The following is a 144179-nucleotide window of genomic DNA, read 5'->3' as shown; positions in this document are numbered from 1 at the left end:
ACCTAACCTGATTAATCATTTATTTTTATGGATTGACACCTAGCCCTAGGGCTTGGCAAATGACAAATGCATGGTAGTTTGCCTATAGTGGACAGGGTTCAAGTCCCAGGGAATACATCATCTGTGTTCATCCCGTCATGCACTTAACACTTGTGCTCCTAATGAATCTCCTTCCATCGGCGTGGGGGCTATCGCATAAGGGATCGTTAATGTGGTGGTTCCACATTTTTTTTTTGAGGGATTGACACCTCCTCACACATTGCTTCACAACATGCCGTTCCTCATTCCTCCCTAACTGTATGTGTAGTACATGGAAGTTAGTACCTCCAAGGTCCAAGGCGTAGACAAATCTCTCTCATCCTCGATGGGGAGTCTGTTGACAAAACTAATGAGTATCTTGAGCATGCTCCCATCCTTGGACTCAAGCCCAGAGTGCATCTCTTCTTTGTCATCATTTTGAACATAACACAAACATGGAAGTTATTTTCTGACAACATGTCTCTATCGAAGGAATTCTCAGTATTTAAAACCTATAATATGCCATCACCAACTTCATCGATAACTTCATCCATCTCATCATCGTCATAAACTAGATCATCGACTATTTTGATCTTGTCATCCACGTATTCCTTATTATAAAAAAATTTCTTTCACCACATCAAACCAGTCAGAAAATTCCTTGGTCCGCAACATACTAGAAAACTCAAGAAGTTCAATTGAAAATATGATATCTATAAGATCTTGTGCTACTAGATGTTGGGATAACTTTGTAACTTATCTATGTAGATCTTCAAGTATCTTGTCCTGGTATTACGATCACGGTGCGAGACTTCGTTAGTAGGAACCTGTCTATCATGACCACGATCATAACCACAACAACCATCCTGGGATCTAGATGAGTTTTGATTGCTACTATGCTAGGGAAAAATTTCCCTATGATTTACTTGCATGTATCTAGCTAGGGCCCGACAATACTAGAGACCTGGGGTGAGTGTTATCACTTTTTACTCCAATAGATGAGCTCTGATACCACCCCAAGGCAAAGCCAAGCCGGTCACCACATGGTAGGTTTGTAGAATTGAGCAAGGGTCGATTCTCGGTACCAATAGAATAGCTCTTATTAAAAGAGATAAAAGAGAATTATCAGAATTAACCGAGTCAAATCACCAAATTAAATCAAATTAGTATTTGATTATTCTAATAATTTTGTTATAATTATTAGAATAATTCTCAAAATTATTCTTAGAATAATTCTGTTATTTATTAATTGATCAATTGACCAAGACTTTTGTATTGTCCTTATGGTAAATATCAATCAACAATAGATTTTATTGCTCTCATATTATTTCTTGCTCTCTCCCTATTCTTCTTTTTACATGGTATCAGAACCATCTCTTTTTATCTTCCCTCAACTTCTTGAGGTGGAGATCCAATAAACGGTGAATCCTTTTTAATTTTTTTTCCCTCAAGCCTCTTCTTCTTTCCTACGTATTTTAATTTTCTTGTTCTTCTCTATTTTCTTCCACCGTCAACCCCTTTGTTTCACTTTCCTCTTCCTTAATCTCTATGTTTCTCTTCCACAAAAAAGGGTTTCATTAACGATTCTGTCTTTGTGGTTTTTCTCCACGGCCGTCAACCACAAGGGAGAAGTTCTTTCTTGTGACGTCGTCTAACAGCTGCCGTCGGACAAGTTATTTTTACTTTAGATGTCAAATACTCAATGACATCAAAGAGGCCAAAAGCAAAGTTCATACCGATGTCAGATTTGTCACATCGTTGGTCATACTGGAAATATATGCCCTAAAAGACTTGATTGGTCTCCGGTAAAATGTAAAATTTGTCTTGGAATTGGACATTTTGATATTCAATATCCTAGCCCATTTGACTCAAATTTCATTGGTGGTCCTACAACCTCAAGACAACTATCTATTTCATAAGTATATCCTAAAGTCCTTTCATCTGTGCCTACTTGTGGTAAAACCCCAGAGTTTTCATCTACTGATTGGTATATTGACACTGGAGCAACTCATTATGTCACATCAGATTATAATATCCTTACAAATGTAATGTCATATTATGGTTCAGATACGGTTCAAGTAGGCGATGGTTCAGGTTTGCAAATTGCTAATCTTGGAAACACGTATGTTCATTTATCTAATTGAACTTTTCACATGCGCAATATCTTTCATGTTCCATCTATCACTAAAAATTTACTTTCTACACGTCAATTTTGTCTTGATAATAATGTCATTTTTTAGTTTCATCATAATCATTATCTTATAAAGGATATAGGAACAAATGCTATTGTGTTTTATGGGAGAATCAAAAATGACCTCTACTATCTTCAGAGTTCTTCAATTAAATCTTTTATTTGGTGAACGTACAAATAAACTAGCTGGGCATGCTCGACTTGGTCATCCTTTCCTTCATATTGTTCAGTCAATCATCAATAGGTATGATTTACCTACTTCCATTACCTCCTCTCCATCTCATTCATGTAGGGCTAGCATGGAATATAAAAGTCATAAACTACCTTTCTCTTCATCTGATCATGTTTCTAATTTTTCACTTGAAATAATCCATTCTAATGTTTGGGGCCCTGCACCTATTTTGTCTAATCAAGGTTTCCAATATTATGTTACCTTCATTGATTATTTTTGTAAATATACTTGGCTCTATCCTATGAGAAGGAAATCTAATTTATTTGATATATTCTGTAATTTTCAAATTCAAGTTGAAGGATATTTTAATCATAAAATACTCTCTTTTCATTCTGATTGGGGAGACGAATATCAAGCTCTCTGTCATCATCTTATCTCTTGTGGAATTGTTCATCGAGTTTCTTGTCCTCACACTCCAGAACAAAATGGCTCTACTGAGAGAAAACATAGACATATAGTTGAAACTGCCTTAGCTCTTCTTCATCATGCATCAATTCCGCGTAAATTTTGGGATGAAGCTATTAGCACTGCAGTATATCTCATAAATCGACTTCCTACTCAATTGCTCAATCATAAGTGTCATTTTGAAAAACTTTATAATCAAACCCCTGATTACACTTTCCTTCGAATTTTTGGTTGCGCATGTTATCCATGGTTACACCCCTATTCTAAACACAAACTTGACTCTCGTTCAGACTATTATTATCAATAGTTGTTAGTTCTAATTGACCTGTATGATAATTGGGCATTTCAAATGCATTTCTCTATGGTCATCTTGAGGAAATTGTATTTATGGAGCAACCACCTGGGTTCATTCATCCATAATTTCCATCTCATGTTTGTCAACTTAAGAAATCCTTATATGGTCTTCAATAAGCTCCTCGTGCATGGTTTCATCAATTATCTAATTGGTTACAAGCTCAAGGATTTTCTGGATCAAAGACTGACTCGTCTCTATTTCACAAATATAATGATGGATCTATGATATTTTTTCTTATTTATGTGGACGACATTTTGATAACCGGCAATGATCACAAGGGTATCACAACTTTATTAAGCCTTCTCAATCAAGAATTTTCTACTTGAGATTTAGGTATTGCTCATTTTTTTCTTGGTATTGAGCTTATTCCGCATGAGGATGGCTATCTTCTCTCTCAGAGAAAATACATTACTAGACTTCTTCAAAGAGACAAAATGGACGGAGCACGTCCGGTCTCTACACCAATTGCTATAAACAACTCTCCAACTTCATCCTCTCCTGCTCTGTCTGATCCACATATTTATCGAAATATTGTTGGAGTCTTACAATATGTCATTATCACATGCCCTAATATTACTTTTGCGATAAATCATGCTTGTCAATTCATGCATGCTCCAACTGAACAAAATTGGGATAATGTAAAAAATAATACTTTGATATCTCAAAGATACTATTCTACATTGTCTTCTTTTATATCGCTAATCGTCTCGAGATTTGCATGCATATATTGATGTGGATTGAGCATGTTCTCCTGAAGATAGACGCTCTACCAAAAATTTGGTGCGACAATATTGGAGCAACATATCTCACAGCAAACCCAATCTTTCATGCTCATACAAAATATATGAAAATTGATTTTCATTTTGTTCATGAACGTGTGGCAACTCAGCAGTTATCTGTCTCTTATATTTCTGCTGAAGATCAAATCATTAATATCTTTACTAAGCCATTATCCAAACAATGTTTCAACAAGTTAGCAAGCAAATTCAACGTCAAAGATATCCAGTTATGTTTGTTGAGAATAAAAGAGATAAAAGAGAATTACCAGAATTGACCGGGTTAAATCACCAAATCAAATCAAATTAGTATTTGGATTATTCTAATAATTTTGTTATAATTATTAGAATAATTATAATTATGTTATTTATTAATTGATCAAATGATCAAGTATTTTTTGAACATTATATATTGTATTGTCCGTAGGGCAAATATCAATCAACAATAGATTTTATTACTCTTATATTATTTCTTGCTCTCTCCCTATTCTTCTTTTTACACTAATATCAATTGACCTCGATGAGGATAGCGATTATCCTCTAAAACCTGTTGTTTTAGAAGAATACTAGAAAACATGGAAATAAACGACGACACTATAAAAAATATTATTAATACAAAAACTTCTTCGAACATTAACCAAACAAGTATTTAAATTCAAATCATCCGCATCAAATGCGATGTTAATACTCGAGGTTAATGTTCAAATCTATAACATGAATAGCTTGTAATGAAAATGTTGTTCTCGATGGAGTTTTCAAAATGGAGCTTTAAGTATTTGCCAAATTTGTTGAAGTTGATATAAGAAACAATAGAACAATAGAAAACTTTTCATTTATTTAATTCGATGATACGTTATATATCCCTCTAGAGGGTACAATTTTATATGAATTCATTCTAAATTTGGATAGGTTTGAGGAGCAGCAAAATGATTTGAGACTTAGTTTCTTCATACGCCTTGCCATAACCATCCCCATCCTGATAAAAGAACTGAGCCGTCCGTGGGATGTTAACTTGAATATTCATGAAGTACTCCTCTAATGGAGAATCCCAACTAAGAGATGCATTCAATTCTCTCCAATATTTCCTCATCAATTCTCTTATCTCCCTACGTGCCACTTCCTCTGAGACACCTTTCTCGTGCATGTAGCATTGAACATATTTTGGCACGTCGCCTCTTTCTAGCTCATCCTGTAGTAAATAAAGTAAATGTTGTTTGATTCCAATGAGTTTGATTACTTCAACTAGATACAATTAACGTGTTTGTGTATATAAAACTACCGTGGAAGTGCCCATATCATTGTAAAGACGAAAAAGCATGCTAGAGGAGCCTGTGATCTCATGGTAACTGTGAAAATTTTTCAAGGCCTCTCCAGTTAAATCTTTGGCCACGCAGTAAGCATGAGATAGAATGATTGGACCAGTTATTGATACCAATCCATTCTCCATGTACTCCTTGAGCTTAGGGGTTTGGTCATGGTGGAACCATTTTGCTTCCTCAAAATATGATTTGCATTGATCTCCCCACTGAAAATTTAATACCCACAGCAACTCATTCAATAACAAAGAAGAAGAAGAAAATGGAGAAAATTGAATTAGTGTTTATAATTTACTGTTTTCTTTAAGTCAGGCACAATGTCCAAGCCCTTCTCCTTCATCACCCGATAGCCTTCTTCATGCACTAGGTTGAAGATTGCAAAGAAACATAATTTCATGTATTCTGGAAGCTTTTCCATGGCAGTTAAGTCCCATCTGCAACAAAACTCACTCGATCTTAGATAGTTGAGATAAACATGACTTGATGTCGATGATGGTGAATGCTTGTCACCTGTCAACGGCATCAGTGAAGAGTTGGAGTTCATCCAAGGTTCCATAGACGTCGTAAATATCATCAATCAATGTAAGCAAGCTGATGATCTTTGTTTGAATCATTCTGCATCTCCAGCTTTCTGGTTCATAAGTGAAACCAAGTGCCCACAGATAGTTTTCAGGTAATCTGTCTCTGAAAAATGACAGCTTAATTCTCTGCAAGCCCGAGCCCCGACCACCATCTGCATTTGAAATTGTTATTTATAAAAACTTCGAAAGTATATATGCTTGGTTGCAATTGATATACCTGGACAGCTCTCTGAGTTCACTCTTGTACATGTCCTTAACCAGATTGTAGTCGAGCTTAGCAAACTCCAGCAAGAGAGGGTTGATGGTGTCGTCGCCACGGCATGCTTCAATGAACCACCTGTGCTGCACTCTCTCCAGCCGCCAATTCAGTGGAAGCTGTAGCGCATGGGCGACCTGTTCTCTGAAACCGCCAGCCTCGGGAACAGATCCCTCCTCCATGAATCCTTTCAGCTGCTCTGTTGCGAAATCCATGGCTTCCTTCAGCAAAGTCTCTCCTTCCTTCTCGAGGTAGGAAGCTTCGTACAGACTCAGAAGTCCTCTGATCTGATTCTCACAGCGAGCTTCGAAGTTTCCCTTCTCGTCTCTAAATCTCTCGAACAAATCTAAGTAATTAATTTTGCATACAGCAACAAACATGCATGATCAGAACTGTGAAGCGATAGATTGATTAATTAGTGATCATTGATTAATTACCTTGTGAAACAGAGAAGCCATTCGTTCTCAGGAGCCTGAAGAGCAGCGATGTGGCATGCAGATCGTCCTTCAGCTGCAAGCTCACATGGTCTAAAGAATCATGAAGACGACTTAAAACGTTTGCAATCTCGTCTTTGAAGTGGTAAGCCACGCCAAGCTGTTGCAGGTGGTCGATCAGTTGAAGTTGCTCTGCTACTTGCTGCTTCTTACGTATCAGCCTCCTGGTCTGCTCCTTCAATACATTTATTCTCTCACGTTCCTCTTCTTTTTGCAACTGCGGAAAACAAAACAAGGTTACACAGAAAATTTCGACAATCGACCGACAACGACTACACTCGAATACTGTGGAGGTGCTCGTGAGGTATTGCACAGTCTTGTCCGTCCATAGGCTTGGGTGATAATTCCCCGACCGCCGCAAGGGAGCCACATGACTAGTGACACTGCATGATCGGACGTGCAGAGTTCGCCGGAACGTCCGTCGGCCACGCTGCTCGACGGCAGCAACGATCATCGGGCGGTGAGGGAGGGCGGAAATCATGGGAGCGCAAATAGACATAACTTGACGAGTTGCCATTTCCGCTCTTGTTTGCGATCAATAAAACTTAAATCTTAACTCTAATTTGGTGGGAATAAGTGCAGCGTGTGTGTATATATAGCGCAATTAAGCCTGGCGTTATGCTACAGAACGTCATTAAAAATATTAAACTTTTAGCAGGTGAAATTTAGATTTTAATTAAAAATGGCAGTTTTAAGACGCTATTCAGAAATTCCATCATCCTTTTTCTAGTTTAAAGCGAGGATAAGGTTCATGTTTTCCTGTATTATAGCGTTAATATTGGGCTAGACGAGATATCATCAATATTAACCCTCCAACACTTACATCAATAATCAATTTAGGAGGCCCCCACGGACTGGATCAGCTGGTTAGGTGCCTACAGCTTACCACTGAAGTCGTGGGGTCGAAGGTCGCCAGTTGCACTCGGGGATAAAACCCTGGTCTGCTGCGCCAAAAATTCCTTCGACCCCCAGTCACCTATCCTGCCCAGCATTAACCGTGATTTACTCCCTCTGGAATCTTGTGGGGTCGGGGCCAGGGGCCGCTAGGGTGACGGTTCCACCTTTTGCCAATAAATCAATTTGGGAGAAAATAATGAAAACAGACGGTAATAAAGAATGTGTCTAAATATGAAGCATCACGTAGACGACAACGACAGCAATTGGCGGCCGACGATGATAGCAACGATCTATTGGTATAAGAAATGAACTAAGAATATATTTGACATATTAAATCTTAGGATTGAAATGTACATATTATATACTATTAACCTTGTAATTTAGATTATCACCATCTAATTCAGATTATAAAAATTTATTACCTTTTATAATCAGATTATATGTCTAAAATTATATCAAATAAAATCATCAATTTTATAATATAATCTTAATTATATTAGGCGGATTATTCTCACCAAACACAGCTTCAATAAATTTATATGAACTTTTGGAATGTATATTTTAGAGGGCAGTCAAGAAAATTTAATTGAGAAGAAACTTAAAAAGTATTTGACCTGTTTGGAATAGAACAAAGGAAACTTCCATCTCAATTATTAACAACTTATTCACTTTCAACATGATTTTAAAATCTTAAAGTAATTATAATTAAATATCGGTAAAATTTTCAAATACTATCCTTTTATCTTCTTATTACTAATATAAATCTTTTTTTAATTATATGGTAAGCAATTTATAAGAATGAATCTACATCAAATGACCCTCTCTTTGTGCATGAGGATAATTTAATAATTTTAGTTTTTTGGATTTGGTAAACTTTGATGGATGTTTCCTAATATAAAATTGAGTGTAAAGTAAGAGAGAAATTTTAATGTTTGAAACATAGCAATTAATTTGCTGCATGCGACTAATAATTTTTTTTATAAAAATAATAACATGACATCATAAAAAAGCGGCCGGAGAATAAAAGTATAAAATAAATGAGGATGATGAAAGAATAACATACCAACCAGATGCGAATACTGACATTGTAATTAAAGGCTAAGACACTGCTTTGAATAGAAATTACCAATGTACTACACGCCTTCATAATTGCTGCATAATATGATTTTTTTTGTTTTCATTTTTTTTCGCACAACACTAATAAAATAATGGCATGGTGGGTATGATCAGTATTTTATAATCTTATAATTTCAAGATTTTTTAAAATATCTTTCTTAATACATAAAATTATCAAATCTTAATAATTTAATCTTTCTTATAACATTGACAATCTCATATATATTTTTAATTATTTTAATTTTAAAAAACTCCTTTCAATTGATGATATCATAACAAGCTTAGTCATCAAAATTCTAAAAACAATTACAACATTTGAATAACAATTTATACTTTGAACAAATTCAAGAATACCAATGGCAGACATAATCACATTTGGTAAAGTCATTTATAATATTTTTAATTCGGTAAATAAATCATCTAACTTAACGTCTAATGAGTTGTCATGAGTTAGAATAGATTTTAGATTGACATAACATTTTCTTAATTCACCATCATCCAAAGTTCTTAACATTTTTGAATCAAATAAAAAACTAAATATATTTTCAAAGATTTTCGTTTGCTCAAATCTACATTTTAAAGAAGTGGTCATCATATCCACAACAACAACAAAATAATCAATTCTAAATAACTCCTTTAGTGATAGTGAAACTTCATCGTCTTCTCTTTTATTAAATTATTTTTTCCTAAAAATACGGTACTTTGTTGTAAATATTGGCTCTATGTTTATATCTAATGCAAGATGTAATGCCCGAAAATTCTCAAACTTGCATTAGAATTATTCTATGATTTTTCTGGAATTTTTAGATATATTTCCGGAATTTTCCGAGTAGCGGAAGTAGCAAAAATAATTAAAAGAACCGCAAAATAGCTTAGGCGGGAATCGAACCCGAGACCTATGGCTTAGAGATAATGTTGGGAACTAGTTGAACCCAACAGGGCCGTGCTGAAAGGAAAGGGGACCAATTATATTTATAATTGGGTTGGCCGAATTAGTTACTTAGTATAAATAGGAAGGTTAAGTTGAGGGTTGGTTTATTTTGAGAACTGGGTTCGACAACATCAAATTTCACCGTGACCTATCCCTCTCCCAAAAACCTTCACCGCCGCCCACTCCTCTTCTTCCTCCTCTCTCGGCGCCCAAGCCCCAAGGGCTCTCGGATCATCTTCCGGCGACGACTCCAACACGAAAGAGGTTCTCCTCCGCGAGAGGAATGCAAAGACGTGAGCGGATCGTCGAGAAGGTCATCTCCACTGGAATTTGAGCGAATAGAATCGTAAGAAATTACGAACAGGAGGTAAGAAACCCCTCACCTGCAGTATCATAGCTACCGTTTGATTTCCGGTGCATTAGTTTAGTTATATGCGTATGTTTTCGACATATAGGGTGTATTTAACCTTCCTCGCAGGTTTAGGGATTTAGTGAGTACCTTTAGATGGGCCGGACACGTCTTTTCTCCTTCAGTTGGAGGTTTAGATGCTGTTGGGTGCCTAAAGGTAGTCTCCCTAATAGAGAGGGGAGTTAAAGCACACTAGGCGGTCGATTAAATAACTAGCTTAGAAAAATGCAACCTAGGTATTTTTATTAGCACAGTTGAATACATTAGAAGCATCTAAATCAGTAAATCAGTTATCCTAGCTTATATGGGACTACGGTCCAATGGGTGGGCTCCCACAGTCGCCTCTAGGTTCAGACAACCTAGCTCTAGGTTCAGATAACCTAGAAATAGCTATTTAGAACAGTTTAGCTATACTCAGTATTTTACTTTTCAGTTGGCACTGTACTGGATTAGATATCCATTGGGCTGGGCTCCCATAGTCGGTCCCTAGGTTTAGATAACCTAGTAGCTCTACTAAATTCGGGATTTGCAACCCCGGGTCTAGTTAGAGATGCGCGCATAGCAAGTACAGTTGCCGGGCCCAAACAGCAGCATGATTACTATTTTCACTTATTATGATATTAGCTTTCAAACTCTTAATCTAATCCAGTGATTATAGTTTAAGATCAGTTTTGGCTTAGTTCAGTTTCAGTCAGTATCATGCTCCAGCTTAGCTTTTCCGTGTACATACACATGATAACTTTATGTGTAGTTGTTATACATGTTTGTATGTTCAGCTTTAGATATGCCATGATTGTATGCTTATATACCATGCCATGCTTAGTTTATTCAGTATATCCAGCATAGGTTTTAAACAGCATGATTTAAAATCATATTTGCTTCGTTGCATGTTTTTGTGAGGTAGATGGTTTCTTACTAAGCTTTTTAGCTTATAGATACTACTTTTCTTATACTGCAGATAAAGGTAAAGGAAAAGTGGACCAGTAGCGGAGGCTGGAGGTCAATGCAGATCAAGATGTGTGTGGAAGGAACTGGAATAAAAGATCCTCAGGGGTTTTAGCAAGCTTAAATAGTAGAAGTCTTAGTATTTCTTCTTTTATGCAATTTTGAACCTTAGAGTGTTTAAATCATGGGAGATTCATTTAGTTTGTTAGTAATTATGTTAGAATGCTGATTAATAGTTGTTAGAATGTATTTCCATTGATTTTAGAATTGTTGTGTGAGATTTTGGCACGAAAAGTGCTGAAATCCGGAGTTCTGACGAAATCGAAACCTGATCGATCTACAGATCGATCAGAATTGGGTTGTGCCACCGGATCGGTTAGCTGACTGATCATGTATCACGATCGATCGGCCGACCGATCCAAATAGATCTGATATCTCTTGTCATACGGATCGATCGGGCCGATCCGGTGATACAGTAGCGATTGCAAGTGTTTCGGGTGCCTGGATCGGTCAGTCGACCGATCCAGACATACCTGGATCGGTCTGACCGACCGATCCAGCCACACCTGGATCGGTCAGCCGACCGATCCAGTTGGGAACAGAAACTTCCCCAGCTTCGATCGATCTGCAGGCCGGTAGGTAGTTGGGAAGTTAGTTTCTAGTCCCTAGCTCAGTTGGGATGTTCAGTTTCCCCTCCTTAGCATATGTACACCAGGAAAGAAGGTCTTTAGACCTTTCTTATCAGTTGTATCGGTCATTAGCAGAGTAAAATTTTAATTAGCCCAGCTTTTCGCACAGTATTGTTTAGCATTATTGTGACGATCGGCCTTACAGCCAGTGCCCAGAAGGCGGGTCGTTACAGAGTGGTATCAGAGCCAAGTTCTATACTTCCTACACACACATCAGCATTGTACCTACAGCTTCCAAGTAAGAATACCTCTACTTTATTTATGCTCCTTGTTTTGTTATTACAGTTCATGTTTTTATGCCTACTGCCTGTTGGTATGTGATAGTCTTTTAAACATGATATCATTAATTATATAACTGTGATAGTATTAGTTATACATATGTTCTCTATGTCTTTAGAAATGGCACGAGGACGCCCAGCTAGAAGGGCACTAGCTACTGAGCCCCAGCAAGAGGCAGGCAGTTCAGTGCCTCCTCCAGACCTTACAGCTGAACAGCAACAGGAAATAGCCACCTTAAAGGCTAACCAGCAGAGTACCCCCACAGTCACCCCGGAACCGAATTTGACGACTCCGGTAGTCTTAGAGGTTCCACCAGCTCAGCTTACAGCACCAGCACCAGCACCAGCAGCTGAGCCAAGAAAGGAAGCCTATCTGATCCAGTGGCAGCGAGTCAAGCCAGAGAACTTCTCAGGCACTAGTAAACCATGGGATGCACAAGCCTGGTTCAAAACACTGGAGAGCACGATGGAGCTTCTGGACTGGCCAGAACACGAGAAGGTGAAGTGTGCCTCCTTCTGCCTGACAGGAGACGCACGCATGTGGTGGGAAAGGATCAGAACGAAGCGCCCAGTGAACCAGATGTCATGGGCTGACTTCGAGAAAGAATTCTTCGAGGAGTTCTTTCACATACGGGTTACAAACTGCCACTACGACGAGTTCACTGAGTTTCGTCAGGGCAACCTTTCAGTTGACACTACAAGAAAATTGAGATTCTACAACACTTAAACGACAACGCTTTTTATAAAAAGCGTTGTCTATTCTTTTTTAACAAAGCTTTTAGTGAAAAACGTTGTCTATTTCATTATTTTCTTATTAATAGACAACGCTTTTCTAAAAACCGTTGTCTATTAATAATTTTTACGGGTCAAAGACAACGCTTCGTAAAAAGCGTTGTCTATTAGCCTTTTTTTTAGTGTCTACGACAATGATTTTTAAAAAGCGTTGTCTACTGTCAAGTTATCATCTCAATCTTAAGTGATCTAGACCGCTTATCTCAAGATCTGACGGCTGGATCTTCATCCATCTTCATCACAATATGGACGGCCTAGATTAAAGGAGGAGAAAACTTCGTTTCCTTTTACCCATGCGACGACACAGTGCTGGTGATTCCTTTCTGTTCGCGACATCTCCTCTCGCGCGGCTAGGGCACGCGACCTCCCACCGCCGGTCGTCTCTTCTTCCTCACCACCGGTCGGCTGCTCTTTCTTCTCTTCACTGCCGCACAGACCCCTCTCAGGAATCGGGAAGTGCGGTGGTGGATTTCGCCGGTGATGACGACGCCCAACAACCTTCCCAACGGCGGCCACCACCAGCGCCCACACCCTCCGCCCGACCCTCAGAGGCAGCGCCACTACCTCGGCACGCCCATCGCCATCCCTTCATCCTCCTCTTCCTCCGCCGCCTCCTTCAAGGGTTGCTGCTGCTACCTCGGCGGCGCTCGATGTGATGTACCGCGGTGTGCCACTCGGCGTGGCGACGGTGCCGGGCTTCGAGCAGCCCGCGCACAGCAGCCGCCTCGTCCAGACCCATGTCGCCGTCGACCGCTTCAACGTGCTCCAGGCAGACGCGCTCAACCTCGTCCGCGACGCCGCCATCAACGACCGCGTCGACCTTCGCCTCACCGGCGACGTTGCCGCCAAGATCCTTCTCCTCGGCATATCCACCCCTAGGGTTCAGGTGATCAAACTGTTTACCTGCTACTTTTGCTTTGGCAAACAAAGATGAATATTTTTATGGGGCAGTTCTAAATCTCTCTCATTGAATTCTATACAAACTACAGCAGAGAGCTGGCGTCAGGTCATAGGTGTTCTAATGAACACAAAGTTTCAAGTCTATTTTAACATCAATCTCTATCTCATTTAAATCCTACTTTGTTTCTTCATTTAATCATTCTTAGTATTCCCCGCACGCTCGCATTCACATGTTGAATTACTTCAAAGAGCTGTAAGTAAAAACTGTTGAATTACTTTTATCAAATTTCCCCACAAGTTGTAGATTTCCTTTGAAATGCAATCTACTTTTGTGCATCAAGTTAATGACTACCAAAATGTATGTTGTCTTCTTTGTTAAAGTGAAGATAAAAACTATTTGCTTGACTCAAAGAAGCCCCTTTTGCAGATATGACTATTATTCTTTTTCGATAATTCCCACTATGGGAGAACTTGTAGCTGGTGACAAAGAGTCTTACCAATACCTAGTTGAGAGCATCCGACAGTTTCCGAAACAGGTGATTTTTTTTTCTTTCATATTCACAAATGCCTTGTGTATTTGTTGTCTCACTTATACAACTCCTCTCGGTAACTAGTTATATAGTGTTACCTCGAAACCTTGGAACTATATTGAATTTGCGTTGAGAAAGATTTTAGATCAGTTCTAGGCCCTCAATTATATGATCAATCCTTATGAAAGCACTTCTTATTTGATGAATAATCTGACCATTTAAACGGCTATCAAAACTAACCTTCCGCAGCCAGAAGGGCTTGAAAAAGAGTTTGGCACGACAAGTTTTAAGTTTAACTTTAGGCATTGCATGATTAAGGCCATCAAGTTTAATCTACTGCACATGAAAATTGTGTGAAATCCCCATGATGCAATAGGCTAACACTAAAATAAACATAGATGCTACTTTGTTTCATGCTTTAGGTTTCGTTCTATGTTTTTCTTCGTGTTGTCTTTCATATTGAGTAATGTTTTATGTGAATGTTAAGTGCTTGTATTAATTTGACATCCTATGTTTCAATTTGTACACATTATGATTTCATTGACTCATGCCCATCAAGTGTTTGATTAAATGTCTCTTCCATTATATAGATTTTAGTTGATACATTTTCTTTAGTTTAATTCCATGTAATGCTTGTTAGTTTAATGATTTATGTTCCTATGATGTTTGTTCTTTATTTGAAACTTAGTTTACTTATAAAAGTACATCATATAGGACCATCCAGAATTGAATTAGTGGAGATTTTTCTAAATATTTGTATCAAGGGTCTACACTCTAGTACCATAAGAGCTAATGGACTACTTGATACCGGTAAAATAATTATGGATTTTGTTTCCATAGTTAATATGCGGTTAAATATACTTAGTGATGTTAAATGCAGCATTTTTTTTTATCAATTAATATTGAGAGTGAAATTTTAACACGGATTTCTCTGATTGCTATTGCAAATGCATAACATCCATTTTTAACTTATAAAATTTTAAAGGAAATTGTTTGATTATACATAATTGAATGAAAGTCCTATGCTTCTTTGGTAGTATGTATTGAAGTTGCTTAGCTGTATGATATTAGAGAAAAGGCATTTTTAATCCACGATATAATTCTATGATTATTTATACCTCTGGCCTGTTCATCAAGTCCTTGAGAATCTCAGGTGTTCTGATATCACTAGCAATTAATACATAAATATTTTCATTAATTAGAATATCTTTTAAGGTAGATGCAGATTAGATGAGCCGATTTAATCGATATCGGTTGATAAGTAATGGTTCTATTTTTTTAGGATGAAATCCGATGGGATTAGATATTGGTAGCCTAGCCAGGTGAAGATCTGATGATTGTTGAATCAAATTTTTGTAGCAAATTAAAATTGCAATTAAGGTTAATTAATCTATATCAATGCAATTTTGGTTGATGCATGTGGTGCAGGTACTTGCACCACGAGGAGACTCCCCACATCATCCATCGCGACGTGAAAGTCAGCAACGTCCTCCTCGACGCCAACTTTACCGCTAAGGTTGCTGACTTCGGCTTCGCCAAGCTAGATTTTTGTGCATTTTTTATTTTAAATTCGAATGTCACTATCTACTTTGAAACTGAACTATTTAGTCTTTGTGTATAGTTAAATTCTCCTATAAATATTAATATTTTGTAATTGAATTCTATTATTTTGGTACGAGTTTGAAAGCATTAGTTGAGCTAATTAATGTTATTTTATATGTCAAATTCAAATCTAGACATGGTAAAAGAAAATTAATAGTTTTATAAATATAAAAAAAATAATTTTGTAAATAGATTTTTTTTATTTTTATTTTAAAAAGACAACGCTTTTAAAGCGTTGCACAAGTGTTGTCTTTGCCAAAAACAACAACGCTTTTAAAGCGTTGCACAAGTGTTGTCTTTGCCAAAAACAACAACGCTTTTAAAGCGTTGCACAAGTGTTGTCTTTGCCAAAAACAACAACGCTTTTAAAGCGTTGCAAAGATGATGATTTTGCAAAAAATACACAACGCTTTTAAAGCGTTGTCTTCTCTACAAACGACAACGCTTTAAAAGCCTTGTCGTTGAGCAGACTTTTAACAACAGTGCCTTTAACAACGCTTTTTGAGGCACAAAGACAACGCTTTAAAAACGTTGTCTATTAGCTTTTTTCTTGTAGTGTGAGGAAGCCGTGAAGAAATTCAACAGGTTGGCTCGTCTATGTCCAGAGCTAGTCAGCACAGAGAAGGAACGAATCCGGTTGATGCTCAAGATGCTGAGGCCAGAGATAGCAGTGAACGTGGCTGGTGGCATACATAGGCCACAAACCACAGAGGAGTTAGTGAGCAGTGCCTTGACCACAGAGCATTACCAGAACAGCATAAAGCAGCAGAAGCAAGTCTCCTCAGAGTCCAAAGGCCAAGGAAACCCTCACACTCAAAAACAGCAAGGCCACAACTCTAACTAGAAAGGGAACTCCAACAGCAAGCGCAAATCAGGGAGTGACCCAAAAGGAAGACCATCTAGCAAGCGACCCAGTTATCCAAAGTGTACTACTTGTGGGAAATTCCACCCAGGGGTTTGTCGCAAGGGCACATGAGGATGCTTTGAATGTGGACAAGAAGGGCACATGACCAAGCAGTGCCCAAACAAGACCGGTCTTCCTCAGCCACAGCAGATTCAGTATGCAGGCCAGCCAGCTCAGTTATATCAGATGCAGGCCGCTCTAGATCAGCCAGGGCAGATTAGAAGCCCCTCCAGCTACGACGAATGCGAGGATCTACTCACTCACCAGAGAGGACGTAGCCAATGCCTCGACAGTGGTCACAGGTCAGATTAGCATTTTTCAGTATAGTGCTACTGTTCTATTTGATACTGGGGCAACCCATTCATATATAGCCAGGGTGTTCTCCGAAAAATTAGAAATACCCTCAGAGGTACTCAGTGGTCAGTTTCTGACGGCACTACCTTCAGGAGAGATCATGGCATCCACGCACTGGCTCAGAGCAGTGCCGGTCATTATAGCAGACAGGGAACTCTTTTGTGATCTGATCCTGCTGGAAATGACTGACTACGACGTCATCCTTGGAATGGACTTCCTGATCAGATACGGTGCTTCCATAGAGTGCCGTAAACAGAAGGTCGTATTCCAACCCGAAGCAGAAACACAGTTCGAGTACATCGGAGAACCAAAGAGAAAAGTCAGAAAATTTCTCTCAGCTATGAAGGCACAGAAGTTGATGGATTCGGGTTGTACGGGGTACCTAGCACATGTAGTCAATACTAGCCAGGACAAGGACCAACAGCTAGCAGGGGTCCGAGTTGTATGTGACTACCCAGCAGTCTTTCCTGAGGAGTTACCAGCACCAGTTAGGGAGATTGAATTTGAGATAGAGCTCTTCCCCGGCACCAATCCTATTTCCAAAGCGCCATATCGCATGGCTCCAGCAGAGCTGAAGGAACTTCAGGAGCAACTACAGGAGCTGCTCGACAAGGGTTTCATACGCCCTAGTCACTCACCATGGGGAGCGCCTGTGTTGTTCGTGAAGAAGAAGGATGGAAGCATGCGACTGTGCATAGACTACAGATCACTGAACCAAGTCACAATCAAGAACAGGTATCCCCTTCCCAGAATCGATGACCTGTTCGACCAGCTGAAGGGAGCAGCAGTGTTCTCTAAGATAGATCTTAGATCAGGTGAAGGTTAAAGAAGGGGATATACCCAAGACAGCATTCAGAACCAGATACGGGCACTACGAGTTCGTAGTCATGCCCTTTGGCGTGACCAATGCTCCAGCTACATTCATGGATCTCATGAACAGAGTATTCAGGGAGTATTTAGATAAGTTTGTTATTGTGTTTATCGATGACATTCTTATCTACTCAGAACTCAGGAAGAACATGCAGAGCACCTGAAACTAGTATTACAGACACTTCAGCAGAACCAATACGCCAAGTTCACGAAATGTGAATTTTGGTTAGATCAGTGTCCTTCCGGTCACATCATCTCCAAGGATGGTATTATGGTAGATCGACAAGATAGAAGCGATAAATCGGAAGAGACCTAAGAACGTCAGTAATCGGAGCTTTCGGGATTAGCAGGATATTACGAGAAAATTAGAGGACTTCTCCAGATAGCCTCCCCAGCAGCGACTCTTACTAGAAAGAACAGAAATTTCAAGGTGGAGGAGTGAGAACGACTTGAGCTAAATAGGAGATTGACGGTGCTCTATTTTGGCTCTACCAGACAACACCAGCAGCTTTGACATCTATAGTGATGCCTCTAAGTTGGGACTAGGAGCAGTACTGATGCAAAACGACAAGGTGATCGCCTATGCCTCCAGACAACTCAAGGATTATGAGAAGAATTATCCTACTCATGACCTTGAGCTTGCAGCAGTAGTGTTCACTCTCAAAATTTGGAGACATTACTTATATGGAGCTCAGTGCAGAGTGTATACAGATCATCAGAGTCTGAAGTACTTCTTCACTCAGAAGGATCTAAACATGCGACAGCGCAGATGGCTTGAGCTGGTCAAAGACTACGATATGGACATCCTCTACCATCCAGGGAAAGTCAATAAGGTAGCCGACGCACTTAGCAGAAAATCCAGTGCTACCTTATTATCTCTTACAGCCATGTCACCACCCCTACAGAGGGAGATCGTAGATTTCGGTCTCGAACTCATCGTTGGACAGCTCTCTACTATGACCTTAGAGTCTACCTTGCTTGGTGATATTCAGTCAGCTTAGGAGCAGGACCCTGAAATTCAGAAAATCAAGCAAGGGCTAGCAAAATCAGAAAGTAGAGAATTCAGAGTGTCCGATAGCGGGGTGTTGTATTTTGGTGACAGACTCTGTGTTCCCGATCAGGAGGAGCTACGGAGACAGATTTTAGATGAGGCTCACAAGACTCCCTATGCGATGCATCCAGGTTCCACCAAAATGTACCAAGACCTGAAGAACCATTTTTGGTGGCCCGGGATGAAGCGAGACATCGCCAGATATGTTAGCATCTGCCTCACTTGTCAGAGGGTCAAGGAAGAACATCAGCGACCAGGAGGAGTTCTGCAGCCTATACAGATTCCAGAGTGGAAGTGGGAGGATATCTCTATGGATTTCATAGTGGGACTGCCCAGAACCACGAATGATTTTGACGTCATCTGGGTAATAGTCGACAGGTTGACTAAATCAGCCCACTTCTTAGCTATCAAGATATCTTACTCCATGGAGAAGCTAGCTCAGTTGTATCTCCAGGAGATCGTCAGACTACATGGAGTCCCACGAACCATCATTTCAGACAGAGACAGCAGATTCACATCACACTTCTGGGAGTGTGTACAGTCAGCGTTGGGCACTAAGTTAAAGTTCAGCACAGCATTCCATCCTCAGACAGATGGTCAGACGGAGAGAGTAAACCAGGTACTCGAAGATATGCTCCGAGCGTGTGCCCTAGACTTCAAGGGAAGTTGGTGCAAATATCTGCGTTTAGCAGAATTTGCATACAACAACAGCTATCAGGCCACTATCGGCATGACACCTTACGAGGCTCTCTATGGGCGGAGGTGTAGGTCTCCAATCTACTGGTATGAGAGTATTGAACAGAAGGAACTAGAGCTTCAGACAGATCTAGTCGCAGATCCGCCAGAGGATAGAGACAGCTCAGAGCCGCTAGAAGAGCTATGCTGATACACGGCGCAGACCCTTAGAGTTTTCAGTTGGGGACACAGTGTTCCTCAGATAGGGATGGCAACGGGGCGGGGCGGGGCCGGGTTTGCCATTCCCATCCCCGCCCCGTTTCCATTTTTTCGGGTTCGGGGATTCCCCGAACCCGAACCCACGGGTTCGGGGATTCCCCATCCCCGCCCCATTTCTAAATTAATTTATATTATTATTATTATTATTTAATAATAATGATTAATGATAATATTAATATTAATAACAATATCAATAATATTATTATTAATAATATTTTCAAAAAATTTAATATTAATATTAACACTATTATTAATATTTTTTAAAAAAATCATATTATTATTTATTAATATTAATAATAATAATATTCGGGGCGGGTTCGGGGATGGGGATAGTATTCCCATACCCGCCCCAAACCCGCCCCATCCCCGAAAAATCGGGGATCCCCATCCCCATTTCGGGTTTTCCCCGCGGGGCCCCAAACCCGCGGGGAAAATTGCCATCCCTATCCTCAGAGTAGCTCCCATGAAGGGAGTGATGCGTTTTGGGAAGAAGGGCAAGCTTAGTCCCAGATATGTGGGACCATACCTTATCAGCAGAAGAGTGGGCAAGGTAGCATATGAGCTAGAGCTACCCCAGGAAATGTCAGCTGTCCACAACGTATTTCATGTCTCTATGCTGAAGAAGCATACCCCAGATGCCACCCAGGTGATTGAGCCCCAGTCGGTACAGATCCGCGAGGACCTCAGCTATGATAGTCGGCCTATTAAGATAATAGACCGAGCAGTTAAGAAATTGCGGAACAAGGAAGTACCATTAGTCAAAGTCATTTGGCACAGTCACACAGCAGAAGAGGCAACTTGGGAGACAGAAGCTAGCATGAGACAGAAGTACCCAGAATTGTTCTAAGTTCGAGGACGAACTTTTTATAAGGTATGGGGGATTGTAACACCCAAAAATTCTCAAACTTGCATTAGAATTATTCTATGATTTTTCTGGAATTTTTAGATATTTTTTTGGAATTTTCCGAGTAGCGGAAGTAGCAAAAATAATTAAAAGAACCGCAAAATAGCTTAGGCGGGAATCCAACCCGAGACCTATGACTTAGGGATAATATTGGGAACCAGTTGAACCCAGCAGGGCCGCGCTGAAAGGAAAGGGGACCAATTATATTTATAATTGGGTTGGCCGAATTAGTTACTTAGTATAAATAGGAAGGTTAAGTTGGGGGTTGGTTTATTTTGAGAACTGGGTTCGGCAACATCAAATTTCACCGTGACCTATCCCTCTCCCAAAAACCTTCACCGCCGCCCACTCCTCTTCTTCCTCCTCTCTCGGCGCCCAAGCCCCAAGGGCTCTCGGATCATCTTCCGGCGACGACTCCAACACGAAAGAGGTTCTCCTCCGCGAGAGGAACGCAAAGACGTGAGCGGATCGTCGAGAAGGTCATCTCCACCGGAATTCGAGCGAATAGAATCGTAATAAATTACGAACAGGAGGTAAGAAACCCCTCACCTGCAGTATAATAGCTACTGTTTGATTTCCGGTGCATTAGTTTAGTTATATGCGTATGTTTTCGACATATAGGGTGTATTTAACCTTCCTCGCAAGTTTAGGGATTTAGTGAGTACCTTTAGATGGGTCGGACACGTCTTTTCTCCTTCAGTTGGAGGTTTAGATGCTGTTGGGTGCCTAAAGGTAGTCTCCCTAATAGAGAGGGGAGTTAAAGCACACTAGGCGGTCGATTAAATAACTAGCTTAGAAAAATGCAACCTAGGTATTTTTATTAGCACAGTTGAATACATTAGAAGCATCTAAATCAGTAAATCAGTTATCCTAGCTTATATGGGACTACGGTCCAATGGGTGGGCTCCCACAGTCGCCTCTAGGTTCAGATAACCTAGCTCTAGGTTCATATAACCTAGAAATAGCTATTTAGAACAGTTTAGCTATACTCAGTATTTTACTTTTCAGTTGGCACTGTACTGGATTAGATATCCATTGGGCTGGGCTCCCATAGTCGGTCCCTAGGTTTAGATAACCTAGTAGCTCTACTAAATTCGGGATTTGCAACCCCGGGTCTAGTTAGAGATGCGCGCATAGCAAGTACAGTTGCCGGGCCCAAACAGCAGCATGATTACTATTTTCACTTATTATGATATTAGCTTTCAAACTCTTAATCTAATCCAGTGATTATAGTTTAAGATCAGTTTTGGCTTAGTTCAGTTTCAGTCAGTATCATGCTCCAGCTTAGCTTTTCCGTGTGCATACGCATGATAACTTTATGTGTAGTTGTTATACATGTTTGTATGTTCATCTTTAGATATGCCATGATTGTATGCTTATATGCCATACCATGCTTAGTTTATTCAGTATATCCAGCATAGGTTTTAAACAGCATGATTTAAAATCATATTTGCTTCGTTGCATGTTTTTGTGAGGTAGATGGTTTCTTACTAAGCTTTTTAGCTTATAGATACTACTTTTCTTATACTGCAGATAAAGGTAAAGGAAAAGTGGACCAATAGCGGAGGCTGGAGGTCAATGCAGATCAAGATGTGTGTGGAAGGAACTGGAATAAAAGATCCTCAGGGGTTTTAGCAAGCTTAAATAGTAGAAGTCTTAGTATTTCTTCTTTTATGCAATTTTGAACCTTAGAGTGTTTAAATCATGGGAGATTCATTTAGTTTGTTAGTAATTATGTTAGAATGCTGATTAATAGTTGTTAGAATGTATTTCCATTGATTTTAGAATTGTTGTGTGAGATTTTGGCACGCCAAAGTGCTGAAATCAGAGTTCCCGGGCGAAATCAGAACTCTGATCGGTCTCCAGACCGATCAGAGCCTGGGCAGTGCCACTGGATCGGTCAGCCGACCGATCCAGACAGATACAGTATGCTACTGTATCCTCCTGGATCGGTCAGCCGACCGATCCAGACATACCTGGATGACCGATCCAGCCACACCTGGATCGGTCAACCGACCGATTCAGTTGGGAACAGAAACTTCCCCAGCTTCGATCGATCTGTAGATCGATCAGCAGGCCGGTAGGTAGTTGGGAAGTTAGTTTCTAGTCCCTAGCTCAGTTGGGATGTTCAGTTTCCCCTCCTTAGCATATGTACACTAGCAAAGAAGGTCTTTAGACCTTTCTTATCAGTTGTATCGGTCATTAGCAGAGTAAAATTTTAATTATCCCAGCTTTCCGCACAGTATAGTTTAGCATTATTGTGACGATCGGCCTTACAGCCAGTGCCCAGAAGGCGGGTCGTTACACAAGACTCTGAGCAATAGTCAAACTTGCAGCAAAACATTCCTATAATTTTCAAAAAAATAATAAGATTACACCTTTCAATTGGCTCATGGCAAAGTCAATGCACATAGATTTAAATTGTAACTTCTTACTTACCATGTTTATAGCAAATAAGATATCATACCAAATGACCATACCAAGTAAAAATTTAAATTTTCAATTGAATTAGCTAAATTTTCATCTTCACTCATTGACTTTACATCATCACAAATATTATTTAATTCTAATAAAGCTACTCTCACTTCCACAATTTGAAATATAATTGCTTGTAACACTTTTAATATGACTTTCCCAGTAAGTATTTGACAAAGATTTAACAGTTAATCCCTTCATGTTATTAAATAACATTTTCCATCTCTTAGGAGAACTTGAAAATAATGTGTGTGTGTGTGTTGCACTACTCTAAAAAAAGAAACAACTTTAACACATGAATGTGTTATGTCACTAAGAGTTAGATTAAGACTATAACAATCACATGACATATACAACACTCTTGAATTTATTTCAAGCAACCTCTTTTGAATATCTTGATATTTTCCTTTCATATTGGAACCATTATCATAATCTTTGTTAGAGTGTATACTAAAAGTCTAGGTTTTTGTATAAAAATTTAAGAATCACATTGGTCAAATGTCTACATTTATGCAAAGTGTAGTTGTCCATTTAATTTATATTGAAGATAACATAGTGTGAAAAGACACACAGAAGTTCATGTTATCAGTTCCTTATAAATTATAAACAGTTGTTCACAACCAAGATGGAATGGGACAAACCATTGGAGTGGTTGTAGTGTAATTAGGTATTAGTTTATATTGACTAATAAATTACACTAGTACACTATGAATATATTGAGCAAGACCATTTGAGATAGTATCTTTTTATACTAACTATATAAAAGAACAATACCTCTGTTATTATGCAAGTGTGTGCTCTTAATCATGATATAATAACAAGCACGTATACTTAATAGTTATTTCTTTGATTTATCAAAGGGTGTGATTTAGCTCGTTAAATCAATAGGCCCGATAAGTTGGGAAATGATATTATTTATATGGTGTGTTGTTGATTATAGAATGAAACTGTGCCCTAGTAATCTAGGTTGATGATGTCCCCTTGAGGAGCTCATAAGGATTGTCATGTAAACCCTGTAGGTGGACCTAGTCCGACATGACAATGAAGTTGAGTGGTACTACTCTTGGAGCTGGATATTAATTAAGTGAGTTGCCAGTAACTTATTTAATTAATGGACATTCGATATCTTAAACACAGGGAGACTAACACACTCATGATAAGAAGGAGTCTATATAGTAATATGGGATTGGTGCGGTAGTTCAATAATAACTTTTTAGTGGTATGAGTTATTATTGATGAACTCGAGTTGAGTGTTCGGGGTAAACAAGGGAAGCTCAAGTTCATCGAGAGACCAAAAACCAATTCCTCCTCTTGGTCCCTATTGTAGCCTCTTATTTATAAAGTCTTATGATCCTGTCTGAACCAGGAGTCAACGGACACTGGGCACGTGGCGCTCCCTGCTGGATCCTCGAGTGCTCCGGCGAACCTGCAGCAAAACCGAGCCGGGAGGGGTGTCCCGGCGACGGCCCTCCGACGCTCAAGTCAGGCGAGGAATAACAAAAAGGTGGCCTCAAGATGAAGACTTGCATACCACCGATGAAAAAATGGAGACCTTATATAGACCTCTCGAAGAAGCCTGGGTGCGCCAATCAAAGCAACCACCTGCTTTTGACCATGCCCAGGTATGGGTCTGTCAGAAGGACCATGCCCAGATATGGGTCTGTCAGAAAGACGTCCATGAGGCCATACTGCTACTGTATCAACCTTTCCATGATGTGACGGCAAGATCCTCCATCGTGCACTCTTGTGTACGGCGTAATCATCAGACATGCCGTTATTGACATCCCATATCCTGAGCCAAACGAATAGGCCGCTCGGCTAACCTTCGTACCCTCGCCCTTATCCTGGCCGAACGGACCACCCGCTCGGCCCTTCGGTCCCAGCCGGGCAGACGCCCCGCTCGGCCATTCGGTTCTCCCGCCTTGGCGTCGGAAACCCCAGCCCATGACTGGGTTATCTTTGGTTCCGTTCGGACCTACTCAGCTGCTCAGCGCGGCCATTAACCGCTTAGTCAGCCCTCCATCTGTCCTCAAGCTGAGACCCTTCAGGAAGTGGATCCCCCATTCTTACCGCCGGATCACTTGCCTTCCCTTCAAGTCTAGTCGAAGGAGGCAGTGAGTCCGACTGACTGGACTATGTGTCCGAGCGGGCGGTCGCCGCCTTTCCATCGCTTATAATATCCCTGGGGCCGTTCAGCCCCTATGCCAAATTCAGCCGCTCGGCTCTTCGTTTTGGTTGTCTTGTCGCTCAACGTGGATGTTTGCTTGTCTAAATCTTCTCGAAAATCACGCAAATCCTCTCCATTAAGCCGAAGCATGCGCGGTATGGGCGCCTTAATTGCACCTGGTGACAGAGCGCCACGTGACTCTTCTCGCGTGGCGGTGATGATCCGTACGATGGGACGCCGGTTATTTCGAAACGGACGGTTAGATGATGACGACCTGCATCCGACGGCGGAGGCCGACCGACCTCAGCCGTATAAAGCCTCCGTCTCCTTCCTTCGCCGCATATTCGCTTGCGCGTTGTCCTTCTGCCTCTTCCTCTGCCGTGACCTCCGACGATCCAGTTCTTGTTTTTCGGCGGCTACCATCTCACCGGTGATCCTTTCCGTCCGTTTCCTTCTCAGTGAGTCTTCTCCCTTCGTTTACAAGGTCTTCCCAACTTGTTTTGCCTCTTTTGTTCCCATTCCTTCGATTTCTTGCTATCTTTTTGCTTCTTCGAGATGGCAAGCTCCTCCGAACCCGTTGTTGGTGTTCATGGCCCTTGGTACCTGACCATGGAGAGTCGATTTGATGAGGAGGGTGCTGGGCGCCTTGTTCGGACGTATGGGATTCCTGATAACCATGAAATAGTTATAGCCGACCCGATTGACCGGCCCCATGACCCCCCGATCGGCACCATTTGTTTTTTTCTAGACCAATTCCAGGGCGGCCTTAGATTTCCTACCCATCCCTTTATTTTAGAGGTTTGTAATTATTTTCGCATCCCGCTTGGCCAACTTGTGCCGAATTCCTTTAGGCTGCTGAGCGGGGTGGTCGTCCTCTTTAAGCTGCACAGTATCCCACTCGACCCCAAGATATTCCACTATTTCTTCTATCCCAAACAATCCGAGTTGGACACTTTTATTTTCCAAAGTAGAATAGGCTTCAAATTTTTTGATAATATGCCGACCTCCAACAAACACTGGAAGGAGTTCTTCTTCTACATACGACTTCCTGAGTGGCCAGCGTTTAGAACCAAATGGCAGACCGCTGTGCCGACCCAGCCAGAGCTCGGCAAATTCAGAAGCAGTCCAGCCTACCTTCATACGGCAAACTGGTTGTCCGGTCAACGGTACAAAATCGACCAGTTGCTTCTCAAGGGAGTGTTGTATATTTTTGGATTATCTCCCGTTCAGGCCAACCTCCCCTACCGCATGGGTAAGGACTCTTTACTTCTTTCACCTTTTTTGTCTAACTGATTTTAATTTCTTCTGCTGCAGCTGAAGTCATGTGGCGCTCCAAGGCTACCGACCATCTGAAATTGAAGGTCGTGGAAATTGAGGCGGCCACCAAAAAAGAGCTCGCCGAGCGGGGTCTCATACCCAGCCGCCCGGCAGATGCAGGAGAGGGGGGGGCGCAGTCTGCCCCTGAAACAGAAGTTACCCCATCCGCTTCAACGGAGGTTGAGGCGGATCCTGTTTCCTCGGCCCCCGCCGAGCTGGGAGTCCCTCAGGTCGGGGATCCACCACTGGAAGTTCGGCGAAAACGTCGAAGAGACTCCAGCCTTCCGCCGACCCAGGAGAGCGAGCCACAGGCACCGATCGGGGTCGCTTCGCCAGATCACACGCCATCGCGGATCGGGACCCCAGTGACATCACCTACCGCACAGCCCTCTGGCTCTCCTCCACGGACTCGTCGTCGCTTACGACGGTTGGGCGAAACTTCCACCATAGGGGAGTCCTCGTGTCAGGCGACCGCGGCTGAAGAAGCGCCGGCCGGCCACCCGACCATCAAGACCACCCTCCGATTCCCATCGGAGGAATATCTATTGTCCGCCGATCGGCCATCGAGCTCCGTTCACGAAGTAACCTTGACGGGTCCGCTTGCCAAGCTCTTCGAGGACGCCCAGATTCAGGTGGCCCTCATGACGCCCAAGCAGCTGGGCGATAACAACATGCAGCAGGCCACTCAGGTACGCTCATTTTTCTCCCCATGCCATGTTACCGTTTGGCTCCTGATTTTATTATTTCCCTTACAACGTTGGGCTGAGCAAATCGCCACTAGCCATCGGCTAGCCGAGTTGGAGGATCTCCTGGAAAAACTCCAAGTGTCGGGAGGTCCCACGGCCGAGCGGGAGAAACAAGCCCTCGAGGCCGAACAGAAGAAGGCCGCCGATCTGGTTGCAGAGGTAGCCCGACTCGAAGACTTGGTGAAGAAGCGTGACGGGGACGTGAAGCGCGCCAGTGGCCGGAAGAGGCGAGCGATTGCTGATCTGGATAAGATGAAAGTTGAAGTCCGGGCTCTAGACCAGCAATCTAAAAAGCTGGAGTCCCAACTGGCTGCCGAACGGGATGGGCGCTCTGCTGAACGCACCAAAGCGGAGGTGGACCAGAAAGTTCTTCAAGATTCACTGATTGCTTCCCGAGCGGCGCTCAGACAATATAAGGAGGGAGATTCGAGTCGCCTAGCAGCAGCGCGCCAAGAATACCTCCGCTCGGAACGGTTCGGCGCAAAGTTCGGCGGCAACGTTTCCTCAACATTCGCCGAGGCGGTCAAGGTCACCATGGCGTACTTGAAGAAGGGTGGCCACCTTCCCGCGGGGATGCACATTCCCGCTTCCGACCTGGCGGCCATGATAGATGATATCCCGGATGCCTTTTTTAATTTTGAGGACCCGGAGTGAGGCGAGCTCTTCTAAGTACTTTCTGTATTTCATCCGCTTTTTGAATGTAAAACTTTTGTACATGCCGTTCGGCATAATTGCGTTCCTTTACTTGTATTTTTGGTTTGCCCTTCATTGCCCCTTTTTATTCTGTTTGATGCTCATTCGTAGAATCAATTAGGCTCCGCGTGTTTCTCACTAGACGACCGACCAGGTTAATCAATTGGCTCGTTTTCCTCAAAATCGTTTAGCGATTGGCTGTACTGTTTGCATTCAGTGAATGCGAAGTATTGGCAAACTGATGGCCGATCGGACCTAATTAATTTAGTACTTGCGAACGCTCGTTATTTGGCGTCCTTAGTTCCGTCCAAGTTCACAGTCGCGAGTTTGGCACTCGATCTTTGACGAAGCTCGTCGACCTTCCGCTCGGACGTTTATAGACGCCGGCTCGTCTCTCAATCTTTAACGTCAGAGATCGACGGCGCGGATATTTATAGCCGATCGGCGCGGCTCTCGATCTTTAACGACGGTGCTCGTCGGCGCGGATGTTTATAGCCGATTGGCGCGGCTTTCGATCTTTAACGACGATGCTCGTCGGCGCGGATGTTTATAGCCGATCGGCGCGGCTCTCGATTTTAACGACGGTGCTCGTCGGCGCGGATGTTTATAGCCGATCGGCGCGGCTCTCGATTTTAACGACGGTGCTCGTCGGCGCGGATGTTTATAGCCGATCGGCGCGGCTCTCGATCTTTAACGACGTTGTTTATAGCCGATCGGCGCGGCTCTCGATTTTAACGACGGTGCTCGTCGGCGCGGATGTTTATAGCCGATCGGCGCGGCTCTCGATCTTTAACGACGGTGCTCGTCGGCGCGGATGTTTATAGCCGATCGGCGCGGCTCTCGATCTTTAACGACGGTGCTCGTCGGCGCGGATATTTATAGCCGGTCGGCGCGACTCTCGATCTTTAACGACGGTGCTCGTCGGCGCAGATGTTTATAGCCGATCGGCGCGGCTCTCGATCTTTAACGACGGCACTCGTCGGCGCGGATATTTATAGCCGATCGGCGCGGCTCTCGATCTTTAACGACGGTGCTCGTCGGCGCGGATGTTTATAGCCGATCGGTGCGACTCTCGATTTTAACGACGGTGCTCATCGGCGCGGATGTTTATAGCCGATCGGCGCGGCTCTCGATCTTTAACGACGGTGCTCGTCGGCGCGGATGTTTATAGCCGATCGGCGCGGCTCTCGATCTTTAACGACGGTGCTAGTCGGCGCGGATATTTATAGCCGGTAGGCGCGGCTCTCGATCTTTAACGACGGTGCTCATCGGCGTGGATATTTATAACCGGTCGGCGCGGCTCTCGATCTTTAACGACGGTGCTCGTCGGCGCGGATGTTTATAGCCGATCGGCGCGGCTCTCGATCTTTAACGACGGTGCTCGTCGGCGCGGATATTTATAGCCGGTCGGCGCGGCTCTCGATCTTTAACGACGGTGCTCGACGCGGATGTTTATAGCCGATCGGCGCGCTCGATCTTTAACGACGGTGCTCGCCGTTGCGGATATTTATAGCCGCCGGCTCGATCTTCAACGGTGCTCGTCGCCGCGGATGTTTATAGCCGATCGACGCGGCTCTCGATTTTAACGACGGTGCTCGTCGACGCGGATGTTTATAGCCGATCGGCGGCTCTCGATCTTTAACGACGGTGCTCGCCGGCCGGATATTTATAGCCGATCGGCGCTCTCGATTCTTAACGACGGTGCTCGTCGGGCGGATGTTTATTGCCGGCGGGCTCACGGTTTAATGTCCGGCTAGACGGCTCGCTAATTTTGACGCCCGCTCGCAAGCTTTTGCCCTCCTTTTATCACTTTTGGTACCTTTCACCCACTTGGATAACGACTCTTGGCCGAATGGCTCGGGTCTTCTTCACGAGCATTTTGGCTAGGATAATATACCTCCGTCCGAATGGTACGGGCCTTCAATTTTAGAGCGCTTGGCTCGACCCATTTACCTCCGGCCGAGCGGCTCGGGGCCTTCGTTCTTTTGTTGGCGATGCCTTATTTGTTCTCTTGATTTTTCGTTTCTGCATTTCAAGTATTCAGTCGAAAAAAGTACACAAGATGATTTACATAGGCACACCTTTCACCCTGCCCGGTAAGGCTGGAGGTGGTTCGCGCTCCACGGCCTATCTAGCTGCCGACCTTCCTCATCTTCCAAATAATACGCACCCGAGCGGAGCTTCTCGATGATTTTGAAGGGACCTGCCCACGGAGCTTCAAGCTTGCCGACTTCGCCGACCGGCTTAACTTTCTTCCAGACAAGATCGCCAACCTGGAATGACCTGGGAATGACGCGCCGGTTGTAGTTTTGCTTCATCCGCTGACGGTATGCCATCAGCCGAACGGACGCCTTTGCCCTCTCCTCTTCTACCAAATCCAGCTCCATGTTTCTCCGTTCAGCGTTGTCATCATCGTAGCTCTGGATCCGGGCGGACTCAACGCCGACTTCAACCGGAATGACGGCCTCGCCGCCATATACCAAATGGAACGGTGTGACTCCTGCCCCTTCTTTTGGCGTCGTTCGGATGGCCCACAAGACGCTCGGCACTTCATCCAGCCAACTTCCTCCCAAATGGTCGAGCCGAGCGCGCAGAATACGGAGAATTTCCGGGTTGGCCACTTCAGCTTGACCGTTGCTCTGAGGATAGGCCACGGACGTGAAATGTTGCTCAATGCCGTAGCTTTTGCACCAATCCTCTAACATCTTCCCTGTGAACTGCCGCCCGTTGTCGGACACTAGTCGGCGAGGGATGCCGAACCGACAAATGATGTGTTGCCAAATAAATTTTTTATCCATTTGTTCAGTGATCTTTGCTAGCGGCTCGGCCTCCACCCACTTGGAGAAATAGTCTACCGCCACTAGTAAGAATTTTCTCTGCCCGGCCGCCATCGGAAATGGACCGACAATATCCATTCCCCATTGGTCGAACGGGCATGAAACGCTTGACGCCTTCATTTCTTCGGCCGGTCGGTGGGAGAAGTTGTGATACTTCTGGCATGAAAGGCAGGTAGATACTGTCCGAGCGGCATCTGTTTGTAAAGTTGGCCAAAAGTATCCGGCCAAGAGGATCTTCTTGGCCAACGAGCGCTCGCCCGGATGACCCCCGCATGATCCTTGATGTACTTCCTGGAGGATGTAAGCTGAGTCCTCCGAGCTTACACATTTCAGCAATGGGCGCGAGAAAGCTTTCTTGTAAAGCTGATCTCCGATGAGTGTAAACCGACCGGCTCTTCTTCTGAGGAGCCGGGCTGCATATTCATCGGAGGGTGTGGTGCCCGAACGGAGAAATTCTATAATAGGTGTCCTCCAGTCGCTTGGAAACGTGAGGCCTTGCATCCGATCGACGTGCGCCACCAGCAGTACTTTTTTAATTGGTTGTTGAATGGCAACTGGCGTTATTGAACTCGCGAGTTTGGCTAACTCGTCTGCTGCCTGGTTCTCCGTTCGGGGGATCTTCTGTATAAGAACCTCTCGGAAAGTAGCTTTGAGTTTTTCAAAGGCCTCAACGTAGAGTTTAAGCTGAACACTGTTGATTTCAAAGGTGCCAGAAAGTTGTTGAGCGGCCAATTGTGAATCCGAATAGAGAGTCACCCGACCGGCACCCACATGCCGGGCTGCCTGCAATCCGGCTATGAGGGCCTCATACTCTGCTTCGTTGTTGGTAGCTTTGTAATCCAGCCGGAAGGATAGGTGCATCTTCTCTTCTTGAGGTGAGAGCAGCAATATTCCAATCCCACTTCTGAGCCGAGTGGAGGACCCATCCACATATATTCTCCACATAGCTTCCGGCTCTGGCCTTTGCACTTCGGTCACAAAATCAGCCAAGGATTGTGCTTTGATCGCCGAGCGGGGCTGGTATTGGATGTCAAATTCACTTAATTCTGTCGTCCACTTGATGAGCCGTCCGGACGCTTCTGGATTCAACAGTACTCTTCCTAGTGGACTGTTCGTCCGGACAAGAAATACGGTCGAAGGCGCCGAGCGGCTAGAACCAAAGCAAAGGCCAACTTCTCGAGCCTGGTGTAACGAGATTCAGCATCTTTTAAAATGTGGCTTAGAAAATACACCGGCTGCTCTTCGCCGCTTGCCCTCACAAGTGCTGAGCCTACAACATGCTCAGTTGACGACAAATAAATATAAAGTGACTCACCCCCGATCGGCTTGGCTAGCACTGGCAGAGAATTAAGATATGTCTTCAATTCTCCGAACGCTCGGTCACATTCTTCATCCCACTGGAACTTAGTAGCCTTGCGCAGGATCTTGAAGAATGGAAGGCTCCGGTCGGCGGTTTTGGAGATGAATCTGGACAAAGCAGTTATCCGACCGGTCAACCTCTGCACTTCTCTTGTATTTCTTGGGGGCGGCATGTCTTGCAGAGCTTTCACCTTGCTGGGATTTGCTTCGATTCCCCGCTCGGTCACTATGTACCCCAAGAAACGCCCTCCTTTTGCTCCGAACAGGCACTTCTGGGGATTTAGCTTGACTCCATATTTGCGCAGCGTTCGGAAGGTTTCTTCCATGTCCTTGAAAAGATCGGCCGCTCGGACGGATTTGATAAGAATGTCGTCCACATAGACTTCCAGATTACGCCCAATCTGCTCCTTGAACACTTTGTTCATCAAGCGTTGATAGGTGGCCCCGGCATTCTTCAATCCGAACGGCATCACATTATAGCAATATGTGCCGTCGGCCGTTACGAAGCTTACTTTTTCTTGATCTTCCCGGGCGAGCGGCACTTGATGATATCCTTGATAGGCGTCAAGCATGCAAATTAATTCGCAGCCGGCCGTAGAGTCCACCAGCTGATCTATCCGAGGCAGAGGATAGAAGTCCTTGGGGCATGCTTTGTTTAAGTCCCGAAAGTCGATGCAGACTCTCCACTTGCCGCCCGGCTTGGAGACCAATACTACATTGGCCAGCCAGCTCGGGAACTGCACCTCGCGTATGTGGCCGGCCTCCAGAAGTTTTTCTACTTCCGCCCGGATGATGGCATTCTGCTCGACACTGAAATCCCTTTTTCTCTGCTTCACTGGCCGAGCGTCCGGTCGGACATGCAATTCATGCTGCGCTAGGCTCGGCGAAATTCCGGGTAACTCATGTGTCGACCAGACGAAGACATCATGATTTCGTTGGAGGCATTGGATCAGTTCCTCCTTCTGCTCCTCCTCCAGATCAGAGGCGATAAAAGTTGTAGCCTCCGATCGGGTCGGGTGAATCTGTACTTCCTCTTTTTCTTCATAAATTAAAGAGGGCGGCTTTTCAGTGATGGCATTTACCTTGATTCGAGGTGCCTTCCGAGCAGAGTTGGATTCTGCTCGGACCATCTCGATATAGCATCGCCGAGCTGCTAACTGATCTCCCTGTACTTCTCCCACTTTGTCTTCGACGGGGAACTTCATCTTCTGGTGGAAGGTTGAGACGACCGCTCGGAATTCGCCGAGCGCCGGTCGTCCCAAAATGACGTTGTAGGACGAGGGAGAGTCGACCACCACGAAATTTATTGTCCTGGTCCTCCTGAGCGGCTCCTCTCCCAGCGAGGTAGCCAGCCGGATCTGTCCGACCGGCTGAACTTCGTTGCCCGTAAACCCGTAGAGGGGGGTCGTCATGGGCTGCAGCTCGGCTCGATCAATTTGCAGCTGATCAATATGATGTTGACCGAGCTCCCTGTGTCAACAAATACGCGGTGAATAGTGTAATTTGCTATTACCGCTTTAATGAGCAGAGCATCGTCGTGGGGCACTTCAACTCCTTGTAAGTCCCCGGGCCCGAAAGTGATTTCCGGTCCACTTGCCCGCTCTTGGCTACAACCGACCGCGTGGATCTGGAGCTGCCGGACGCCCGCCTTTCTGGCTCGGTTGGAGTCTCCTCCGGTCGGCCCACCAGCAATATTGCTTCTATTTTCCTCTTCCCGCGCGGACGGCCGGGATCGTTCTCTTGACGCTCGGCGATTCTCCTGCCTTGGAGATCGGTGCCGATCGGACGTCTGTTGATGTCGCCTCTCGGTACGAGTCCGGTCGGCTTCATGGGTCCTTTGTCTCCTGTCGCTGGGAGGAGACCGTCGTTCGGCATTCCTAGGAACGGGGTTAGCCACGAAGGGAAGACTTCGACAATCCCTCGTGTTGTGCGTATCTGTCCGGTGAAAGGAGCAGAACATAGGGGTCCACCTCTTCTTCGGCTTGGGCCGAGCAGCAACTACCTCTTGTACTTGGGACCTCACCCGAGGGGAGCGGATTGCTTCGGCCCTGGGTCCTCTCGGCGGTTGATGAGTGGCGTGCTGTTTCCGTTCGGCATGAATAGGTGCCCGCTCGGTTGGAGTTTCCTTTTTCCGGGCGGCTTGTGCTTCTTCCACGTTTATGTATTCGTTGGCTCGATGTAGCATGTGATCATAATCTCGGGGCGGCTTTCGGATGAGCGCCCGGAAGAAGTCCCCATCCACAAGGCTTGTGTGAAGGCATTCATCATCGTCTCCGCTGTGGCCGTTGGAATATCCATCGCCACTTGATTGAATCGCTGGATGTAAGCTCGCAGCGACTCTCTCGGCGCTTGCTTGATGGCAAACAGGCTGACACTTGTCTTCTGATAACGTCGACTACTGGCGAAGTGGTGGAGGAAGGCCGTTTGGAAGTCCTTGAAGCTAGTGATGGATCCGTCCGGCAGCCTCCGAAACCACCGTTGAGCCGATCCCGAGAGAGTTGTAAGGAAGACGCGGCACTTTACTCCATCTGTATATTGATGGAGTGTAGCTGTGTTATCAAACTTACCCAGATGATCATCCGGGTCCGTTTTTCCGTTGTACTCGCCGATCGTCGGAGGCACGTAGTGCTTGGGTAGAGGGTCTCGTAGAATAGCCTCCGAGAATTGGCGATTGATCCGCTCGGGAGATGAGTCTGCCCGGGGAGCTTTCCCTTTTCTGTCATCCCGCCTTGGCATTTCGTCTGAAGAAGATCCTCTATCTCTTCGAGCTGGTGCGGCTTCAGGGGTGCGAAATAAGGCCCGATGGAATGCGACGGTGGCCTGAGGTGCTTCCGCTCGGCCACCCGACGCAGATGTTGCTTGTTGCTCCGGCCGCTCGGCCGCTGCTTTCTGTTTTTGCTCCACAAGTTTGGCGGCCCTCATCTCGACCAGAGCGTCGAGTTCTTCTGTTGAAAGCGCCACCGTGTATTGTCGTCCAGCCTCGTCTATCGTTCCCGTTCGGATGCAGGAGCGTTCCCACAGACGGCGCCAATTTGATCCTGTCCGAACCAGGAGTCAACGGACACTGGGCACGTGGCGCTCCCTGCTGGATCCTCGAGTGCTCCGGCGAACCTGCAGCAAAATCGAGCCGGAGGGGTGGCCCTCCGACGCTCAAGTCAGGCGAGGAATAACAAAAAGGTGGCCTCAAGATGAAGACTTGCATACCTCCGGTGAAGAAATGGAGACCTTATATAGACCTCTCGAAGAAGCCTGGGCGCGCCAATCAAAGCAACCACCTGCTTTTGACCATGCCCAGGTATGGGTCTGTCAGAAGGACCATGCCCAGATATGGGTCTGTCAGAAAGACGTCCATGAGGCCATACTGCTACTGTATCAACCTTTCCATGATGTGACGGCAAGATCCTCCATTGTGCACTCTTGTGTACGGCGTAATCATCAGACATGCCGTTATTAACATCCCATATCCTGAGCCAAACGAATAGGCCGCTCGGCTAACCTTCGTACCCTCGCCCTTATCCTGGCAGAACGGACCACCCGCTCGGCCCTTCGGTCCCAGCCGGGCAGACGCCCCGCTCGGCCATTCGGTTCTCCCGCCTTGGCGTCGAAAACCCCATCCCATGACTGGGTTATCTTTGGTTCCGCTCGGACCTACTCAGCTGCTCGGCACAGCCATTAACCGCTTAGTCAGCCCTCCATCTGTCCTCAAGCTGAGACCCTTCAAGAAGTGGATCCTCCATTCTTACCGCCGGATCATCTTATATCCACCCAAACCCAACTTCTTAACCACCTTAAGGTGGTCGGCCAAGCCAAGCTTGGAGCCCAAGCTAGGGCCGGCCAAACCAAGGCTAGATGGGTTCAAGTGGTGGCCGGCCCTAGCTTGGAGCCCAAGCTTAGGTGGTCGGCCACAATAAATTAAAAGGATTTTAATTTTAAAATCTTTCCTTATGTGGAAGTCATGGTTTTAAAAGAGAGTTTAAAATTTAAATATTTCCCTTTATAGCTTTCTACAAAGGATTAAGAGAAAGAATTGATATCTTTCCTTATTTGTAGTTAAAAGGAAGATTTTAATTTTTGATAAAATTTTCCTTTTTGTAACCATCCTCATGGTTTTAAAAGAGAGTTTTAAAAATTATAAATATTTCCTTTTATAGCTTTCTACAAAAGATTAAAAGAAAGATTTGATATCTTTCCTTATTTATAGTTGAAAAGGAAGTTTTTAATTTTAGAGAAAACTTTCCTTGTAACCATCCACATGTTTTAAAAGAGATATTTTAATTTATAAAATTTTCCTTTTATAACCAACCATGAAGGGATTTAAAGAAAGAAATTTTTTAATTAAAATTTCTTACCGTAAACAAATAAGGAAGTTTTATTTTCATTTTTAAAACTTTCCTTGTTTGAAATTAAAGGGTGGCCGGCCATGATAAAAGGAAAAGGAAGTTTTAATTTTTTGTTTTAAAACTTTTCCTTTTAGTCATTGGCAAGGAATATAAGGAAGTTTTAATTATGTTTAAAACTTTCCTTATTTGCCAAGATCAAGGAATATAAAAGAGAGGGTAGAGGTGCCTCACCTCAGGACAACATACATATTCTATTCCTCTCCTCTCTTCCTTGGTGGTGGCCGGCCCTCTTCTTCCCCTATTCTTCTTCCTTGGTGCCCGGCGGCATCTCATCTTTAGGAGTTGTTGGTGGCCGGATCTTGTTAGAGGAAGAAGGAGATATAGGAGGCATCGTTTCTTAGCATCCCTTGGAGCTTGGTTGGTGGCCAAAGTTCTTCATCTCTAGGAAATTGTTGGTGGCCGAAACTTGGAAGGAAGAAGAAGGTTTTGGTGGAGTCTCGTCTTGGTAGATCGTCGCCCACATGATGTCCTAGATAAGAAGAGGAATACAATAGAAGATCAAAAGGTCTATAGTTTACAAAGAAAGGTATAACTAGTAGTTTTATTCCGCATCATACTAGTTTTCTTTGTATGGATTTTGAAATATCAAACACAAGAGGCTAACGATTTTAGGTAATCGAATTTATGTTTCGATTTTGTGTTTCTTTTGTTTTTCAATCTTGTGATTCGATTGTTCTTAGTGGTTAAATCTAGGGTTACTATAAGTAGATTAAATATTGAATTTCTTTGAAAGACTTTGTCTAGGCAGTGGTGGATGATCTCATACCCAAGAAGGCCTAGTGCCTCGCCTCGTTTGACTTGGAAGCCGATCTTTGTAATAAATATTTAATTAAATTTGTAACATGGGTAGATTTGGATTAATAATATTAAGCATCGTTTGCGATCCAAGTCTAAACCTCTAAGAATAGATAAATTGAATTTGGAATCAATAATGTTAAGTTCTATTTGCGATTCCAAATTTAATTTCTAAATAACACAATAGGTTGTTAGGAACAGTTCGGTACTTGTACAAAATTTTTGTACAGGGAAACCAGTACGATATTTCGAGTAGCAACCAACAACTGGTATCAGAGCTAGGGTTTGCCTCTGTGCGTTTGGTTTTCAGTTTAAATTATGCACATGTCATATATAATTTAGGCATGATAATAGTAGGATATACTAACTCTGTGATTGCAGGCTCCAACTATTATGACTTATTGTGATTGTGTGTGATTGGACCCTTGGATATGTCAAGGACATTTTATGTGTGTGCATGATTGTATGTATTAAATACAACAGGAGCTGTACTAGTTTTAGGATTTTACTTTTTGTTCGATCTAGATTACATGTACATTCCCTTGTGGAATATATGATTGATAAATGTAAAATTCTATTTTTTTCGCGGATCGTATGCTTGCGAGGCGTGGTACTATTTGAGGACCAGAGGCGCAGCGGAAAATGAAGCTCGATGGACGTGACGACATGAGCCCTAGGGCTGGCGGCTAGTTTTGACGACTGCTAGGGCTGGCAGCATACGGAGGATAGTAATGGAAGAGGTCATAATAGTTGAAAAATTATTTTTCCATATTTATTGCTTTTTATTTACTGTGATGTGTGTGTGTGCATGTGATGTGTGCTTGCATGATAAAATCCTCATCTTAAAAAAACTAAATAGGAGAGGGATTAGTAAATAAATTCAACGGTCTCCATTATTGGTTTGTAAGTGATGCAAACAAACTTGTGTGTTGGCTCTGAGTGCCTCCCTCCACAACAGATGAGTTTGTTTACGGATCACTAGATCAAACTTCCGTTATGAATGGTTATGGGAAATTATTTAGGAGCGTGTGATCTACTCCAACTGAAGGGGCACAATCCTATTTAATGGACTAAGTATCAAGTAATGGTATACACTTAGGCGCATTTAATAGTATCCTCCCCAACGGAGTCACTGCTATTATTTGTGTGACTAAAAGAATACCAACTATTAATTTGTCATAAAGCTAGGTAAGACCCCCTCTTACAAATGTTTGAATTTGTATACATCCACACTAACGTGGCAAACAAAATTCACCGTGTTTGAGGAAATTTTATTTGTCATAAATTTAGGTTGACAAAATAAAATGGGTAAAATCCTCCTCTTACAAACAATTGAATTTGTATACGTCCACACTAATGTGACATACAAATTTCATGGTGTTTGAGGTAATATAAGGTTGACAAGATAATTAATGGGTAAGACCCTCCTCTTACAAATGTCTGAATTTGTATACGTCCACACTAACGTGGCATACAAAATTCACGGTGTTTGAGGTGTTGGTGAATTTAAATGATATTGTTTTGCGGAATCAATATTATTTTAAATTCTAAAGTTTTGACCAAATCGAAGACAGACCAACTATTAATTTTATTTGTCAAAAAGATAGGTTGACGAGATAATAAAATTAATGGATAAAATCTCTTCTTAATGTTTGAATTTGTATACGTCCACACTAACGCGACATACAAAATTCACGGGGATTTTGCGGTGTTGGTCTTGACCAAATATTTTTGTGATTCTTAGGATTTCAAATATTTTTCAATCCCCTAGATGTTATACTATAGAATAGACTTAGTAGTCCCAATTATAATGATTGGAAACATAACTTGGACACTAAGTTGGCTGCCCTCTCAGAACTGAGAACAATAAAGGTGTATTTTATTCATTAGTTGTTGAAACATGTTTAGTGGTGTTATCTACCGGTACTTGGTGTGTAGATACGGGAGCCACTGATCATGTCTACAATTCATTACAGAGGTTCTAAGAAACCCGACAACTATATGAAGGGGAAATCACCGTCTACATGGGCACTGTTGCAAAAGTAGCAGTTGTTGCAGTGGGAGATATTTATCCTCTAATAGGAATAAAACATAGATTTTAAGAAATTATCTTTACGTACCAAGTTTAGAAAGAACTTGATTTCAGTTTCTAAACTATTCAAAGAACTTGATATTCTGTCTCTTTTGATAATAAAGTTGTTATCAAGAAAAATAGGGGAGTTATCTATTCTGGTACGTTGGTTGGCAATTTATGTAAATCCAATAACTCCTACGATGCAACAAATGGAAATTAATAATACGTCTTCTAACTCTAATAAGAGAAAGCAATCTTCGGAAATAAACTAATCATATCTTTGGCATCTAAGGCTAGGTTATATTAACTTGAGTAGGATTTAAAGGATAATAGCCAATGAACTTTTGGGTTCATTGGTGGTGGAAAACTTTCCAACCTGCGAGTCTTACTTGGAAGGAAAAATGACCAAGAGGCCTTTTAAGTCTAAGGGGTATAGAGTCAAAGATGTGTTGGAATTGGTTCATTCTGATTTGCGTGGACCTATGACTATCCAGGCAAGAGGTGGTTTCAAATATTTCATCTCTTTTATAGACGACTATTCGAGATACGGGTACATTTACTTGATGTACCGTAAGTTTAAGTGTTTTGATAAGTTCAAAGAGTACAAGGATGATGTGGAGAAACGTCAAGGTAAAAGTATCAAGACACTACGGTGAGATCGTAGTGGTGAGTACCTCTTAGGAGAGTTTAGGAGTCACTTATCAGAAGTCGGGATTCATCCCAACTGACTGCACCTGGTACACCCCAATAGAATGGTGTGGCAGAACAAAGGTATATGACTCTTATGGAAATGGTTAGATCAATGATGAGTTATTCAGAATTAAAAAATTCGTTTTGAGGATATACTCTGGAAACGACAATGAACATAGTACCTTCTAAAGTCAGAACCCTCTACTCCCATAGAATTGTAGAGTGGGCGTAAGCCTAGCCTGAAGCATATTCGGATTTGGGGTAGTCCAGCACATGTGCTGAAGGGAGACACTGATAAGTTGGACAGGAGTTCATTTGTTTGTGGGTTAACCTAGAGAAACGAAAGGAGGTTTATAGTCCTAAAAATCAAAAGGTCATTGTTGGCACCAATGCCTAATTTTTAGAAGAGGACTATGTTATGAACCACAAGCCTATGAGTAAATTGTTCTTAAGAAAATTAGAGAAGACACGTTTAAACTAGTACCAATTGTACAATATAAGATACCACAAGAAACTACAACACGTGTCACAAATGATGCACAATTGCAGACAATGCCTCATCATAGTGGGAGGGTTGTTAGGCAATTTGAAAGATTCATATTTTGGGAGAGTCTTTGGACTTGATCCCTAGTGAACATGAACCTGATCCCCGGACATATGACGAAGCGCTCCAAGATAAAGATGCAGCATCTTGGTAAAGAGCAATGAATATAGAAATAGAATCTATGTATTCTAATAAAGTCTGGGAGCTTGTAGAACCACCAAATGGTGTTAAAGTCATTGGATGTAAATAGGTCTACAATAGAAAAAGAGGGACAGAAGGGAAGGTGAAAACTTTCAAAGCAAGGCTTGTTGAAAAAGGGTATCAATTATGAGGAAACCTTTTCACCGGTAGACATGCTTAAGTCTATCCGGATTCTTTTATCTTTTGCTGCTCATATGGATAATGAGATTTGTCAAGTGGATGTTAAGACAAACTTTCCTTAATGGAAGTATTGAAGAAAGCATTCATATAAAGCAACCAGAGGAGTTCATTGCAAAGGGCAAAGAGCATCTTGTATGTAAGCTCAATCGGTCTATTTATGAACTGAAGCAAGCTTTAAGGTCTTGGAACATCCGGTTTAATGAAGTAATCCAGTCGTATGGATTTATTCAGTATCCGGATGAGTCTTGTGTATACAAGAAGTGTGATAGAAACATGGTGGTATTTCTTGTACTGTACATAGATGACATTTTTGTTAGTTGGAAACAATATCAAAGTGTTGTCGGAAGTAAGGGTATGGTTGCCTAAGCAATTTGATATGAAGGACTTGGGAGAATGTGCACATATTCTCGAGATCAAAGTAATAAAGGATCGCAAGAAAAGAATGTTGTGCTTATCCTAAGCTTCATATATCGATACAATTCTAGCTCATTTTAGCATGCAAGACTCCAAGAAAGGTTTTCTACCTTTGCGACATGGAGTATCTTTATCTAAATAGATGTCTCCAAAAGACATCAAAAGAGATAGAAGAAATGAAGGTAGTTCCTTATGCTTCAGCTGTAGGAAGCTTAATGTATGCTATGTTATGAATGAGACCGGATATCTATTTTGCCATGAGCATGGTTAGCAGATATCAAAGTAACCCAGGACTGGGACACTAGACTGTCGTAAAGCATATATTAAAGTACTTGAGAAAGACTAGAGATTATATGCTAGTTTACAAGGCAGATGATTTGATCCCTGTGGGTTACACAGATTTTGACTTCCAAACAGATAGGGACAATAGTAAGTCAACCTCGGGGTTTTGTGTTTACTTTAGGAGGTGAAGCCATAACAATGGAGGAGTATTAAGCATAGATGCTTTTTGGACTCCACCATGGAAGTTGAGTATGTGGCAGCCTCTAAGGCAGCCGTAGAAGTTGTATGACTCAGAAACTTCATGATGGACTTAGATGTGGTTCCTGGTTTGTCCAAAAATTATTACAGTATATTGTGATAATAAGTGGTGCAGTAGTAAACTCGAAGGAACCACGAGCCCATAAGGCAAGTAAACACATAGAGCGCAAGTACCACGCAATACTAGACATCGTATAACGAGGAGAAGTTGTTGCTGCCTAGATTGCATTAGATGATAAACTGGGAGATCATTTCACTAAGGCCCTTAAGGCAAGAGCTTTTGATGGGCATGTTGAAGGGTTGGGAATTAGATGTATAGCAGGGTATATGGCAGCATAGTCTTTTAATATAAGTGGGAGATTGTTAGAGTGTATACTAAAAGTCTAGCTTTTGTATAAAAATTTAAGAATCACATTGGTCAAATGTCTACATTTATGCAAAGTGTAGTTGTCCATTTAATTTATATTGAAGATAACATGGTGTGAGGAGACATACAGAAGTTCATATTATCAGTTCCTTATAAATTATAAACAGTTGTTCACAACTAAGATGGAATGAGACAAACCATTGGAGTGGTTGTAGTGTAATTAGGTATTAGTTTATCTTGACTAATAAATTACACTAGTACACTATGAGTGTATTAAGCAAGACCATTTGAGGTAGTATCTTTTTATACTAACTATATAAAAGAATAATACCTCTATTATTATGGAAGTACATGCTCTTAATCATGATTGATCCTGTCTGAGAAAATTTGACAAAACAGAGAGATGGGAGAAAAAACCTACTACTGATGAAGAATAATACCTAGTGAACGTCGATCTGAGAAACTCAAAGCGGATCCAAGAAGATGAGACCCCTGAATGTCCTTCTGATACGAAGTCCCATTGGCGATAAAGAAATCCTACCGAAGAGAAACCATATCCGGAGCTTCCAAGGCTTCCTGCGCACAAGAGACCAACCAACACTATTGTCAGTGACCTAAGACCGGGGTGGGAATCCCTGGCTAGGCCCTCCAACGCTCAAGTCAGTGATCTCTCTCGATGTGGAAGGAAGAAGAAGAAGAACAGTAGTTTAGAATTAGGGTTATGAATGTGCACAATGATGTGAACTTACCCTTCCAACGGAGAGGATTTCCCTTTTTATACCACTTCATATAACCTCCGTAGTCATGAAGTGGACCCCGGTTTATTAGAGTTTTTTATGAGATGACGTCAGCTGCGTACTTGTGGTAAAAGGCTTTTAAGGAATCTTTTTTGTACCCCAGATGTACCTTCTTTGTCGTCTAGTACCTGCAGAAAAATCTGCTTCTTTTTATAGTTTGTGTTGGCTTGAGATTGCTTTCTTTGAGATGCTTCCGGATATTGAGTATAAGTACTATTTTATTCAAGAATTCCTTACTTGATTTTTGAAATTAAATCTTGTTTTAATAAACTCCTTTGCCGATAACTTTGATCAGTAAAATTTTTCATAATTTCCCTGAGTTTCACTCAGGTAGGCAAGTGCCAAGTATGCTTCATACTTCAAAAGAACGAATAATCCCGAGCAATTTCGTATAAGGAACTTAATGGGACTTCTGAGATCTGAGCTGGGTATAATACTCCGGGTGATTTTAAGTAAAGAGCTCCATATGATCGGGCCTCCGGCAAGGAAATGTAATGTATATATGGAATCCCCCTCGAACCTTGACTCTTCATTCAGCATGGAATAGCAAATGATTTTTGTGAATAAATCTGTATAACTTCGAATATAATCTCAATTGATTATGCTTTTATGATAGTTTAAAGTCTCCGGTTCCTCCCATGAAGACCCGTCCGAGTTACTTCATGAGATTTCCCGGTCAACTATGTTCTGTGATAGTTTAAAGTCTTCGGTTTCTCCCATGAAGACCCATCCGAGTTACTTCCTGAGATTTTCTGATCGACTATATTCTGTGATAGTTTAAAGTCTCCAGTTCTTCTCATGAAGACCCATCTGAGTTACTTCATGAGATTTCCTGATCGACTATGTTCTGTGATAGTTTAAAGTCTCCGGTTCTTCCCATGAAGACCCGTCCGAGTTACTTCATGAGATTTCCCGATCGACTATGTTCTGTGATAGTTTAAAGTCTCCGGTTCCTCCCATGAAGACCTATCCGAGTTACTTCATGAGATTTCCCGATTGACTATGTTCTGTGATAGTTTAAAGTCTCCGGTTCCTCCCATGAAGACCCGTCCGAGTTACTTCCTGAGATTTTCCGATCGACTATGTTCTGTGATAGTTTAAAGTCTCCGGTTCTTCCCATGAAGACCCGTCCGAGTTACTTCATGAGATTTCCCGATCGACTATGTTCTGTGATAGTTTAAAGTCTCCGGTTCTTCTCATGAAGACCCGTCCGAGTTACTTCATGAGATTTCCCGATCGACTATGTTCTGTGATAGTTTAAAGTCTCCGGTTCTTCTCATGAAGGCTCGTCCGAGTTACTTCATGAGATTTCCCGATCGATTATGTTCTTTGATAGTTTAAAGTCTCCGGTTCTTCCTATGAAGACTTGTCCGAGTTACTTGATGATATTTTCTGATCGACTATGTTCTGTGATAGTTTAAAGTCTCCGGTTCTTCCCATGAAGACCCGTCCGAGTTACTTCATGAGATTTCCCGATCGACTATGTTCTATGATTGTTTAAAGTCCCCATTTCTTCCCATGAAGACCCGTCCGAGTTACTTCATGAGATTTCCCGATCGACTATGTTTTGTGATATAAAACTATAATGCTTGCACTGACCTTGTAATGATTTAAGGCTTCTGAGTTTTTCTTAAGGAAATTGGGTAGGTCTTTCCTTAGGGTTCCCAATTGTTGATCGCTCGAATAGATTATAAAAGTTCGGCCAATGATCGTCAAACTGTTTGAACCGCATTTATTTCTCAGGCAATGTTTGTCTTGTATTGTATCTTTTGAAAGAAATAGAGTACATACTATAAGCATACTTGTCTTCGGTTTGCCGGGAATCTTGCTTCAACTAATATGGATTTGTTCTTCCAGATATACTTTTGAATAATGTGATCTCGTTAGGTTCGGTAAGGCTGTAAGTGATTTGCATTCCAAGGACGCTCAAGAATTCTTCCTTTAATATCCTGAAGATAATAGGACCCCGATGCGAGTTTCTCTATTACTTTGTAAGGTCCTCCCCATTGTGGTGCTAACTTGCTGACATCTCCAACAGGTTTAACACGCTTCCATACCAGATCTCTTACTTGAAAAAATCTTGGGATAACTCTTTTGTTATAATTTTACCTCATTTGTTGTCGATATGAGGTGAGTCGAGCTGTAGCTTTGTCTCTAATTTCTTCTATTAAATCTAGCTTCATGAGTCGTCGACCATCATTGTCTTCATCATATAGTCGTTTTCTATCAGATTCTACTCCCACTTCGATGGGAATTATAGCTTCTCCTCCATAAACTAATTGGAAGGGAGTAATTCCTGTTGCTTCTCGAGGTGTAGTACGATAGGCCCAAAGAACACTGGGTAATTCATCTACCCAGCTGCCTCCAACATGATCCAGTTTGGTTTTTAAGCCCCTTATGATTTCTCTATTGGTTACTTCTGCTTGACCATTACTTTCCGGATATGCCACGGAGGTGAATGCTTGAATAATGTCATAACTGTTGCACCAGTCTAGGATTCTATCTCCTTGAAATTGCCTTCCATTATCAGAAACTAACTTATGAGGGATACCAAATCTTCATATGACATTTTTCCATAGGAATTTAATAACTGCATCTTCGGTAATCCGAGCAAGTGGTTCCGCTTCTACCCATTTAGAGAAATAGTCTACTGCCACTAATAAAAACCTTCTTTGTGCAACTTCCATAGGAAACTGACCTACTATATCCGTGCCCCACTGATCGAAGGGACAGGAGACTATAGAGGTCCTCAATAACTGCGTAGGATGGTGTGGAATATTTTGATGTTTCTGACAAGAGATACAAGTTCTTACCAATTTATTAGCATCCTCGTGCAGAGTAGGCCAGAAATATCCCGCTAATAAGATTTTGCGAGCTAAGGATCTTCCTCTTCTATGACTACCACACGAGCCTTGATGAACCTCCCGTAAAATAAATTGTATATCTTCTGTACTAACACACTTTAGCAAAGGTCTGGAGAAAGCTCTCTTATATAACTGCTCCCCTATCATAGTATACTGAGCAGCTCTCTTCTTAAATATCCTTGCCTGTTCTGCATCCCTGGGAAGAATGCCTTGCTGTAAATACAATATGATTGTGCCCTCCAGTCGCTCTGTATTTCTACGTCAGCTTGTCTTTCAATACAAGATATTAACAGAGTTTGTTCCACTGGTCGATCCAGATTCCATGGTATTATAGCAGAGGCCAATTTAGTTAATTCATCTGCTACCTGATTTTCAGACCGAGGAACTTTTTGTATATTTACTTCTTGGAACTGAGACTTCAACTTATCAAATGCCTCAACATATAACTTGAGCCTGTCGTTATTAATTTCAAAGTTACCTGATAGTTGTTGGGCTGCTAACTGAGAATCAGAATAGATGAGGACCCGAGCTGCTCCTATATGCCGAGCGGTCTACAATCCGGCTATCAATGCTTTATATTCTACTTCATTATTAGTGGCTCTATAATTCAATTTGATAGAAAGTTGGAGTCTGTCTTCCCTCGGAGATATAAGAAGAACACCAATTCTACTACCCTGTCTGATTGAGGAACCATCCACATAAACTCTCAAAATATTTTCTTCCTCAGGACCTTGAACTTCTATAATGAAATATGCTAAAGCTTGTGCCTTGATGGCTGAGCGAGGTTGATACTGTATGTCATACTCACTAAGTTCAGTCGTCCATTTGATCAGCCGGACTGATGCCTCTGGGTTGAGTAGCACCCGTCCGAGCTTACTGTTGGTCAATACAACGATTTCATGTGCTAAGAAATATGGGCGCAACCTTCGAGCAGTCAACACTAATGCATAAGCCAACTTCTCTAGTGTAGTATATCTACACTCAACTCCTTTTAATAAATGGCTGGAAAAATATACAGGTTGTTGTTCTTTCCCTTCTTGCCTAACTAATACAGAGCCTACAGCATTCTCGTTAGCTGACAAATACACCCAGAGGGTCTCTCCTACTATAGGCTTAGCTAATATAGGAAGGGTAGACAAGTAATCTTTTAATTCTTGGAAGGCCTTATTACATTCCTCGTTCCACTGAAATTTGTTTGCCTTCCAGAGTATTTTAAAGAAGTGGAAGCTACGGTCGGCCGACCTGGAAATGAACCTAGACAAGGCTGTAATCTGGCCGGTAAGTCTTTGAGCTTCCCTCATATTGCGCGGCGGCTCCATGTTCTAAAGTGCCTTGACTTTGCTCGGGTTGGCCTCTATTCCTCGCTCGGACACCAGATACTCCAGGAACTTTCCCCCTTTTGCTCCGAATTAACATTTGCTTGGGTTCAGCTTGAGCCCATATTGCCTCAATGTCTTGCAGGTCTCCTCTACATCCCTGCACAGATCAACAACTTGAAGAGACTTAATTAAAATATCATCGACATATACTTCCATGTTTCTTCCAATCTGCTTCTGGAAGACCTTATTCATAAGCCTTTGATAAGTTGCTCTTGCATTTTTTAGTCTGAAGGGCATAACATTATAACAATAAGTACCTTCAGATGTTATAAAACTGACCTTTTCTTGGTCCTCCTTAGCTAGGGGGACCTGATGATATCCCTGATAAGCGTCTAGCATAGAGATGTATTCACACCCAGCGATAGAGTCTACCAGTTGATCGATCCGGGATAACGGATAATAATCTTTTGGACAAGCTTTGTTGAGATCCCAGAAATCAATGCATACCCGCCATTTGTTTCCTGGCTTAGAGACTAAGACCACATTAGCTATCCAGCTAGGAAATTGTACTTCCCTGATGTAGCCTGCCTCCATGAGTTTAGTTATTTCTTCCTTAATGATTTGGTTCTGCTCTGCGGTAAAATTTATTTTCCTTTGCATGACTGGCCGGGCATCTGGAAAGACATGCAAAGAATGCTCCATTACTGTAGGAGAAATGCCCGAGACCTCTTTGGGCATCCAGGGAAACACATCATTATTCTTCTTCAGGCATTACACCAGTTCGGCCTTCAGAGTGGGATCAAGATCAGCCGCAATACATGTAGTAGCTTCAGGTCGACCGGTCTGAATCTGGACTTCTTCCTTTTCTTCATAAACCAGAACAGGCGGTTTCTCCTGAATAGCATTGACTTCCATTCTTTGAATTTTTCGGGCAGCATTAGCTTCAGTCCGAACGATCTCTACATAACATTTTCGAGCTGTCTTCTGATCACCTCGTACTTCCTCGACCTGGTCATCAACAGGAAATTTAATTTTTTGACAGAAAGTAGAAACGACCTCCCTAAACTCGTTTAGGGCCGGTCGACCCAGTATCACATTATAAGAGGACGGGGCGTCCACCACCATAAAATAAGATCTTCTTGTTCTCATCAGGGGCTCCTCCCCCAGAGATATGGCCAACTTTATTTGACCGAGCGGTTGTACTTCATTGCCCGTGAATCCATATAGAGGAGTTACCATCTGTTGAAGTTCACTCGGGTCAATCTTTAATTGGTCAAAAGCCTTCTTAAAGATAATATTGACAGATCCAAAGCTTATTTCAGGACCAGCTGCTCGTTCCATGCTACACCCCACAACATGGATCTCAAGTCTTCGTGCATGTGCTTTTCTGGCCCTATTAGAATCCCCATCAGTGGGCCCGCCCGTTATCATATTGATATTGCCCAGGGCGGCATTACTCCTGTTTTCTTCTTGCCGGGCTGTCATGGATTCAGAAGGTGCCTTCTCTGACACTTGGCTTGTACCGACTGGGGTAGGCAATGCATCCTGTCGAGGCTCGACCGGGCGATATTCCAATTTGAGCGAACTTTACTGCCTAGGGTACTGCTGCCGATAATAGTTTTGCCTTTGGTAGCACTCCCTGTTTGCTCTTTTATTTCTCAAAATGAAACAATCTTCAATATGGTGACTGCTAGTTTTATGATAAGTGCATCATCTTCTCGGTGCCTCTGACTGTATCTCCATGTGTTGTACTGCCTGTGGACGATATTCTGGATGACGATGAGGTGGATGAATCGCTCGAGGCCCCCTTGGTGGAGGAATAGAAGCAGGAGCTTTCTCTTTAACCGGAGTAGGAGAAGAAGTAATGCCCTCTTTTCTGCGGGCAGCTTGAGCTTCTTCCACATTAATAAATTCAGTGGCACGTTCAATTAAAGAATCAAAATTGGCAAGAGGATTTCTCACCAGATCTTTAAATAAATCATTATCATTTAAACCTTGAGAGAAAGCGCTTACTAAGATTTCAGTAGTAGCATTGGGTACATCGATAGCTACCTGATTGAATCTTTTGATGTAGGCTCGGATGGACTCTTTGGATGCTTGCTTAATTGAGAATAAACTCCAAGGAGTTTTATAATACCTCTTGTTATTGGAAAAGTGGTGTAGAAAAACTTTCTTGAAGTCCTTAAATTTTCGGATAGATTTTTCTGGCAATCTCTTGAACCAGCGTTGTGCGGCTCCTCCAAGTGTAGTAAGAAACATCTGACATTTCACCCCATCAGAGAATTGTTGTAATAATGCTACATTCTCAAATTTCAATAGATGATCCTCTGGGTCTGTAGTCCCAGTGTACTCGCCAATCTGAAGATTTTGATACCGCTTAGGAAGCGGATCATCCAGCACACTTTGAGAGAAGGGAGAGATGACTTTTTCTGGTGAACTATCACTAGTTATCATTTTAATCTTATGCTTTTATCTATCTGGTGCTTCACCAGAAGATTCTTGAAATACAGGCCTTCGACCCCCCTGCTCCATGGGAGTGCGAAGAAAAGCTCGTGGATGCCTTGTCGGAGAAACTGTGGCTGGAGGAAAATATGCATGTTCTTCCTCTTCTGGTTCCTTTTCCTTCCGATGCTCAGTAGTTGAGATTGTCGGATTATGAGCTACTGGCAGAGTAGCTCCAGTATGAGCTTGAAGTTGTTGTTGTTGTTGTTGCAAAGCTTTTTGTACATGAGAATTAATGAGGAAATCCAGATCCTCACGGCTAATGGTGAGTAGATTTGATTTTCCAGCCTCTTCCATCTTGTAGTCTCAGATTCAGGTGAAATTTCCCACAGACGGCGCCAAATTTGATCTTGTTTGAGAAAATTTGACAAAACAGAGAGTTGGGAGAAAAAATCTACCACTGATGAAGAATAATACCTAGTGAACGTCGATCCGAGAAACCCAAAGCGGATCCAAGAAGATGAGACCCCTAATGTCCTTCTGATACGAAGTTCCAATGGCGATAAAGAAATCCTACTGAAGAGAAACCAGATCCGAAGCTTCCAAGGCTTCCTGCGCACAAGAGACCAACCAACACTATCGTCAGTGACCTAAGACCGGGGTGGGAATCCCTGGCTAGGCCCTCCAACGCTCAAGTCAGTGATCTCTCTCGATGTGGAAGGAGGAAAAAGAAGAAGAACAGTAGTTTAGAATTAGGGTTATGAATGTGCACAATGATGTAAACTTACCCTGCCAACGGAGAGGATTCCCCTTTTTATACCACTTCATATAACCTCCGTAGTCATGAAGTGGACCCCGGTTTGTTAGAGTTTTTTATGAGATGATGTCAGCTGCGTACTTGTGGTAAAAGGCTTTTAAGGAATCTTTTTTGTACCCCAGATGTACCTTCTTTATCGTCTAGTACCTGCAGAAAAGTCTAGAAACACATTTCCCGCCAAATATGTAAAACCTGTTATACAATCACATATTGCAAATATCTTCATTACTTTATTAGGAATATTTACTTTTGTCCTGTTTCACAAGTTATTTCAGAGGGTATCTATCATTCCTACTCGCCCCTCCTGTTTTTGCTATATCATAGATAGCTTACTATAACATTGTTCCTTGCATCGGTCGAAACTGAACTTAAACTAGGTTTGGTCAATTATTATTATTACCTCTCATGAGGCTCCTTGGGCAATGCTTGTCTGTGCCCCTCTAGGTTTATTATCCCAGCTAGTACTGAGCTATATTTTATCAAGTATATAATCTTGATCAATATTGGTATATCTTTTCAAGGTATTATTCAGCCCAGATTGGTTTACCTCTTTTAAGGTATGTCTCGGTCGATATTGCCCTATTTACTTGGAAGTATATCCCGACCCATATTGGCCTTCCTCCTTTGAGGTATATCCCGGCTGATCTTAGCCAACCTCCTTGGAGGTATATCTTGATCGATATGGGTCTGCCTCCCTGGAGGCATATCCTGGCCGATATTGGCCTTCCTCCCTGAAGGTATGTCTCAATCGATATTGGCCTACTCACTTGGAAGTATATCCCGGCCGATATTGGCCTTCCTCCTTTGAGGTATATACTGGCTGATCTTAGCCAACCTCCTTGGAGGTATATCTTGATCGATATGGGTCTGCCTCCCTGGAGGCATATCCCGACCGATATTGGTCTTCCTCCCTGAAGGTATGTCTCGATCGATATTGGCCTGCTCACTTGGAAGTATATCCCGGTCGAGATTGGCTTACCTCCTTTGAGGTATATCCCGGCTGATCTTAGCCAACCTCCTTGGAGGTCTATCTTGATCGATATGGGTCTGCCTCCCTAGAGGCATATCCCGGCGGATATTGGCCTTCCTCCCTGGAGGTATGTCTCGATCGATATCGGCCTGCTCACTTGGAAGTATATCCTGGTCAATATTGGCCTTCCTCTCCGGAAGTATATCCTGATCGATATTGGCCTACCTCCTTTGAGGTATATCCCGGCCAATATTGATCTATCTTCTCCACTCGACTATCTCCTTTCCCTTCCTTACCGGGGATCCATGAAACCTAACCCATATCAATGATATAATAACAAGCACGTACACTTAATAGTTATTTCTTTGATTTATCAAAGGGTGCGATTTAGCTCGTTAAATCAATAGGCCCAATAAGTTGGGAAATGATATTATTTATATGGTGTGTTGTTGATTATAGAATGAAACTATGTCCTAGTAATCTAGATTGATGATGTCCCCTTGAGGAGCTCATAAGGATTGTCATATAAACCCTGCAGGTGGACCTAGTCCGGCATGACAATGAAGTTGAGTGGTACTACTCTTGGAGTTAGATATTAATTAAGTGAATTGTCAGTAACTTATTTAATTAATGAACATTCGATATCTTAAACACAGGGAGACTAACACACTCATGATAAGAAAGATCCCATATAGTAATATGGGATTGGTGCGGTAGTTCAATAATAACTCTTTATTGGTATGAGTTATTATTGATGAACTCGAGTTGAGTGTTCGGGGCGAACACGGGAAGTTGAAGTTCATCGGGAGACCAAAACCAATTCTTCCTCTCGGTCCCTATTGTAGTCTCTTATTTATAAAGTCTTATATCCACCCAAACCCAATTTCTTACCCACCTTAAGGTGGCCGGCCAAGCCAAGCTTGGAGCCCAAGCTAGGGCCGGCCAAACCAAGACTAGATGGGTTCAAGTGGTGGTCAGCCCTAGCTTGGAGCCCAAGCTTAGGTGGCCGGCCACAATAAATTAAAAGGATTTTAATTTTAAAATCTTTCCTTATGTGGAAGTCATGATTTTAAAAGAGAGTTTAAAATTTAAATCTTTCCTTTTATAGCTTTCTACAAAGGATTAAAAGAAAGAATTGATATCTTTCCTTATTTGTAGTTTAAAGGAAGATTTTAATTTTTGATAAAACTTTCCTTTTTTAACCATCCTCATGGTTTTAAAAGAGAGTTTTAAAAATTATAAATCTTTCCTTTTATAGCTTTCTACAAAAGATTAAAAGAAAGATTTGATATCTTTCCTTATTTGTAGTTGAAAAGGAAAATTTTAATTTTAGAGAAAACTTTCCTTGTAACCATCCACATGTTTTAAAAGAGAGATTTTAATTTATAAAATTTTCCTTTTATAACCAACCATGAAGGGATTTAAAGAAAGAAATTTTTTAATTAAAATTTCTTACCGTAAACAAATAAGGAAGTTTTATTTTCATGTTTAAAACTTTCCTTGTTTGAAATTAAAGGGTGGCAGACCATGATAAAAGGAAAAGGAAGTTTTAATTTTTTGTTTTAAAACTTTTTCTTTTAGTCATTGGTAAGAAATATAAGGAAGTTTTAATTATGTTTAAAACTTTCCTTATTTGCCAAGATCAAGGAATATAAAAGAGAGGGTAGAGGTGCCTCACCTAATGACAACATATATATTCTTTTCCTCTCCTCTCTTTCTTGGTGGTGGTCGGCCCTATTTTTCTTCCTTGGTGCCTGGCAGCATCTCATCTCTAGGAGTTGTTGGTGGCCGGATCTTGTTAGAGGAAGAAGGAGAGATAGGCGCACTACAAGAAAAACCCTCATAGACATCGGTGGAACAACATCGATTTTAAGCAAAAATCGATGTCTTTGAGTATTTTACACCGGTTTTTCCAAAAATTGGTGTCTATAAGCGCAGATTTTCGCTCATAGACATCGGTTTTTTAAGCTGATGTATATGAGCGCTTTTTTTTGTTAATAGACACCGATTTTAACAGCGGTTTTTAAAACCCGGTGTCTATGATAAAATAAAATAATTTAATTTTCCCACCAATACTTAGCCGAAATTTGTAACACTTCAATCTTTCCTCCAAACCTAAACTTATATCGCGCCGTCCACCATCTCTCTCAGCCTCATCTCCCTCTTCCCCTTCCTAGATCGACGCCCCTTCCTCTCCCGATTAGGATCAACACACCACGACGCCTTTGCTTCTCCGTCCAAGCACACCGTATCTCCTCAAACTCTTCCCTTTGGGTGAGAAGAGGAGCCCTTCATTTTATAGAAATGCTCGCTGTTAAAAGGACAAGTTGGCGACAACAGCGGAGCATCGGCGAAGGGTTCATTTTCTCACTCTTCGGGACACTTGTTGCTTTGTTGCGGTGCTCTCTAACACATATTTCTCATTTCCTGAGGAGGAACAATGGCTAGAAAAGGGCTTGATCGTCTCGCATTTGTTCTTCGTCGGCGATCGCCCTCAAACTGAAGAGGAGAGAGCCACGACTTCGCAACGGCTGCTCACTTCCCCTTTCTTCCTCCTCCTCCGCTCCTAGTTACGATCTACTTTACCTTATATTCTTGTACAAATGTTTCTCTCCGTAAGGGAAAAAAATAAGGGTTTTGTGGAAGCGATTTATGATTTCTGCACAGTGTTTCTTGTAGGTAGGAAAAAAAGAGGGGATTTCTCCCCCTCAAAACGAGTTGCTTTTGCTTTGATTTTTTGTTTTTCTATCGATGTTTTGTTTTTAGAGAAAAGGGATTACTTCCCTAAAATCTACCCTTTGATTGTGTTGATGGTTAGAAATCTCTTTTCTTCCCTAAAATCTGTCATTTCCGTTTGCATTTTCGTTCCTTTAATTTACAAGTCAGCAAACAATTGGTTGTTTGGGTACAAAGAAGCTCTTGATTATTAGCTTCGTTTTCATAAATTTTAGTTAATTTCAAACTGGTTCCTTACACTAGTATAAATAAAAGTCTAGCGGGTAACTTCTCTCCAACATATAAATAAACTATGTCTCAATTATTAGCTCACACAGAAATATATAACATTTTTTGTCTTGTGTTCTTCAAAGTTGCAGTTTTAGACTCTAATCTAAGCATCTGATGGTTGGAGTTGGGCGCAATTTTTCACTTCTTTGTAAATTACTTCATTGAAGAGTCCTATATTGTATAAGGCTAGCAAACCAGTAGCTGGAGAAACTGCAGAGAACATAATGTATTATCAATGATAGACATTATATTCCATTCACTACATCTGATACGAGTTTTTCCCACTAATATGAATGCTAAGATGAGCTAGCATTTATATTTGCATGGAACAAGCACCCTGGTTTCTCAGAATGAATTTCATGAGAGGCACTTTCCAAATCTTTATCATAGTTTGCATGTGTTTCTCAGAAACAAACTAAGAAAAGACTAAACATTCAATTTATGTTTGTTGAATTGAGCACATTTGGTTGTTATTCTTATCATGTTGGCTGGTATATACTTTGATGGGCTTTTTATATAGCTTTTTTACTTCATTCAGTGAACTTTCAATTCTGGAACATGATTCCTTATTCACTAATTGACAACTTAGCCATTCATACCTTGTAATGACTTCCTGTAGTTTGATGGGCTGTCTATAAACTAAGGTTTAGGTGCATTTGATCTTGATGTTAGGGTGACTGCAAATTTGACTTTTTATGTAAACATGATTTCATGGGCACTATATTTTAACATTGTAATGGGTGTTTTGAAACTTCACAGGTTCTTTCTTGTTTTTACAAATGACAACACCAATATCAATTGAAGACATTCGTAGAGAGGTCAAAATCCTCAAAGCCTTGTCCAACCATAATAATCTTGTCAAATTTTATGATGCATGTGAGGATGCACTTAACGTCTACGTAGTCATGGAGTATGTCTTAATTAACTCTAGTTAGCTTAACAATGAGTAACAGCGTTTCTACATCTGATATTTGTTCCATGTCACAAGATAGAGTTGATATATCCAAAACTTTTTGCATGTAGTATCCTACTAATATGCCTCTTTGCTTTCCACTTTGTATCCTGCACTAAGGAAATATGATAATACTTTTCCATATAAATTTTAAAATGAACACTTCTAAGATGATGGGCAGCAATTTTTTTTTAAAAAAAATTATGTAGTACTTCTGTTAATTTGGAACTTAACAATATGTTTTTCTCTTTCCCAGATTATGTGAAGGTGGAGAATTATTAGAAAGAATTTTATCCAGGTAAAAAAGTGATTTTATTGGCCATAATTTATATCTATTTGATTATTTGAATTTGAAAATTAATAACTTTTGATTCCTTTTTTCCCCTTGTATTCTCAAGAGGTGGAAGGTACTCAGAGGAGGATGCAAAAGCTATAGTTATTAAAATACTGAGTGTAATCGCCTTTTGTCATCTTCAAGGTGTTGTGCATCGTGATTTAAAGCCAGAGGTTTGTATCATAGAGAACTTTGATTCAATTTATGCAGACATGATCTTACTTTAGATCTCTTATTTTACAGGAGCAACTTAGGGTATTCTGCTGTTCATTTCTTTTTCAACATATATTTTTCAGCGATGTTAATATTTCTTCCTTGTATTTAACAACAGAATTTTCTTTTCACCACCAGAGATGAAAATGCTCAGATGAAGTTGATTGATTTTGGCCTTTCCAATTTTGTTAAACCAGGTGAGCATTGTTTAGTGGCATGGTCTAGTTGATTGCTTTTTTGGTGATGTTAAACATGAAAATGTTATCCTATTTTGTTATGGGTTCCTTTTGTTGTTTTCTCTGGTACCATTTGTTGTGAGTTTCCTTTGCCACTGAAGTTTTTGAATGTGTCATTCAACCTATCATTTTCTGCATTATATTTTAGGTATTTTACAGATTTTTGCTGTAATGGAATAGAGTCCTCTTTTTTCAGCTTTTATTTTTTATGAAAGCATCATGTAAGAATTGTTGCATTAACATAAATCTATCAAAGTACAGCAGCAAATGATGAGAAGTAATAATAATCTTGAGTAGGAAATAAGTAATATTAGATTGGAAAGAGAAAAGTGGGAAGGGTTACAAACTAATAATTGTCAATATCGTGTGGCACTCATATTTAACTTGGCTACTTGGAAGACATTTTTGAGTTTGATCACCTCAAGATGGCAATTGAAATTGTTTCAGATTTTTCTAGCAGGTCTACTTTTCAATTAGTCTTTAGTTGGCTTTGGATTTGTAGAATTTTATACAGTAGTTACTTGTTTGTTCACATCATTCTTGAATCATATGTCAAATTATTTTGTGACAACTTATAGCATCCACTATTACTAAGAAACTATTTCGACCTGATAATTGCTCTCAATTATCCATACATTGATAACCCAAATATCCTCAGTTGATATGGGTTAGTGCATGAGATGGAATTTCCACAACAAACTTAAGCAATGCTAATGTAGAATGGGGAAGGATTAAATACCAGGTTTAACATGAAAACAAGATAGAAGTATTTAACAATACTAGAAGGCAAAATTTCAACTCAATGAATAATGCAGGCAAGTGTTAGATCTATGTGTCTTGAATGTTAAGAGATCTACAATGTATGGTGCCTTTAAACTAACAATTAAAGGTTCAAAAATTGATATAGCAATAGATGACTTAGAAGACAACCCCAATATGGATATCTTAGAGCTACTACTCTACAAACCCGGTAAATGTGTGCTTAAATTTCAAATCTTGTAGACTTGGTATTCTTGATAAATCATTATCATGATTAAGCTGTGTTGGTCTTTACTACTTGAGGCTTTCTCCAACCTAATAATTTTAAAAGAATAAAAATCATTTAAAATTTGATTGCTGATTTGCTGAACCTATTCTTATCATATCTTAAGGCAGTAGTACAACAAACATACAAATAGCGGTTCCCGGGCAAACAATTTTGCACCCATCATATTCAATTCATCAAAACCTCGAAGTCTGTCTTACAGCAACATGCAGAACTTATACAATGGTTGTATACTCTATCTTACTTGTTTAATATTTTTTTATTGCATTGCACTTTACAGATGCTATCCAAAGCCTAACAGAGGATCAGCTGTTTTATCTAAGATCACAGTTTAAGCTGCTAGCACCAAATGGAGAAGGTCACATATCGTTCGACAACTTTCGAATGGTCAGTCTAGTCAAATTTGTTGGCCAATATCCAAAATGTGATTGTTTAGTTGCATACTTTCCTCTATCATTTACTTCTATGTCTATCCTTGTGCAGACCCTATTGCAAAATGCAACCGAGGCAATGAAGGAGAGTAAGGTTATTGATATCTTAATTGTGGCGAGGCATCCATTCTTGCTGCCATTTTTTTTGCAGTTGCTAAGTTTCTTTTGTATGCCTCCACCATTACCATTACTACATAATTTATATGCTGCAGTTTTGACCTATTTGAGTACTCATATAAGCTTAAAGTAATTTTTAATGACAAGACAACACTTCTTCACCTTCTCATATCAAAAACTTTTTTTTAACCTCCGAAGGACCTACAATATCTCTCATTTGCTGGTGTATACCTTTTCTAAAACTCATGCTTGTAAATAATATCATCTCCAGTTGGAGCCACTCTCGTACAGAAAGATGGACTTTGAAGAATTCTGTGTTGCTGCAATCAGTCCCCATCACCTCGAGGCCTTGGATGTGTGGGAACAAATGACAAGTACGACTTTTGAGCACTTCGAGCGGGAGGGGAACCGAGCCATCACCGTTAAGGAGCTAGCTCAGGTACTAACGATCCTCTCCTAGTGATACTTTACATTCCAGTGATTGTATCTTCCTTTTGAATTGTAACTCAATAATTTAACATTCCATTGAAATTCATGTTGACTAGTTAGCATTTTAGCTATTTTCTCCTTGAAATAAAAACTTGTTTTGATGTTATTATATCATTGGAAATCATATAAATAAATTGATGTTACTCATCTTTATTGCTGCTGAGAAATTTATTTACTTTACATGTACTCTTAGTGATAAAAGTGAATTTATTATTTGCAAACTAAAAATGAATTTATTTACTTTCCATATACTCTTAGTGATAAACAGTTATATCATTTGGGTCAACTACGAATGAATTGAATTTGAAAGATTAAAATTGTTGTTTATGTAGTTAGATTAAAATTTTTGGTTTGGATTATATTAAGTCCCCAGGAATGATAGATCTATCACTATATGATGTGGTTGAGATAATTGATGAATGTTTCTCTTTTTAAGCATTCCAATTAGTCATCTTGTTACCTAGTGCTCTTACTGCTTTTTTCAACTATGATTTTTTGTCTTGGTTTACTAATATATTATTTATGTGTTTTTACAGTTTACAAATCTCAAGTACTCCAGAGTTGAAATTGATGAAGTGCGGTTCAAGTGGCCTGAATGCATGCTAGATTACATTTGAGTAGGAAAGGTATTTGATTTTTGAAAACTTTGGATGATGCATGCATTTGCATGGAATGTAAATTGTGTATATTGTCCCATGTTAATTTTTTTTCTGATGGTAATATTCTAGGACTTCTACAACATGTATAATTCTTTTGTTTTTGTTCTTTGCTGTAGTTAAGTAGACCAAATGATACTTTTGTTTGACAGATTAAAACAGTGGATGTTTTAACTCAAAAAACTAGGCATTTGAAGGTGAAAAGTGGTGAGATTAGGGAAATGAAAGGCGCAAGAAGAATGGAGCAATATATCAAGTTGAACAGATTCTGATTCTCATAATTTAATGTAGCCTCAGCTTGATTTTTGACTCATGATGTTCTACCTTGATGTGTACAATATCTATTAGTTTTTGATGTAAAAAGAATGTTTGTGTATTTTATGGATACTGTTGTAAGAAGAATATTTATATAATTTGTGAATATTTGTGTATTTTATGGATACTGTTGAATGAAGAATATTTGTGTAATTTATGAATATTTTTGTATTTTCTTGAATACTGTCGGTTTTTTACTATTTTGGAAATTGAATTTGTGTTGTTAAAAAATACTGATATTACATCGGTTTTCCACCGTTGCAAAACCGGTGTCATTAACTAATATTACATCGGTCGTATACCGCTGCCAAAACTGGTGTTATTAACATATAATATTACATCGATTTTACACTGTTGATGAAACAGTGTCATTAAGTGATATTACACCGGTTAATAACCGATTCGAAAATTGATGTCGTTAAGTGATACTACACCGGTTTTAACCCGATGTCTAAAATGGCAGACCTTTTACATCGTCTTCATAGACATCGGTCGAAAATGTAATAGACAGCGGTGGAAAACCGATGTCTATGAGGGTTTTTGTTGTAGTGGAGGCATCGTTTCTTAGCATCCCTTGGAGCTTGGTTGATGGCCGAAGTTCTTCATCTCTAGGAGATTGTTGGTGGCCAAAACTTGGAAGGAAGAAGAAGGTTTTGGTGGAGTCTCGTCTTGGTAGATCGTCGCCCACACGATTTCTGAAATACGAAGAGGAATACAATAGAAGATCAAGAGGTCTATAGCTTACAAAGAAATGTATAACTAGTAGTTTTATTCCGCATCATACTAGTTTTCTTTGTGTGGATTTTGAAATACCAAACACAAGAGGCTAACGATTTTAGGTAATCGAATTTATGTTTCGATTTTGTGTTTCTTTTGTTTTTCGATCTTGTGATTCGATTGTTCTTAGTGGCTAAATCTAGGGTTACTATAATGAGATTAAATATTGAATTTCTTTGAAAGGTTTTGTCTAGGCAGTGGTGGATGATCTCATACCCAAGAAATCCTAGTGTCTCACCACGTTTGACCTGGAAGCTGATCTTTGAAATAAATATTTAATTAACTTTGTAACATGGGTAGATTTGGATTAATAATGTTAAGCATCGTTTGCGATCCAAGTTTAAACCTCTAAGAACAAATAAATTGAATTTGGAATCAATAATGTTAGGTTCTGTTTGCGATTCTAAATTTAATTTCTAAAGAACACAATAGGTTGTTAGGAACGGTTTGGGACTTGTACAAAATTTTTGTACAGGGAAACCAGTACGATATTTCGAGTAGCAACCAACAATCTTGACCTCTAATATTTTCACTACTAAGATCAAGTGATTTCAACATATTTTGTAATTCATTAAAAAGTCGTAAACTAGATGTATCATCTACTTTTAGAAGCTCTAAAAAAATACTCCTCTATTTTCACTTTATTACATGACATATTAACACATCGTACTATAAAAGTCATTTGTTCTTTATGACTTATATCTGTACAATTAAGAATTACTGAAAAATATTTTGCTTCTTTAATTTTATTAATGATAACACTTTTAACATTATTGGCTAAAATAGAAATCAAGTCATTCTCAATTTTATGACTAAGACAATGATAATGAATTTCATGATTTTAAATATATCTAATATGATCTTGCATCACATAATCAAATTCCGCAATCATTTCAATCAACCCCAAAAAATTTCCATTATCATTATAAAGTTTTTCATTAGATCCTCGAAAAGCCAAACAACGTTTAGAAAGACATTTTACAATTGCTAATATTCTTGTTATAAATGGTCTCCACCGCTCTTTTTCTTTGAAAATTTCTCGTTGTAGGTCTTTACCAATTGTTAAATTTTTATCTAATCACATTTTTAATTCATTCCAAGTGTTCGTGTTAGTTATATGTTCAATAGTATTTTTCATATTCTTTAAGTCATTCACTAAGATGTTTTCAATCTCTAAATCCATCCTTTGCTATCGAACTTCTATTGTTTTCAGATTTAAACAACTTACAACAAAAGAAATAAACTTAATCCACATATTTACTATAATCTAATCACTTTTGGTCTCTTATTTTTCCATTACTTAAATGTCTAGAATAATGAACACAAGAAAAATGCATGGAAGTGTTGTCCAAAGTGTATACAATATTCATTTCTCTTATAGGCCTTTTTAAACTAAAATATCACATGCATTGTTATCAAGATTATCCCAATTTCTTGGAGCATATATATCAAGTGAAGAAATAAATTATTCATCAATGTCAATATTCTCATTATCTACCCTATTAAAAATATTTTCATGCTCACTCAAGTTTTCCCTTTCCTCATTAACATCATGAATTTCATTACACTCATCTACATTATCCACATTTATAGTTAAATTTTGTGCATTTTCATGAGAACTTTTAAGAAAAAATTTATTAATAATACTTCTTTGTGATTCAGTCAATTGTTCTAGTTTTTTTCTTTGTTATTTCCTTTTCTCACATCTAGAAAGATGTTTTTTAGGCAATATATTATAATATACAAAAACACAACAATTACAAAAAAATAGATAATTCAAATTATTTCCCTAGCAAAGGAATAATAGCACTCGGAATATGATTATTTTCAATATTAATTGAAACGTCCTAAGTTCGTTAAGCACCTCATCATACAACACTTGTTAAAATAAAATTAAATCATTATCAAATTTAAATTAATTAGTAAAATTATTGTATTTAAAGAAATAACAATATTAATTAATAGGACATAGACATAACATTCAACTTTCCAGAATCATTGGCCAATGAGTAAAGAAGTCAAGTCCACACAATACTACAATACTCAACATATTTTTTATAATGAAGGATGAGCCTAATATAAAAGTATTCTACCCAGTTTAACTATAGTTTACGACTTATTGAACTCAATTTGATTACCATCAGCTCAAATGACATGTTATGGTTAGTCCTGAAGCCATAAATTCCAAAGATCAATGAATTTGGCAAGATACGAAATTTAAATTTGGTAAAGTGATGATCATGAATTTTGGTTTTCACGAATTCTAATCTTTGATGTTAAAAGAGGGGCACATCTATTGATCGAAAAGAAGGCAAAAAAAAAAAAGATAACATATTTAAAGAATCAAATTGGTGCATTCCAGAGAAAACTTGATGGGACAGAAATAACAATACTATGAATTCATGAAATAAAATTACTTCTGATTGTAGTCATTCAAGAGTCCCTCAGTCTCACAACTTTCCAAAATTGAAGTTCCCAAATATATATACATATACAAAACTGACCCAACAGTTGACTGAGCAAACTTGATAAATAACTAAACCAACTAATTCAAATTTCCAATGTCATAATTCTGAAACTTATTTAAAAAATAAAATAAATAAAATTGCCAAATATGAAATATGAAGGAAGAACCAAACCTTGCCAAAATTTATAAACGGGTGTAATATGAGTTTGGAAGAAGTAGCAGATGCACTGGAAAATTAAAATTGAAAATGGAACAAAATTCTCCTCCAAAGAACCAAATCCCACAAAAATTTTAGGGCACTTTTTCACAATGACAACCGAATCTTACAATGAAAATGTTTAATTCTCAGAAACTCAAAATTTCAAATATGCAAAAAATGGAGATTAAAGTATGAAATTTATGGGTTAAGGGATTAACTTTGTAGTACACGAATAGAAAAAATAGGCTATTATTTATCATCTCTGTGAATACAAAAAAACCATATCTTGGAAATTGCATAAATAATGTTAAAAAAAGAGTCTTGAGAAGGGAAAGAAATTAATGAGGCAGCAATAGTAAAAAAAATTAACTGTTGAAGACTTGAAATGAGTAGAAGAAGAAGAAAATAAGATGAACCTAGCAACAACATGCAAATCGTTTGCTGCACTTTGCAGTAAATCCCCAATTTTCCATTTGTCAATTAACAAATTGCAACCTAAAGGGTAAAAGGAAAAGACAATATCATTAATGCAAATAAGGGGAAAAAATTTTGAAATCTGAATTTGGGCTCAACTACCCAAGGCCCCAACTACATGTCTACATGCCTATAAAAAAGTTGGGCTCCCCAAATTCTAGGCCCAAGGTCATTGCCCAGTGTGGCCCTCCTATAGGGTCAGGCCTAGGTATGATGTCAATTTCGTTAATAATTCGAGAGAAAAATACTAAATGTAGTTTGGTGATTCTAAAATTCTAGCAAACATTTTAAAAAGGTAAATTTTAAGGTGTTTATTCAAATTTATTCCATGATGATGGACATATGAACAAAAAAATGAATCAGATATGATTCTTAAATTATCTTGTTTTGTCTAAAATTATTGAGTTTGTAAGTCCAATAACTCTTAATGTAGTAAGCAGCATAGCCCAACAGATTTTAGCATGACCTAACAAAAGAAACTTTAGTCTAGAAGACATCATAGAGTACATTTGGAGAAGATAAAGATAGAGAGATTTACATAGAAATAACTTTTCTCTCAGTAAGAGTTTGTATCCAAGGTGCTAGTTGTTGATCTAAAGCATGAAATACAAGAAAAATGAAATTTGTAAAACTGTAATTACTCCTAGTGGATGACGGCGACAAATCTCAACAAGTTCTTCGTGCTTGTTGTTGGAAGAACAATAACAAGATGAACTGCCCCTCAAAGGTCCATGAACCAAATCTCTTTCCTATAAATGAATGAACCAACCTTGATCTATTCTCTCTCGATTGACCTCTACATCGATTGCCTTGGATGCTTTTTATACAAAAGGCAAGTGATGTCAACGTCACTAATTAAGGAGGAAGATGTAGGAGAAGAGACACTCTTTCAACTTCTTAACTCGAACATCTCCCACTTATCCAAGTCAATCCATAAAAATCATTTAGTCACAAATACCATGTAAAAATATTCAATTCATACCTTAGAAAAAATGATTCGTACGATAGCAAGCACATTGAACAGTTACAGCTAAGAAAGTTGTTACACTTAACTTAGTTGCTCTATCAATCATTTTATATACATCAATAACTTGCCTTTATCCTAGATTAAATAATTTACATCAATATAAACATCTCTAATCCCTCATAATGACGGTTATGTCGAGAGCACGTTCAACATCTCCAATCAATACATTATTCATAATCACATTTTAAATATTCAATAAAAAATGTAATTGGTTGACAGTGAATAAATGCTAAAGATGTAAATCAATTTTAATCTTTCTTTTTAGTTAAAATATATTCATTTTAATCGATCATTTTCCTAGTTATGTTCCATAGACCGAATCATCCATAACCAATAGAATACATGTTAAAGTAGCAGAACCGATTGGAACTTCAAGTAGACAGTGAAATAGTCACTTAGGGTAAGATTGAGATTAACTTATAATCTCAATGATCTCATATAATCGAGAAGCAGGGATCCATTCTCCTACTACCTTTATTGTTGTCATAGAACATGTGGTATAAATTATATGCTATGATGTTTTTCTCTTTACCAAAAAGAGTGTATATTTTTTCTAAAAATTTAACATTGTATAGATTTTAATCTAGACATACCTAATGTCTAATCCTAAATTCAACTTATGAATTCCAATATGGCCTTTAGCAAATTCAGTAAATGGTGGGTTCATTTACTCCGATCATACATAAATGATCTCATCTTGACATAATTATCAAGGCGACCCCAACTTATGTGTATGTCTGTATTCACAGCTATGTAAGTTATCCCATAAGTAACGATCTTATCTCTATTTATATTAAACAAACATAGATGGTTGTCCATATGAGTGGACCAATCCCAATGTCAACATGCTTATTGAGGCTTTATACAAATGTAACAAAGACATATATTTACACTGAATAGATCATGACATTTTGATATATCTAATTGTCTTTACAATTTGCTACATTGTTTGAAGTCTCAAAGACTTCAGATATCCTTGAAATGATTCTTTAGTTAATAACTTAGTAAAAGTGTTTGTCACGCCCCGGAGGAGTCCCTGTCCGAAGAAATTTCGGCAGCACCTCTCCTGTACGGCGGACAATCAGAAACTTTCTACAATCACTATATACCTCAGCCACATGCGGCTGGAATAATAACAAAAAATAAAACAATCACCACGCAGTTTATATAATAAGTAAATAGAATAATAATACCCTGACTCGAAATCAACCCTACTCAACTACACTCGTAAAGCTCAAATCCGACGATAAGATCAACTTACCTCTTCTGCCGTCTAGGTAGGCATGTAGTAGAACAAATCTAAACCATACGAAAATCCATCGATCATAAGAATCCATACAATATCCAAGTATCAAATCAACCAAGTCTAAAACATAGTAAAATGAGAAGCATAAATAAAACCAAAGATAACTATAGCTGGTGGTCTGCAGGGGACTAGCAACTGGAACTCTCTCTCCTGACAGCATCAACCTGAAATATAACAACAATGGAGGCGGGGTGAGTCCAACACTCAGCAGGTACAATTGATATGCAAAGTAAAGAAATAACGCCTAGCACTAATCATGCGTACAGTCTCCTGATAAAAATAAAGATAAATGCAAACCGAAGTAGACAGGAGAGAATCTGTACTAACCAGGACCCGGTATAAGGACAAACAGTCCGAAAGGTATAGAAGACTTGTATGCATGTCAAACATAGGTATCCAAACAATATGCAGCATATAAATGCAGCAAACACAATCACAAACAATAAATGCATCATGCATATGATGCCAATGTCATGGCCACCCCTGACGCCAGTCAGCCAACTCATAACAAAAGTGGGACCGAGTGGGTAGAGCTGTGACAACCGTGCACTCTGCATCACTACCCCTGATGAGTGACCGAGTGGACGGGATGCTGTCGGAGTACACACGTACTCCTACCCCAAATCATAAATGGGGGAGCGAAATACTCTTATCTCCCGGTACGCTATGACGGGGAGGGATCTCTAACGTGCTACACGCTACGTCACACTACCCATGAGCGGACCAACGGAGCACCGGAAGAGCCAAACTGACGTGCTACCACGCTGTGTCACGCTACCCATGAGCGTCACAACGGAGCACCTAACAGTGATGAAACTGGCAATGTGCTCAACAATAATGGAGCAATCTATCACACAACATGCGATCATGCAAATGGTGCATGTCACTAAGCATGGTAATATACTAAACCAACCTCTGGACATATAACAATGGGCACCATAGTGAATAAATCATATCAAGATATACTGATCAATAAGGTATCAAACCTAGGTCCTGAACATGTGAAACATGGTTATATCACTACCCATGAGCATGAAAAATCAGGTACGAGATCAATACGAGATGCAAACAAACAACCAATCAAATAGGTAATATGTATTGGGCAGTGATTAACCGAAACAAATAAGAAACACAATTAATGCAACATGTTAATTTCATTACTAAGCATATCAAAGACAATAAGTCAAAAGTACCCGCCTCCAAATAAGAAATGTCCAATCCGACGTCGAGATACTCGTCTCGCGTCAAAACCCTAAATCACGAACAAATAAATATATTTTATTTAGCTACAATTTACATAAATAGCTAAATAAATTCTTAAGAACTATTTAGGGCAAACCTCAATTATCTACAATCAAATTGGATTAAATTAATACATGAACTAATCCAAAACTCACCTAACACTATAATGTTCACGGATGGCTCACAACCAAAGGAATTTGTGATCGGAACTTCACGACCTGATCTGTATTTAGAAATGGCTGAAACAACAAAGATTGATCAACCAATTAAACATAATATACCCACACAAAAATATGCGATCAGATCCTTACAAGCCTGATACTAAACACATCGTACCCAAATCAGGTCCGAAGCTTTCTCTGATGAAATCCCAATACCACTGTGGTGCCGAGCCGGGACAACAAAGGTGGCAACGATGCTAGGGCATGAGCACAGCAGGAAGAAGTTCGACGTCGATGCTGCTCCGTGCGGCACCGGCGGCTGTGAACCCTAAACTAGGGCACAAGAGAAAAGAAGGATCGGCAGTGGCTCTCGTCGTCGGCGGCAGAGAGGATTTAGGCACAGACGGTGTCGGCGGAGATGCTAGAGCACAGAGGAGAGAAGAATCGGCTTCGCTGGAGTGGGGGCAGAGGCTAGGGCACCGGCGATTGGGGTTGGCGTCGGCTTCTGTGGTGAAGAAAAGGAAGAAACTGCTGTGGCAGTTAGGGCATTCAGCGTGAGAGAAGAAGAGAAGAGGGAGTTTTCTGCGAGGATGAGAGAATCAGCGAGAATGAGAGGAAATAAAGAAAGAAAAAGAAAAAGGAATATAAAATAAACATTTCCTCGCTTAAACGGGTCACCTAAACAGGTTTTTTTTTCCCGGCCCCGTATTTATCCCCGCTAACTCGTCCGTACGAGCTCCGAAAAATTCCAGAAAAATTTCCAAAAATTCCGAAAAATTCCTTTATTAATATTCGCCTATTTCCGGTATTTTACATTCTCCCCCACTAATAAAAATTTGGTCCCCAAATTTTGTTATCTACCATCAGTAAACACTAGCAACAGGTAAAGCGTATAAATGCTGAACGGTAAATTAAATCACATACCTCAAGGGAAAAGATAAGGGTATCGAGCTCGGATAGTATCCTCGAGCTCCCAAGTAGCCTCCTCATTTGAATGATGCTGCCATCCGACTTTAACCAGCCGGATAGTCTTGTTCCGCAACTGACACTCCTTCTGGTCCAAAATCCGTACCGAAATCTCCTCATAAGTGACGTCAGGCTGAACCGGAACTGAGACATCTGTCAGCACATGCGTCGGTTCATGTACGTATCTCCTTAGCATCGATACGTGGAATACCTCGTGAACGCCTGGGTGGCTCGCAAATCGAGAGCGATGAGCCTCCTGAATTAGCTCCTGTAAGACCGGATGAAACTGAGGTACGCATAATCTACCTCGGAAGTATATAATACCCTCCTCGTCTCGTGTGAACTCGGTCTGCTCCCCGGAAGCTATCTGTTTGCCAATGGACCGTAAATACTGATCTCCTACCTGGGCCTCCTGAATCCTCATCCTGATCGAGGATTGAGCAACCATGGTAACCAGAATACTCTGCTCTGTCTGTCCCTGCTTCGCAAGGCCTAACCCGGAGAAACCCTGAATCAAATCTGTGACCACAACTCGGTGGCAAGCTAAAGCCTCTCTAGACTTCTAGCTGAGTGCGTCGGCAACCATATTAGTTTTCCCCGGGTGATGGTCAATCGTACAGTCATAATCCTTCAGGAACTCCATCCATCTCCTCTGCCGGAGATTTAAATTCCTTCTGGGTAAAAAATATATATTTGAGACTCTTATGATCAGTGAGAATCTCAAATGTAATACCGAACAGCTGCTGTTGCCAAATCTTCAAGGCAAAATAATGGCAGCCAGCCACAAGTCATGTACTGGGTAGTTCTCCTCATGCTCCTTCAACTGTCGAGAAGTAGGAGACTACCCTGCCGTGTTCCATCAAAACAGCGCACAAACCCTGTAGAGATGCGTCGGTATAGTGCACTAATCCGTCCTCTTCAGAAGGTAAAACCATAATCGGAGCTGATACTAGTCTCCGCTTCAGCTCCTGGAAGCTGATCTTGTCATCCTCAGTCCAAGTGAACTTCACGCCTTTCCAGGTCAGGCGTGTCAGTGACATAGCTATCCGAGAGAAACCCTCAACGTATCTCCGAAAATATCGAGCCAAACAAAGGAAGTTGCGAGCCTCTTCTATAGACTCCGTCTACTCCCAACGGTAACAACCTCGATCTCCTGTGGAACCACGGTATACTCCTACTGATGACCGTGTGTCTCAAACATCTCACAGAAGACAATCCCAAAACGCACTACTGAACTTCGCATATAGATGTTCCCATCAAAACATCTCTAGAACTATGCAAAGATGATGTGCGTGATACACCTCAGATCAGGAATAAAACACCACGTCGTCAATAACGATAACGAATTCTGATCCAATATCCTAGGGATACCCAAATCATCTAGCCCATGAAAACATCTAAGGCTCCGCAAGCCCTAATGGAAATATCATGACACATAATGTCCGTATCACAGACATTTCAAACCATAAGATCCCTGACAATAAGTCTGTAATATAATCACCAACAATATAAATCACCAAAGAATATATCCACCAGTGTGAGAGCAACGCTCCATCACAAGAAATACCACATATGTGGGAGCAACGCTCTACCACAAACAATACATAATATGTGGGAGCAACGCTCCACCACAACAATCCAAAATATGTAAGAGCAACGCTCTATCACAAACCAACAATAATATGTGGGAGCTCCGCTCCACCACAAACGATCCATAAATGTCCAAGGCACCTTATTATCCAACTAAAGGCTGCACGAGATCACTCAACCATAAATCACTGTGGACAGCCAAAGGTATAACAATCCAGCAATCACATCAACTCATCGTCAAATCTATCAACATCGTAGTGAGTCACCCACTGATAAGAATATGGGTTGACAGGGTAATCAAACAAATGACATAATGCATACACTCCACATCCTGCATTCAACATAAGTAGAATCATCACGATGCTACCAACAATACACCTGGCACACGTGCACACACAACATAGGTATGATCGACATAATCATCCAATTAGTACACACCAAACACACTCATAGCACAGGTATAAATCAGTGTGCTACTTCCAACAATACATATCGAACACGTGTGCAAAATCAATGTAGATAAAATCAACAATACACCTCAAACAACACTCACATGACATATATACACCTATGCCAAGAGAATAACCAACATATACTTCCAATAAAGCATACTAAACCCAGGTGCACTCACAAATCAAACATAATCAAAAAGATACCTCAGATACCACACCAAACACATATGTGCATACCACGACTCAGATTAAATCGACAAGATACCTCCATTAACACCACCGATGTACTTATACCACAACTCGGATTTAATCGACAAGATATCTTCAATAATACATTCAGATACATACATCGAACTACATAACCATGATCCACAAGGAACCTACAAACCATATCAGAACATGGATACATATACTACTCACAAATGGGCAGTCTATCATAGGACTCCTACAACACATAACAATCATAATATACATGCAACATAGCACATGCAAAATCAGCATACCAGCTCAATCAAAGAGACCAACCTTATGCTACCAACACTCATGGTTTACGGGTATATCTAAACAAAATTCATGCATATGTATCAAGCATGAATACATCAATCAAAAGCAACCCAAAATAAGCGGTCTAATCATCCAGTAACAACCCTGCTCTAGATTCAAAGGAACTAATATCAGACAAGAAAGATATACACACCATGGTATAACATTGCAAGTCAATGTCGTACACTACCAAGACTATATCTAATGGGGAAAATTTTATCATCTTAAATCCAAATGTACTCTCCCAGTATACACTAGTAACGATTGTATCCCATAAGTGTTAAGCAATTAGCTCTACACTTCCTTACATCAACGGGGTCACATATCCCAATTCACTTTCTGAGTCATCCAACCGGGTATATACAGTCCATGGTCAAAGTCTTCATGGAATAGGATACATCGATCCTCTATAAACTATCCAAGCCGACATTGGTATATGGCTAAATCAATCCTTTCCACGTTAGTACAAAACATGTACTCAAATGTGCTCTAGACACATAACTAAGCACAAATAACCTAAAGGTTCGAACCTCTAAAAATAGAGTATGGAAGTCCTCTACTGATCAACCAACAAAACTAAATCATTCATCTACTAACTAATCAAGAATACCTTAATCAAGCAACTAAGGTATATCAAACCACGACTACCCAACTTGACAAACGTAAATCAGTCTTCTACTGACCGATCTAATAAGAGTAAATCAATATTTACTGATAAAAATTAACTAAGATAAAATGGTATACAACATTGTTAAATAACTAAATCAGTTCATGGGTCAATTCAACACTAATTACATCAACTCAAACTAGAGAATGTCAACCCACATAATACCATATGTATAAATGTGTACGACCCAAAATAAAAAGTCAGAATTCAAGATCATCAAGACACCCTCATTTTTTTTTCCAAAAATATCAGCCCACATAATATCAGATGAATAAGTCTCTACTCCCCATGAGGGAAAATTAGCATTCAAAATATCAAATCATTATTTATCCACATAGTCCAATATCAGAGGAAGTAAATATCAACCAATTTTTTTTATATCCTGTTAACTAATCACAACTAACCAGATTAATTAAAATCTCATAAGCACACTCAACCGTAAACTCTCTAGCACCCAATTTATAATCTGATCACCGACTATAATCATCCAACCTGTGAATATCATACATAACACTCACTATGTCACCATCAACAACAACCCAAATAATAGATCATCAAAATAGTTATCCACTAATATATCATCAAAACAAATATCTAGTAATAGATCATCAGACAACCACATAACATTTACTCTCATAAATCATTAGAAATCAACATATCACAATATCTGATCTCACAATATCCTGCAACCTCAAACCATTCTCAACAATGATCAAACATGGTAACTCCCAAATGAACAATTTTCATCGTATCGGGTACCCTAATATCCAAAAGATATGAGTATAAAAACTCTACTGACTAAACAACAGGAATTATGTAGGTATCATCCACTATCTAGCTAACAATAGTAGAGGCTGGTATGTGCCTCAATCTCCTACTAGTAGTAACAGAAGCTAAAACTACTGATGGTATGATAAGAAAAATCACCAGAGACTATAATCCTTGATCTCTATTAAGGTCAACCATGCTCAATGGCTAACCCATCACATGTAATATGTGTTACAACAACCAGACAAGTACTAAAGATAAAGTGCTAATACATGTCATAACTATCAAATTAAACATCATACCTATATGCCGTCTGGAGATGTTCCATCGCTGTCTAGTCCCCAATTTGACCTCAAAATTCCGAACGAGAAAATCGCCGGAAATCCATATAAATCCGAAACAGAAGTCCGAAGCATAAACATAATGGAAATTCGTAGCTCCGAAATAAATACCCAAGTTTACTAGTAAACTCGGGCTAACTCCAAAAATACAGAACACCATAAGCAGGTATCATAACCCTTCTCTGATACCAATAAATTGGTATCAGATAAATCTCGAAATCCGTAACACGAAAATCAAACAAGTATCGCCAACCTGGCGCTCTGATAGTGTTAGCATTTTCGAGCCGCAAAAATCACTTTTTACGTTGCAGAAACCTCGAAGCTAGCCACGGATCCATGCGAAGATAAATAAAAATTCATGTATATGTTTGTCTACGCTAGATCTACCTTAGATCTAGATGAAAAGAAGTGTTACCCTTGTAGCGATGCCCTTCGCTTATCCCGCTCATCCAAACGGTTGCCGGATCTCGTAGAGTGTCAAGTGTACACTCCTCTACACGTATCCACACGGACAAAAGGTGGAGAGAACCACTTAGAGTGTGCTAGCACCCTTGAGTGGTTTTGGCAATGGAGGAGAGGGAGAAAAGAGAAGAGAGGAAGAAGAAGAAGGGAGAATCAATGAGCTCACAATTGCACTTACACCATCATCAAATGTGGCCAACCACTTATTAGCATTTTAAACCTCCATGTAATACCAAGAGTCATGGCTCTTGGTCTTCCTCATGAGGTGGCACACAATGATGTAGCCATGATGATGTGGAACACCATCATTGGCCGACCCATGCCAAGTCACAATGATGTGGTATTTGGTCAAGTCAAACTTGACCCTTCATCTACCCTCTCAAGTCAAGTCAAACTTGACCTCTTATCTCCCATGGTTGATCAAACCTAACCTTTGATTTAAATCAATTTAATTTAATGAATCTCTATTCATTGGTTTAAATTGACTTATTGAATCATAGTCTAAATTAGACTTGATCCTGTCTGAGAAGCTGGACAAAACGGAGATCCGGGAGAGAAAACCCACTGCTGATGGAGAATAATGCCTAGAGAACGCCGACTCAAGAAACCCAAAGCGGATCCAAGAAGATGAAACCTCAGAATGTCCTCTCTAAGCAAGATACCAATGGCGATGAGAAGATCCAATCGAAGATCACCGGCTTCGGAACTCCCAAAGCTTCCTGCGCACAAGAGACCAACCAACACTGCTGTCAGTGACCTAAGACCGGGGTGAGAATCCCTGGCTAGGCCCTCCAACGCTCAAGTTAGTAATCTCTCTTGGTGTGGAAGAAGGAGGAAGAAGATGAACAGTAGTTAAAAAAATTAGGGTTATGAATGTGCGCAGTGATGTGAACTTACCTAGCTAACGGAGAGGATTCCCCTTTTTATACCACTTCATATAACCTCCATAGTCATGAAGTGGACCCCGATTTATTAGAGTTTGTTATAAGATGACGTAAGCTATGTACTTGTGATAAATGACTTTTAAGGAATCTTCTTTGTACCCCAGATGTACCTTCTTTATCGTCTAATACCTGTAAAATAGTCTGAAAACACATTTCCCACCAAAAATATATATAATACCTGTTATACAATCATATACTGCAACTATCTTCATTAATCATTTTATTGAAAAATACTACTTCTCTTCTGTATCACAAGTTCTCTTAAGGTATTTCTATCTTTCCTACTCGTGCCTCCTATATAACTTTGTTCCTTGTATTGATCGAGGCTGAGCTTAATTAAGTTTGATCAATTATTATGACTTCTCATGAGGCTTAGTGCCCGTTCGTGCTACTTTATGTTTATTATCCTAACTAGCACCAGATTATATCTTATCAAGTATGTAATTTTTATCAAGTATCTTATCAAGGTATTTTTCAGCCTGACCGATGTTTGGCTCTCCTTTTTAAAGGTATGTCTCGATCGATATTGGTCTACCTCCTTTGAGATATATCCCGGCCGATATTAGCCTACCTCCTTTGAGGTATATGCCGATCGATGTGGGTCTACCTCCATGGAGGCATATCCCGACCGTTATTGGCCTACCTCCTTTGAGATATGTCCCGACCGATATTAGCCTACCTCCTTTGAGGTATGTTGATCGATAATGATCTAATCACTTGGAAGTATATCCCGACCGGTATTGGCCTACTTACTTGGAAGTATATCCCGGTCAATATCGGCTTACCTCCTTAGAGGTATATCTCGGTCGATAATGATCTAATCACTTGGAAGTGTATCCCGGCCGGTATTGGCCTACTTACTTGGAAGTATATCCCGGCCGATATCGGCCTACCTCCTTAGAGGTATATCTCGGTCGAAAATGATCTTCTTTCCTGAAAGTATGTCTCGATCGATATTGGTGTTAGAGTGTATACTGAAAGCCTAAGCTTTTGTAAATATTTATTTTGAACAAAGAATCACATTTGGTCAAATCATCTACATTTGTTGTAGTTGTTCAATTAATTTATATTATAGATAACATAGTATGTGGTGTCACATACAGAAGATGATGTTGTCAATACCTTATAAATTATAAACAGTAGCTCATGACCAAAATGGAAAGGAACAAACCATTGGAAGGTCGTAGTGTAATTAGGAATTAGTTTATCTTGACTATATAATTACACTAGTACACTTAGAGTGTATTGAATAGAATCATTTGAGGTCGTTTCTTTTATACTGACTTTATAAAGGAACAAATACCTCAGTTATTATGGAAGTGTGTGCTCTTAATCCTAATATAATAACAAGCACATATATTTGATATTTATTTCTTTAATTTATCAATGGGTGAGATTTAGTTCGATGAATCAATAAGCTCGATAAGTTGGGAAATGATATTACTTATAGTGCGTGTTATTGATTATAGAAGGAAACTGTGTCCTACTAATCTAGGTTGATAATGTCCCCAAGATGAGCTCATAAAGATTGTCATGTTAAACCCTGCAGGTGGACTTAGTCCGACATGACGATAAGGTTGAGTGGTACTATTCTTGGATGAAGATATTAATTAAATGAGTTGTCAGTAACTCATTTAATTAGTGGACATTCGATATCTTAAACACAGGGAAACTAACACACTCATAATAAGAAGGAGCCCAAAAATGTAATTTGGGATTGGTGCGGTAGTTCAATAATAGTTCTCTAGTGGAATGAATTATTATTGATAAAATTAAGTTGTGTGTTCGGGGCGAACACGGGATGCTTAATTTTATCGGGAGACCAAAACCATTCCTCCTCTCGGTCCCTATCGTAGCCTCTTATTTATAGAGTACTATACCCACCTATATCCACCTTCTATACCCACCTAAAGGGGGCCGACCAAGCTAGTTTGGAATCAAGCTAGGGTTGGGCTAAGCATGGTTTAGGGTGGCCGGCCCTAGCTTGAACCCAAGCTAGAGGGGCCGGCCATAATTAAATTAAAAAGGATTTTAATTTTAATTTTTATTATGTGGAAGATATAATTTATTACAGAGAATTAAAATTAAAATATCTCTCTTTAAAAGATCTATAATAGATTAAAAGAAAGAGATTAGATCTCTTTCCTTGCTTGTAGATTGGAAAGATATTTTATTTTTTCTCTTTGAAAAATTATTCACATGTTGAAAATTAAAATTATAGAAATTTCTTTTTATCAACCAAGAAGGGATTTTAAAAGGAAATTTTATTTTTTTAAAATTTCCAAAGACAAATAAGGAAGTTTTAATTGTTGATTAAAATTATCCTATTTGCTCTACATGAGGTGGTCGGCCACATACAATTAATTAGGAAAATTTATTTAATTTTTCTTAATTAATTGTTGTCAAAGAAAGTTAAGGAAATTTTATAAAAAAATTTCCTTATTTGCCAAAGCCAAGGAATATAAAAGAAGGGGTAGAGGTGCCTTCATGGGTTACAACTTCTATTGTTCTCTTCCTCTTCTCCTTGGTGTTGTGGCCGACCATCATCCTCTCCCTCTCTTCCTCTTGTGGTGGCCGAATCCTTCATCTCCCTTGGAGCTCTTGCGGTGGCCGGATACTTGAAGAAGAAGAAGAAGAAGGAGAGAAAGCTTGCATCTCTTGGAGTTTGGTTGGTGTTTTGTTCTTCATCCTTGGTAAAGCTTACTTGTTGTGGCCGAAGCTAGCTAGGAGGAGAAGAAGGTGGTTGGTGGTTTCTCATCTCGGAAGATCGTTGCCCACACAACGTCTGAAGTTAGAAGAGGAATACGGTAGAAGATCAAGAGGTCTTTCTAAAATGTATAACTAGTAATTTTTCTTTCCGCATCATACTAGTTATTTTTGGAAATAATATCAAATACAAGAGGCTTACGATTCTAGGATTTCGAATATGTTTTTCGATGTTGTGTTTTTTTTTGTTTTTTCTTTTCCTTGTGATTTGATTGTTCTTTTCGGTTAACCTAAAGTTATTTTAGGAAATTAAATATTAGCTTTCTATAAAAGGTTTTGTCTAGTCGGTGGTGGTTGCACCCATATCCAAGAAGGTCATGTGCCTCGCCACGTCAGTACTGGGAACCAATTATGGAAATTAATATTTAATGGAATTAATAACTTAAGGTGACTTGGGTCGAACGTGTTAAGTTCCGCAGGAGATCCAAGTCAAAACCTAAAAGAACAAATAGATTAAGTTTTGGATCAAACGTGTTAAGTTCCGCAGGCGATCCAAAATTTAATTTAAAAGAACACATGGTAGCTAGGAAAAGGTTCAGACCTTTGTACAAAATTTTTGTACAGTGGAACCTCTAGGTTTTCCGAGTAGCAACCAATAATTGGTATCAGAGCTAGGGTTTTGCCTCTGTGTATTTGGTATTAGTTTAATTATGCACATGTCATACATAATTTAGGCAGGTTAATAGTAGGATGTGCTAACTTTGTGGATGCAGGATCCAACTATTATGGCTTATAGTTTTTTATGTGTGTGATTGGACCCTTGGACATGTCAAGGGCAATTTATATGTGTGTGCATGATTGTATTATAAAATACAGCAGGAGCTGTATTTAGTTTTTATTAGGATTTTATTTTTGATCTAGTTACATGTACATTCCTTTTATGGAATATAGGATCGATGGATGTAAATTTTTATTTTATGTTCGATCTAGTTTACATGTACATTCCTTCGAGGAATATAGGATCAAAATTGTAAAATTCTATTTATGTCGCGGATCGAATCTTGCAAAGCGTGGAACCTTCTGAGGACCAGAGGCGCAGCGGAACAAGGAACAAGATGGATGTGACAGCTATGTTGATACAGTCTGACCTGGCTGTTGTTTTGATGTTGACACTGATGTAAGTTTGTATCAGATATTAATTAAACTCAGACTGATTATTGATCAAGGTTGATCATGAGGAGATGAAAAGTCCAAGTACGGATACTTGGCACGCGAAGTCGGAGAGGGCTCGGCAGCTCGTTCTCCGGACTAGGTCAGAGAGGGCTCGGTAGCTCGTTCTCTGGACCGGACGAAGTCGGAGAGGGCTCGGCAGCTCGTTCTCCGGACTAGGTCAGAGAGGGCTCGGTAGCTCGTTCTCTGGACCAAGAAGACGCTAGAGTTTAGGGCTGGGAAGTTCTAAAACTAACTCAGGGACTTTGGATCGGTCAACAGACCGATCCAGTGATACTCTGTGTGACGGGATCGGTCGACAGACCAATCCAGTGATACTTGAAGTCTCTGATCGATCTATGGACCGATCAGAAACCACACAGAGAGTTTCTGTGGGTTATCTGATCGGTCTGTGGACCGATCAGTTACCACACAGAAGCTTTTGTGGGTTATCTGATCGGTCTACTGACCGATCAGCAACAATTGACGGAGCTCAGAATCGAGGGGGGGATCGGTCTGTGCACCGATCCACCCATAGTCTGATCGGTCCACAGACCGATCCCCCCCTCGATCGGACCGAGGTCCAGAGATCTATGGATCGGTCTGTTGACCGATCTACAACATGTCGTTTGTGTCTGCTGCTTCTCTGACTTTGCTGATTCACTTCTGATTCACTTCTGATTCACCTGATCGAATTATCTGCTGTGAGATCTTTAAGTTACAAGTTGCAGGTATCATGCCATTGGTTAATTTCAAATGAAGCCCCATCAGAAGAATAAGAACAAGTGACCTTTATGCTGTATTTCGCTGCAAGTGATGCAATTCGAGCTTTAACGTTCACTGACCGCGATCAGTTGGACTCTTGCTCATTGGTTCGAGCTCAGAGACACCAGAGAAGACCATGGATGGTATTGGTGTGAGTTCAGAGAACCAGGTGAGGAGCAAGAGTGATTGGCGACGCCTGGTTTGGTTGCAGTGATCCGATACAGGTGACAGCGATTCTCTACGGTAAGCAAGCATAATAAGAAGAAGGAAGAAGAGAGGTTTGCTAAGGTTCTGGAAAAACTCTCTCTGTCGATCAAGCAAGAGGCTGTGTGTGTTGTTGAGCTCTTGGCTGATTCCTTCGGTCTTTGTTTTTCTGCTTCGTGGCTGTAAGTTAAACTGTTCAATCCTTTAGCCACACTCTGTAAGTAATTGTGCTTCACTTTCAAATCTACTTTTGTGATCTTTGTGGAGAGGTTACTCCACCGAGAAGGAGAGATTCTTAGCCGGAATTTGTCCGGGGTGTGATCTATCGAAAGATCAAGGGATCGTCCACCTTACGGACACGCCGAGGAGTAGGGGCAAGTTATCCCCGAACCTCGTACATCATTTTGTTAGTGTTGGTTGGTTTTCTTTCCTTGCATCAGTTTTTGTTCTTGTTTATATCCGCTGTGCTAACAAAGTTTTGTGAGGAAATTGTTGACTTTTAGTGGAGGCTATTCACACCCCCCTCTCTAGCCATCCCAAGATCCTAACAAGTGGTATCAGAGCTTGGCGCTCTTCATCCGGACTAACACCCTAAAGAGCAAGAAGATGGCTATGAAGGAAGGCTTTAGCACCAATCGTCCACCCTACTTCGATGGAGCGGACTTCCAATATTGGAAGAGCCACATGGAGTATTACCTCAAGACCGACATCTCCATGTGGTTCTCGGTCAAGGAAGGGTTAACACCTCCAAAGGACGAAGAAGGTAAGGAACTAGAGTCGTTAAAGTGGTCCGCCGAGCAAACTCGCAAAGGACAAGCCGATGCCAAGGCGGTGGTAACTCTACAATGTGGAATAGCCAAAGATCAGCTTGTCAAGGTAGGTCCATTCATGAGTGCAAAGGATTTGTGGAACAAGCTCATCGAGCTCCAAGAAGGAACTCGAGACTCTCGGATCGCCAAGAGAGACTTGTTCCTAAACCAATTACAAAACCTCACCATGAAGAAGAGTGAAACGGTAAGTGAACTACACGGAAGGTTCAAGGAGATCATCAATGGTCTTCATTCCGTGGATGAACGAGTAGAAAATCGCGATCTCGTAAGGTACGCTCTCAAAGCTTTTCCAAGGAATGCCTTGTGGTCATCTATGGTAGATGCCTACAAGGTCTCCAAGGACCTCTCAATTGTTAAGTTAGATGAATTCTTTTGTGAAATGGAACTTCATGAATTTGCTAACAAGGGTCAAAAAGAGAAAGGTATTGCTTTAGTTGCAGGAGAAAAGAGCAAGGATGGAAGGAGGAAGAAAGAAAAGAAGAAGGAGAAAGAAATTCCTACATCCTCATCCTCCTCCGAGTCCGATGATGAAGGAGGATCATCATCAAGCGAGATGGCCAACTTCGTGAGAAGAATCATGAGAAGGAGCCGGAGATTCAAAGGGAAAGGTAAGTCTATTGATCAAAATATTGATAAAACTAACGTTACATGTTATGAGTGTAGCAAGAAAGGACACTATCGGAGCGAGTGTCCAAAACTCAAGAAGAAGGAAGAAAGGGCCAAGAAGAAGAAAGCTCTCAAAGCTACTTGGGATGAATCCTCCTCAAGCTCATCGGAGGAAGAGAAGAAGGAGAAAAGCACACGTCAACTAGCGCTCATGGCAAGGGAGGAACCGGATTCCGGAAGTAATGGTGACACAAGTGACACGTCAACCGCGGCTTCATCATCTTCGGATGATGAAGAGGTAACTTCGCCTCATTTAGAAAAGTGTTATAGAACTATTACTCATTTATCTACTTTGCTCAAGAAATCAAAAACAAAAATTAAATCACTAAAAGATGAATTAGAAAAATTGAAGGCTCTTAGGGAAGATGAGGTCGATGACCTACATCAAGAGCTTCTTGAGGATGAAAACAAAGCTTTAAAGAGTGAAATTGAGAAACTCAAGAAAATGCTTGAGAAATTCTCAACTAGCTCTAAGACCTTAGACATGATTCTAAATGCCCAAAGGGCGGTCTACAACAAAGCCGGGTTAGGATATCAACCCAAAGAGTCTAGTTTCATTTCACTAGTGTCTAGAACCCAATTTCATAGATCACATGATTCTAGGGTTCATGAGACTAGGAAGGGTGTAACCAAGGCATGGGTTCCTAGGTCTTACATTGTAGATGCATTAGGTCCCAAGATTTGGGTACCTAAAACATCTATCTTTCGTGTCTTGTAGGCATTTGTCGAGGGGGAGCATCTATCAACTTGGTTTGTTGATAGTGGATGCTCCAAGCACATGACCGGGGACAAGTCACTCTTTACTACCCTTCAAAACAAAAATAGAGGTAATGTATCTTTTGGTAATAATGGTAGCCTTAAGGTTATAGGAGTTGGAGATATTCATATATCCGAATGTCTCCAAATCAGAAATGTCCTTCTAGTCAAGGGGATGACTTTTAATCTCCTAAGTGTCAGCCAATTGTGTGATACGGGTTACATAATTGAGTTTCACTCAAGTCAATGTCTGGTCAAACACATTGACACACTTGACACGGTACTAGTAGGCACAAGAGTAGATAACATCTATCAAGTATCGTTTAAAAGTGCTACTAATGCTTCTGCTAAGTGTTTCATGTCGAAAGAAGAAGAATCGTGGCTTTGGCATAGGAGGTTGGCCCACGTAAACATGAAGAACATTCGAAAGCTGATCAACAAAGGATTAGTGCGAGGACTACCAAGCATCAAGTACCAAAAGTCAAAACTATGTGATGCATGTCAAAAGGGTAAGCAAACAAAAGCGCCTCATAAAGGTAAGAGCATTGTAAGTACATCTACTGCTTTAGATTTATTGCATATGGACTTGTTTGATTGCAGTAATGTTATTTCATTGAATGGAAGTAGATATTGCTTAGTAATCATTGATGATTTTACTAGATTTACATGGACTTTCTTTTTGAAAAATAAGGACCAAACCATAGATATTTTTATTTCCTTTTGTAGAAGAACTGAAAATGAAAAATCAACAACAATTAAAACAATTAGAAGTGATCATGGTGGAGAATTTCAAAACCATAGATTTTTAGAGTTTTGCCAAGAAAAAGGATATAGGCATGAGTTCTCTACTCCAAGGACCCCACAACAAAATGGGGTTGTGGAGAGAAAAAATCGAGTCTTGCAAGAGGTTGCACGAAGCATGCTCAATGAGTACTCATTACCGAGCTACTTATGGGCTGAAGCGGTAAATACCGCTTGCTATGTGCAAAACCGAGTCTTGATACATAGGTTTTTAGGAAAGACCCCTCATGAACTTTGGTTTGGGAAACCCCCTACAATTAAACATCTTAGGGTGTTTGGTTGTAAGGTGTTTATCTTGAACACCAAGGATCATCTTGGAAAGTTCACGACTAAGGCTGACGAAGGGATACTAGTCGGGTACTCTCTAACCAGCAAAGCCTATCGAGTCTACAACAATAGGACTAAGTTGATTGAAGAGTCCTCGGATGTAGCTTTTGAAGAAATCCCTAAGTCAAATGATCAATCAAGGGATGTAGGAGAAATTCAATTTGAACTTAGAAATCTAAGTTTAAATGATCAAAACATAGAAAGAGTCGAAGTTGACTCCGATGACGATGAGCAAAGGCAAGAGAGAGCTCAGTCTGATCCTTTACCTGATACTGAGCCCTTGCCTGTGTCTAGTGAGATCACTCATGAGGCACCGTCAACACCAAGGCAATCTAGGATAGCCTCTAGTCATCCACAAGACCAGATTGTGGGAGACATTCAACAAGGGGTTAGGACTAGGTCATTCTTTAGAAATGAGGTCACCTTGATCTCAGAAATCGAACCAAAATTAGTTGATGAGGCATTGCACGATCCTGATTGGATCATAGCTATGCAAGATGAGTTAGGTCAATTTGAAAGGAGCCAAGTGTGGGACTTAGTTCCTAGACCTAAGAAGACCACCATTATTGGAACGAAATGGGTCTTCAAAATAAGTTAAACCAAAAGGGAGAAGTAGTGAGAAACAAGGCAAGACTTGTAGCCAAGGGCTATAGTCAAGTCGAAGGCCTCGATTATGATGAGACTTACGCTCCCGTGGCTCGATTAGAATCCATTCGCTTAATGCTAGCTTTTGTTGCACATAGAGGCTTCAAGCTCTATCAAATGGACGTCAAATCAGCCTTCTTAATGGTTCATTAAAGAAGAGGTCTATGTTGAACAACCACCGGGGTTTGTGAATACCGAAGCTCCAAACCACGTGTACAAGCTCAAGAAAGCTCTTTATGGGCTTAAACAAGCACCTCGAGCTTGGTACGAAAGGTTGTCAACTTACCTATTAGAAAAGGGTTTTGTGAGAGGTCAAATAGACCCAACACTATTTCTGCGTAGAGATGGTGAAAACATATTTGTAGCCCAGGTGTATGTCGATGACATAATTTGTGGCTCAAATAACAAGGGTTATTTGAATGAATTTATCACTCACATGGAAAGTGAGTTTGAAATGAGTCTGGTGGGAGAATTGACATTCTTCCTTGGACTTGAAATCAAACAAACTCAAGATGACATTTATGTCCATCAAACAAAATATACTCAAGAGATGCTCAAGAAATTCAAAATGAGTGACTCTAAGGAAGTATCCACTCCAATAGCGACAAACACTCGCCTTGACAATGATGAGAGTGGAAAACCAGTTGATCTAACGCAATATAGAAACATGATTGGTAGTCTTCTATATCTCACAGCTAGTAGGCCGGACATACTTTTTGCTGTGGGCATGTGCGCTAGATATCAAGTCTGTGCCAAGGAATCTCATTTAATTGCAGTTAAGAGAATTCTGAGATACCTTAAGGGCACAATTAGAGTAGGTCTATGGTACTCTCGCACGGAGTCTTTTGACTTGATAGGTTATACCGACTCCGATTACGTTGGGTGCAAATTGGATCGGAAAAGCACTAGTGGGGGTTGCCAATTTTTAGGTTCATCATTAGTTAGTTGGTCAAGTCGGAAGCAACATTGTGTTGCTCTCTCCACGACCGAGGCTGAATACATTTCCATGGGAGAGAGTGTATCACAATTGTTGTGGATGATCCATACTCTAGAAGATTATGGGCTTTCGTATAAGGGAGTGCAAGTGTTGTGTGACAACATCAGCACAATAAACCTAACAAAAAACCCAGTCCATCATTCAAGGACCAAACATATTGAAGTGCGTCACCACTTCATTAGAGATCACGTAGCTAGGGGAGACATTGCACTCACCTATGTTGAGTCAGTCAAACCTAGCCGATATTTTCACCAAACCTCTTCCGGAAAATGAATTTAGTCATTTGAGGAGAGAATTGGGAATGTGTTTGGCTCAATAGGCCATTAGGACTTCATCATGATCAATAAGGACAATTAAAACAACAAGAGAAATAGGGAAATTAATTTGGGCAACTTGGGAACATCTCACACAAACTATAAGGTTTAACAAATGATTTTTGTTTGCTAGAAATGGGGTGAGATGCTAGGATCAGCCGAATTATTCAAAATGTATCATGCATCCCTTGAATAATTAGGTTGAAGAGACATAAATTGAGTATGGGGAAGACCATTACATAATTCATGTGTATTTGGTTCCTAGATCTTACTCATATATTCCAACCAAGGAAACTTGGTTGGACCTTTACCTAGAATTTATGAAACTGTGGTTGATGAACTATTTGATGCACTTGAACGATGCTTTTCATGATTTTGATTGATACTAGGACAAGTCCTTGAAAGAATGATAGCAAGTTGGTTATATTTTGACAAACTTGAAACTGAACATAACAAAGGTCAAAAATTTCAGTTTTTAGACCTTAAGTTGTCTGTTTTCTAAATGTCTGCAACTTTAGGGCTATAAATAAGTTCAGGCCATAATTTTTAGGTAATAGTTATGTTTGTAGATCCTCCAGGTTCTAGGTTCTGAACTTGGAAGTTTTTCTAGAGAAACTTCCGCGAACTATCGAACATCTCTATGAATTTAAGTTACTGAAATTGTGAATTTCAGTTACTGAAATATCTAAGTATCAGACACTGATCAGTCTACGGACCGATCAGGTCAGCCTGGCACGCCACTGATCATTTTCTGATCGGTCTACAGACCGATCAGAGAGTTCCCTGATCGGTCCGGAGACCGATCAGATCAATCCGGCACAAGGCCACTGATCATTCTCTGATCGGTCTACCGACCGATCAGGAAGTTCCCTGATCGGTTGGTAGACCGATCAGCGAGTACTGATCGTCTCCTGATCGGTCGACAGACCAATCAGGATGTTCCTGGATCGGTCCAGGGACCGATCAGGAGGCTCCTGATACCTCCTGATCGGACAACCGTCCGATCATTTATTCACTGTACACCCATCTGTAACCCTTAAAACTTCCCGATCCTTTCTTTTTCTCTTCACGCGAAACCCTAGCCGACTCTTCCCTACACCTCACCACTTCTCCTTGTAGGACCGTTAGATTCGATAGAGGGGGAGTGAATATCGATTCGAAAAAGACGAGTAAAAATACGCAGCGGAAAAGTAAATGAACACAGTTGTTTTTTACTTCGTTCGGAGCCTGTGACGACTCCTACTCGAAGGCCCGTGGTCCTTGACCACTTTCGTTGGGCAATCACTAGCAATTCGAATATAATTACAAAATGAGTACAGGAAATGCTAATGAAACAAAGTAATATCAACAAAGAAATTAATTAAAAACCTAAGGAGCACTTTGTCGGAGCTTTGTCAGCGTCGCAGGAACGTAGAGCAGCAGGACCAGCAGTAGAAGAGTTCTCAGATTGATGATTGATTCTGAAGCTCCTGCCTGGGGCTTCTTTTATATGTTGCTCCGGGCGTCTGGATTCCTTCCGGGCGCCTGGAATGTGACGTAGCTGCTCAAACCGTGATGCTCCACGTGGCGACGACTCGGCTGGATATAATTTGCCTTCCGGGCGCCCGGACCTCCGAGCGCCCGGATCCCCTCCGGGCGCCCCGACCACCTTGTTCCAGAAAACTCCCTTTTCCTGCAAAACAAAGTTAGTCCGAGGCAATATATAACCTGCAACATAGATTGTTAGCACATTTTATAATAGTATGAATTAGCACAAATAGTATGACTTAGATTCCGTCTTTCCGAGACCGGAATCTAGTCACGATCTCGACTTAGACATCCGAAATGGATCTAAGCTGGATCGATGCCTAATGTTTCCTTCCCGGGAACGCGTCCTCGCAGTCACTCCCCTCCAGTGACTTACCTCACTTACCTGCCAGACGTTCGGTCAGCCCGTCGACCCGTCTGGACTTCTCGCCAAGCGTTCGGTCAGCCCGTCGACCCGCTTGGACTTCTCGCCAGCTATCCGGTTAGCCCGTCAACCTAGCTGGACTTCTCGCCAAGCGTCCGGTCAGCCCGTCGACCCGCTTGGACTTCTCGCCAGCTATCCGGTCTGCCCGTCGACCTAGCTGGACTTCGTGCCAGACATCCGGTCAGCCCGTCGACCTGTCTGGACTTCTCCTGCACACTCGATCAAAGTGTCAGACAACAACAAAACTAACTTAACCTATTTGTCATTCATCAAAACCTGGGTTAAACGGTTAGTGCTACCCGCACCAACAATCTCCCCCTTTTTGATGGAATGACAACCTGGTTAAGTTAGTGAAAGAACGCAAAAAAAACAGGTACATCGGTTTTAAAGTTAGTTTTAGTGTTTTCAATTTGGTCTAACTTAACCACCTAACCCTCCCTCTTTGGCATTCATCAAAAAACAAGGGTAAACAATCATAGTGTAGAGTTACTGTAAAAAAAATAATCACAGCTAATCTTGAAAAAATCTGAGTTTGGTACAATTTTTAAATCCAAGGAAAAAAATCAAGTTGACTTGGGGGAGACAAGTTGAATTTTGAAAAGTATACATTTAAGGTTTTTAATTTTTCAAACATGAAAAATTTTAAAATCAGGTTTTCCAAATTTTCTTTTCAAGTTTAAGTAACATTTACTTTTCAAAAAGGTAAATTTTCAACTTCAATTTTTTAAAACAAAGCAAAAGTTAAACAAGTAAGATTAAATTTGCCAAAAAAAAAAATTTTTTTAAGGCTAATTTGATAAAAGCTAAATTTGGAAAGTTTAATTTTCAATAGTCAACTTTTTAAATCAGGTTTGAAAATTAGGTGGGATTAAAGTTTCAAGTTTTTCAAACACTAAGTTAAATTTAACTTTTTGTAAACTAATGTTCAAACATAAGTTAGTTTTAAAAGCACACAAAATTTTAATTAATTTCTCCCCCTAAACTTGATACTTAAATTAAAACAGCTGTCTAACCAATTAGGTACTAACTAACTATCAGAAGATAGTAGCTTTCACTTGGTTAGTCAGATTAAGTTGATTATATGCAGTCAGTGTTTGACTTGACTGATGAACTTGATCTGATTAATATCTGAGTTGTATTTAACGTCCAGACTTATGCTGATGCACTGAAATAAGCATCTTAAGTTCAGACAATTGGCCTATGCATCTCACCCCTTTCTATGTTTGTCAAACACAAGCAAGGTAAACCTAAGGTGTTGGTGAGATGCTCAAAAACTAGTCCTATGGGTACATGCTTTCTAAGGATTCAAAACTAGTCTAAGGCCAAAACTGTTTTTGAAAATATAAAAATGGAAAGTTTTGAAAACAAACAAGTTTAACTTATAATTTGATAAAACCATTTTTGAAAGTATTTTTGAAAGATCCTAGTCTATCAAGATAGAACATAATCAATGTAAGTATGAAATATCACTAGATAGATCCAAAATATTTTACAGGTAGTGTAGCTACAGAAGTGAGTCATAACTAGATCTACTGAGATGATGAAGGGGGTGGTCCAGATCCCAAGGATCGGAGAAGCACCATCAGCTCAGTGTGTCGTGTATCCCCGGCAGCTCGTAACTCGGCAACCTCTCGCCGAATGTCCCGATGAAAATCAGAGTTCTCCTGCTGGAGACTCGCCATAGCTCTCTCTAGTCCGGTCATACGGTCGGCTAGAGTGCGGGGAGCGTGACGTGGTGCTCGAGCTCGGGGTGGTGGTGGAGCCGGTGCGGCTTCCTCTGGAAATAGTGCGAGCATGAACTCGTCCACCTGTGCGTCTGGATCGGGCTGGTGCTGTGCCCCCCTCCGCCAAGACATAGTCCCATCATTTCTATCTATCTGGACACCAGCTAGGGAGAAGTTCCGAGCTGCTATAACATCGAACTCGGTCATATGGGCAATGTCTCCTCTAGTGACATCAATGTGCAACGAGGACATATAGGCTGTCAGAATGTGACCAAATGGCATATGGACTCGTCTATCTTTCACGAATCCAGCTGAGTAGATAATGGTGGAGAAGATATGTAGGCTGATGTCAATATCTAACCTATGACTCAGGGCATAGAGTAAGAACGAATGGAATGGGCGCATCACAGCGATGTCCCGAGTAGTCAGTGGTAAAATGCAAAGGACTAAAACCCTATAAAGAGCGTAGTCCTGGACCCGAAGTTCTACTGACCTAAACTGTGTCACAGTGGGATCTCGCTCTCCCCCAAAAAAATACGAATAAATCGTATCGAGAGTAATATGTGAGTAGGGATCTCCGAATGGTAGATCTCTGGGAGGATAGCACAAAAAGGAACAAGTAGATGGAAGCAACCTTAAAAACTCTCGAATAGTCGTAGGGGAAAATGTGATATCAGTGCCCGCTGCCCTAGTGGTATAGGTGAAATCGTCTACTTTCACTAGGTTATTGCAAAATTCGGCACACAGACTTATGTTTATTGAACTGGTACATTCGACAAGGTTCTTTAAGTTATAGTGGTCTATAACTTCTAAAACGGAGGGCTATGACTCTAGAAAGAACGATCTATCTATGCAGCTAGTCCTAATGGCCTTATAAATGGTTGACTCAAACTTAATCCTTAGTTCTTCTGTGGAAAACCTAGGGTCAATGCTAGCATTAGAGGGTCCAGCACCAGTATTTGTTCGTTTCCTACTGTATATATATAAGAAATATTCTAAGAAAAACTTGAGAAGTCAAATTCTAAAAACTTTCAAAGAGGGGAAGAGGTTTTACTGAGGAGCCATCGACAAATATAGATCTGACGACCTCGGTTGAATCGCAGCAGCGTTCACCGCAAGAAAATTTTGATTTAAAGTACTTTCGCACTGAGGTTCGGAGTGAACCTTGGCAAAAGTGAGAGTTGGTGAGGCAAAGGTTGGGGGCGCCTGTTGCCCCTTATTTATAGGGGACTCCGGGAGACCGGGGTTGATTTAGGGCGGGGCGCCCGGATCCCCTTCCGGGCGCCCTTGAGGGGAATACCAGGGGCGTCCGCCCCTGGTTTTTGACCTTTTTTTTTTTGAGATTAGGTTTGAAGTTAAGTTTTAAAATTTTGAAATAGTTTTTAAGTTTAAAATTTTGAAATTAAAATTTATAAATTAACTTTTAAAATTTTGAAATTAATTTTTTAAGTTTAAAATTAAAATTTTGAAATTAATTTTTTAAGTTTAAAATTAAAATTTTGAAATTAATTTTTAAGTTTAAAATTAAAATTTTGAAATTAACTTTTAAGTTTAAAATTAAAGTTTTGAAATTTATTTTTTTTAAGTTTAAAATTAAAATTTTGAAATTAATTTTTTAAGTTTAAAATTAAAATTTTGAAATTAATTTTTCAAGTTTAAAATTAAAATTTTGAAATTAATTTTTAAGTTTAAAATTAAAGTTTTGAAATTAATTTTTTTTAAGTTTAAAATTAAAATTTTGAAATTAATTTTTTAAGTTTAAAATTAAAATTTTGAAATTAATTTTTCAAGTTTAAAATTAAAATTTTGAAATTAATTTTTAAGTTTAAAATTAAAATTTTGAAATTAATTTTTTAAGTTTAAAATTAAAATTTTGAAATTAATTTTTTAAGTTTAAAATTAAAATTTTTAAATTAATTTTTTAAGTTTAAAATTAAAATTTTGAAATTAATTTTTTAAGTTTAAAATTAAAATTTGAAATTAATTTTTTAAGTTTAAAATTAAAATATTGAAATTAATTTTTTAAGTTTAAAATTAAAATTTTGAAATTAATTTTTAAGTTTAAAATTAAAATTTTGAAATTAATTTTTTTAGTTTAAAATTAAAATTTTGAAATTAATTTTTTTAAGTTTAAAATTAAAATTTTGAAATTAATTTTTTAAGTTTGAAATTAAAATTTTGAAATTAATTTTTTAAGTTTAAAATTAAAATTTTGAAATTAATTTTTTAAGTTTAAAATTGAAGCCTTATTCATCTCACCCGATCTATATTGTCAATCAGGGAATCCTATGATTTTGTGAGATGAAATTGGATTTTTAATTATGGAGTTTTGGTTTAACTTGTGTTAGATTCAGATTTAGCTTTGGTTTCCACAAATAGGCATTCTTCGGATAAACTTCTAAGCTTGGTGAGTCACATGGACATCATTAGAAGTAACCAACCTTTCGAGGTTTTCCGAATAGTCCTATCCACAGAACTTAGTACTAAATCTTGGTCTAACTGATTAGGATCCATTTAAGGGTAGCTTCGGTCAGTTCCACTTGGTCAAATGCACCAGATCGAAATCATATCTTTCTAGACATGTGATGCCCAAGTTTCCCTAACGTACTATCATCCAAAAACTTCACCAGTACCATGATTCAAGTTAAACTTGGTCTCTTTTTAACTAATCCTAATTACCCTGCCGGGTTGGTAAATTTTGGGTTACCCTGTCGGGTAAGTTAGTTTTGGAGGTGCCAGCATTCTGAAGCCTCCCCCTGAATTATTGGCAATTCATTTAAATTTTGGTTTTAGGTTTGTGTCAATTCCTTTTATAGTTATGGTTAACTTGATGATAATTTTGTTGATTTTTAAGGTGTTCAAATTTTGAACTTGATTTAGGTTTGTATTTTGGATTTTGGTTTGGTTTATTCGATTTTATATAATGTATTTTTTCTTTAGGTATATAATATTGATTAAGTCCTATTTGCGTGGTTAAGCACGCTTTCGGAACCCAAGCTAGATTGGTTGATTTGTATTGGGTTATTAATGATTTGAAGGTTTTATTTGAATTTGACTTATATCCTAGTCCGGTTTTATTATAGCATGCTTTTTGATTATTTAGGATTAAGTCTAGATTTTTTGATCTTGTTGTGAATTTTTCTAACATTTCTTTTAAATTTTTTATCTCATTTTTCAATGACAAATTTTCCTCCTCAAGTGTTAGATCTTGAGTTGGATTTGAATTTTTTATCTGTTCCTTGAGGTCTTGATTTTCCTCGAGAAGTGATTTGTTTTCATTTTCTATTTTAATTAATTTACTATTTAAACAGGAAATAATTCTAAAAAAAAATTTGTTTAAATTAAAATATACCTCATTCGGGCCTTCGGAAACGAGTACGGACTCGTGGCTTGTTTCGGGTTCAGACCCGTCTTCATCTTCCGACTCGTTTTCTGTTTCGGCTTCGCGGGCCATCAGTGCGAGGTGGCTCTGATGTTTCTGCTCTTCTTCCTCCGATTCGTCCGAGGAGTCGTCCCACGTTGCTTTGAGGGCCTTCTTTTTGGTTGGCTTCGGTTTGTCGAACTTCAGTTTTGGGCATTCGTTCTTGTAGTGTCCCTTTTTGTTGCAGCCGTAGCAAGTCACGTTCTTTTGTTCTGATGGAGAACTGATCTTTTGAAGGTCCTTTTTGCTGAAGCTCCTTTTTCTCCTGGTGAACATTTTTCTTACCAAGTTCACCAGGTGTTCTTCGTCTTCAGAATCTTGGTCGGAATCTTCTTCAAATTCAGGCTTGCTTTTCTTTTCTTAGGTGGAACCTGCAAATAAAGCTATACCTTTCTCGGCTCCAGCATTAGTTTGTTCATGTAATTCTAATTCACAGAATAGCTCATCTAACTTTAGCTTAGAAAGATTTTTAGAAATTTTGTAGGCATCCACTATTGATGCCCACAAACTATTACGTGGAAAAGCATTTAATGCGTACCTTATTAAGTCTCTATTTTCCATCTGGTGGCCTATCGCATGAAGCCCGTTAAGGATGTCCTTGATTCTTGCGTGGAGCTGATTCGCCGTTTCACCTTCCTGCATTTTTATATTAAAAATTTTATTTAAAAGCAGGTCTCGTTTTGTTACCTTGGCGTCGCTCGTTCCTTCGTGCAGTTCTATCAATTTGTCCCATAGCTCTTTAGCGTTTTTGTGTGGACCGACTCTGTTTAGTTCTTCTCTTGTCAATCCGCACTGTAGAGTGTTGATCGCTTTATTTTCTGTTGATGCCTTTTTCTTCAAGTCTGATGTCCAGTCTTCAGGATCCAGTAGATTCCCGGAGTTGTCCACTGGAATTTTGTTGGGTCTCGTAATGCTCATCCACTGGTCGAAGTCTGTTTTGAGGTAGACCTCCATCCGCTTTTTCCAGTACGGAAAATCGTCCCCATTGAAGAGTGGAGGTCGTACTATGCTGAATCCTTCTGTCTGAGACATTTTAGTCCTGCGCACAGACGAAAGAAAAGAAACAAAAAAAATCCCAAGACTTGGTCTTGGATTAGTAGTGCAGGAAGAGAGAGATAAGTAGTAGAAAAAAAATCTAGATTCGTGTTGCACCAATTTAGATTAATAAAAATATTAAAGTAATGATGCACCAGTTTTAGAATTAAGCGTCGAACTGAAAACAAAAAAGAAAAAAAAGTTTCACCCCCAGTCTGATTGGTGGTTGCACCAAATCAGAGCGGTACCTGCTCTGATACCACTTGTAGGACCGTTAGATTCGATAGAGGGGGTGGGTGAATATCGATTCGAAAAAGATGAGTAAAAATACGCAGCGGAAAAGTAAATGAACACAGTTGTTTTTTACTTCGTTCGGAGCTTGTGACGACTCCTACTCGAAGGCCCGTGGTCCTTGACCACTTTCGTTGGGCAATCACTAGCAATTCGAATATAATTACAAAATGAGTACAGGAAATACTAATGAAACAAAGTAATATCGACAAAGAAATTAATTAAAAACCTAAGGAGCACTTTGTCGGAGCTTTGTCAACGTCGCAGGAACGTAGAGCAGCAGGACCAGCAGTAGAAGAGTTCTCAGATTGATGATTGATTCTGAAGCTCCTGCCTGGGGCTTCTTTTATATGTTGCTCCGGGCGCCTGGATTCCTTCCGGGCGCCTGGATTCCTTCCGGGCGCCTGGAATGTGACGTAGCTGCTCAAACCGTGATGCTCCACGTGGCGACGACTCGGCTGGATATAATTTGCCTTCCGGGCGCCCGGATCCCTTCTGGGCGCCCGGACCTCCGAGCGCCCGAATCCCCTCCTGGCGCCCGGGCCACCTTGTTCCAGAAAACTCCCTTTTCCTGCAAAACAAAATTAGTCCGAGGCAATATATAACCTGCAACATAGATTGTTAGCACATTTTATAATAGTATGAATTAGCACAAATAGTATGACTTAGATTCCGTCTTTCCGAGACCGGAATCTAGTCACGATCTAGACTTAGAAATCCGAAATGGATCTAAGCCGGATCGACGCCTAATGTTTCCTTCCCGGGAACGCGTCCTCGCAGTCACTCCCCTCCAGTGACTTACCTCACTTACCTGCCAGACGTCCGGTCAGCCCGTCGACCCGTCTGGACTTCTCGCCAAGCGTCCGGTCAGCCCGTCGACCCGCTTGGACTTCTCGCCAGCTATCCGGTCAGCCCGTCGACCTAGCTGGACTTCTCGCCAAGCGTCCGGTCAGCCCGTCGACCCGCTTGGACTTCTCGCCAGCTATCCGGTCAGCCCGTCGACCTAGCTGGACTTCGTGCCAGACATCCGGTCAGCCCGTCGACCTGTCTGGACTTCTCCTGCACACTCGATTAAAGTGTCAGACAACAACAAAACTAACTTAACCTATTTGTCATTCATCAAAACCTGGGTTAAACCGTTAGTGCTACCCGCACCAACACTCCTCTCTTTGCACGCCGGAACCCTAGCCGAAGTTCTAGCCCTCTAAAGCTCTAGCCAAAAGTTCAATGGCACCAAGGTAACTCCCTATTTCTCTAGAACTTTGGCATTTCGATTTCATTTCTCACATATCTGTGGTTTTTGTTTCTGGCAGCTCCGGTGCTCATTTACTTCCCATTGTATCCCATTGTTAACTCTTAGAAAGAAACCAGTGGGTGAGGGTACCTCTAAGTCACCTGCTAAGTCGAAGTCTAAGGCTCCTTCCCGACCTCAACCGTCTGTCTCCGGGAGATTCCTGAACCAAAATTTTGAGGAAGCCTTTAGACAAAGAACCTTCAAATTACTCCCGTGTAGGTCTGTAGATCGTAGATTCATGGACGAATTTTGTCCAACTGTGTCTGAAACCATTTCCTACTACAAACTTGACTCACTTGTCTACTTAGAACGGGATATCAACTATGAATTGGTCTCTGAGTTTTATAACAACCTTCATCAGATTCCTAATGATGTAGGTTATAAAACAAGAGTTGCTAAGCGGACTCTTGATTTCAGTTTCTCATCCTTCTTTGAATATCTCGATTGTCGGAGGTGTTCCGGTAATGTATTTTCGATATTTCCTGATCTACCAGACCCCCTACCCTCACCTTTTGATGTCACACCTGACTCAGTCTATGAGTATTTCTTCAGACAACCTAGACCGGGTGGCCTTGATGAGCTGGATGTTTACTTTCCTACTTTTGCAGCCTTGAGATTATCTCCTCAAGACTACATTCCTTTTAAAATTGTCACAAACTGCCTTCTGCCTATCACATCTAAACCATTGTCTGAGATCCGATCATATCATTTCCTGATGCTTTATGGATTGCGTCGGCATCTCGACTTTGACATCGTATCTAGCATCTACTCTTCGATCATCTCCTATAGTGAGCCAAGCGGCTACACTGTTTATATGCCTTATGGGCATATAATTACAGATTGGCTCGAGACCCTTCAGATTGATGTCTCTAAGGGTAGAATAATAAAGATGGTCAGACAGGATTGCAGACTTGGGAAGCGGGCATTTTCCAAGTCTGGAATCATAGGACAAAATGGGGACGTCCGGTGGAAGGATGGGAGAGCCCTAGGTGAGTTACCACGGGGACCTCCACAACAGGTTGCTCCTGTTGCTGCTCCTCCTGCTGCTGACGATGGAGAGGTCGATCCTGATCTGCGCTGGCAGATCGCCGAGCTGGAGAGTCGCTTTGATCGACACGATGAGCTGCTGTCTGCGACCAGCGCTACGATGATTTACGCAGTCAGCAGCTGGCGACACATCAGACGATTATGGATTGGATGGCCAGATACCCACCTCCGTAGGATTTCCCGGGCTATCCATCCTCGAGCAGTGGCATGCCACCTCAGGGACCCATTCCTCCAGTTGATGATGCTGATGCTGATGCTCCTCATGATGAGGAGGCTGAGTGATATACATTGTTCTATGATGTCATTTTGACTGTCTATGTTTTTGGATGTTGCTTGTTGGATATTTTATGTCTGACCTGGATGCTTGTTCATTTCATCTATGTATGCTGTTTATTTTCTTTCTTTATGTTTCGCTCCTTATTGGTTTTTAATATGCTACTCATATGCCTTGTCTTGTATGTCTCTTATTCATTTATCACTGTCTTATAATACACTTAGAGGGTGTTCTAGGTGAATTAAGAAAAAGACAGTATGAGTTAAGGGGGAGTCTTTTAAAGTTTTTATTACCTAATTCGCACCTTTTCGGTGTTTGACAAAGGGGGAGAGAATAACTAAGTTTAGAGATAAATGAAAGTTTGGCTTTAGGGGGAGGACCTTGATTTCCCTATCCTTAGAGATAAATGAAACTTTGGTTTTAGGGGGAGGATCTTGATTCCCCTAAAATTAGGGAAATATGAACATTTCTGATCTAAACTTAAATCGTGTTGTCAAACAACAAAAAGGGGGAGATTGTTGATACAGTCTGACCTGGCTGTTGTTTTGATGTTGACACTGATTTAAGTTTGTATCAGATATTAATTAAACTCAGACTGATTGTTGATCAAGGTTGATCATGAGGAGAGGAAAAGTCCAAGTACGGATACTTGGCACGCGAAGTCGGAGAGGGCTCGGCAGCTCGTTCTCCGGAGTAGGTCAGAGAGGGCTCGGTAGCTCGTTCTCTGGACCGGACGAAGTCGGAGAGGGCTCGGCAGCTCGTTCTCCGGACTAGGTCAGAGAGGGCTCGGTAGCTCGTTCTCTGGACCGGACGAAGTCGGAGAGGGCTCGGCAGCTCGTTCTCCGGACTAGGCACTACAAGAAAATTGGGATTCTACAACACTTAAACGACAACACTTTTTATAAAAAAACGTTGTCTATTTTTTTTTAACAACGCTTTTAGTGAAAAGCGTTGTCTATTTCATTATTTTCTTATTAATAGACAACGCTTTTCTAAAAACCGTTATCTATTAGTGATTTTTACGGGTCAAAGACAACGCTTCATAAAAAGCGTTGTCTATTAGCCTTTTTTTTAGTGTCTACGACAACGCTTTTTAAAAAGTATTGTCTATTGTTAAATTCTCATCTAAATCTGATTAATACAAACCGTTGGATCTAAGTAAGGAGTAGAAAACCCGAACTTCTCCCAACTCCTATCTTCCGATCGTTTTTGATCCCGAACCCTTCTCCCAACTCCTCATCTCACGCGGCCTTTTCCATCAACTCCTCTCCGGCAAACCCCTCTCTGGCAAACCCCTCTCTGCGAACCACTCCTCCAAACTCCTCTCCGTCAAGACTGCGGGATTAATCTCTTCGCCTCTGTCAACTCATTCACGCTTCCTTCACACTGCCCAATCTCTTTGATTCGTGGGATTAATCTCTTACCCGTCCGATATCGAGCAGTTCTTCCTTTTGCTTCAACGGGCGAAGGCGAAAAGGTTTCCTTTTGAACTCTCCGGCGGAACGCGAGCATCCCGCGAGAACGTTGCTTCAATTCGTGGGTATCCAGTCCGATCTCCGGCTTCCGGCCTTCGTTCATGCAAGGTACTCGATATCTGAAGCCCTCTGGATCGCTTCGTGGTTCTGCTAGAGAGATCTCTAAGTTTTTTTGTCCTCGATTTGTTTTAGAATTTAGATCTCGCTTCTGGATCCCTTCTGAACCTGTTCGGATCGATCCTTTTCTGGAGATTTGCCTTCCGTTCTGGTTTGCTTCTGTTTTTTTTCTGGATCCCTTCTATTTTTTTTCCTGTTGCTGTTTCAGCCTCGTGCAGTAGCTTTTGGCTCCGGTTACAACCATAGTGGCGTTTACGTTTGCCCGTTGGAGTTGGGTTTGATGTGGTGATTTTTCTTTCCGCCGTTGGTGGACTAGCCCGCGCATCTCTACAATCCTTACTCTGCGTCGATGGCGATCCAGCAACAGGAGGTTAAGCTCTTTAATCGCTGGTCGTTCGACGAAGTCGAGGTTAGAACTCTCACTCCGTGGTGTTTCCGCAGCCTGTTGCTCTTAGCACCTGCGTTGACCATGTGAATCTCATGATGTTATTTAGCACGTATGATATGCTTTAAGGTTGATTTTCGATATTTTTAGGCCTTATCTGCCATTTTTTTAAAATATAATCTTTGCATGATGTGTTAGTAATACTTGGAATTTTAGATAACCAGTTCATGCTTTGAGAGAGCTAGGATTTTTCAGTATGCACAAATGAAAAATACGGCCTTTATTATCTATCAGTTCACAGATTTTTGTGGAGTACTTATTGATTTACCGGCAATAGCTTGTACAAGCGTTGATTACCCAACTTTTCCTATGCTTTATTTTACCAGTAACAGATTGCACAAACAGAGATAAGATTATAGTAGCCGACCAAACATGGCTCCATGATCGAGCAAACAGTGAACTTTGATTTATCATCATACTGTATCTGAATTGCAATATGCCTATAAAGAGCAAATACTGGATAAATTATGTTTGTTTAAATTTATTTGCACACTTTTTAGTTGAATTATAGTATGCAACACATCTTTCAATCCACATAGTCATAAAATGGAGATGTTCTCCTATTATTTACTCCAGCAAGATTAGATTAATCTTCTGCTAACTCCAGGTCAGTGACATGTCTCTTGCTGATTACATCGCTGTGACTCCTCCAAAACATGCTACATACCTTCCTCATACTGCTGGAAGATATTCTGCTAAGAGGTTCCGCAAGGTTCAGTGCCCAATTATTAAAAGACTTACCAATTCTTTGATGATGCATGGCCGGAACAATGGAAAGAAGCTTATGGCTGTCTGCATAATTAAACATGCTATGGAAATTATTCATTTGCTTACTGATGCAAATCCAATCCAAATTGTGGTTGATGCGATCATTAACAGGTAATTGAATTTTAAACTTGAATCTCATTGCAAGGATGGGTAATGAGGCATACTACATTTCACTTCTCAACCTTGTTTCAGAAAAACTTTTAAGACTAACCCAAGGCAACTATCTAATAAATAAAGATGGAAACATTGTGTACTAGTTATGCATATCAAAATGATTTTGTTTTTGCTTTGATTTCAGGATTGCATGTTAATCTCACTTGAGTGTGATTGAAACTTGTATATTATTTTTATTAGCATAAACATTATATTATGTTAATCTCACTTGAGTGTCGCCGGTGCGCAGAGGGAGCACGCCGTGCTCATGCAAGCCCAGAGGAAGTTTCAGATCGCCCACTACGGGAGGACTCCGGCCAAGATCTAGGAGTTGGCGGGTTCTATTGAGTGTCCCAGCATTGCCATGAGCGCCTCCCAAGAAGAGAAGAAGTGCAGCTTCATAACACTGAGTTCAGGTACCAAAAGAGGGCTTTTACAAATTACAATAAACTCAAAGAAAAATTAGGGAAAATTACTAATTGTTCCATCCTCTTACTAATGTATACACAGATCCTATGTATGTTGCTTATCATGATGAGGAATGGGGAGTTCCAGTTCATGATGACAGATGATTACTTCCATAAATTTCTTCATCTTATCTACACAAATTTCAACTAAATTTACATGTTGACAAGATTCAGATGGATAAACTTACAGGGTGTTGTTTGAGTTGCTTGTTCTAACAGGAGCTCAAGTGGGGATGGACTGGACTACTATACTGAAGAAGAGGAATGAATTCAGGTTAGAACTAATGCTAGAAACAGTTTTTATTCAGAGGAAAGTACTTGTTTCGAACAATTTAGAATCTTGAAAGAAATGTTGTGTGGCAGGGTGGCATTTGCTGAATTTGATGCAGAGTCTGTCTCCAAGTTCACAGAGAAGCAGATGGTTCCCATCAGTGTGGAACTGAAGCTGGATTTAGGAAGAGTTAGAGGAATATCACTATCTACTTTGAAACAGAATTAGTGTTAATTTTGATATTTACTAGCTTCTTATGTAATTAAATACTAATATTACTTCAATGTCAGAATTCTATTATTTTGGTATGAGTTTGAAATCATTAGCTGAGTTGATTATATGTAAAATTCGAATCTAGACATGGTAAAAGAAAAATAATAGTTTCGTAAATATAAAAATAATGATTTTAAAATAATTTTTTTAAATTTTTTTCTTTAAAACGACAACGCTTTTAAAGCGTTGCAAAAAGTGTTGTCTTTGTAAAAAAACAACAACGCTTTTAAAGCGTTGTAATAGCGTCGTCTTCGCTAAAAACGACAACGCTTTAAAAGCGTTGTCTTTGCTACAAATGACAACGCTTTAAAAGTGTTGTCGTTGAGCAGACTTTTAACAACAGTGCCTTTAACAACGCTTTTTCAGACACAAAGACAATGCTTTAAAAGCGTTGTCTATTAGCTTTTTTCTTGTAGTGAGGTCAGAGAGGGCTCGGTAGCTCGTTCTCTGGACCAAGAAGACGTTAGAGTTTAGGGCTGGGAAGTTCTAAAACTAACTCAGGGACTTTGGATCGGTCAACAGACCGATCCAGTGATACTCTGTGTGACTGGATCGGTCGACAGACCGATCCAGTGATACTTGAAGTCTCTGATCGGTCTATGGACCGATCAGAAACCACACAGAGAGTTTCTGTGGGTTATCTGATCGGTCTGTGGACCGATCAGTTACCACACAGAAGCTTCTGTGGGCTATCTGATCGGTCTACTGACCGATCAGCAACAATTGACGGAGCTCAGAATCGAGGGGGGGATCGGTCTGTGCACCGATCCACCCATAGTCTGATCGGTCCACAGACCGATCAGACTCCTTCCAGACCGATCAGGAGAAATCCTTATCGGTCCAGAGATCTATGGATCAGTCTGTTGACCGATCCACAACATGTCGTTTGTGTCTGCTGCTTCTCTGACTTTGCTAATTCACTTCTGATTCACTTCTGATTCACTTGATCGAATTATCTGCTGTGAGATCTTTAAGTTACAGGTTGCAGGTATCATGCCATTGGTTAATTTCAAATGAAGCCCCATCAGAAGAATAAGAACAAGTGACCTTTATGTTGTATTTCACTGCAAGTGATGCAATTCGAGCTTCAACGTTCACTGACCGCGATTAGTTGGACTCTTGCTCATTGGTTCGAGCTCAGAGACACCAGAGAAGACCATGGATGGTATTGGTGTGAGTTCAAAGAACCAGGTGAGGAGCAAGAGTGATTGGCGACGCCTGGTTTGGTTGCAGTGATCCGATACAGGTGACAGCGATTCTCTACGGTAAGCAAGCAGAATAAGAAGAAGGAAGAAGAGAGGTTTGCTAAGGTTCTGGAAAAACTCTCTCTGTCGATCAAGCAAGAGGCTGTGTGTGTTGTTGAGCTCTTGGCTGATTCCTTCGGTCTTTGTTTTTCTGCTTCGTGGTTGTAAGTTAAACTGTTCAATCCTTTAGCCACACTCTGTAAGTAATTGTGCTTCACTTTCAAATCTACTTTTGTGATCTTTGTGGAGAGGTTACTCCACCAAGAAGGAGAGATTCTTAGCCGGAATTTGTCTGGGATGTGATCTACCGAAAGATCAAGGGATCGTCCACCTTACGGACACGCAGAGGAGTAGGGGCAAGTTATCCCCGAACCTCATACATCATTTTGTTAGTGTTGGTTGGTTTTCTTTCCTTGCATCAGTTTTTGTTCTTGTTTATATCCGCTGTGCTAACAAAGTTTTGTGAGGAAATTGTTGACTTTTAGTGGAGGCTATTCACACCCCCCTCTCTAGCCATCCCAAGATCCTAACAAGCTAGACCTGGTGGCGGTGGCCAAAGATGGCAGCAGCTAGGGTTGGCGACACACGGAGGACAACAATAGATAAAAGCCATAATAGTCGAAAATTAGTTTTTCATTTATTGCTTTTATATTGTGCTGTGTGTGCATGTTAGTATACAAGTCCAGTAGGCTAGCATAGTTAAAATTCCTCATTTATAAATATCTAAGTGGGAGAGGAATTTTAAATAAATTCCACGGTCTCCATTACTGGTTTGTAAGTGATGCAAACAAGCTTGCGCGTTGGCTCTGAGTGCCTTCCTCCATATCGGATGAGCTTGTTAGTGGATCACTAGAACAAACTTCCATTCTGGATGACTATAGGAAGTTAATTAAGAGTGTGTGATCTTCCCCATCGGAAAGGGCACAATCTTATTAATGGACTTAGTGTTAAGTAATGGTATACACTTAGGCACGTCTAATAGTATCATCCCCATCGGAGTCACTGCTATTATTCGTGTGACCAAAGGATACCAACTATTAATTTTATTTGTCAAAAAGTTAGGTTGACAAGATAGTAAAATTAATGGGTTAAACCCTCCTTTTACAAATGTTGAATTTGTATACGTCCACACTATCGTGGCATACAATATTCGCGGTGTTTTGAGGTGTTGGTTAATTTAAAATAGTATTGTTTGAGGAATCAATATTATTCTAAATTTAGAGTTCTGACCAAAAGTTATTTGTGATTCTTAGGATGACTTTCAACCCACTGTCCATCATACTACAACAGAATAGACTTACTGGTCCTAACTACATAGATTGGAAAAGAAACCTAGACATTGTTCTTACTGCTGAAAGCTATAAGTTTGTACTGACTGAGCCTTGTCCTGATGCACTCACTGGTGAATCTACCCAAGAGGAGATTGAATATCATAGGAAATGGGTAAAAGCAGTTGAGATGGCGCGGTGTTACATTTTGGCTTCAATGTCAAATGTATTGCAACATCAGCATCAAGATTTACCAACAGCCTATGATATTATGAACAATCTCAAGGAACTCTTTGGTCATCAGGATCGGGCTTCTAGGCAAGAAGCCATGAGAAAGATAATGACAGCTACCATATAAGAGGGTACTCCTGTGAGGGATCATATCCTAAAGATGATGGCTTATCTGAACGAAATACAGATCCTTGGAGGAGAAATTGATGGGGAACCCCAGATCGATATGATCCTCCAAACACTACCTAGAAGTTTTGAGCAATTCCGAACTACTGACAGAACTTCAGGCAGCAGAAGGTCTGTTTCGTCACAATTCTCATATTCACTATGCTGAAAATGGTTATACTTCTAAACCGAAAGGAAAGAAGAAGAAGAAGAAACAAGTTGGTTCAGCAAAGAAAGTGAATAAATCTCAGAGTACGGGACCTAAAGCTGGAATGAAGAAGCCGAAGGGCAAGTGCTTCATCTGCAAGCAGTCAGGGCATTGGAAAGCGGACAGTCCTCGTAGGAATCAAAACAACAAAGGTATATTTCATGCTCCAGTTGTTGAAACATGTTTAGCGGTGTTATCTAACAGCACCTGGTGTGTAGATACGGGAGCCACTGATCATGTCTGCAATTCCTTGCAGGGGTTCCAGGAAACCCGACGACTATCCAGTGGGAGACGTCTACTTATCTTTTAGTAGAAATAGAAATTTGGTTTTAAGAAATTGTCTTTATGTACCCAGTTTTAGAAAGAATTTAATTTCAGTTTCTAAACTGTTCTTAGATGGATATTCAGTTTCTTTCAGTAACGATGTAGTTATTAAAAGAAATAAAGTGATTGTATGTTCTGGTGCATTAGTTGGCAATTTGTATACTTTAAATCCAATTTCTTCCACAAAGTAAAACATGGAAATTTATAACTCATCTTCTAACTCTAATAAGAGAAAAGAACCTTCGGAAATGAACCAAGCATATCTTTGGCATCTAAGGCTTGGTCATATTAACTTAAGTAGGATTCAGAGGCTTATGGCCGATAGACTTTTAGGTTCATTAGAGTTGAAAAATTTTTCAACTTGTGAATCTTGCTTGGAAGGTAAAATGACCAAGAGGCCTTTTAAGGCCAAGGGGTATAGAGCCAAAGAAGTGTTAGAATTGGTTCACTCTGATTTGTGTGGTCCTATGTCTGTCCAGGCAAGAGGAGGTTTTGAATATTTTGTCTCTTTCATAGATGATTATTCAAGATACGGATATATTTACCTAATGCGTCGCAAATCCGAGTGCTTTATAAGTTCAAAGAGTACAAGGCTGATGTGGAGAAACGACTAGGTAAAAGTATCAAGACAATACGATCTGATCGTGGTGGCGAATACCTCTTAGGAGAGTTTAGGAATTACTTATCAGAGGCCGGGATTCAATCCCAACTGTCCGCACCTGGTACACCCCAACAGAATGGTGTGGCATAACGAAGGAATAGGACTCTTATGGAGATGGTTAGATCAATGATGAGTTACTCGGAATTACCAAATTCATTTTGGGAATACGCTCTGGAAACAGCAGTGTATATTCTGAACTTAGTACCTTCTAAATCAGTTTCTTCTACTCCCACAGAATTGTGGAATGGGCGAAAGCCCAGTTTAAGACATATTCGGATATGGGGTAGTCCAGCACATGTGCTGAAACCAGATGCTGATAAGTTAGAATCTCGTACAGAAGTTCGCATGTTTGTGGGGTATCCCAAAGGAACGAAAGGTGGTTTATTTTATAGTCCTAAAGACCATAAGGTCATTGTTAGCACCAATGCCCAGTTTTTAGAAGAAGACTATATAATGGATCACAAGCCCAGTAGTAAAGTTGTTTTAGAAGAACTTAGAGAGGACACGTCTACTTCAGTACCAACAGTACAAGATGAAGTACCACAAGAGCGCAACACGTGTCACACATGATACACAACCACGAGATAGTGCCTCGTCGTAGTGGGAGGTTGTAAGGCGACTGAAAGATTCATGTTTTGGGAGAGTCTTGGACTTGATCCGGGTAAACATGAACCTGATCCCTGAACAGAAGCACTCTAAGATATAGATGCAACATCTTGGCAAAAGGCAATGAATTACGAAATAGAGTCTATGTACTCTAATAAAGTCAGGAGCTTGTAGAACCACCCGATGGTGTAAAAGCCGTTGGATGCAAGTGGATCTACAAAGGAAAAGAGGGACAGACGGAAGGTAGAAACCTTCAAAGCTAGGCTTGTTGCGAAAGGGTACACTCAGAAGAGGGAATCGATTATGAGGAGACCTTTTCACGGTAGCCATGCTTAAGTCTATCCGGATACTCTTATCCATTCTTGCTCATATGGATTATGAGATTTGGCAAATGGATGTCAAGGCGACTTTCCTTAATGGAAGTCTTGAAGAGAACATCCATATGAAGCAACGAGAGGATACATTGAAAAAGGTAAAGAGCATCTAGTATGCAAGCTCAATCGGTCCATTTATGGACTGAAGCAAGCTTCAAGGTCTTGGAACATCCGGTTTAATGAAGTAATCCAGTCATATGGATTTATTCAGTGTCCGGATGAGTCTTGTGTATACAAGAAGTGTAACGGAAACGTGGTGGTATTTCTTGTGCTATATGTAGATGATATTTTGTTAATTGACAACAATGTCAAGGTATTATCAGACGTAAGGGTATGGTTGTCCAAACAATTTGATATGAAGGACTTAGGAGATTGTGCACACATTCTTGGGATCAAAGTTATAAGGGATCACAAGAAAAGAATGTTGTGTCTATCCCAAGCTTCATATATAGATACAATTCTTGCTCTTTAGCATGCAGGATTCCAAGAAAGGTTTCTTACCTTTTAGGCATGGAGTAGCTCTATCTAAAGAGATGTCTCCGAAGACATCAAAGGAGATAGAGAACATAAAGCAGTTCCTTATGCTTCGGCTGTAGGAAGCCTAATGTATGCAATGCTATGTACGAGACCTGATATCTGTTTTGCTGTGGGCATGGTTAGCAGATATCAGAGTAACCCTGGACAAGGACATTGTACTGCGGTAAAGCATATATTAAAGTACCTGAGAAGGACTAAAGATTATATGCTAGTTTACCAAGCAGATGATTTGCTCCCTGTGGGATACAAGGATTCAGATTTCCAATCAGATAGGGACAATAGTAAATCTACATCAGGCTATGTGTTTACTTTAGGAGGTGGAGACATTGCATGGAGGAGTGTTAAGCAGAAATGCGTTTCGGACTCAACCATGGAAGCTGAGTATGTAGCAGCCTCTGAGGCAGCTAAAGAAGCAGTATGGCTCAGGAATTTTCTAATGGACTTAGATGTGATTCCTGGTTTGCCCAAAATCATCACAATGTATTGTGATAATAGTGGTGCAGTTGCAAACTTGAAGGAACCACGAGCCCATAAGGCAAGTAAACATATAGAGCGTAAGTACCACCTGATACGAGATATCGTGAAGCGAGGAGAAGTTGTCATCGCCAAGATTGCATCAGCAGATAACCTGGCAGATCCTTTCACTAAGGCCCTTCCGGCAAAAGCTTTCGATCGGCATGTGGAGGGAATGGGAATCAGATGTATGGCAGAAGATATGGCAGCTTAGTCACTAGTATAAGTGGAAGATTGTTAGAGTGTATACTGAAAGCCTAAGCTTTTGTAAACATTTATTTTGAATAAAGAATCACATTTGGTCAAATCATCTACATTTGTTGTAGTTGTTCAATTAATTTATATTGTAGATAACATAGTATGTGGTGTCACATACAGAAGATGATGTTATCAATACCTTATAAATTATAAACAGTAGCTCATGACCAAAATGGAAAGGAACAAACCATTGGAAGGTCATAGTGTAATTAGGAATTAGTTTATCTTGACTATATAATTACACTAGTACACTTAGAGTGTATTGAGTAGGACCATTTGAAGTCGTTTCTTTTATACTGACTTTATAAAGGAACAAATACCTCAGTTATTATGGAAGTGTGTGCTCTTAATCCTAATATAATAACAAGCACATATATTTGATATTTATTTCTTTAATTTATCAATGGGTGAGATTTAGTTCGATGAATCAATAAGCTCGATAAGTTGGGAAATGATATTACTTATAGTGTGTGTTGTTGATTATAGAAGGAAACTGTGTCCTAGTCATCTAGGTTGATAATGTCCCCAAGATGAGCTCATAAAGATTGTCATGTTAAACCCTGCAGGTGGACTTAGTCCGACATGACGATAAGGTTGAGTGGTACTATTCTTGGATGAAGATATTAATTAAATGAGTTGTCAGTAACTCACTTAATTAGTGGACATTCGATATCTTAAACACAGGGAGACTAACACACTCATAATAAGAAGGAGCCCAAAAATGTAATTTGGGATTGGTGCGGTAGTTCAATAATAGTTCTCTAGTGGAATGAATTATTATTGATAAAATTAAGTTGTGTGTTCGGGGCGAACACGGGATGCTTAATTTTATCGGGAGACCAAAACCAATTCCTCCTCTCGGTCCCTATCGTAGCCTCTTATTTATAGAGTACTTTACCCACCTATACCCACCTTCTATACCCACCTAAAGGGGGCCGGCCAAGCTAGTTTGGAATCAAGCTAGGGTCGGGCTAAGCATGGTTTAGGGTGGCCGGCCCTAGCTTGAACCCAAGCTAGAGGGGCCGGCCATAATTAAATTAAAAAGGATTTTAATTTTAATTTTTATTATGTGGAAGATATAATTTATTACAGAGAATTAAAATTAAAATATCTCTCTTTAAAAGATCTATAATAGATTAAAAGAAAGAGATTAGATCTCTTTCCTTGCTTGTAGATTGGAAAGATATTTTATTTTTTCTCTTTGAAAAATTATTCACATGTTAAAAATTAAAATTATAAAAATTTCTTTTTATCAACCATGAAGGGATTTTAAAAGGAAATTTTATTTTTTTTAAATTTCCAAAGACAAATAAGGAAGTTTTAATTGTTGATTAAAATTATCCTATTTGCTCTACATGAGGTGGCCGGCCACATACAATTAATTAGGAAAATTTATTTAATTTTTCTTAATTAATTGTTGTCAAAGAAAGTTAAGGAAATTTTATAAAAAAATTTCCTTATTTGCCAAAGCCAAGGAATATAAAAGAAGGGGTAGAGGTGCCTTCATGGGTTACGACTTCTATTGTTCTCTTCCTCTTCTCCTTGGTGTTGTGGCCGGCCATCATCCTCTCCCTCTCTTCCTCTTGTGGTGGCCGAATCCTTCATCTCCCTTGGAGCTCTTGCGGTGGCCGGATACTACTTGAAGAAGAAGAAGAAGAAGGAGAGAAAGCTTGCATCTCTTGGAGCTTGGTTGGTGTTTTGTTCTTCATCCTTGGTAAAGCTTACTTGTTGTGGCCGAACCTAGCTAGGAGGAGAAGAAGGTGGTTGGTGGTTTCTCATCTCGGAAGATCGTTGCCCACACAACGTCCGAGGTTAGAAGAGGAATACGGTAGAAGATCAAGAGGTCTTTCTAAAATGTATAACTAGTAATTTTTCTTTCCGCATCATACTAGTTATTTTTGGAAATAATACCAAATACAAGAGGCTTACGATTCTAGGATTTCGAATATGTTTTTCGATGTTGTATTTTTTTTGTTTTTTCTTTTCCTTGTGATTTGATTGTTCTTTTCGGTTAACCTAAAGTTATTTTAGGAAATTAAATATTAGCTTTCTATAAAAGGTTTTGTCTAGTCGGTGGTAGTTGCTCCCATATCCAAGAAGGCCATGTGCCTCGCCACTTCAGTACTGGGAACCAATTATGGAAATTAATATTTAATGGAATTAATAACTTAAGATGACTTGGGTCGAACGCGTTAAGTTCCGCAGGAGATCCAAGTCAAAACCTAAAAGAACAAATAGATTAAGTTTTGGATCAAACATGTTAAGTTCCGTAGGCGATCCAAAATTTAATTTAAAAGAACACATGGTAGCTAATAAAAGGTTCAGACCTTTGTACAAAATTTTTGTACAGTGGAACCTCTAGGTTTTCCGAGTAGCAACCAACAATTGGCCTACCTCCTTTGAGATATATCCTGGCCGATATTAGCCTACCTCCTTTGAGGTATATGCCAATCGATGTGGGTCTGCCTCCTTGGAGGCATATCCCGACCGTTATTGATCTACCTCCTTTGAGATGTGTCCCGGCCGATATTAGCCCACCTCCTTTGAGGTGTATGTTGATCGATGTGGGTATGCTTCCTTAGAGGCATATCCCGGCCGAGATTGGTCTTCTTTCCTGAAAGTATGTCTCGATCGATATTGGCCTACCTCCTGTGAGGTATATCCCGGCCGATATTGGCCTATCTTCTCCGTTCGGTTATCTCCTTTCTCTCCCTTATCGGGGGCCCATGAAACCTAACCCATATCACTAGCCTTCCCTTCAAGTCTAGTCGAAGGAGGGTAGACGACTGACTAGACACAAGTCTGATTTTTTCTCTTTCATACCCGTGACTCTACCACAGATATTGAAGTGACCTCACAAATTTTGTGTACAACTATCTGGTGAACTTGAGTATAGTGATCCCGTGAACCTCAGTACAGTGATTCCTTGGATCCTTTGATCCTTTAAATAGGGTTACAACCTTCTCTTCATTCACTACCCATCTTAGTTCTTTTCCTTCCTTGTTAACTTTCATTGCTAAGAGTATGACCTTGGATCCCCCTCCTTAGGGGCGACTTTTGTTGGATAAGGCGAGATCTATATATGAATTTATTCAAGTTTTTGCTTCGGCTAACTCTAGGGTTCAAGGAACTGTCTCCAGAGATGGAGTTTCTCAAAGTCTAGAATTTTCATCCAAAGATGCCAATGTTCTGAAGGCTCAAGAAACTTCAAAGAGGTTTTCGTTACTCATGGAGGGCCAACTAAATAGCCCATGGATGTTGTGAGAAGGGCACAGCACATATTATCCTTGGGCTAAGTTTGGTTGTTCTAGTTGGAGAACTCCAGGGCTCGAGCAGGGGAGATGCTCTTTCAATTACTTTTCCATCATGGTCTGAATAGATCCATCCCCTTCCCCTTGTCCTTGAGTCTTTCTACTTCATAATTTTTTCGTCCCAGGCGAAATACTGCCACTTATGCGCCTTGACAAGCTCGGACGAGCTTTCTCTGTGCTAGATAAAACGTTTCCACCTCTGCTCCATGGTAAGTTTGACTCCAGTGGGACTAAAATTTTCTAAGCGTCTCAAGGACTTATGTTTGTAATTTTTGTTATCTGTTTGAGGTTTAATGTTCTGAGGGGAAATGTAATGTTATGTACTTGACCAGATTTTTAAGTGTAAAAACAATCTTTTGTATTGAACTAAGTGAATCTATTGAATCTTTCTGATTTATAAGAATAAATGTGATGTTGTGCTCATTACCCCTTCGTATATCCTATGTGTCATTTATCATGGCCAAGGCTATCTTGACCGTTGGAATACTTCTATATTATAGCTAATGTTATACCAACCAATATTAGCTTATCTATTATAAACAAGACTGTCTTAGTCGATGTTATATTTATCTATTGCAACTTAACATTATACCAACCAGTATTGTCTCGCTGATCATAAACAATGTTATTTAAATTGATATTATACTTGCCTATCACAACCAAAGTTATGTCGGCCAATATAGAATTATTTTGATCAATGCTAATCTGGATTTTATAAGGATATTAATTTAAAATCTATTATTCGCCTAAATCGCTATCCTTAAATGTTTTTGTCCTTAGCCTGGGCTTAGTCAAATTTAGTCCTTCTCACTTTATTATATCTAGTTAACTACGTCTTCTTTCAAAACTTCCTGGTTGGTGATTGGCTCTTCTTCGGGTAAGAGAACGTTGGAAGTGTACAACGAGGTGTTACCAACCCCAGCGTGATCCGATCTATCGCATCCAGTATAAATATTTCTTTATGATTATATGACACATACTTTCTCTTACTACCACGTCACGTAAGCCTTTACCTTTTTCCTGTGATCCTCAACATCTGCTGAGATAAAAGCGTTTTGATCTGACGACGGTTGTGTGTTTTTCAAACCCTAAACCCTTTGTCTTCCTTTCCACTTTGTCCCTTCTTCTCTTTTCCTTAGTGTTCTTTTCTCGCTGCAGTCTTCGACCAAACCCCGTGCTCACCGTTTCCCGGCGATCTTCTTTCTTGTTTTCAGTAAGTAATCTACTGTTTTGCTAACCTCTACTCTTGTCCATGGCTGAGGAAGCAATAGCTCCTTGGTATGTCCACATGTCTTCTTCCTTCGATAAAAATGCTAGACTTAACATCCGTCGTCAATATGAAATTACTCGAGAGTATAGCATATTAATCCCAAGACCAGGTGATCGTCCTCATCGTCCCCCTAATAATTGTGTGACTTTTTTCAAAGATCAGTTGATAGGAGGTTTAAGGTTTCCCATTCCTCCTTTCCTGCTTGAAATAAGCCAGTATTTTGATATTCCACTGCAACAGTTTGCCCCTAATGCCTTTCGTTATCTATGTGGTGCTTACATGCTGTTTCGCTTGCTAGATATTCCCCCTACTCCTCAGAACTTCTTCATGTTTTCCTACCCCAAATGTTCAGAACCTGGTGTTTTTTTGTTCCAGTCACGAATTAAAATGGTTCTTTTTGAGGATATGCCCTCGTCTCTTAAAGCTTGGAAATCCCGCTTCTTCTTCATAAAGTTTCCCGAACCCATTCCTTGGTCTTATACTTGGAAATCCTCCTTACCCTCTTTGCCTGATGTCAGAGAGTTCCATCTTCATCCTACTTTTCCTATTTATTGTGAAAAGTTATTAAATTGTCGACTTTCTATCCCCAAGTGGCTGAGAATCGACCTTCTATACTTGTTTGGCCAAAGCCCCGTCAAACTTGATACACAAGGCTCCTTAGGTAAAACCCTGTTTCTTTCTTGTTAGTTTCAACTAACTAAACTATTCTTATTTTCTATGTAGTGGAGGGCTTTTATGACGCTCTGATCGATGAAGAACTACGTCTGGAGGAGGACGCAATTCGTGCCAAAGAAAAAGAGCTTCTGGCTGCTATTACTCCTCTGCCTTTAACCGAAGAACCGACTCCTTTAGCTGAAGTACCCAGCTCTTCGGGAGTTCCTGAGGCTTCTGAAGGTCTTCCCGCAGAAATCCCTGCTGTTTCTTTATCCGCTGTTGCTTCTGCAGTGGTTGCTGCTACTTCATCATCTTCCCCTCTTCCTATCATTGAACTCACATCTCCTGGTAGCCCAAGCAAATCAATAGTTGAAATTACTACTGGTAAGCGTCCGGGGCGCAAGCTTACCAGAATTCCTCCGTCAAAAAGGAGGCTTATCATTCCTGCTAACGAACTGGTTTCAGAAGGTTTTGTTCCTGCTGATCTTCCTTCCGATGAGCCTACATTGGCTGAACTTTACCCTTCTCTTAGTTTTCCTGCCTCACCTTTCTCTAATGTCAATGCTTCTGGCGATGTCTCTTTCACCTTTCCCTTGTCTATTCCAACTTCTGGATCTTTACCCTCTTCACCTTCTTCTTATTTAGTCTTTGCTCCTCCATCTATTCCTACTTCCTCCTTCTCTGCTGGTTCTTCTACTATTCCTATCCTCCCCATATTACTAGGAGGTTCATTTGCCGACGATTGGGATAAGGTTCGTCCCCTTTTTGAAGAACTCAATACACCTGAAGCAATTGATCGTTTCTTCCATAAGGAGAATCAGGTATGTTTATTAACGTCCATTCTCTATTTCTTAGCGGTTATCTCATGGCCTTTTATTATATTTCTAGCGATGGATAGAAAACATGGGCTTATCTCGACTGATGCACAATTTATGCAACGAGAACAAGAAACTAAGATCTGAGAATGATAAGCTGAGACAACAGGTTACTAAGTTATCTTCTGCCGCGTTTTCTGCTGCTACCAAGAAACAACTTGAAGCTCAAATTGAAAGTCTTCAATCACAATTCAAATCGGCTACAGATCTTAACCAAGAATTATCTTCCAAAATTGGTGAACTAAAGGCTGATTATGAAGCAGAGTTGGCTGAAAAACTCAAAGTCTTGCAGCTGAAGGAAGATGAAATAACTTCCTTGAACACCTCCCTTAATTCAGTTAAAACCGAGGTTTCTGTTAAAGAGAACGAATTGAAGACTTCCCAAATGGCTCTGGTGGTTTACAAGGCGAACGAAGATACTCGTTACAAGGAACAGGCCACCGCTATGATTGAATCTCCTGAATTCAATAGGTCGATCGTGAAGTCCATCTTATCAGCTTTTACTGCGGGAGCTAAAGGGGTGATTCAACAATTGCGAGAGGAAAGCTACTTATCTCGCGATCCTCCTCCTAATTTCCTAAATCGTCGCAAGCTCATTGAGGACAAGCCTCCTGATCTATTCCCTCAGCTGACCTTAGTATGACTTAAATTCGAATCCTTGTAAAGGGAGACCAAAACTTTGTGATGACAATCTAACAAACTCATGTGAAGTTGATTATCCCCTTTTTCATTGTTAATTTTACTCTTCCTTATGACGGTCATCTGTTTCGTTTAAATATATTAAATGTTGCTTGGCTGGTCATCATAAAACCTCACCTAACATATTGTTACGTTTAGACTGTTTCATCATGACCGAATGGTATATATCAATGCTGACAAATACTGTCCGGTACTTTATAGATCAATTATGTCTCGTCCGATCTAGCACAGTTTTATTGTGATATTCCCAATATCGGTCGATTTGTTTTACTCGATTGATTTATGCTCATATTTTTGTACCTCATCTTATATTAATCAAGTCTCATACGATTTTATCATAGTGTATGTTACTTGACCAATTGCGATAAGCCTTTGGTCAATATATTTGGATGGTATTTATCTCGGCCGATCTATTAGAACTGCCCGATTCATATTTATGGACCTCGTACGGTAGCCCTTAACCAAGTCCAGTCTATTAACTAATACCTTGTACCTTACTTTTGCCTTATTTTATCACTTGACTAATTTTTCTTTATATCCGTCAAACTTCCTTAAGAATTGTGTCTAGGGAAACTTTACGCATTTTTCGAGGAAGATTACTTAACTTTACCTCTCTTTCTTGGGGTTCATTTCCCTATTTTAAGGTTTGATTTTATCCTCTAATGTTATCACCCATTTATGACGCTTGGAATTTCGAGTGCTTTTTCTTTTCTTGTTTTCTTCTGCTATTTCTGTTTGAGGGTTTTAGCACAGGACCGAAAGAAAAACAAGGGTTTTAAGAAATTTTCTTCCGCTTTCCCACAACTCTCTTCATCTTCTTTGATTCCTCTTCCTTCTACTATCTCACTATGGCAACTTCCCCTCCTGCGTGGTTTCTCTCGTGTGCTTCCGACCTTATAGATACGGAAGAAGTGGATTTAAAGGCGACCTATGGTTTTCCTTTTTATATAACTCGTCCCGCTCCTCAGGATAGTCCACATCTTCCTCCTTTAGGGTGTATATCTATCTTTCGAGATCAAGTCCTACAAGGTTTTCGATTTCCTCTCCACCCTTTTTTCTGTGATGTTAGTCTCTATTTTAATATTCCACTCAATCAATTTGTTCCTCAATCCTTTTCTATCCTTATGGGTTTTATCGAGGTATCTAAACTGTTAGATTTTCCCTTGTCTCCTCATCTTTTTCATCACTTCTTTGTTCCTCGTCGAGTAGATGTTGGTGTTTTCAAACTCCAATCTCGTCCCAAGGCCATTTTGTTCAACCGAATTCCTCCTCAGGGGGAATGGTATCACAAATTTTTCTATATGCGTCTCCCTTCTCCTCCTCCATTTCTCATTCAATGGATATATGACCTACCTCCACTTCCTAGCACCCATAATATTCTTAACGATCCCTCTGTTGCTTTTGCCTTACCTAAACTGAGAGGAGCAAAATTCATCTTGCCGCATCTAATTGTGGAGGGTTTGATGTTTCCTTTCGGGATAAGCAATATTGACACCCCTTTGGATGGATCTTTTGGTATGTATAAACATTTCATTCCTTATTTACTTATTAGTATATCTCTTTTATAATGGTGTTTAATTCCTGTGTTTCAGCTGATGTTCTTCTTCCAGCCTTTATGTACAAGAATTCTGCTATGACTAAGTCCTTTGTCAATAATCTTGGAGAAGAATGGTTGCGAGCTCGCCGGGTTAATCCTAATTCCTCCACCTTGGGTTTGCTGTCCGAAGAAGAACAACGGGCAGAGGCTGTCGCGGCCATGGAAGAGGAAGAAGAAGAGCCTTTTGTTGCCTTAGTTAAAAAGCCAAAGCTTACTGAGGATGCCTCCTTTAGCGATTTCTTTTGTACTTTTGTGCAAGCTCCTCTTGTCCCGGCGCCCATTTCTCTTGAGAGAGGTAAGGCACCGATAACTCCTACCCATATTATCTCTAATCCTTCTCTTAGGATGATGAGACCCGGTCTACTTATCCCCTCTTCTTCTATTATTTCAGCTCCTTCTGCTTCTGCTTCTGAGATGGCCATTATCCCTTCTGTGTCTTCTGCACCTCTCGCATTGGCCTTTCTCCCTTTGGCTTTTGGGCCTCAGGCAAAACAGACACCTTGCCGGAGATCTTTTTCACGTGCCAGTCCCTCAGCTATTCGTGTTTCCATGACTGAATCAGCCTCTCCTGCATTGCCACCTTCTATTCTGTCTAGTTCGTCTTCTGCTTTTTTGTTTCTACTATTTCTTTTCCTTCCATTGCATCTTCTTCTTCTCTACCTCCTTCTTCCTCCATTCCCCGACCTTTATTTAAACAGGCTATGGGTCTGCCCTCTCAATTGGGGCAATCCTCTGATCCACCTAGCTATGGTTCTTTACAACTACAAGGCCTATTGGCCGAATCTTGGCTACAAGGCCAAGAACAACTAAGAGGCCTTAGTCTTCCACATCGAGCCGACCGCCATAGTCATCAGGCAGTAGCTATAAGTATTTCTGGTTATATGTTGTCAACTTCGTATCCTTATCTTTAACTATATCATCCTTTTGTTTAGTTCCTTGCCTTAAGTCTGCAAATCGAACAGCTACTTATGGCTAAGGACCAGGAGAACAATAAGTTAAAAGCTCAACTAGAGACATTAAAGGCTACTTTACCTTCTCCTAATAACGACCTGACTCAATTGCAAGAGAAAGTGGTTTTGCAAGATCAACAATTAGAGGCATTGAGACAGGAATTAGAGGAATCACAACAATTACTGAAAGACAAAGAGCTTGCAAGGAGAACTCTGGAATTACAGGTGGATCGACTACATTCTGGTCTTCGACTAGAGATTGCTTTAAAGGAGAAAGCTCTCTTAGATGCTTCTCATAAAAGTCTTATTTTAGAGAAAGTAGAGAAGCTTCATAATGTCTGTCTTTCTGACCAAGCTCAAGACCTAGCCTCTCATGATTTCACTATCCTACAGGAACAAGAGCAACGAAAAACTCAAGATGTTGAGTTGTCACTGCTCCGGAAGGAATTGGAATAGCTTAAATCAGAAAAGGATGCTTTAAAAAATCAAAACACAAAACTGCAAGCTGATTTTCAAAGCTATAAGGAGCAAGATAAGAGTCGATGGGAAGAGTGGTGTCTGGCTTATTTAAAGTCTTCGGCGTTTGCCCAAGAATTTGTTCGTAGGATAGTGGGTGCTTTAAATCATTCTGTATCGGGAGTTCTTCGACAGCTAAGAGAGGGTGGTTATCTACCCAAGGAACCTCCCCCTTCTTTCATAAGTCGTCGCAAACTTAACGAAGAACTACCCGCAGATTTAAAAGGTCCTTTTATTAATCATATCTATGTATCTAAAAAGATTGTCCATAAAAGACTTGTAATGAAAAAACTGGTAGTGAAAAGAAGTGTAGTCAAAACTTGGTAATTAAGTGATTGCGATGTATAGGAAATTTTTGATACTTACCTGTTTCTCTATTGTGCTGGTTTGAGAATGCTTCTTTTGAAATGCTCCCAAGCATTAAGTATAAGTTTTTATTCGAGAATTCCTTGCTTATCTCTTGAAGTTAGACCCTGTCTTGATGAATCCTTCTGCAAATAATATCTAGCGTGCTCTGTATTTCAAAAGAATGAGTAATCCTGAATGATAAGAATTTGTATAAGATTCTTGAGTTCCAATTTGAGTATAATATTCTAGGTGATTTCAAATAAAGATTTCCATGTAAATGGGCTTCCAGATAGAAAATATGTCATATGCATAGAATCTCCCTTGAACCCTAACTTCTGATCCAGTAAAATGTCAACCGATTTTTTGAACAAATCCATATAACTTTGTATTTCTCTTGCCAATATAATCCTGGTTGATTGGGCTTTGAAGTTTCCGGTTCCTCTTGTGAAGACCAGACCGGGTTACTTCATGAGATTTCCCAATCAACTATGTTCTGTGATGGTTTAAAATCTCCGGTGCCTCCCATGAAGACCCGTCCGAGTTACTTCATGAGATTTCCCGATCGACTATGTTCTGTGATGGTTTAAAGTCTCCGGTTCCTCCCATAAGACACGTCCGAGTTACTTCATGAGATTTCTCGATCGACTATGTTCTGTGATAGTTTAAAGTCTCCGGTTCCTCCCATGAAGACCCGTCCGAGTCACTTCATGAGATTTCCCGATCAACTACATCCTGTGATGGTTTAAAGTCTCCGGTTCCTCCCATGAAGACCCGTCCGAGTTACTTCATGAGATTTCCCGATCGACTATGTTCTATGATGGTTTAAAGTCTCTGGTTCCTCCCATGAAGACCCGTCCGAGTTACTTCATGAGATTTCCCGATCGACTATATCTTGTGATGGTTTAAAATCTCCAGTTCCTCCCATGAAGACCCGTCCGAGTTACTTCATGAGATTTCCCGATCGACTATGTTCTGTGCTGGTTTAAAGTCTCCGGTTCCTCCCATGAAGACCCGTCCGAGTTACTTCATGAGATTTCCCGATCAACTATGTTCTGTGATGATTTAAAGTCTCCGGTTCCTCCCATGAAGACCAGATCGGGTTACTTCATTAGATTTTCCGATCGACTATGTTCTGTGATGGTTTAAAGTCTCCGGTTCCTCCCATGAAGACCCGTCCGAGTTACTTCATGAGATTTCCCGATCGACTATGTTCTGTGATGGTTTAAAGTCTCCGATTCCTCCCATGAAGACCCGTCCGAGTTACTTCATGAGATTTCCCGATCAACTATGTTCTGTGATGGTTTAAAGTCTCCGGTTCCTCCCATGAAGACCCGTCCGAGTTACTTCATGAGATTTACCGATCGACTATGTTCTGTGATGGTTTAAAGTCTCCGGTTCCTCCCATGAAGACCCGTCCGAGTCACTCCATGAGATTTCCCGATCGACTACGTTTTGTGATGGTTTAAAGTCTCCGGTTCCTCCCATGAAGACTCGTCCGAGTTACTTCATGATATTTCCCGATCGACTACATTCTGTGATGGTTTAAAGTCTCCGGTTCCTCCCATGAAGACCCGTCCGAGTTACTTCATGAGATTTCCCGATCGACTATATTTGTATACCAATTTATGATGTTTGTACTAACCTTGTTATGGTTCTAAAATTTCTGGATTTTTCTTAGGAGAGTTAAATAGGTCTTTAGGATTTCCCACTGTTGATTGCTTGAAAAGAGATTATAAAAGTTCTGCCAATACTTGTCAATCTGTATGAACCACATTTATTTTCGTGGCGGTATTTGCTTTGCATTGCATTTATTGAAAGAAATGAAGTACATGAACTGTAAAAATACTTGTCTTCTTTTCATCAGGAACTTACTTCAGATAATTATGATTTGTTTCTTCTGACATATTCTTAAGTAGCATGATCTTTGTTAAGTCCGGTAAGGTTGTAAATGATTTGCACTCCAGGGACGTTCCAGAATTCTTCCTTCAGTATCTTGGAGATAATATGAGCCTGATGCGAGCTTTTCCACCACTTTGTAGGGTCCTCCCCATTGTGGTGCCAACTTACTGACATCCCCGACAGGTTTAATACGCTTCCATACTAAATCTCCTACTTGGAAAAATCGGGGAATGACCCTTTTGTTGTAATTTTGTCTCATTCGTTGTCGGTATGATACGAGACGAGTAGCAGCTTTATCTCTAATTTCCTCTATCAAGTCCAGCTCCATGAGTCGTCGACCCTCATTGTCTGCATCATATAATTGCCTTATGTCAGATTCTATTCCCACCTCAATGGGAATTATTGCTTCTCCCCCATAAACTAATTGAAGGGAGTGATTCCTGTAGCTTCTCGAGGTGTAGTACGATATGCCCAAAGAACACTGGGTAATTCATCTACCCAGCTACCTCCGACATGATCCAGTTTGGTTTTTAAACCCCTTATAATTTCTCTATTAGTTACTTCCGCTTGACCATTACTTTGCGGATAAGCCACAGAGGTAAAGGCTTGAGTAATACCATAACTTTTGCACCAAGCTAAAATTCTATCCCCTTGAAATTGCCTTCCATTATCAGAGACTAATTTATGAGGAATGTCAAATCTGCATATGATATTTTTCCACAGAAATTTAATAACTGCATCTTCAGTAATTCGGGCAAGTGGTTCTGCTTCTACCCATTTGGAAAAATAATCCACCGCCACCAATAGAAACCTTCTTTGTGCAGTCGCCATAGGAAATGGGCCTACTATGTCCATGCCCCATTGATCGAAGGGACATGAGACTATAGAGGTTTTCAACAACTGTGTGGGATGATGCAAAATATTTTGATATTTTTGGCAAGATATACAAGTTCTTACCAACTTGTTGGCATCTTCATATAGAGTAGGCCAGAAATACCCTGCTAATAAGATTTTACGGGCCAAGGATCTCCCTCCTATATGACTACCACATGAACCTTGATGCACTTCCTATAGAATAAATTGTATATCTTCTGTGCTGATACATTTGAGCAAAGGTCTAGAAAAAGCTCTTTTATATAACTGTTCTCCTACCATAGTGTACTGAGCAGCTCTCTTCTTAAATACCCTTTCTTGTTCTGCATTACTCGGAAGAGTACCTTGCTGTAGATACAATATGATTGGAGCTCTCTAGTCGCCTTGAATTTCTGCGTCAGCTTGTCTTTCGATACAAGATATTAACAGAGTTTGTTCTACGGGTCGATCTAGACTCCATGGCACTACAGCAGAGGCCAGCTTGGCCAATTCATCTGCTACTTGATTCTCAGCTCGAGGAACATTTTGTATATTTACTTCTTGAAACTGGGACTTCAACTTATCGAATGCCTCAGCATATAGCTTGAGCCTGTCATTATTAATTTCAAAATTACCTGATAGTTGTTGGGCTGCTAATTGAGAATCAGAATAGATGAGTACTCGAGCTGCCCCTATATGCCGAGCGGCTTGCAATCCAGCTATTAAAGCTTCATATTCTGCTTCATTATTAGTAGCTTTGTAATTTAATCTGATAGAGAGTTGAAGTCTGTCTTCTCTTGGAGATATAAGAAGAATATCAATTCCGCTGCCCTGTCTAGTTGAAGAGCCATCTACATAAATTTTCCAGATGTTTTCTTTCTCAGGACCTTGAACTTCTATAATGAAGTCTGCTAAAGCTTGTGCCTTGATGGCCGAGCGAGGTTGATATTGAATGTCATATTCTCCAAGTTCAGTTGTCCATTTAACCAACCGACCTGATGCATCTGGGTTGAGTAACACCCGTCCGAGAGTACTGTTGGTTAACACAACAATTTCATGTGCTAAGAAATATGGTCGCAGGCTTCGAGCAGTCAACACCAATGCGTAAGCCAATTTCTCTAGTGTAGTATATCTACACTCAGCTTCTTTTAATAAATGGCTAGAAAAATATACAGGTTGTTGTTCTTTTCCTTCTTGTTTGACTAATACAGAGCCTACAGCATTTTCATTAGCCAACAAATATACCCAAAGAGTCTCTCCTACTATAGGCTTAGCTAATACAGGGAGAGTAGACAAATAATCTTTTAACTCTTGGAAAGTCTTATCACATTCCTCGTTCCACTAAAATTTATTGGCCTTTCTGAGTATTTTAAAGAAATGGAAGCTACGATCGGCCGACCTGGAAATGAACCTAGACAAGGCTGTAATCCGGCCGGTCAGTCTTTGAGCTTCTCTCATGTTGCGTGGCGGCTCCATGTTCTGAAGTGCCTTGACTTTGCTCGATTGGCCTCTATTCCCCGTTCGGACACCATATACCCCAGGAATTTTCCCCCTTTTGCTCCAATAAACATTTGCTCAGATTTAACTTGAGTCCGTATTGTCTTAATGTCTTGCAGGTCTCCTCTACATCCCTGTACAGATCAACAGCTTGAAGAGATTTAATTAAGATATCATCAACATATACTTCCATATTTCTTCCTATCTGCTTCTGGAAGACCTTATTCATAAGCCTTTGATAAGTTGCTCCTGCATTTTTTAATCCGAAGGGCATAACATTATAACAATAAGTACCTTCAGATGTTATGAAACTGACCTTTTCTTGATCTTCTTTAGCTAAGGGAACTTGATGATAGCCTTGATAAGCGTCTAGCATAGAAATGTACTCACATCCAGCCGTGGAGTCCACCAATTGATCGATCCTGGGTAATGGATAATAATCTTTTGGGAAAGCCTTGTTGAGATCCCGAAAATCAATGCACACTCGCCATTTGTTTCCTGGCTTAGAGACTAATACCACATTAGCTAACCAGCTAGGAAATTGTACTTCCCTGATGTAACCAGCCTCCATAAGTTTAGTTATCTCTTCTTTGATGATTTGGTTCTGTTCCGCACTAAAATTCCTCTTTCTCTGCATGACCGGGCGGGCATCTGGGAAGACATGTAAAGAATGCTTCATGACTGTAGGAGAAACGCTCGAGACTTCTTTAGGCGTCCAGGCAAATACATCATTATTCTTCTTTAGGCATTGTATCAATTCGGCTTTCAGAGTGGGATCAAGGTCAGCCGCAATATACGTAGTAGCTTCAGGCCGACCGATCTGGATTTGAACTTCTTCCTTTTCTTCATAAACCAGAACAGGCTGCTTCTCCTGAATGGCATTAACTTCCATTCTTTGAATCTTTCGGGCAGTGTTAGCTTCGGCCCGAACTATTTCTACATAATATTTTTGGGCTGTCTTCTGATCACCTCGCACCTCCCCAACTTGGTCATCAACTGGAAATTTAATTTTCTGACAAAAAGTAGAAACGACCGCCCTAAACTCGTTAAGGGCAGGTCAACCCAATATCACATTATAAGAGGATGGGGCGTCTACCACCATGAAATAAGATCTCCTTGTTCTCATCAGAGGCTCCTCTCCTAGAGATATGACCAACTTTATTTGCCCCAGCGGTTGCACTTCATTGCCCGTGAATCCATATAGAGGAGTGACCATTTGTTGAAGTTCACTCGGGTCAATCTGTAGTTGATCAAAAGCCTTCTTGAATATAATATTGACAGAACTGCCTGTGTCTATGAAGGTACGAGAAATAGCGTAGTTAGCTATCACTGCTTTAATGATCAGGGCATCATCATGGGGTATTTCTACCCCCTCGAGATCTCTAGGTCCAAAACTTATTTCGGGACCGGCTGCTCACTCCATGCTGCACCCTATGGCATGAATTTCTAGTCTTTGGGCATGTGCTTTCCTAGCCCTATTAGAATCCCCATCAGTGGGCTTGCCTGCAATCATATTAATATTGCCCCGAACTGCATTACTCCTGTTTTCTTCCTGTCGAGTTGTCATGGCTTCAGAAGGAGCTTTTTTCGATACTTGACTTGTACCGACTGGGGTGGGCAAAGCATCCTGCCGAGGCTCAACCGGGCGATATTCCAACTTGAGCGGACTTTGCTGTCTAGGGTACTGCTGCCTATAATAACTTTGCCTCTGATAACGCTCCCTATTAGCTCGTTTATTTCTTAAAACAAAACAGTCTTCAGTATGATGATTGCTAGTTTTATGATAAGTGCACCATCTCCTTGGTGCCTCTGGCTGTATCTCCACATGTTGTACGACTTGTGGATGATATTCTGGTTGACGGTGAGGTGGATGAGTTGCTCTAGGCCCTCTTGGTGGAGGAACAGGGACAGGAGCTTTCTCCTTAACCTGAATAGGAGAAGAAGTAACGCCCTCCTTCTTACGGGCAGCTTGAGCTTCTTCCACATTAATGAATTCAGTAGCACACTCAATCAAGGTATCAAAATTAACAGGAGGATTTCTCACTAAATCTTTAAAGAAATCATTATCATTTAAACCTTGAGAAAAAACACTCACTAAGATTTCTGTGGTAGCATTAGGTACATCGATGGCTACCTGATTGAACCTTTTGATGTAGGCTCGGATGGACTCCTTGGATGCCTGCTTAATTGAAAATAGACTCCAAGGAGTCTTATGATATCTCTTGTTGCTAGAAAAATGATGCAGAAAAACTTTCTTGAAGTCTTTAAACTTTCGAATAGACTTCTCTGGCAGCCTTTTAAACCAGCGTTGTGTGGCTCCTCCGAGGGTAGTAAGAAACATCCGACATTTCACCCCATCAGAAAATTATTGTAATAATGCTACATTCTCAAATTTCAATAGATGATCTTATGGATCTGTTGTTCCAGTGTACTCGCCGATTTGAAGATTTTGATATCGCTTAGGAAGCGGATCATCCAGTACACTCTGAGAGAATGGAGAGATGACTTTTTCTGGCGAGCTATCACTAGTTATCATTTTGATCTTACGCTTTTCTCTGTCAGGTGCTTCGCCAGAGGATTCCTGAAACACGAGCCTCCGACCCCCCTGCTCCATGGGAGTGCGAAGAAAGGCTCATGGACGTCTTGTCGGAGAAATGACACCTAGTGGAAAATACACATGTTCCTCCTCTTCCGGCTCTTTTCCTTTCCGATGCTCAGTAGTTGAAATCGCTGGATTATGAGCTGTTGGTAGAGTAGCGCCAGTGTGGGCTTGAAGTTGTTTTTGTTGTTGTAAGGCTTTCTGTACGTGAGAATTGATGAGGAAATCCAGATATTCACGACTAATAGTGAGTAGGTTTGATTTTCCGGCCTCTTCCATCTTGTAGTCTCAGATTCAGGTGAAATTTCCCACAGACGGTGCCAAATTTGATCCTGTCTGAGAAGCTGGACAAAATGGAGATCCAGGAGAGAAAACCCACTGCTGATGGAGAATAATGCCTAGAGAACGCTGACCCGAGAAACCCAAAGCGGATCCAAGAAGATGAAACCTCAGAATGTCCTCTCTAAGCAAGATACCAATGGCGATGAGAAGATCCAATAGAAGAACACCGGCTTCGGAACTCCCAAAGCTTCCTGCGCACAAGAGACCAACCAACACTGCTGTCAGTGACCTAAGATCGAGGTGGGAATCCCTGGCTAGGCCCTCCGACGCTCAAGTTAGTAATCTCTCTTGGTGTGGAAGAAGGAGGAAGAAGATGAACAGTAGTTGAAAAATTAAGGTTATGAATGTGCGCAGTGATGTGAACTTACCTAGCCAACGGAGAGGATTCCCCTTTTTATACCACTTCATATAACCTCCGTAGTCATGAAGTAGACCCCGGTTTGTTAGAGTTTGTTATGAGATGACGTAAACTGTGTACTTGTGATAAATGACTTTTAAGGAATCTTCTTTGTACCCAGATGTACCTTCTTTGTCGTCTAGTACCTGTAAAATAGTCTAAAAATACATTTCCCGCCAAAAATATATATAATACCTGTTATACAATCATACACTGCAACTATCTTCATTAATCATTTTATTGAAAAATACTATTTCTCTTCTGTATCACAAGTTCTCTTAAGGTATTTCTATCTTTCCTACTCGTGCCTCCTATATAACTTTGTTCCTTATAATGATCGAGGCTGAGCTTAATTAAGTTTGATCAATTATTATGACTTCTCATGAGGCTTAGTGCCCGTTCGTGCTACTTTATGTTTATTATCCTAACTAGCACCAGATTATATCTTATCAAGTATGTAATTTTTATCAAGTATCTTATCAAGGTATTATTCAGCCTGACCGATGTTTGGCTCTCCTTTTTAAAGGTATGTCTCAATCGATATTGGCCTACCTCCTTTGAGATATATCCCGGCCGATATTAGCCTACCTCCTTTGAGGTATATGCCGATCGATGTGGGTCTGCCTCCTTGGAGGCATATCCCGGCCGTTATTGGCCTACCTCCTTTGAGATATGTCCCGGCTGATATTAGCCTACCTCCTTTGAGGTATATGTTGATTGATAATGATCTAATCACTTGGAAGTATATCCCGACCGGTATTGGCCTACTTACTTGGAAGTATATCCCGGCCAATATCGGCTTACCTCCTTAGAGGTATATCTCGGTCGATAATGATCTAATCACTTGGAAGTGTATCCCGGCCGGTATTGGCCTACTTACTTGGAAGTATATCCCGGCCAATATTAGCCTACCTCCTTTGAGGTATATGCCGATCGATGTGGGTCTGCCTCCTTGGAGGCATATCCCGGCCGTTATTGGTCTACCTCCTTTGAGATGTGTCCCGGCCGATATTAGCCTACCTCTTTTGAAGTATATGTTGATCGATGTGGGTCTGCTTCCTTAGAGGCATATCCCGGCCGAGATTGGTCTTCTTTCCTGAAAGTATGTCTCGATCGATATTGGCCTACCTCCTGTGAGGTATATCCCAGCCGATATTGACCTATCTTCTCCATTCGGTTATCTCCTTTCTCTCCCTTATCGGGGACCCATGAAACCTAACCCATATCAAGACTCATTCAACACATGAATCAAATTGAGTCCAACTCAATTAGTCTAATTTGGATTACTCTTAATCCAATTTGGTTCATCACATGAACCTAATCCTCTTGGTCCATCATATGAACCTAATCTCCATCTAATTGCCCTTTGTGTGTGACCCTATAGGTTCTTGTAACGTTGGCAATGCTCCTAAACCCATTTAGAAACATAAGTAATGAGCGGTATCTAGCAACACATCATTACTACCCAAGTTACAAGAATGTTGAGATCCAACATCACCATTGTGACTACTAATTGTGACTCTCACAATATATGACAATGTCCTTCTATCCTTAACATCTTAATTGATCAATTGAGGCATAGAACGTGTCATCCTCTAATCAATTTATGTCTTGAACTCCAAGTAGACTCACTCTAATCAAATGAGCTCAATATCTCATATTGACTCATTTGGGCATGGTCATGCACTTAGTGGTCTCACTCTATCAAGAATCATGATGTCACTCCCGTCATATAGGAGGGATAGATCCCATCTACATTACTCACATCCCTCCGCATAATTTGTTACATACCAGTAGTCACCTTTATAATCCACCCATTTACGGGTGACGTTTGACGAAGCCAAAGTATGCAACTCCTTATGTAGGGAACCATGGTGACTTCAAGTCCAAGGACTGATAGTCATACTAATAGTCACATGAGAAAGTATATGACACTTATATAACGATCCATGATACTTTCTCATGGCGGGTCATTCAGTATACATTCTCCAATGCATACCCATGTGTCAACTTAATATTTAATATCCATGACTTGTGAGATCAAGTCATCGAGTTGACATACATGCTAGTCTCATCGCATTAACATTGTCCCTGAATGTTAATACTTGACTATGAATGATTAAGAGTAGTGTTCTCTATATCATCTCACTATCAATTCAACCAATCGATTGATATATGATCCGGCAGTAAGGTCGGGGGACCCCCTCTGGAGGGGAGTCAATGCCACGTGGAGGTCAAAAGTCAAAAGGGTCAGCATGAGTTCCGGTCGATCGGAAACGGGGTGGGTCGATCGGCCGAACGGGACCGAGCGGAATCAAAGACAGCCCGACGGGGAGTCGGGTTTCCGACGCTCATGGTGAACAAGGTCGCCTGGCCGTGCGGGTAACCCCCTTTGGAGGGGAGTCAACGCCACGTGGAGGTCAAAAGTCAAAAGGGCCAGCATGAGTTCCGGCCGATCAGAAACGGGGTGGGTCGATCGGCCGAACGGGACCGAGCAGAATCAAAGACAGCCCGACGGGGAGTCGGGTTTCCGATGCTCATGGTGAACAAGGTCGCCTGGCCGAGCGGGTAGTCCGCTCGGCCTAGGCGTAAAGCAGCAATGCTGTGAAGGAACAGTCTCAGTCGAGCACGCAAGGGAGTGGAATCTTCCCGGTCGGACCAATACCTACGCCCGGTCGGACCAATGCTTGCCGAGCGGATGGACGCTCGGCTCGGGGAAAAAGGAGACAAGGACAAGGGGACATTGAGGAACATCTTCTGACAACAGGTATGTTCGACGACCAGGCCATACGCAGAATCCTATGACGGAAGGTTCAGCTGTCCCATCAGAGAGGTGCTCAGACTATAGCAGTATGGTGTCAGGCATGCTCCTCTGGTAAGCCCATACTGAGGTATGGTAAATGACACGTGTACGCCTCGACAAGTGTGCACAAGCCTCCCTAGAGCTCTATATAAGAGCCCACAAACTTCACCGGAGGTAGGCGATCTCTGATTCTTGAAGTCACTTCATCGTTTTCCTCTTGCCTGACTTGAGCGTCGGAGGGTCGTCGCCGGGAAACTCCTCCCGGCCCGACTTCCTTGCAGGTTCGCCGGAGATTTGTGCAACTGGTAGAAGATAGAGGAGAGCGCCACGTCCCCAACGTCCATCGACTCAGCGTTCGGACAGGATCAGCGGCGAAATAGGCGAAGACAGCATAGAAGGAGAGGAAGGTAAGAAGATGTGGGGATGAGACTCAGCTGCTAACCAAGTCTTCGTTTTATAAGCCTCGATCAGTCGACTAAAAAGGGGTTTGGTCGACCAATCCCTTAAAAATAGGCCAATCAGAAATAGTTGGTTGGTTTTTGGTCGACCGAACAAGTCTTTCGGTCGACCGATAAATTGATCATGGTAGAATTTTGGAGCAGCAGATAAGGTTGAAATTAGGCTTTCGGTCAACTGAACATGGTATTCAAAAGATAGGTTGAATTCACTACAGTGAAGTTATGTTTTCGATCGACCGAATGGGTGTTTAGGTCGCCCGAAAAATTAATTGGTTGGCTTAGTCAATTAGCAACAAGATTTGGAATCATGGAGTACTTGGTCGTTCGGTCAACCAATCCAATTTTTTTTAATTATTAAATTTTAGGTTTAATAATTAATTAAGTTTTTAATTTTAAATTTAATTTGGTTATAATTTAAAATTTTAAGTTTGAATTTTAAGTTTTGCTTCATTTTGATTAGGTTTTAAAATAATTTAGTTTTAAAATAATTATAATTAAGTTTTAGAATTTTAAATTTAGTTTTAAAATAATTTCATTTTAAAATAGTTTTAAGGAAGAATTTTAATTATGTTAGTTTGTTTTTATTAAATTTTTAATTACAGTCTAATTTTGAGGTTTTAATTTATTTTGAGGTTAAGTTAACAATTTTAGATTTAAAATTTTAACTTAATACTTTTATTTCAATTTATGTTCATAATTTTAATTTACGTTAATAATTTTAATCTAATGTTTTAGTTAATAATAATTTTTTGATTCAATAATTTTAAGTTGAGTTCTAAGTTAATATTTTTTTAAGTTGAATTTAGTTAAATTAACTTTGGATTTAAGTTTTAATTATTTTTCAAATTTAACTTTAAATTAAGTTTAAAATAATTTTAGATTTAGGCTTTAAGTTATGTTTTAAGTTCAAGTTAATTGAGTTTAAAAATTTAAGTCTGAGTTTATGTTTTAATTAATTTTAGATTTCAAGATTTAAGTTATGTTTTTAATTTTAAATTTAAAGATTTAAGTTTTAATTAATTTTGATTAGTTTAGAATTTTGATTTTAAGGTTAAGTTTTAGTTGATTTGAATAAAGAGCCTAAAAAAAAGGTTATTTAACACTGTTAAATTCAAACTTAGCTTTGGGTTAATCAAGCAGGCTTCCTAAGGATAAGTTTTCAGTTTAGTAGCGAGGCATATGACATTCTTGTGTATCAATGATGGATCACTTGCTGAATACTTTCCAAAATATTCCTACCCAAAAAAATTAATATTAAGTTTTGGTCTAACTAATCCATATTTGACTGGGGTAGCTTTAGTCAAATCCACTAAATCTAGTGCACCAAATAGAATACATAAGATTTAGCTTAGACATACCTTCGACAAAGCTTCCTTGACATACTATCATCCCAATCCATTTCGATACTATGTTATTAGGGTTTGGTAAACATTTTTAACTAACCATTCTAAGCTAAGAAGAAAAGTAAACCTAATCCTAAGTATGCATAGTAGATCAAGTTGGTTGAACCAATTTTCTATTTCCTCCCCCTGAGTCATAGCTTAGATACGTTCTATCTAAGTAATGAATTTGACTCTTATGGATCAAATATTGGTTTGGTTTTATTAGTTTAGTTAAACAATTTTTAGGAACCCATGCTTGGACTTGATTTCTAACATTTTGACTGATTAGAGATAGATAAGGTTTGTTGGTTTTGTTAGGGTTATAGATAAGTCTCGATTTGTTATACACGGCTCGTTGCAACCCAAATACCATATTTAGACACTTGGATCCCAGTTCGAACTTTTCCAATGTTTTCTTGAGTCGCTCGACTTGACCTTTCAAGTTGAAATTTTCTTCCTCAAGTTTTGCAACTTGAGTTGAAGTTCCAACTTGAACTTGGTTAGCCGAGTTACTCAAGTTAACTTGCTCCTTAAGGTGGTCAATTTCCTTAAGTAGTAAGTTATTTTATTTTCAGTTTTTGTTAATTTTTTAAATAGACATTTAACTACTTTAAGTAAATTCGACTTGGAATAAAATATTATCGTATCGAGACCTTTGGAAATGGATACGGATCCGTGGCTTCTCTCAGACTCGGTGTCGGTCCCGAACTCGTACTCTTCCTTGGACTCAGAATCTTTGTTTCTTGCCATAAGGGCAAGATGGCTCGAGTGCTTCGGTTCTTCCGCATCGGATTCTTTGGAAGATGACTCATCTCTCGTCGCTTTGAAGGCCTTCTTTCTTCTTGTTGACTTTGAATTTTCCTCGCTCCGATTAAGGCATTCCTTTTTGAGATGCCTCTTTTTGTTACATCCATAACAAATCAGTTCTGATTTGTTTTGTATCTGATTGATTGGTGTCTTCATGGTGATCCTTTTGAATTTATTCTTTGTTAGTAGTTTTCTGACCATGTTGACCAACTCCTTTTCATTGGTTGAGTTTGAGGCAGACTCACTTTTTGGTTCCTTCTTGGCCCTGATCTTGGTTTCTTTGCTTGATCCTGCATACAAACCAATTCCTTTCTTAACTTGACTCAAGTTAGACTGTTCATGTAATTCTAATTCATAAAATAGTTCATCTAATTTAAGATTTGAAAGATCCCTTCAAACTTTATATGCATCTACTATTGATGTCCATAAAGTATTTCTCGGGAAAGCGTTTAATGAGTACCTTATTGCGTTGCGGTTCTCCAGGTTGTGTCCGATTAGATGTAGGCCGTTGAGAATGGCTTTCAGTCGAGCGTGTAGTTACGTGACCATCTCTCCCAGAAGTATTTTAATATTGTACAGATTATTCAATGACAAATCCCTTTTGTTTACCTTAAATTCGTCGATTCCTTCATGCAACTTCCAGATGATCCCAGAGTTCTTATGCATTTTCATAGGGCCTAACTCAATTCAATTCCTCCATCATTAGGGCACATTGAATGGTGTTGACTGCTTTGTAGTTTAGTTGCACCTTCTTGATCATCGGAGGAGTCCAGTCTTTTGGTTCTATCAACTTTCCATCTACAATCAGGGGATAGTGTATCCTTTGAGTTTGGTGAACCAAAGTTCGATGTCAGACTTAAGGTAGCACTCCATTCTGTTCTTCCAATAGCTAAAGTTCTCTCCCTTGAACAATGGAGGGTGTACTGTGCTATACCCTTCTTGGTAGGAGCTTGTCATCTTTGCTATCAAAGAAAAAGGAAAGGAAGATTTCTAAGACTCTCTTCTTGGGATTAGTAGTGTGAGATATAAAAATTTTAAAAAAAATCTTTTTAAGAAGAAAAGAAAAAGGTTTTAAAATTACTTTGAAAAATAATTAAGTATTTTCAGAGCTACCAGGCTCTGATACCAATTGAAGGATCAAAGAATGTGATAGAGGGGGGGTTAATATCGCACCTTAAAAACTTTTCTTTTGCTTATAAAACAAATCAAAATAAGTAGTGGAAATCAAAACGAAAGCAACATAGATGACACAAGTTGGTTACTTGGTTTGGAGCCTAGATCGACTTTTACTCCAAGACCCGTGATCCTTGATCGCACCATTGGGCAATTCACTAAAACTCTTCTTTCTGAAAAACCTCCGAAAAGAAGTAGTGCGTTCAATATGAAGAATGTAAGATAGTAACAAACTACTATCTTTTAGAAATTAAAACAATACAAGCTTTATAAAGGTATACTAACAATATATAGAAGACGAAGATCGGTCGATTCTTCTGGATGGAGCAACTTGCTTGTCAAATTGAAGCAGAAACGAATAGAAGCTTTCCATAGGATGAAAAGAAGAACAGATTGTCTTGATTCATTACTACAGCCTCGGACCTCGAGCTCCTTTTTATAAGAATGTCAACGATCGGTCGACCGATCCTTGGGTTCAATTGACTGAGCCCGCTCCCTTCCTTCTTCGCTGAGATTCGATCTTCGGGCATTAATGATATTTAATAGTTCGATCGACCGATCACTTTGTTCGGTCGACCGAACGGTGAGGCCGAATGGTGCACTTTCCCCGTTCGTCGAGATTCTTCATTAATGTGCCTTTAATACGATGATCGTTCAGTCGGCCAATTCTTTTGTTCGGTTGACTGATCAGGCTACCTTCCATCTTTGCTTCTGGTCGATCTGTATTGTGCCACATCATTAAGGTTTGGTCAACCGATTCATGGGTTCAGTTGACCGATAAACTTTGATTCCTGCAATACAACGTTAGAATGAATGCTCCTGCAAAATAGAGTTAGCACAATAATATAGTAAGATGCATGAGTAGTAATAGACAGTAACACTGTCTTGATCTCAACTTGAAAACGTTCTTGATTTCTTCAATTGGATCAACGACCTAGGGTTTATTCCTTCCCGGAACACGACCTCACTGTCACTCCTCCAGTTGCTTACCTCAATTTACCTGTCAAACCTTGGTCCTCCAGACATGTTTGGACTCTGCCGCTTAGCATCGGATCTGCCCACCAGGACTTTCCCTCGATCTTCGATCATCTAGACCTATCGAGCTTCCCTGCCAAGTGTTGAATCCTTTCGACCCACTTGGTCTTTCCGCCTGGCTTCCATGATCTGCTAAGTCTTTCCTACCTAGTCGCAACTAGGGCTTCCCCGGTTGAGTAAATAACTTGCACACTCAGTTAAATTGTTAGATCACAACAAGACTTAACTTAAATATTTGACAACATCAAAACTCAAGTTTGATTCTAGTGCATCATGCACCAACAGCATGTGTCCTAGAAATTCTGATGATACTCCTCAGCCGACAAACCCATTGATGCTTTCTATTTTCAAGTTTCCTGGTAAATCAATGGGTGCATCACTTTCTAGATGGTTAACCGAAGAAGAATACTATGTTACAAGAACATACATACTCTTAAACTGTAAAGATGTCAAACTATACATAAAGTAAGTTAACTTCTCTAATCAAACATTTATCCTCCGTTTAATTATTTTGATTAATATTCTAATTTTTATATAATGACCTTCTTTCCCAACTTGTACGAACAATAACTATATCTATAAAATTCATCAATTGGTGCAAGTGAGTTAACTGCAAAGATAGAGATCGAATTTGCATTATGGTTTCAAATATTTGTAAGTTAGAAAATTTGTGAAATGTTTTATTTCATGTCTATTAAGAAGTGTTCTAATTTATATCATAACTATTTTTATAGGTGAAAGACCGTAGAATATCAAATGTGTAAAATGATAGGATAATGAATATTGCATCAAGACCCCTTCATAAAATAAAGGTGTACTCTGGTTACTATGTTAATGGCCTCAAATTCCACGTGGCACTATGAGATTCATAGAGATTAACCTATAATTATGGTGTCTGCGTCAAAGGATCTATGGACAATAATAACACTGAGTTTGATTACTATGGTAGACTTGACAAAATTATAGAGATTAAATATCCTGCATTATCTATAAAAAGGTGTGTGTTGTTTAAATATTCATGGTATGGTTTGACCCCAAAAATAGGTACCAGAATACATCCAAATTATAATTTAATTGAGGTTAATGTAAAAAAAAAGATTTAACAAGTTTAAACCTTTCATTTTCAGGGTGCAAGCGGGTCAAGTTTTCTATCTTGAATACCCTATGAAGAAGAGAAGATCCAGTGAATGGTTGTCTATTTGTCGAATCAAGCCTCGCTCGACCTTAGAGATGTTGAACACAATCACCACTGAAAACCATAATGCATTTCAGAATGATGAAGTAGTGAGACATTCAGTTGATTTATAACTTTAAGCTACTTCTCAATTACTTGTAGATGTTAATGTCACTTATGAACAGATAGATGATAGAGAGATGTCCAATAGTGAGGATGAAGTTGAACTAACAGAGTCTAGCGATGAGGACTTAAAAACTGTTAATGTGAATTAAATATTAGTATTATTGTTCATCAGTAAGTTATGCTTCCATATTATTTTATATTTATATTATCATGTTAGCAAACTTTATTATGATGTGTTGTAATATAATTTTGTAGGCATGATTATGGCGGAGTAGTAGGCAGTAGCGCTCCATGGCTACAAGGTTCTATGAGTTGTTGGGGACTCGTAAGTATTTTTTTATTAATAATTCAAGTTCATATATCACTTCCTTTATAATATTTGTCATACCTTAATATTTTTTCTTACAGGTTTTCCCTTGAAGGCCACAAAGTTGTCACATATATTACAAGAAAATTCAAGGAACGAGTTTGCCCTTCTGGTATTACATGGATGCATGTAGACCAGGAGACCAAGTTGTTTTATTATAATGAATTTATGGTAAGTATATTTAATATACTATAATATATTTATTCTTTATTATACTAAAGCTTTAATTTAACTTATAATTGCAGAAAAGATATACATGGGAGGAAGGTTAAGAGCAACAATTTAAAGATACTTGGAATATATATTGTTCCAAACTTTACAGAGACCTTCTTTATTATATGCGAAAGAAGGGCACCAGGCTGGCATATGTGCCAGTCGAGATATGGAGTGCATAGATGGTCACCTAGACTGCAGAAAGTATAAAGCAAATGCTAAAAAAGCCAAAGAAAGAAGAAATATAGAGTCAGGTGGTCCGAACACTGGAAAGGCTCAACATACGTCAAGTTCCAGATCTATTGTTGAGCATGCAATGGATTTGATGAGTTTAATTAAAGTTAAATAAGTAAATTTTATATTTATTATTAAATTTATATAATTTTATACTTAATTATTTATGTATACAGGAACATGATCTAGCCCACCAACCTACTTGTATGGAGGTCTTTCTTAAGACCACAAGAAGAAGGATGACACATTTGCCAATATTAGATCGAAGACGATACATGTAAGATTAATTATTTATTACATTTAATTATTTATATCTTAATTAACTTTAGTAATAATAATCAAATTTAAAAATATTTATATTATATTTTTCCAAATAGGATCAAATAATAGATAAAGTGGCTCAAACATCTCAACCACCAAGAGAGGGGGGAGTCCCAGTTTCTATCCACCAAGACACTAAATGAGATTTATTATAATGTTATTGGTGGACGGACAAAAAATTTCACCCTCTACGGCCTTGGCTCTCAGGCTAAAGTCGTATTTGATCATTTGAGGACCCCTAGGGGTCGTGATGAATCCTCTTCCTCTTCTTCTAAGATGTAGTCTTTAAGATAGGAAAATCCAGAACTGCGCACTCAAATTGCCTCAATGGATAAGATGGAACAGTGGATGGTTGCTGAGACACAGAGGAGAGCTTATGAGAATAAGAGTGACATGAGGATCATGATGCTCTCATGGCTCATATGCGATGGCTCATAGCTTATTTGCCCCCACCAGCAGTTCCATTTGATTTTGATTCACAGGAGACTCAAGATCCATCCGATACTATTGATTAATTTTTTTTTAGATTTGTTCAATTAAAACTCAATTTTTTTATCATACATAAATTATGCAAAATATATTTATCATACAGAAATTAGCTAATTTCTAAATATTGTATTACTATATATATGTTTCAGGAATACATGCCTATTGACATTATTGATCATCAGTTGCTTATTTCTTTTATCGAGGTATTAAATTTAGTTATACATATATGTAATAATTTTATTTGTATATAAATATGATATAAATGTATTATATTTGACTTCTGTAGGAGATTTTCTATTTTTATTTTATATATAGATGTACTATTCATATTATGGATTATAGATAGTGTAATTTTTTTAATTAGATTGTTTGTATGGATGTTCTATTATTGGATTATGTTTAGATGTTGTTTGTTTCTACAATGGATTATGAAATGTATTTGTATTGTGAAAATGTCTTTGATGCATGGATTGTGAAATGTGAATGTATAGATTGAATGTAAAATATATGTTTTTGTGGATTGTGAATGCTATCGTTTGTGATGATTTTATTTGTATATGAAAATTGTAAACATTGTAGAGCATAATTTAGGTTTGTTGTGCTAATTTTTTTTTAATTCCTGATGAAATACCAACGGAATAGGTATCACGTCGGTATGTATCGAAAATATTTACCAATAGGATACCTATTCTGTCGATAAATATCGAAGGGTTTACCGACGGAATATGTAATTATATCAGTATTCCCTTAATAGTTTACCAACAGAATAGGTATTCCGTCGGTAAATCCTTTATAGATTACCGATGGAATCTCCTATTCCGTCGGTGTATACCAACATAATAGGATATTCTATCAGTATCTCTTTTATAAATATACCGACGGAATAATATATATTTTGTCGGTGATATTTTTCACAAAAATATATTCCGTCGGTAAAAATTGACGGAAGTTATTTTCCGTCGGTAAAGTTTTTCCCAACAAATTTTCTCCTAACAAAAAATCTTCTATCATAATTTTGTCACTAACCATCTATACTGACGGAATTACGATGGAAATTTCCATCGGTAAAGCTGTTAATTTTTGTAATGTATCAACTTTCATTCAATCATTAACTATTAAAAAAAAGGAAAAACAACAACATGAGCACAGCAACCAACTGAATACAAACATGAGCGCGGCAACAATGATTATTGAAGCGGCGATATAGGGAGGCCCACCTGGCACGGTTCAACTGTCAAGATGGAGGTCAAAGTCAAGGTGGTCAATGCTAGGATGTCAAAGGGTTGAACGGCGGACAATTGCAACGGTCAGTCGGGACAATTAGTGCCCGACCGGCGGGAGACATTTCCGAGTGGACCACCCGTCTAGCTCGAGATAATATGATAAGACAGTAGACACTCAATATGGCATAGCAGGACGTTAAAGGAGACCAGAGAACTTATCCGATCGAAAGGGACAAGCCATTGCAACTAGTCACCGCAAGGAAGAGTGGATGATGTCGACATAGCGGAGGGGTCCCGGTCTAGCGGCTATCTCATTCGACCAAGCAACAGGACTACTGTCGTATCTCTCGACATCCTTTTAGGAGATAGTGCCGCTGACACGAGATATTGTCGATAGGCGGATCGTACGGCGGAAATTTCTACTGTCTTGTAAGGGATTTGCATGCCCTGTTAGAGTATGATGTCAGAGGTACTTTCCTGATAGATCCCTTTATAGGACATATTGGATAACGTGCTCATGCCTAGAGGAGCGTGCACGTCGTCCACCAGAGCTTTATATAAAGAGGGGGTCCATCACCAGTAGAGGTACGCATTATTCACTGTTTGCGCTAGAGTTACTGTTGCTCCACTTTATTCCACTATTCCGATGACTGACTTGAACGTCGGAGGGTCAATGCTAGGGACCCCTTTCCTGGCTCGACATGGACGCTACTTGTTTTGCAAAGGAGAGTGAGGTCTATAGTCAGTCAGCGAAGCTGTCACATCTCTAATTTTCCACCTTCCCGTTTTCGGACAGGATCAATTACCTATGATGAAATCCCTCTATGCGCATTCACTTTTGCATAATTGTTCATTTGATCTGTTAAACCGGCATTATTAATTAACTCAACATGTTAAACAATCAATATTGTTAATGAGTTTGTGTACTCAACGCGAGGCACAATTGGGCGCTGCTATATATATGCTCTGCACTTGTTCTCCTTTCACCAAATTATTTTTGATTGCAAACAAGTTTGGAAATAGTTAATCATCAAGCAATGTCTATCTACTATACCAGAGCCATGATCGTTGCTGCCGTCTAGCACCGTGGCGGACGGACGTTCAGGCGAGCTCTGCATGTCCGATCATGCAGTGCCACTAGTCATGTAGCTCCGCCTTGCGGCGGTCGGGGAATTATCAGCCAAGCATATGGATGAACGAGCGTGTGCAATCCCTCATGAACACTTGTAGGTATGTGAGTGTCGTTGTTGATCGGTCGTCGAAATTTGTTTGTAACCTTTGTTTTGTTTTGTTTTGTGTGTAGGTGCAACAAGAAGAGAATCGTGAGAATCATGAGAGAATAAATGTACAGGAGCAGACCAGGAATCTGATACGCGAGAAGCAGCAAGTAGCAGAGATGCTTCAACTGATCGACCACCTTTGACAGCTTGGCGCGGTTTACCACTTCAAAGACGAGATTGCAAACGTTTTAAGTCGTCTTCATGCTTCTTTAGACCATGTGAGCGCGGAGCTGAAGGACGATCTGCATGCCACATCGCTGCTCTTCAGGCTCCTCAGAACAAATGGAAGGTAATTAATCAATCGCTTCACAGTTGATCATGCATTTTCAGAGGCGAGAAGCGAAAAATAAATATTCGAAAGATTAAATTTACAGAGGCGAGAAGGGAAAAATTAATAATTACGTTTAATTAAGTATTTAAGCTTTTAATTAGATTTTAAATTAATTAAGTGGTTAAATTATCTTTATTTGAAAGATTACCTTTAATATTTAACTTTTTATTAATTTGTATGGTTGAATTTATATGATTTAGTCTCGATTTTATTATAGTGTTTAAATTCAACTTTATATTTATATTTTCTTTATCTTTAATTAAGTTTATACTATTGATTAATTTAGTTGGGGTGATTAGATTAATTTTATTCGTAGAATTATCCTTAAGATATAAATTATTAGTTTTTTATTGTAAATTTATTAAATTATCTTTGTTTAACCTCTTATCATTAATATTTAAATTTTTATTAATTTTTCATTTCAAATTTATTAAATTGTCTTTTATTTAACCAATTATCTTTAATATTAAGTTTTTATTAATTTTGAATTTTGAATTTATTAAATTAACTTTGTTTGGGATAAAAATCCCTAGATTGATATTATCTAAATTATCAAATATATTATTAAAAAAATAATTAATTTTATCTATATTGACTTTATCATTTTTTAAGATGTTCATTAATTTATTTATTTAAATTTAGATTTCTTAATTAATTGAATTTGAATTTTCTGAATTAATTAAGTCTGATTTTTCATTAAGTTTGGAATTATAGAATTATTTAAAATTTTAAATCATGCAAGATATTATTTAATTTATTGCCCAAAGTATTCTTTAATGTATCATTCATAGAGACATTTTCGTAATAAAATGTACTAACCGGAATCACAACCCCTAATTCTGTAGGCTTCTTTGTTGGATTGGACTCGAGCCTCGATTCATTTTTATCCTGCTCCTGCAATTTCAACGGCTCCTCATGAAGCTTGATCAAGCGGGTCCAAAACTCGTATGCATCTTTGACCTTTTCATATCTTGCATGTAACTTTGTTAGGCAATAAATCTAAAATTAACTTTATTACCTTTTGATTTTGCTTCCAAGTCCTGAGAAGACTACTTCAGCGTCATGCCACCATCGATGTCATTCATCAGGACGAAGCTTTCCATTTGCATCTGATTGAATTCGTTCATCTGGTATGCCTCGTATGGAGGTGGTTCATTGACATTTCGCCCAAGCATCTCTTTGTGCTACATTTTTCTTACACAATACAATTTCAAAGAGAGATTCCAAGACTCCATCTTGGAGTAAATAGTTTGGTAGAAAGAAAAGTACGAACACTCAAGTGGTGTTGCACCAACTTGAGCAAAATCGAAATGAAAAGGCTTATATGAAGAGGTAAGTGTATCAATTCATATAAATTCGAAAAACTTAAATCTAAAAGGAAAAGAAGAAAAACAATCACCCTTGCTTGATTGATGGTTATACCAATTCAGAGTAAACCTACTATAATACCACTTGTAGGATCGTAAAGACGCTAGAGGGGGAGTTGATAGCATTTGTCGCTTTTTCTAATATCACGAGAATACGCAGTGGAAAAGAACAGAAAAAAAAATAACCGCTAACACAAGTAGTTTTATTTGGTGCGGAGCCTTCGACGACTCCTACTCTAAGACCTACACTCATTGAGTACTTTCGTTGGGCAATCACTATAATCACAAATGATATATACAGAAATTAAGTACAAACTGCAGGAAATAAAAGTATACTGACAATACAAAAATGGAAGACTCCAGCATAGCTTGTCGAAGCAGCTCTTTGGTATCCTGGGGACCTTTTTATAGCAGCGCACGAGTATGATAGTCTTAGGAATTGGTGTTTTGAAGCTGCTAGTCGAAGCTGCTTATATAGGTTGTTATGGGCGCCTGGAGCTCCTCTCCAGTGCCTAGAGTGTGCTAACATAGCTGCACCTCGTCGAAAGTTTATCTTGTAAACTTAATCTACCTCCGAGAGCCCGGACCTGTTTGGGCGCCTGAACCATGACCTGTGTCGGCCAAACAACGATCACCACCTTAGCTAGTCACCTCCTTCCGCACCCACCTTGTATGGGCGCCTAGCTCCGGGCACCCAAACCTCCATGCGTCTGGACAAGGTCTAGGCGCTTAGACAACCTTCTTCTATATTTTTTCCCTACATCAAAGTATTAGTAAAAATGTCCTGCAATATACATACATACATACGTATATACATACATACATACATATATGTATGTATGTATGTATGTATGTATGTATGTATGTATGTAATAATATTTATGTTTTATATTTATATTATATAATATAAAATATACAATAATAATAACTTATTATTGAATTGTATTTTTTTTAAGTTTAGCGGGTTGGCAGGTCCAACCCGCTATGGACCCACCGGGTTTTGAGCGAGGTCGGGGCGGGGTGGGTTGAAAAATTAGGAGAGGCGAGTCCAGGTTCGGATCCATTTTTTTTTTTTTTTGGCGGGGCGGGTTCTGGGATTGGCCAAACCCACCCCGTTGTCATCCCTAAGACTCGTCATCACTAGAACTCTCTCCTCCAGTGCTTACCTCACTTACCATTGCAAACCTACTTGACTCTCCCACCTACCAGGTCTTCCTGCCAGATACCCCATCTGGACTTCATCCAGTTGTTAGGTCCCGGAGATCCAACTGGACTTCCTGCCAAATATCATGTCACTCTTTGACATATTTGGACTTCAACCAGTTGTTAAGTCCTGCAAATCCAACTAGACTTCCTGCCAAATATTAGGTCACCCCTTAACCTATTTGGACTTCCTGCAAGTTATCAGGTTCTCTAGACCTAATTGGGTTTTAGCCTGGTGTCAGGTCCCTATCTTTCAGTTCTACATACTTGGTAAAAATGTTAGACAAACAATACATCTAACTTTAAGCTATTTGTTATACATCAAAACCTGATTATTAGTGTAACCTGCACTAACATTAGTGAGGTGAGTAAACTGGAGCCATAGTGGGGCAGTCCATACAAAGTAGTGTGAAAGCTTGGCTTAGGTTCTTATTATCTCCAAGACTCAGAAGGAAAAAACTTGAATCGACCATGAAGTATGAATCATCTACAGGCCCATCGGGCTTGAGAATACGTTTGTATTGAATTGATCTAGATTATGAAAATGTAGGAAAATTGAAGTTAAAATAATAAGTCCCAGACTCTCACGCCGTTCGGCTGAGTTATAAGTGAGCTTGATCTCATGAATAAGTTCCAGACTCTCACGACTAAGTCCCGGACTCTCACATCATTCAGCCGAGTTATAAGTGAGTTTGCTCTCATGATTAATTTATAGACTCTTGCATCGTTCGACCTAGTTATAAGTGAGCTTTCTCTCACAACTAAGTCCCAGACTCTCGTGTCGTTTGGCCAAGTTATAAGTGATCTTTCGTTCATGATCAAGTCCCAGACTCTCACTTCGATAGGACAAGTTATAAGTTAGCTTGCTCTCACGACTAAGTCTCAAACTCTCGTGTCATTCAGCCGAGTTATAAGTGAGTTTGCTCTCATGACCAAGTCTCAGACTCTCATGCCATTCTACCGAGTGAGCTTGATTTCACGACTAAGTTCCAAACTCTCATGTCATTTGACTAAGTTATAAATGAGCTTGCTCTCACAACCAAGTCCCGGACTCTCGTGTCATGTAGCTGAGTTATAAGTGAGCTTGCTCTCGTAACCAAGTCACAAATTATCATGTCATTCATCTGAGTTATAAGTGAGCTTGCTCTCACGCCTAAGTCTCAGACTCTCGTATCATTCGGACAAGTTATAAGTGAGTTTACTCTCACACCCAAGTCCGAGAATCTCATATCATTCGATCGAGTTATAAGTGAGCGTGCTCTCATGACTATGTCTAAAGAATCAGTTGCTAGTTAAGGCTCTTTGAGCCTGCAAATTGTGGAGTTACCTGAGTGTATATCTCAAAGAGTATGAATTTGACATTGGGTTGGAAGATGATCGCACATCATTCTAAGAAGTCAAACAATACCCTCATTTAAAAAAATGGATCAATGCCATGAAGGAAAAGATGAAATCTATGGCGGATAACGACATTTAAGAACTTATAGAATTGCCTAAAGGTGTGAAACTCATTTGCTGTAAATGGATATTTAAAACCAAATGAGATTCACATGGTAATATCGAAAAGTATAAAACATGCCTAGTCACCAAGGGATTTACTTAAAAGGAGGACATCAATTATAAGGAGACTTTTTCATCGGTTTTGACGAAAGATTCTCTTAGGTTAATCATGACACTTGTAGCTCATTATGACGTATAACTACACCAAATGGGCATGACGACTATGTTTCTCAATGGAAACATTGAAGAAACTATATACATGGTGCAACCGGATAACTTTGAGTGGGATGACTCAAAGCATCTAGTATGTAAACTAAGGAAGTCCATTTATGGTTTAAAGTAAACATCTCGTAAATAGTACCGGAAGTTTGATCAAATGGTTTCTTCATATGGTTTTAAGGAAAATACAGTTGATCAATGTTTGTATATCAAGTTCAGTGGGAGTAAGTTTATTATACTTGTTCTTTACGTGGATGATATATTGCTTGCAAGCAATGATATGAGTTTGCTGCTATAAACCAAGTCATTTCTATTCGGTGGATTTGAATTGAAGGATCTCAGTGAAGCATCTTTTGTCTTAGGTATACAGATTGTTCGCGATCGTTCAAGGTACACACTTGGACTATCAAAAAAGACCTATATAAAAAAAGTGCACATTCGATATGGTATGCAGAATTGTGCTCCTGACGACACTCCGGTGGTAAAGGGAGATAAACTTAGCTTGTAACAATGCCCACGTCATGAACTTGAGATCAAGGAAATGCAGCAATTCCCCTATGCATCTACAGTAGGGAGTTTGATGTATGCTCAGGTATGAATCTGTCCGGATCATGCATACATTATGGGGATGTTGGGCAGATATTTGAGTAACCCCGGACCAATGCATTGGAAATCCGTAAAGAGTGTTATACAGTATTTGCAAAGGACGAAGGATTATATGCTTACATATCAGAGATCAGGTCATCTGGAGATCATTGGATACTCAGACTCTGATTTTACCGGATGCTTGGATAGCAGGAGGTCCACCTCAAGTTATGTCTTCATGTTGGTGGAAGGAGCTAAAACATGAAAAAGCATTAAACAGACGTTAATAGTGTTGGTGCAACCTTAGGTCAAGGTTGACCTGGTTGACCCGACTCGAGGTGACTTGACTCGAGTTGTATTTTGATGTTTGACTTGGGAAGATTGTCGGTGCAACCTTAGGTCAAGGTTGACCTAGTTAAGTTGCATGTTGATGTTTGACACTCGTGAGAGAATTCTATTCTTGATATGGGACAAGAATAGATGTTTGGGAGATTATTGGTACAACCGTAGGTCAAGGTTGACCTGGTTGACCTGATTCGGGAAAAAGTCCAAGTATGGAGACTTGGCACTGGAAAAGTCCAAGCAGGGAGCTTGGCACGCGAAAAGTCCAAGTATGGAGACTTGGCACGGAAAAGTCCAAGTATGGAGACTTGCGAAAAGTCCAAGTATGGAGACTTAGCACGAGAAGTCCAAGCAGGAGCTTAGCACGAGGAAAAGTCCTAACTGGATGTTAGGCGTGTGGAAAGTCCTGTGAGTAGCAAGGAAAAGTCCTAACTGGGATGTTAGGTAATGAGAAAGTCCTAACGGGATGTTAGGCAAGGTGGAAAGTCCCGTGAGTGAAGCCAGCAAGGGGAAAGTCCTAACGGGATGTTAGGCGGTTGGAAAGTCCCGTGAGTGAAACAGGGAAAATCCGGATGGATCGGGATGATCGGACTTCGGTGTTGGAAAATCCAGATGGATCGGGGATGATCGGACTTCGGTGTTGGAAAATCCAGATGGATCGGGAATGATCGGACTTCGGTGTTGAAAAGTCCAAGTAGGTCAAAGGGATTGACCGGACACTTGGTGGGGAGTCTTAGCAGGTCAAGGAAGTGACCGGATGCTAAGCATGATGAACCAATAGGTCAAGGTTGACCGGATATTGGTTTGGACTTGGTTTGGGCAAAACCAAGCTCGGATCGGCCTGCATCGATCCGGTGATACTCGATGTTTCCTGATCGGCCCGTGACCGATCGATTCCACCAAGAAGATATCGGAGTTACCGATCGTCCACGCACCGATCGTGCAACGATCGAAGCGGAGAAAGAGTTCCCGATCGGTCCCGGGACCGATCGGTGTATGCCGATCGGTCCCCACGACCGATCAGAGACGATCAGTGGCTCCGTGAGAGGCTGGAGATCGGTCCGGGACCGATCAGATGAGCTCGATCGGTCCGCACCGATCGATTTGATCGCGACACCGATCGGTCCGGGGACCGATCGGTGTCGCAATGAGGGCTCTTGCGCTTAGGCCGATCGGCGCATCGATCGAGTTCTAGCCGTTGCGACGCAACGGCTAGTTTCTTCTGTTTCTTCTTCGCAGGTATAAAAGGATCGAGGGCATCTTCTGTGCGACAACTTCTTCCTCTTCTCTTCTGCTAAAGAGCTGCTGTTCTTGTGCTTGAGCTTTGTTGAGCTCTTCTTCGCAAGCTTCGCGTGAGCTTCTCGACTGGGATATCCTGCTGTTGTAGGTGTTCTGAGGAGCTGCTGCTTCAACGAAATCCAGTCGGCAAGGAGGCAAGAAAACCTGTGTTTTTACATTCATTGTTCTTGTCTTCTTGTATTTCTTGTTGTATTCCTTTCTTGCTGTTGCAAGAATATTGTGGCGAGGTTTCTCCACCCACAAGGAGTATATTGTATTAGCCGGTTTTCCGGGGACTCATCCACCGACGGATTGATAGGCTTCGTCCACCTTACGGACACGCCGAGGAGTAGGAGTTTCATCTCCGAACCTCGTTACATCCTTGTGTTAAGGTTTGGTATTCTTCCTTTCGTTTCTATTTGTATTTTCCGCTGCGCTAACAAATTGTAGGAAGAAACGAGCGATTTGGGGCGGCTATTCACACCCCCCCTCTCTAGCCGAGTACGAAGGATCCTAACAAGTGGTATCAGAGCAAAGGTTCGCTCTTCATCGGATCAACACCCGTGAGAGCAAAGCTAGAGAATGGATCTCTATGGAGAAGATGTCACCATTCCACCCTTCTACGAATGCGGCGACTTCACGTATTGGAAGGTAAGGATGAAGTATTTTCTTATGACTAACATAATGAATTGGTTTTGTGTACAAGAAGGATTTACTCCTCCGGTGGATAAGGAAGGAAAACCACTTGAGAAGAAGGAGTGGACAAGAGAACAAATTCACAAATCCGAAATCAACAAAGAGGTAACGAAAATAATTGAATTTTCATTGCCTACTAACATCTTGTGTAAGATAGGTTACAACAATGCCAAGGAATTATGGGATAACTTGGCCAAGTACCATGAAGAGAGCT

At 40.1% G+C, this 144179-nt stretch overlaps 2 protein-coding genes, 1 long non-coding RNA gene and 2 pseudogenes across 3 annotated transcripts; 2 read left to right on the top strand and 3 right to left on the bottom strand.

The window, feature by feature from the left end:
• Nucleotides 1-438, bottom strand: part of LOC121978438 — a 14329-nt pseudogene extending 13891 nt beyond the window's left edge.
• Nucleotides 439-4872: 4434 nt separating this feature from the next.
• On the bottom strand, nt 4873-6775 carry LOC121978437 (annotated as a pseudogene).
• A 24-nt stretch (nt 6776-6799) lies between these two features.
• Nucleotides 6800-7081, bottom strand: LOC121977760. Its single transcript, XR_006111033.1, has 2 exons — nt 6911-7081; nt 6800-6841 (listed from the first exon to the last, which is right to left on the bottom strand). It is a non-coding gene; the product is annotated as an uncharacterized LOC121977760 (long non-coding RNA).
• A 48462-nt stretch (nt 7082-55543) lies between these two features.
• LOC121978436 (CDPK-related kinase 3-like) lies at nt 55544-97076 on the top strand. Its single transcript, XM_042530783.1, has 8 exons — nt 55544-55674; nt 55973-56014; nt 56115-56223; nt 56382-56490; nt 57825-57931; nt 58028-58090; nt 58364-58531; nt 96996-97076. The coding sequence occupies exons 1-8, from the start codon at nt 55544-55546 to the stop codon at nt 97074-97076; spliced, it is 810 nt and encodes a 269-aa protein (XP_042386717.1).
• On the top strand, nt 96854-98521 carry LOC121978435 (40S ribosomal protein S5-like). The gene is made up of 4 exons (XM_042530782.1): nt 96854-96938; nt 97009-97196; nt 97840-98111; nt 98404-98521. The coding sequence occupies exons 2-4, from the start codon at nt 97137-97139 to the stop codon at nt 98519-98521; spliced, it is 450 nt and encodes a 149-aa protein (XP_042386716.1). The 5' UTR covers nt 96854-96938; nt 97009-97136.
• Nucleotides 98522-144179: the final 45658 nt, after the last annotated feature.

The sequence above is a fragment of the Zingiber officinale genome, chromosome 4B (assembly GCF_018446385.1).
Source record: "Zingiber officinale cultivar Zhangliang chromosome 4B, Zo_v1.1, whole genome shotgun sequence".
Lineage (NCBI taxonomy): Eukaryota > Viridiplantae > Streptophyta > Magnoliopsida > Zingiberales > Zingiberaceae > Zingiber > Zingiber officinale.
The sequence above is the reverse complement of the archived record's forward strand: the minus strand, read 5'-3'. Positions and strand labels throughout refer to the sequence as shown.

What these genes read in the sequence shown, in the direction of transcription:
- LOC121978436 (XM_042530783.1), top strand. Translation starts at nt 55,544, where the DNA reads ATGACAACACCAATATCAATTGAAGACATTCGTAGAGAGGTCAAAATC. An exon ending in TTAGAAAGAATTTTATCCAG is followed by an intron (nt 56,015 to 56,114) that starts GTAAAAAAGTGA and finishes TGTATTCTCAAG; the next exon opens with AGGTGGAAGGTACTCAGAGG. An exon ending in CCGTTAAGGAGCTAGCTCAG is followed by an intron (nt 58,532 to 96,995) that starts GTACTAACGATC and finishes TTGCTGTTTCAG; the next exon opens with CCTCGTGCAGTAGCTTTTGG.
- LOC121978435 (XM_042530782.1), top strand. Translation starts at nt 97,137, where the DNA reads ATGGCGATCCAGCAACAGGAGGTTAAGCTCTTTAATCGCTGGTCGTTC. An exon ending in GGTCGTTCGACGAAGTCGAG is followed by an intron (nt 97,197 to 97,839) that starts GTTAGAACTCTC and finishes TGCTAACTCCAG; the next exon opens with GTCAGTGACATGTCTCTTGC. An exon ending in GTTGATGCGATCATTAACAG is followed by an intron (nt 98,112 to 98,403) that starts GTAATTGAATTT and finishes GCCGGTGCGCAG; the next exon opens with AGGGAGCACGCCGTGCTCAT.